The sequence below is a fragment of the Spodoptera frugiperda genome, chromosome 26 (genome assembly GCF_023101765.2).
Source record: "Spodoptera frugiperda isolate SF20-4 chromosome 26, AGI-APGP_CSIRO_Sfru_2.0, whole genome shotgun sequence".
Classification (NCBI taxonomy): domain Eukaryota; kingdom Metazoa; phylum Arthropoda; class Insecta; order Lepidoptera; family Noctuidae; genus Spodoptera; species Spodoptera frugiperda.
The window spans coordinates 6,538,459-6,654,274 of NC_064237.1; the positions used below are offsets into that span (position 1 = coordinate 6,538,459).

The window sequence follows — 115,816 nt, forward strand, 5'->3', positions numbered from 1 at the left end:
TGCAATGACGAGGACCATTTGAATGAAAATACGTTTGATGACCATCCTCTTAGACAGTTAACAGTCAAATTATGTCGTATACATCTTTAGTAGAGTAGTTAAAGGACCTTCAACTGGCAATGCTAAGAAAGTTTCGAAAAGATTACTCAGTCATTATTATGTTAGGTACCTAATTATGCAAAAGCAACAGTGATATTTATAGTGCCACACACGACTCATTAAATTATTTTAGGTGTGTCGGTATTTAACGTAGATCAAACAATTTGATAAACGAAATGTTTATCTTAATTACTTTAATCTAATATCAATATCAATATTTATTTTATTAATACTCGTATTACTCACAGATTATTTCGTGGTAGTTAATGTAGTTGGATATGATAATATTTAATACATATAATTTATAATACTTTGGTTTACTCAAGAATCGTGAAAGTACAAAATTTCATGCATCATTATTTGTGCTGCAGGACGTATCTATATCGAAATATCATGCCTTTTAATTCTCCTACACATACACACACACATACAATACATAAGTATACAAATGTTTTACCAGTGATTTTAGCAGTCCAAATACAAAGAGGAGATGTCAAAACTGGATTCCCCATTAACGGGCGCGTGACGTTACAAACCACACGATCTACGCCACGCTATTTTCTATATAGTGCTTCCATACTACAAACACATTGCCAATTCTCCACATTTTAATGTGCTCCATTCTGAGCGCTTATAACCTATGTACACCTTTTTACTTCTAATATCATTGGGCAGTACCGTTTTTTATGTCACAGTGCACAATCACATTATGACATCTCCTCTTTGTACTTGCTTCATGATTCCAACCAATGATGGTAAGTAAGTCTTTATACCGTACATTTCCCATACTCTGGGCACTTGCAAAAATATTCCATAATGCTTAACTCGACCATCGATCGACTAATAAAATTCATAATATTATTATTTGTGTTATCAATTTTTCTTTTTCAATGATAGTCATCGATCAATAAATTATTCTCATAATCTTTTAAAACGTTAATCCAAAATGATGACTAATCAACGTTCACGATAATACCAATTGATTAAGTACTTAAGCTGGTTTTAAATCATATTATTTTTTTATCTATATATCAGTATATTTTTATATACGTATTCCATTGTGTACGTTTTGGACGCCTATGCATGCTGCATGGATGTCATCTCATATATGGAAAAGTTCATATTTCGGTCTCTATTAAATGTCCATCTCCTTAGCCGATTCTTACAACACTCGCGGAATAAATACTGACAAATGCGTATTAATTACTTTATCGCCACCACACGTAGGTAGTATACATGTACAAATAATACGACTGTTTGTATTGTATATGATTGAACAAGTGCTGGTATAACTACATTGACAATTTAAGAAGTAACTCAGTACTTATTGCTCTGTTTTTCCCCAAGAGCAAAATAGTGTAAAATACTTTTTTAATACACATGCCGAGATCGGAATTGCTTTATTAGACAACTAGCGACCCGCCCCAGCATGGGTGCAATGTTGATTCCCCTTGAACCACTCCATCTGTAGTGTACAAAGGAACTGAGAAAGCGACCTTGTTTTATACTATGTAGTGATTTGCCAATTGCCAAATGATAAAAAATTAAATACCGATAAATGTTATTTAGCAAAGTACCTATTCTATTGTATATTAAATTTAGGATATGGAACCTAAGTTATCTCTTTATTTTCACGATAAAAATTAAGATATAAATAGATATCATATCATTTGATAGTTCGTTTTATACTTGTGTGGTGGTAGCCTATATTCGTTCAATGATACACTTGAGATGCTTGAGATAGCTGCAGGGTCAGAGCAGTACTGAAGGAAACAAGTCACTTATCAATTATAGTTTAATTACTGCTAATTCAATTAACAACAACATTTTACATTTATTGGTATAACGTAACAAATATGTACATATAACAATAATATCACACATTTTCGCTCACTTCTTTTTGTCATAACACGATTTTGATGGGTCTAAGAACACATCTAAAAGTTCTTTATCGTAAACTTTTTCTTCTTCATTATTATAATTTAAGGCTTCACAAACACGACATAGATGATAAGATTTTGTACCGAAGTACCCATGTTCATTGACAGTTTGGAAATGATTTCTCCATGTATGCATCGAAATAAGGAGATCAATACTTGATGCAATAGCCTTTATATTATTTGCTAGATTTTCTACATCCGTGTCCGCATCAGCGTATATGTAAGAATTCGGTGGTAACAGGGTTTCAACGTCTTCACGAGACGGTCCAAAAATAACTGGTATTGCGCCTTTCGAGTAAGCGTGGTAAAATGCCTTCTCAGTCAAGTATTGATAGCAACTCGTGTTTTCTAGCACTAAGTAGAAGAAATAGTTTGCTATTGGGTCACAATCTGACCTAAAATGTCCAGGGCAACTGAAAGAAAATAATATTTCATTAAATTTTCTGTAAGAAATATATGAAAACGGAAATGTATGCCATCTAAATTTTCATCATGCAGGTTTTTTTTTGAGGGAGGAAATCATCCAATGACTTCTCGCGCCTTGGGCGAGGCGAGAGGGAGTGTCAGACTCTTACTGACTAAAAACCACCCCGTTACTTCTCCTGCTTTTCGAGCCGGAGCCCCGGTAAACCCGCTAGGTAGTCCGCAGCGCCAGGACAGGACATGAATAATGCTTCAAAAAGCATTATTCAAGATCACTAGTTATAAGGACAACGGGCCAACCTTCTTTCCTTCTTTATGAAACTAAACGAAATGAAATGTACAACAACAAATTCACGCCTTTTATACCCGAAGGGGTAGGCAGAGGTGCAGATTACAGCACGTAATGCCGCTATATAATGTACACCCACTTTTCACCATTTGTGTTATAAGTCCCATGTAATAGGGGGTGAGCCTATTGCCTGGGCACAATACCAGACTCCGTGCTACTACTGAGAAATTTTCGAAAAACCGAAAAAAGCCCAGTAATACATTGCCCGACCAGGGGAATCGAACCCGAGATTTCTTGTCGGCAGTCGCACTTGCGACCACTCGACCAACGAGGCAGTCTTATAACATGTAAATAAAATGTATCTTTAACTTATTTACCCCATTCGAAGCTCTTTTTTGTCGGAACATTTTCCATAAATATCTACGTCGATGTACTTCTTCAATTTATTTAAAAAGTCATTTCTTGCTTTTACCATACAATTCGACATCAGCACTGCAACCATTTTGTCTGGTTTTTTTCGATCCCAGTTTGGTATCAATGCGGCAAAATCTGATAACGTATTATATTCATTTAGTACTGGTTTTGGTAAAATTACTGTTCGACCATACGGCACCGGTACGTCGGAGTCGCTCCTGTAAAAATAAATAAAAGAAGCTATTACTAACAAGTTTTAGTAACCTACACAAATAGCTATAAAAAAAATTCAGTCCCAAAAGAACCTACTTAAAATTTCGCATACATTTTTAGTTTTAGACCTCTCATTTCGACTGGGCGTTTCGTCAATGTCAATCACTATGATTAGGTATTTATAGACAGGATAATGGAAATCCCCCGCCCACTTCATAGTCTAGACGCGACGACTGGAATTGAAACTTAAAACGGGATATTTACCATGTTTTTCATTATTTGATCATGGCGCTTGCAACAGTGCCGAAATATCGGAAACTCATAAATAATGAAAAACATGGTAAATATCCCGTTTTAAGTTTCAATTCTAGTGTTAGTGACCATGTCAGTTTAAAAACTTATATCGCGACGACTGGAGTTACTTCTGCCATTGGCAACATGCCCCCAGTGTGTAAAAGGTCTCAACAACTTATTTTAAGGAAAAATAATCTAATTAATATTGTTTTTGATTTTTAGACTTTATATGTAGTTCGTAAGGTTTAAATTGCAAAGCCGTGGTAGGCAAAAAATACCTACATTAAAAATTTATACTAATATTATAAAGCTGAAGAGTTTATTTGTTTGTTTGTTTGAACGCGCTAATCTCCAGAACTACTGGTCCGATTTGAATAAATATTTTTGTGTTGAATAGTGCATTTACCGACAAAGGCTATAGGCTATAAAATATCACGCTATGACCAATAGGAGCCAAGCAGAGCGGGTGAAACCGCGCGGAAGTAGCTAGTAATCAATATTTACCTACCGATAATTCATGGACCAATTGAATACACCGTATAGAGTTTCCATCTTCGGAGCATGTTTAGCCAAAGTGAAGGCATGTCTTGGCGATTCGTCGTTCAAAAATATCCATCTCTGTTTAGGGTTCCGATTCTTCACTGTTGGTACCAATCCTCTTTGTATGTGAACGAGAACTGCGTCCGCTGTATCTATGATGCTGTCATCACCAGAAAATATGCAATTTTTCACACTGCAACCATCCAAAACGTCCTTTTCTTCTCTGTAAACAATATACGGTAATATTACTCGCTGTTAGATAATGGTTATGCGGGTTGCAATATGTAGTTATTGTGCGATAATAGTCATGACACTACCTATCTACATGGTTCTGATATTAATGTTAGGTTAACGCGTTTAAAATTACATCTATACCTAATAGGTTGACTTTGTACACATGATTTGCCTTTAGTCCCTGATGTAGATAACTCCGTACATAAACATAAACTCATAATGTGTATTCGGATAATATATGATCACACAAATGATACGCATTACACACGTAGCGTACACGATTCGACACAAACATACGTGAGTGGCGTTTCAAAATACGATATGTTCCACAGAAATGAAAATACTAAGGCTGTAAGATGTAATGTTTTCAAACAAACATGAAGTTTATTTATTTATTTCAACTCTTACAACTAACGTTACGGGTAAAATTATAACCTAATGCGTTAACGACTGATGGCGATACACTACTAACTTGAACACAACAATAACAATTTAACAATAATAACACTAACAACGATTGTTCAAAAATTCTTCAACGGGCCTCTGCGAGTTGGCTTCGGCCCCTCGTACGCCTTCCAAAGGTTCGGGACCCTGTGGTCCCGAGATAGGAATAGAACTAAAATAATAATAATAATGGTTTACATACCCTTCTTTCCCAAAGTTAAACACATGTCGCTGCTTCAGCCAATTCCAGTATCTCCAAACGAGCACGACGTATTGCCTTCCTGCATTAACGTTTGGGTTTGGTATTGGGTCCCCATGAAACAATATTCCGCCCAATACGGAGGTGGGCCAACTCTGAGGAATAAAGAAATTTGTTATTAGTTAAAATTTTAATAGACTATCGATTTCTTTTTTAAGTTTAAGGGCAAGCTAAACATGGTTTAGCTGCTTTCTATGTACTGTATTTTGTATCATATAATGGGGCTGTCATGTTCCTATTAGGAAAAAAACCCTAATAAAAATATAGATTAAAAACAAATAGACTATCGATTATCGATGACTATCTTCTACCAGCAGCTTGGCACGCTTTCACGTGGGATAAAGAGTATCGTATCCAAATTAGCTCATATCCTGTGTATACCAAGACAAATCAAGTTTCATATTTATAATTTTTACTGATAGGTATCTGACTAGTAGTCGTATATGGCAATAAGATCACACCCCAATATTAGTTTAATAACACTATTTTGCGGAAAAGTGGGTTTTGTGTATACTATAATAAAAAAAAGTATATTAACCAATCTTGACTCAAGCAATCTGCTGATCTTGATGAGTTGTCCCCAACTTTTTAATAAGCTGTGCAAAATCTATAGCTGGGCCACCACATTATGATAAGTATATTGACCGAATTGAATACATCCTAAAGCGTTTTGTAAAATATATTTGTTTTCGACTGAAAATCGATAAAAAAATTAAATATAGATAAAAATGCAAGTTATCTAATCTTTGCAAGGGATTTCCCTTGTATATTATTCCATAATCTTATATTAGAGATTTTGATTTAGATAATATTAGATAATAACAGGTAGCGGACTTTTTTTACTTTTTTCATTTATGTTAAAAATACTGTCTAACGATATCGACCGCCCTTTTTTTAAGGGGGAAAATCATCCAATGACTTCTCCCGCCTTGGGCGAGACGAGAGGAAGTGTCAGACTCTTACTGACTAAAAACCACCCCGTTCCTACTCTTGCTTTTCGAGCCGGAGCCCCGGGAAACCCGCTAGGTAGTCCGCAGCTCCGGAACTGGCATCATCATCTCATCCCATCCCCATCATACTGGGTCCATATTGACTGCCTTAATAAGTATATTGCAAAGACATTACTTCAATGTTTCCTTTAATCCAGTCAATTTAGACCTGAAAACAGTAATGAAAGAACAAAAATTCCGACAGAGCTGAATTTTGGTACAGACCTTTATTTTACTATAAAGATTAAAAATTTAAAAGTCCCCATCGATCCCATATGTGCTTCAAAAGTTATTCAAGGTCAAAGTTCAACATTTTAGGTTTTTTGAGTTTTTCTCAAAAACCGTAAGTTTTTTCAAAAAAATACCTCAGACCAAATTTGTAGATCTCAAAATTCTCTACAAAATGGTCCTTATAAGTTTTTCTATAAGTATTACCGTTTCTAAGATAGATTCGTGTGTCCCCACACACATTTTTCCACTTTGGAAGCGTCTAACTTTCAAACGATTGATTTTGACGAAAAGTGGTTTTAGAAACCTTAATGTCTTTTTTAAAGACCTATCCATAGACACCCATCACGGATATGTAAGCTGAAAAAAATTTTTTTTTAATCAGTTCCATGTATGGAGTGCCCCCTTTGCTTTTTAAATTTATAAATTTTTATTCAAAATTCGAATAGCGGTTACCGAAATACACCATCTTACAAAGTTTCAACTATGTAGGCCCAACAGTTTCGTGGCCCAACAGGCTGTGACATACGGACGGACGGACGGACGGACGGACAGACATTTATTTCTTGAGGAGAAAAAGCGTGACATCGCAATTCTATAAATATTGTAGATATTTATCGTATTGCTTAATATATTACGTCAACGTGTATTTACTTAAAATATGCGCTAGACATACCTAAGTAGTTGGCGGTCTATTAACAAATTGTACGTACATAACATAGAAATAGATTAACAAAAATTTAATAGCTATTACTGACTAGTCTAACTACGCTATATCTGATCTATGTATATTTTCTCATTACTTTTTTATCATCCACATGATAATGATAAGTTAGATAGTGAGCAATCATTTATTTATTTATTTATTTATATACTTGGAAAACCAATAGCTGCACAATTGGCCTAAGAAGGAACTTATATGTGACAAAAACCCAGTTACGTGTTTTTCACGATTAATAACAGGATATAGAAAAGTATAGCAACAAAATTATACACTACTAATGATAATTAAATATAGACAATATCTATTGCTGCACACATTAATACATTACGGACCGTCTAGGTACTATGAGTTAAAGAATTCAAGGTGCCTGTGTGCCACGAGTTTTATATTAAATAGGTTAAAAGAAAACTCTTTACATAGTTTATTGAAATCATTTCTTGCCCGCACATTTTACGAATTATTCATATAGTTGTTTAAGTAAAAAGGCATTGATACCAATTGGTGCTTTGAATCTAAATGATTTAGAGTAGTCCGGTCAATATACGATATCGAAATATAAAAATTTATAAATTTAAAAAGTAAAGGGGGCACTCCATACTTGGAACTGATTAAAAAAAAATTTTTTTTCAGCTTACATATCCGTGATGGGTGTCTATGGATAGGTCTTTAAAAAAGACATTAAGGTTTCTAAAACCACTTTTCGTCAAAATCAATCGTTTGAAAGTTAGACGCTTCCAAAGTGGAAAAATGTGTGTGGGGACACACGAATCTATCTTAGAAACGGTAATACTTATAGAAAAACTTATAAGGACCATTTTGTAGAGAATTTTGAGATCTACAAATTTAGTCTGAGGTATTTTTTCAAAAAACTTACGGTTTTTGAGAAAAACTCAAAAAACCTAAAATCTTGACCTTTGACCCCGAATAACTTTTGAAGCACATATGGGATAGATGGGGACTTTTAATATTTTAATCTTTATAGTAAAATAAAGGTCTGTACCAAAATTCAGCTCTGTCGGAATTTTTGATATTTCAATATCGTATATTGACCGGACTACTCTAAATCATTTAGATTCAGAGCACCAATAGGTATCAATGCCTTCTTCCTCCACCAACTATAGAAATAATTCGTATAATGTGCGAGCAAGAAATGATTTCAATAAACTCTGTTTCTTTTGACCTATTTAATATAAAACTCGTGGCACACAGGCACCTTGAATTCTTTAACTCATAGTACCTAGACGGTCCGTAATGTATTAATGTGTGCAGCAATAGATATTGTCTATATTTAATTATCATTAGTAGTGTATAATTTTGTTGCTATACTTTTCTATATCCTGTTATTAATCGTGAAAAACACGTAACTGGGTTTTTGTCACATATAAGTTCCTTCTTAGGCCAATTGTGCAGCTATTGGTTTTCCAAGTATATAAATAAATAAATAAATGATTGCTCACTATCTAACTTATCATTATCATGTGGATGATAAAAAAAAAGTAATGAGAAAATATAGATCAGATATGGCGATGTTAGACTAGTCAGTAATAGCTATTAAATTGTTAATCTATTTCTTTGTTATGTACCTACAATTTGTTAATAGACCGCCAACTACTTAGGTATGTCTAGCGCATATTTTAAGTAAATACACGTTGACGTAATATATTAAGCAATACGATAAATATCTACAATATTAATAGAATTGCGATGTCACGCTTTTTCTTCCCGAAAGGGTAAGCAGAGGAACGCTTTACAATGTACACTCACTTTTCACCATTTGTGTTATAAGTCTCATGTAATAGGGGGTAAGCCTATTGCCATATATTGGGTACAATTCCAGACTCCGTGCTACTACTGAGTAATTTTCGAAAAACCGAAAAATAACCAGTAATTCTTTGCCTGACCCGGGAATCGACCCCGAGACCTCTTGTCCGGCAGTCGCATTTGTGACCACTTGACCAATGAGGCAGTTATTTTTTAAATAATGTTCAAATACCATAAAAAATTAAATAATACTTTGCCTGGCCGGAAAATAGACCGCGAAGCAGTAAAAGCCGTGTAATTATAATACCACATGTAGGAATTTGTCACAGACTCGGTGTTGGTAAATAGGTATATTCATTTAGTTTCGCGTCTGGGTGAAATATTGATTTTTCTTTATCGATTTTCAAGGACAAGAGTAGTAGATAAAATTTTGTTGAAGCGAAAATTATTTCAGTCGGATAATTTTCGCTACAATGTTTCAGCAATATCTAAATGAAACAATTTACAAACACTGAGTATATACAAAAGTTGATTTCAAAATTAAAATTGAAGTAACCTAAATAAATTATGTCCTGAAAAATTCCTGAACTTCTAACATAAGTAAATAGATTCAGAGCACAGGAAAATTATTTCTAGAAAATTTATACTACTCTCTAACTATGGTGTCAAGGAATAAACACAATCATCGGATAGTCACAACAAATGCAGTCGTTGGCATTGTAATGTATGCATGCAAGAGACTGCTTGGCATTTTTAGAATTGTATACATACATGTAAAGGTATTTCGAACGAAGTCAAGAACTAGTAAAGGAAAAACTTAAAAAACAATAATAAAATATGACCATAGTACTTACCGCGCGAAGTGCATTGAAATTGAACGCGTTCGAATCATGCACATGATACATAAGTCTTTGAGCCTCTGAATATCCAACAAAATGATATACTAAAGGAACGATCACAGAAACACCGAATATGAACAAAAGAACAGTTTTATATGTAACTCTCCTAGTCAACATGTTGTTTTTAACTTAATTCTTTTCCCGTCCAAGTCACACAATAGACTAATATTAATATTTCCTGTTTACACTGATAATTTCAGTTACAAAGCCGCACTTCTTTTTCCAATACCACTTGTAACTTGTATTCATTTTACTTTGTACGTACACAAACATTAGAAAACACTTCTAGTGGAACATAAAACACACCATTTAGACCGTAATGAAAAGGAACTATGTAATTACATATGTGATACGATGTTTTAGACCTTAGCAGGTATTAGTCACACTATATACTGTGCCAGTCGTATGTTATGAGTTGGCCTGTATAGTGTATAGCTTCGTTAAGGTGACTGAAACACGAGTGTGCGCGGAATATGGCGAGCTGATGATAACATACACGTACATTGTTACCGAAACGTAAACTACGAATGGACATATAAGCCAAACAATAGCGGTGAAATCAGTTAAATTTGACCACGGACGTCCAATTCAATGATAAGATCGTTATCAATTTTTTGTGTAGATACTTATCAACTAGATGTAGAGACAATCGTTGCAAAGTAATGTATTTCACCTGTTTTTGACATTAGACAAGATCGTGGATATTGATAAAAATAAATATTACTTCACTTTTCATATTAGTACGACAGGAAAAATTAGTTAATTGTGTGAAACATTCTAAATATAACATTTTAGTACTAAAATTTGTTCATAGATTATGAATAGTAAGTAGTACCTACCTGTTTATTTATACAGCCTGTTTTTTTTATCACCAGCCAATTTTTTTCTGAGAGTTAGGTATCATTTAAACATTCCATTTTTAAATAAAAAAGGGTAAAAAATCATTTAAAGGATTCAAATTTCAAATTGACTTTGATTTCGAAAGTCAGTGTTTCTCATTATTGTTTATTTCTTATGTAAGACCGTCCCTAGTGTTCTTTTTAACCGATTTTCTTCAGTGAAGTCAGTTATTTATTTTTGTAAAAAGATTTTTTTATTTAAAAATGGAATGGTTGAATGATACCTAACTCTTGGAAAACATTTGGCTGATGATAAAAAAAACAGGCAGTACTTAAAAAACGTGGTTTTATATGCACTTCGAAGTGATAATATCAAAGATGTATGCTTAATAGTAAATGTAACATCCATATTTCGCCCGTTTTGTTATTAATCTCACGAAACGTGATGTTGAAGCTGCCAAATAACAACGGATGTGATTACAAAATAGTAACTGGCATATTTCAACAAGTATATTTTAATATTATACAGTTAGTATAGAGGTGAAATATTTTAAACATTTGATTAAAACCTTTCGTTCGACTTAAAAAAAGTTTTCAGTTTGACATGTATGTTTATATTTTTGTATGTTTGTCGGCAATTATGTAGCGATGGGCTGAAACAGTTTTATGCGGTTTTGAGAAAAGTGTTTGGTACGCTTTAGAGCAGATTTTGGAATTCTACCTACTCGACTTTATTTTTAACTAACTTCGAATTTGAAGTCGGTTTTTTCAAACATTGAAAATTATACTTCATACACTTAATACACACTAACGTATATATTTATTAACAATAGTTAAAGTATGAAAAATGAAAAAAATGAAAAAATGTTTATTAGTAAATCAAAAGTTAAGTGTTCACAATATTTATGATTGGAGTCCCCTTTTAAGCATACAGTGCCTGGCGTATATAACCATGGATATTGGTATATAAGTTACGTTTATAATTAATTGCAATAAAAATCAAAGATCGTTATCATTCGATAAATTCGTTTCATACTTAGTAAACAGTATTAAGTACTTATCCTAATAGATAAAAAATATTTTGTTATGTTAAACGATTTTAATGACTGCTGTTCTACCAATTAAGCCTTCTTATTCGATAACCTAAAGCTGGGTGGTTGAGGTCATAGAAAAAATATTTAATAAGAGGAAATCCAATGACTTCTCCCGCCTTGGGTGAGGCGAGAGTGAGAGTGATTCTGTCTCTGACTAAAAACACCCCGTTGCTTCTTCTGCTTTAAACCGGAGACCCGGTCAGCTTCGGATCGGGCATCAGCCCTACTGGGCCTCATCTGCGATGATCTGGCTCTTTAAGGCGCGCGCGGAACGCGACGTACCGTACGCACGGGTTTGGTTCTGGTCGGGCGGAGTCTTTCCTACAGCGGCTAGGGCTTCGCCTCCTCCGTAGCTTGCGTGACTGCTTCGCAGAAGGAAGTGACGGCGTCCCATTTCCCTCGCTCCGCACCATGGCCTGAACCAGAACCGGACGCAAGAGGTTGCCGTCGCCGATCACATCCTTAAAGACACGGCTGTGCTCAGCCCATGCAGCCCATGCACACCGCCACCGTATGCTCCACACACTAAAATAATGAAAAACATATACCAAAAGATACCCTCTCTCCAAAACTCTTTACACCTGTACCTACTAGAGGAAATTTTTAAAATGTTTAACATAAGGGACAAAAGACAGAGCAACCTTAGATTTGTTGACGACATCGTACTGTTTCAGACAACCCGACCGACTGGGAAAACCCAAAACAAACACGTGTTGTTTGTTTAGGTAAAAAAATACAAACGGGGCAAGTAAATTAAAAATTAGTAAATTAGCAATTTTAATTACTGCTTACAAATCGACGGGAAAATACGTAGCGTCCCATTACTTTAAAGTAGCACATCATTCCAACACCGTCGACGCAGCAAACAAAATATTATGTTGATTCCATCATTACACTGGCTCGACGCAATAAACATTAGCATGAAATTACCTTTAAAATGATATATTTAAACAATGTATTAGCATATTACGAGGCTGGCTATAGAAATTAAATCACAATGTAAATCCCTGTAATATCATTTGCGCTGCGCTTGCCCAGCCTTTTCCAGACAATCCCTCTTTAGGGTTCCGTATCCATAGGGTAAAAACCGGACCCTGTTACTAAGACTTCTTTGTCTCTTCTATTCGTCACTCTATCACCAAACTGTGTCTCAAGAACCGTAATGCTAAACAGTTGATTTTTTTACGAATAATCTAAGCATTACAAATGCTTCTACAACAAAAATACTAAAAACAAATTTAAAAAATATTCTTTTTTTTTAAAAAAAAACGTTGCCCCACACTAGGATTTTCTCCTGTGTCGTGGGTGCGTTTACAAACATACAAGTTCACATACACATGACACCCAGACCCGAAACAACAATTTGTGGATCACTCAAAGAGTTGCTCCGTGCGGGAATCGAACCCGCTACCCGTTGCGCGGCAGCCAGTTGCCCAGCCACCGCACCAACCGTGCAGTCAGTCAATCGGCTCTCATACAACAAACGCGATTAATTGCCCCTTTTTGAACGTTTACCTAGTCAATAGTACGCAACCCGACACGCGCGAATCTGACTCGCACTTGGCCTGTTTTTATTCACTTTATTGTGATACAGCAAGTCCGCCATTACAAAAATAGCCGAGAGACTAAAAGGATAATTAAATTGTGAAAATGTTTTCCACTTTATTCGGCATTGCTTTATTTTGAGCCTTGAATAAAGTCCACGTTTTGTTTTTCTGACACCCTCACTGCCCTCACAGGGATTTACTAAAGTTTTACGATTCAGATTACACACAGGGATTTAGGTACAGATTACTACTGTGCATCACTGTATGGAAATTAGAAACTTGAATGAATCATGTCATTAGCAATACACGGTCGTATTTTCTAGATTATACCAAACCATAGGTACTGTTCTGTACAAATAAAATTCAGATTAAAAAAAATCTTATTAAAACGCATAGATAGTTTTTGATATTCTTAGCGATATCGGTGTGCTACATATTATTATAATATGATGGTATTGTTTTTTTACACGTTGTCCCGCACTAGGATTTTCTTCTGTGTCGTGGGTGTATTTACAAACATACAATTTCACATACACATGACACCCAGACCCGAAACAACAATTTGTAGATCACACAAAGAGTTGCTCCGTGCAAGCAGCTGGTTGCCCAGACGCCGCGTTAACTTACACATTTATGCATAAACTCTTTTATTACAAGTGATACAAATAATTAATTATAAAATACAATGTAATAATTCTATATTGTTTTTCTAGCATTTAATAGATAATAAATAGTAGTACAGCCTATAATGCCTGTACCAATACAGGCGCAAATTAATAATTTATTTTGGAATCTCAATACTTATTCTCAATTCAAATACAAAAAAAAACATGAACAATAAATAATATTTCAATTAAACTTATCAAATGTTCTCTCTAAAACAATTTAGTTTGAGCCCAACCATTATATTAAGTTTATAAAGAGATAACAAGTGGTATTATCAAAAGTTTCATAAAATTATACTTACGCATTTACCTATCTATGGATTTGTCTGTCAGCTGTAGTCCTATGGATATTCTAAAGTAGTTCAGTATGTAGTTACCACGTTTCTTTTTAAACGACTTCAAAAAAGGAGGTTCTCAGTTTGACCTGTATAATATGTATGATTGTGCGCGATTATCTGGCGTTTGGCTGAACCGATTTTCAGCATAGTATTCTTCAGACTTAAGAGAAGAACTTAAAAAAATGGAAATGGTAAAGAAAAAGAAGTCGGTTCTCTATTAAAAAATATGCTTTAATAATCAAACTTACCAACTAAAATATCTTCCTTCATTTAATCCAGTTTAAAGTGGAAAAATGTAAATAACAAAGCACTAATATAATTAATTAGGTACCCAAAATTTTAATCTCTAATTACATTATTAGCTGAGATAGACAACAAACTGCGGCAAACATTAAAATCTTTAGTAAAGTCGGGCTCCCAATTTAATCCTCATTTAAGCCTTTTATGAGCATCCTTGTATTTCTTAAAACAATTAATGTTGTTTCCTATCTACGTAATGCTAAGAGAAGTTTTCTCAAAGGCTTAACATGGCTGTCGTTTCCGTAAGGATTAGCCAAACTACTTTGTTACTGCTGCTCTCCTGTGATATTTGTCGGCACAACGTTGTTTAATGAATAAAAGGATAAAACAGATAAGCCCTACTTATTAATTTAAATTTAAACAAACTTTTTTAGTTCTAGAACTAGTTTGTAGAACATGTGAGAGAGTCATGCTTCGGCACGAACGGGCCGACTCGATATCACGGCCATACAGAAAACCGACGTGAGAGAACGCTTCTTCTCAATCCCAGATTCTCCAACCCTTACCCCCAAAAGGCCGGCAGCGCAGTTGTAACGCCACTAGTGTTTCGCATAGTCCATGGACGGCAGAGATTGCTCACCATCAGAGTGCCAAGCACGAATAACTATCGCATTCGTAATGTAAACGTATCGAGATGACGATACGTCATGAGACGTTAACGGAGTGTGGCAGCACGAAGCCTATTCTTTCAACTATCGAGAGCTCGAATCCAATTCGATAGTGACGTCATGCTAATGTAAACTAGAGAAGCAGCCAAGTGAACGATTTGAATGACTTGTTGAGCATAAAGATTTCGTCTGAAAACTAAATTAAATTTATATATATATTTCAACCTTTGTCTACACGTTTTATGAAATAATATTTATTAAATAAATATTAATTATGTGCAAAAAGTTCTTAAAGCGAGTTAAGAGAAATATAACGTGACATTATCTATGAAAAAAAAATAAGTACTTAGTTAGAACGTCGTATTTGACATCACCGCCGACGTTTGTCATTTGCCGGTTGTTTGTTTGTTATTTTATCATATACAATGTTGATTCAACTCCAATGTGAGCTAATGGTGGAATTTATGCAAAAGTAAGTAAAGATTTCTAAATGTTTCTTTGATTAGCCCCTTTTTTATGTGATGGACAATAATTTAACAGAGATTTGTCTAAACCCTCCCCGGGGTGGCAGTTACTAGTGGTTTGCACTGGAGCGAAATCTGGCGTACCGGCGAAATTCACTGGTGATTTGCCGATCTCCGGAGATTCACCGGTGATAACCGGTGATGAAAACCATTAATTTCAAATCAAGTTTTTATTAATTGAAAAACAAAACAGAATAGATAATTGGACTTCAACGAACCCTGAACTCTTTGGAAAGCTAGTAGCAAGTGAATTGAACCACATAAACGGCCAGGAGCGCTCTGAGTTGATGACCGAAATAAATAATATTCGAAAGAAGCAAATCAGTAAATAAATTATCTTATTTATGTATTAAATTAAAAACTGATGGTTAATAAATATTTATATTATTTTAGTAGTATTAATATACTATTGAAAAATAATCTTTTTTTACATAAAAATATTCCAGTTAGATATAATACGATCACTGGAGTTTAATCGGTTAACAACCGATTGATTTCAATCGAGTACTTTTACTGGTATATTACCGGTTATTCTCCGGTACTCACTGCTCCGGTGCAAACCCCTAGCAGTTACATTCAGGCTAAATGGAAGGAGCCATTCAGGCAGCAGCGGATACTTAAACAATGTTTGTAATGTAATATTTGATGTATTATCTTTTTACAGATTGGAATATTTGTGGGACCAGTCCAATATTACTGGGAGCAGTGGGCCTACTGTATTCCTACCACACCACTCACTGTTCCTCACGAAGTCTACCCTTCGCCAGCGCCTCCACCAACACCACCGATCCTCCATCCGAGGAAGATAGCTGGAATCCTCCACCAGTGAAAAAACCTAAAGCGAGTTTGATTAAAATGTGTATAGAGAATGACAAGAATGCTATGCTAAGGAGCGTGAGAAAGCGTCTCCCCTAATAAAATGGAATTAAATTAATTAAATAAATTGTAAAAATCCACTTTGCTGTGCCCGACAGGGTCCATAATTGATTCTATGTTTAACATACCAACTGTTTTTATGTACACATTATGGCATGCAATAAAGTATTGAGTATTGAGAAAGTTAGTATTTTTTATTAGTTGATTATTTTTTATAACTTACTGTTAATTTTATATTTATTTCAATTTTTCTGTTTTTATGTTATTTTAAAATATTATCAAAATATTGTTAATGGCATTGTATTTATAATAATTATTCTAACTGTGTCAATACTGTGAATGTGATGCATGTCTATAAATTGACATAAGCACATGATCTTGTGTCTTCATCTTGTTTTTCATTAATGTCTTATAATAATAAATAAATAAATAAAATATTATTGGGATTAAGATTAGGATAAAATAGTTTAAGTTAGTTATATATGTATATACATTTTATTAACTATAAAAAGAGGATTTTGTACAAAAAAGTAATAAAACACTTGAAATAACTATGGAGTCTATTTATTCTGTCCACCAAAATGTTTTTTAGTAGTAGTTTTCTTTACTTATTTCCTATTACTGTGGATTACATCCTTCGGCACGAATGGGCTGGCTCGACCGGAGTGATACCACGGTTTCACAGATAACCGACGTGAAACAGCGCTTGCGTTGTTTTGTTGTGTGAGTGAGGTTATCGGAGGCCCAATTTCCCCCTTTCTAATGTTCCCAATCCCCGATTCCCCAACAACCCTTAAACGTATTCGTTGTTGTTGGTACAATCGTTGTTAACGATCGTAAGTACTTGTTGTAGGTACTTTGTTGGTACAACGACGGTCTTGGCATTTTATAAAAATCACTGCAAGCACTCACTGACTTCACAATATAATAATTTTTGTATTATTACAAATTTCGATACCTTTCTCACCGACAAATTCTCAGTGACAAATGTTTCGATAGCCAGCTTTCGAAATTTACGTTACCGTACGTCAAAAGCTCGTTCGTGCTTCCAATTTGTGTCAAAATGGTCTAGGTTTCGATACCAATACGATACGATTACTATACGATAGTTGTCAAAAACATTCGTGCTTGCGACACTTAGTTCCTTTTACGCACGATAGGGGCGCTGTTCAAATCTCATAGAAAATTCTTTCGATTGCGATACGAATACTTTCTCGATAGTTTTCGTGCTTAGCACACAGGTGATCCGTCTGCTCGTTTACCGGCTTATAACATAAAAAACAGAAAATTCTTTTGAATTTCAAACTGTTATTCTGAGATCCCTTCTTTATCGTCTACCAAAGACCTTGTGAAATTCAAATAAAACAGCGTGTAACATTAACATTGAAGCTTCTCAAATCTCTTTCTCCACTTTACATTCCCTGTTTAACACCTTCAACAATACAAGTAATAAAAACAAACTTGTATCATAATTCAAAGGGACCAGTCTCTCCCTTGAATAACAATGCGATGAAATTTATTACTCAATGAACAGTGGATTTATATTTCTTCAGAAAGATCCCCCAGAGTAAACTTTCAAAACTCGAAATGATTTACAGACTCAAGGAAATGTAGGTCCAGCATATACCAATTTGCCTAGATAAATTACTAATAATTATGCTAATTCATTAAAAAAAACATTTTACATTGATTTTTAGGTACCTACCTACAATGTCTACCTAGGTCTACCTATAATGTAACAAACATGTAGGTACCATACTACAATATTATCTTATTTTTGTCGTAACACTATTTTGAATAAATAGAAAATTTAAATAGGAAACAAATTTAAATGTTTTACTTTTTTAACCCCTCATTATTTGAAATTGATTAATCTAATGAAACATTTGAAGCTGCAAGATAACAACGGATGTGATTACAAAATAGTAACGGACATTTTTAAACAAGCATTTAGGGTGCGTTGGGGTAACATCGGACGGATTTTCGAATAGTTGCAAGGATGTTGCAAAAACTTTATTATCTCAATTTTGGTACACAGTAGATTAATGAAAAATAGTGGAAACGAATAATGATTAAACACAGTGTTATTTACAATTTAATTTATTTATAAATACTCAATACTTTTTGCTTTACAAGCCTATAAAATCAGGACAATTTTTTTTTGATGTGATGACGATTTGGCCATCATGGGGTAAGTTCGGACAACGATTTTAAATAATTTCTAGTGCTAGGAGCACAAGGTGTATAAAAGGAACGTAGCCGATCTTTCCTGTACTTTAACATGAAATCACAAAAATTTACCTAAAACAACAAATATAGATGTTCCAAATGATTCTATTTTTTTTCGTTTAATTTGTCCGATCTTACCCCGCATACCAAATTTCAAAGAAATTGAGTTTCTCAAAGTTTAGATTTATCCACAAGCATTTTTGAAGTGGCTGCATACGTGAGTTCTTTATTATTTATTTGCTGCATGGCTTATTCCAGCGCTTCTTTTGTATAAGAAGTGGCCCGCAAAGAGGTTCGGGAGTATTTACGTGGCAACTGAAGATTGGAAAATCAGCCCTAAGTAATTATTTAAAATTAAATTAAAATCATTTGTAACAAAAGTTTGACAATCACTGCCCATTTTCGAATAAGGATATTTTTGTCTGATCTTTACCCGACATGGGTAACACCGGATTTCAGCCTACAGAGGTAGTAGACAAATCTGGATTAGTTTTATCATATTATCATTGCTCAAAACTTAGTATTTAAGCAAAAACATGTCAAAATAAGCTATACTTTTGCTAAAATATGCAAATAAAAATGTAGGTGAAAGACCGGATAAACAAATATTTTATAAAATTTGCCTTTTTCTAAAACAGCGCGGATACACGTCTGTGTTGACCGGAGCGAGTGGTGGTCACCGCGGGGTTGGGCGGGACTTAATGACGTGCCACGCAATGTGATCAGCATTAAAAAATATAGCCAAATAAGTGAGATATTTGATTTGTACGTTCTTACCCCTCCGCCGATCTTACCCCAACGCACCTTATATAATTATAATAACATTAGGTATACCAACTGCTGAAATATTTTAAACTTCTTTTTATACTAACCTTCTAATCAACATACAACAGAGGCGAGTGGGTAAAAAACGGAAGGAGAAGCCCAACGCATCTACAGCAACGTAGCGTAGCACATTTCTGGTGGATAAGCACCCTGGAAGACTTCTGGATACCATAAAGATAATAGGCCTCTGCTAAACAGTTTACAAAAAGTGCTTAATTATTGTATAAGTAATAATTTCTAGATCGGCCGATTTATCGACTTCTTGAAATCGTGAAAAATGTGATGATTAGTCATATTGTGACTCATTGAATGAGTATTGATTACGTAATGATTGCAAAAAAAAACTAACATACCTTCCCATTTGAACTAATCGTGTGTACCTGATTAGCACGTCTTAATAACGATCATAAAACAGTTACCTACCTATCGACTAAGTAGGTAAAGGTACACGGAAATCGAAACAAAAAGTTCTTAATCGATACTCGCACTTGTTACGATTACAATACATTCATATAAATGCATCAATATTATAGACAACTATGATAACTTCAACTTTTATTTAATGGCTTCATCATAAAATAGACTCTACAGACCTAAATAATTGTACTCTCTTTTATCTAAATACCTGCATTTTGTACATTAAATTGATTTTACAGGTACGTTTTTAATGGGACAAGCCCGCTGCAATCTCCCAAAACCGCTGCAACTCCTGTAAGCCAGGGTCTACAGAAGATACAATAATGAAAACACCGGAATACTCAAATCATGGAACATGAATAACTGTCTAGGATCCCGCGACGAAATAAATCAGAAGATATTATTAGAGGAAACGAAAAAAATTATAGCTTTCACTTGCCTCGGTGAATTTAAACGCAGAGACAGAATGACTTAAGCCTAAACGCACAAAAGAGACTGCACGGCTGTGAGATAAAGATATACTGTTGTACTAAGGTTGTTGTAATAATGAGGTTGGTACTGTTGCACATTTCTGAACTAGAAGCACAGTAGGAAAATTATTATATATTTTTTTCAGAAGTAGATACAGACATTACTAGCTCCAGTTTCCTCTGCTGCTCAGCTCCTGTTGGTCTTAGCGCGGTCGCGTCAGCTACGACTCAAGAGGACCGCGCGGTGGCCACCCACTGTCGCCTTTTTTTTGTACTGACGTTTTGAAATATATCATACGGTGTAGGAATTAAAGTTCAAATTAAAATGTCAGGTAAATGGCTAGATTGTCGTGGTGCTTTAAGTGTGTTAAGACATTAATTCCGCTATCGTATATGTTGTGACTACTCTATCAATGACGCAGTAAAACATTTTCCATTACCATATTATCGGCCAGCGTCAGTTTTTTAATAGGTTTGCTGTACGTAGGCTAAGTTAAACCAGCACGTTTAATTAAGGTTTTATCACTATTGCTTGAAGTTAAGTACTGTGATGTTAATTTTAATACTTTGTATGTATCTTTAGTTGCCTACGTAGGTTCATACTTACGTAAGTATTGTTTTTCATTTAGGTAGGTACTATAATAAACTTTAAACTTTAGAAAATGGCAAAATTATCTAAACGATAAATTGACGATGTACCTGGTTAATTAAGTACCAATTTACCATACAGACTAATAAAAGCTTCTAAAATAAAATATTTAAATGTTATTTATTTTAATTGCCTAGGTATGGTTACGTACGTATTGTTGTACCTAGATAAATTAAAAACTACTGCATTGGTAAGACTGTAAGTAAATTGGAGTTGCTGATAACATTAACATGGAAAATGCATAAATATCATCAGACCATCTGACCTTGAAGTAGTTCGTACTTTTGTACCTACCTATGTAAATACTAGCTTTTGCCCGCAGCTTGGGTTATGATGTGAGTTAGGACATGATGCGTGATTTGTTGTTACTCGCAAAATAATAAGTACCAATACAACCAACCAATCCTACCTACCAATTTTTATAGTTCTACCTTTTAAACAGATACCTACTATCCCGCTCCATTTTAGAAAAGTGGGGGGTTTAGGGAATGACATCTCGATGTCGCGAAAATAAATGTTGTCACTTTTTAGGGAAATTAATCTCAGTTGAAACATAAGTTAGGTCTCACGAAATTAAACCTATTTTTTTAAATATTTTTTGTTTTGCCTGCAATATATTCTAATAACGGTGCAAATAAACTGGTATTCTTTCTTTCTATCTTTCGAAAACAAAGCATTTATTATCAACTTTATTGTCTGAAGTCTGTAAATAGCTGTACAGGTACCTACGTTATATTTATTCAGTTGTGTATTGAAAATTATCAACAGTCCTACCTAGTATCGATGGTTTCAATTGCAACGTGTTATCAATTAGCTATAATATGTTCTAGAATTTACAATAAATAAATAAACTAGTTATAGGTAGTTAACATCGAGGCAATGTGACATAGGACAGTAAATATGTGCTATATGTAAAATTGTGGAGTGTCTGTTTGTAATATTGAAATAACCGCTTTTTATTACATGCATAATAATAAAGAACATACTCATACTCACTGAAACGTTCAGTAATGCCATTAGGATGGAATTTGGTGTGGACAAATGTGCAATCATGCATGTAAAGAGGGGGGAAATTGTGGAATCAGATGAAACACGAAACTCTGATACCACAAACTTTAGACTTTCAACCGAAACCTATAAATACTTGGGTATGTCAGAAGCGTTAGGCATTGATGTAGCTGTCATGAAGCAATCGTTGCGGGAGAGCTTCTTTGGCCGCCTGAAGAAAGTTCTCAATAGTCTTTTATCAGGTGGTAACAAAGTGCGCGCTTACAACGGTTGGGTCATGCCAGTACTGATGTACTCTTTTGGCATACTCAAGTGGACTCAAACGGAACTGGACGCCCTGGACAGAAAAGTCCGTTCATTGTTGACTGAGCATCGGATGCATCACCCACGATCATCAGTAATGAGACTGTACATACCACGTAAATGTGGGGGGCGAGGCTTTTTAAATGGAAAAACCCTACACAATAGTGAAGTGTGCAGTCTCCGAAAATATTTTTTCAAAATGGTGGTGGGGATACATCGAGATGTTGTCTCAGTGGACAAAGGACTTACGAGTACTCCGCTCTCCTTGGCTAATAAGGACTGGAGAGAACCTATAATACTAAGCACTAAGGATCGCAAGAATGTATGGCAAAGTAAGGAGTTGCACGGACGCTACTATCGGGCCCTACATGGGCCAGATACAGATTTCTTAGCGTCCGTATCCTGGCTACGTTTTGGTAACTTATTTGGAGAAACGGAAGGTATTGTCTGTGCAATTATGGACGAAGTTATGTTGACGAACAACTACCGAAAGTATATTATAAAGGATGGAACGGCTGACATTTGTCGGGCATGTCATCGCCCAGGGGAATCCATTCGACATATAATTTCGGGTTGTTCTCACTTAGCTAACGGAGAGTACTTGCATAGACACAATCATCAACCAGCATTATTCATCAACAACTTGCTTTAAAATACAAACTTGTTGAATCTGAAGTGCCGAATCGTATTATAAGTATCTGCCTGACCCAGTTCTTGAAAATGGTGATGTCACACTATTGGGATCGAACTATCATCACAGACAGGACAATTGTTGCTAACAAACCTGACATTGTGGTGATAGATCGACCAAGCCGTCGCACAATGATAATTGATATAACAATCCCACATGACGAGAATCTTGTGAAAGCTGAAAAAGATAAAGCTAGTAAATATCTTGATTTAGCTCATGAGGTTGTCGACATGTGGGATGTAGATTCAGCAATCATTGTGCCGATAGTCGTATCTGCCAATGGCCTTATAGCCAAAAGCCTCGACCAAAACCTGAGTAGGCTAACGTTAGATGGTTGGATCAAGAGCCTGATGCAGAAGGCAGTACTTCTGGACACGGCGCGTATTGTCCGGAAATTCCTCTCTCTTGAGCCCTGACCACCGGTAGCTTGGATTTATCCCATTACTGGTGGGCTACTGCTTTTTATATTTTTAAATGTTTTATTTTTTTCTTTTTAATTTAATATTTAAAAATGTAACAAACAAGTATAAGAAATAAATGAATGATCGAAGAACATACATACGATAAATACACCAAAATAACTTTTATTACAATTTTTGTCGTCTGTCTATTTGTTTGTTACCGCCAATCTCGCGATATTTGTATTTCCTAGGGTGGTTAAAAAGAGAGTCTATGTCACTCTCCATCCTTTTCACTATCTCTACTTAAAAAATCACGTCAATTCGTTCCTACTCCATTTTGCCGTGAAAGGCGGACAAACAGACAGACATACTTTCACTTTAATTTATAATAATAGTATGGATCGTTTTGTTCAGTCGTGATCAGCTTGTCACCACTCAAAACTAGAGGCTTATGTTATGAAAATTAGAAAAATAATATTTTAAAAATAAAAGGATAAAAAAATATAAAGACCTTGTGTCTAATTTTGTAAAAGTAAAATATTGTCTATGGTAGGGTATTTTTACCAAAAACTATAAACATTCTTCGAAAATCAGAGATTTTACAATACATGATGCACATTGTACATACATACTACAAATAAAAAAATAGAAATTATAAAAATAAAAAATTACAAAGAAATCTATAAAACATAAAACATGATTAAAGTTTTCTGAACGCTACAAATGACGTCAGTTATGTCAACTGTCAATTACGTCATTTTCATCATGATGGAAAATTTATAGCTAAAAGTCAAAACAAAGAGCAAGAATATTTTAAATCGCACTTAATAATGGATCGGTATTCACCGTAAAATTATAACTATTGTAAACTGGTGCAAAGTAAAACAAAAAATTGTAAGAAACCTTGCGGTAAGAAACTGTTGTTTATTTTTATTATTTAAACACAAAAACATTTCTGTCATTCATAAACATGCCTATAAGTATTGTTGTTTTCATGTAAAATCTCATTTATGTTACGAAATAACTATTCCATTCAGTACTTACCTATCTAAATAACAAATATGAATGTATTTATTCGTAAATCACAAGTATTTATAGTCTGGAGCTACATCAAACCTAAAAGTGTTCAATAATTTAATAGAAACTATAAGAGCTATCATCATCAGCTCGTGTTCGTCTACTGCTGGACCTAGATCCCTCTAATAGCACACCACTACGCTCAATCTTCATCTCTTACAAGGAGAGACAATATCTTGTGATGGCTGGCAGTGGTTGGATTAGCAACCGTTAAGGATATTGTCTCTCTGTCAAGCTGGAGCGCCCCATACACGTTTGTTTATAAGAGCTATATATAACTACATTTAGTATTATAGAGTATGTCCGCTTTTAGTCGTGACAAGTGAGTCACATGCAGCTATTTTGAACAGTGATTTAATAGTGATAGGTATGTCTAGTACAGCAGTACTTGAACGACTTGTATAGGTACACCATATGGGTATGTACTGTATCAGAGCATTAATTATTTAATATACAAAATTCTTAGATTCACATAACTGTAAAAAATAAAATGATACTTTACTAAAATGAAAATAAAGTTGAAATTAGCACTGTGTGAACTTTAAACTTTAAATTGGATTAATATGATGCAATATGCTTCTTATATTAGAAAATTTGCAAGTTAATTACTTTATCAAGGCACGAAACAGTAATGAGTCAATACTTATCTACTTACAATACTATTATTATTACTTTAATCATTACTACTAGTGATATAATTGATCATTCATAATTACATTTTATAAACTAATTTTGTACTCTACCATTTACATTCAATATTAATCATTTTCAGTACCTTCAACCATATAGCTTACTAATTATTTGATAAAACTTATTATTTTACCAGTGAAAACTAGGTGAACACACAATACATGTAAATTTAATTAAATACACTGGTTTACTCACGTGAAATAATGGGGAGAGCCATGCTTCAGCAGGAATGGGCTAGCTCGACCGGAGTAATACCACGGCCTCACAGAAAACCGACGTGAAACAACGCTTGCGTTGTGTGAGTGAGGTTACCGGAGGCCAATTACCCCCCCCTTCCAAATCTTCCCAATCCCCATTCCCGAACAACAACCCTTAAATTCCTAACTCCCAAAAAGCCGGTAACGCACTTGTAAAGCCTCTGGTGTTTCAATTGTCCATGAGCGGCGGCGATTGCTTACCGTCTGCTCGTTTACCGGCAAGTCCCATAAAAAAAATGGGAAAAGCTCTCATTGCCATGCACACATTTAACTAACTGTCTCAAAATAGTTATAAAACAATACTTACCTATCTATATACTTATGAATGTTTGCTTCAATTTCAGGTAAATATGGCATCAAAACACTTGGGTATTATAAAAGAAGTGGAAAGTTTTGAAGTGCTTCCAGAAGCGGTAACATTGCCTGATGAAACTGATCAAAATGTTGAGACTGCGGTCGAAGCTATGATGACAGTGTCTCCAGTACAAATACAACAGGAATATTATGAAAATTTGGGTGATTGCGATTGGGTCAAGTAAGTACTTTGATATATTTTTAGGTAGGCACAAAGGAAGCTACACGGTTGGTGCGGTGGCTGGGCAACTGACTACCGTGGAATGTGTAGCGGGTTCGATTCCTGCACGGAGTAACTCCTTGTGTGATCCATAAATTGTTCTTCCGGGTCTAGAAGTGTATGTTTGTAAACACACCCATGACACATGAGAAAAAATATTGAGGGACAAAGTTAAAAAAAATCACTGGTTGTTTAGGTATTGATATCACCAAGATTCTAACATAATCTGTCATAATTATCTCTTCACTATATTATGGTATGAAATAAAAAAAATAACAATTACTACTACTAATCAATTTAACTATTTCAGATACGAAAAAAGTAATAGAAACTATTTGCTTCAAAATGTGGCATTTGCACTGTTTGGAGGACCAAGCACTGAAGGAGAGTTATCTGAGGTCATCGGAGACCAGCATGCACACCTTGAAGGATACACTAGCAGGCAGAAAGAACAAGTTATGAGAGTCTATGAAAAATTGTGTGAACAAAGTAAGTTTTTTTAACACATTGAATGCTGTGATGGTTACTGGTGACCAACATTAGCTGAGGATTTGCCTTCAACAGTTTTCTATTGGCAGTAAAAGACTTAATGGAATAGGACGACAAACAAGCTGACCTATCACCTGCTGGGAAACAATCAGCGCAGCCTAACTATAGATTCGCAACAAAAAAAAATTAAACTGCGTTGGCGAGCTTAAGGGTGGGGTGCATTATTTAATAATTTTCCACCCCTTAAGGACGCGTTCTCATAATTGACAGGTATCGAATCGCATCACTACATTGACACGACTCTCGACAATACACACATACGCACGGATAGCTGCGGAAATTATGACAAAATGAACTTGATACTTTGAAAGTTTGAATATTTTCTTACTTTCTTTTTTAATATTTTTATTTTGTTTAGTGCGTGCGTAGACTCAAATGTTTTGTGTTATCTGTTGTTCAATTCCGTTCAGTGCCGAATTTGGGCTCGGATTATTCGATTGGTGTCATTTTCATAGTTTTCGGAAAGTAAGCGTTCGAAATCAAAAATCAAATGGTGCCAACGCAAAACTAACTTTTTACATGCTTTTATTTAGTTTCATATGTAAAGGATGTATGTATGTGTGTTTGTTTGTATGTTTCTATATAACCGACCTCTTCCAACTCGATTTTTACCCATTTTAAACGGACCGATTTCGTTCAAACTTTGTAGACTTATCAAGGACCGGTGGCAAATTAATACCTCGTAGAAATTAATCAAGGGTCAGGAATCCCTGACGTGGACACTTAACAGCCCAAATGAACCTGAAGAGATATGAATATACTATCTTAAGAAAAGTTGTTCAGCGTGATGAGCACATTTTAGCGCCATACGAAAATCGAGGATGTAGAATCCCTGACATGGACTCCAGCCCAGCCGAACCTGAAGAGATTTGAATATACTTTCAACAAAAGATATTTAGCGTGATGAGCATTTTATATGAATATACTATCTTAAGAAAAGTTGTTCAGCGTGATGAGCACATTTTAGCGCCATACGAAAATCGAGGATGTAGAATCCCTGACATGGACTCCAGCCCAGCCGAACCTGAAGAGATTTGAATATACTTACAAGAAAAGATATTTAGCGTGATGAGCACTTTTTCGCCATATCTTTTATACTAATTATTCTCATAACAATACTAAATTTTCCGCCTACTGTTAGTATTAATATTAAAATTATTTTGTTCGGTTCATCACAAAAACATGTTTTTAAGTTTTTTTAATCTACAATGTGATAGGGGTGGGACTTCTAACCCATTAAGGCTGAGTACTACATCTAATTTTATCGACAAAAAAAATAATATGGGGGTTGAACCCCTAATTGAAAATATTGAAAAATTGTGATTTTTTCGGTAAAAATAATTCACAAATGATTTTTTTCTCACCAAAACATTATCAAACATTTGAAAAAAGTAATGAATTAGTTAGCCAAGGTTATTAGCTACCGTTTGTCGTTTTTTTTTGTTTCTACGACGCATACAACCTTTGATATCAAAAAAAGTAAAAAAAATATTAAAATTGCCATAATTTTAAGGGGAGGGGATTCGACCCCTTCGACCCCCGACTTTTGTCGATAAAATTAGATGTAAAACTCAGCCTTAACGGGTTAGAAGTCTCACCCCTATCACATTGTATATTTTATTATGGTTTTATATCAATGGTTTTCGGGGTCGCCAAGATAAAAAAAAACAATTGTGGTAACGAACGTGACAAGACCTGGGTGGAACAAACAAAGAAAATACATAAAATAAATTAAACATCAATTCTTTATTTTCACGATATTTGTTTGAATATGCGAGGAATGAGCCCGTAAATTCATATTTCTTGCCTGTCTTGGGTCAATTAATTCCGGAAGAAGACAATTTTTATAAAATCGAATGATTCACTCCGTATTCGATATTAGCGACCCCAAAAACCACAACAATGACACTCATGTCGAAAAATGACAATGCCAGAATCTCTATAGAGCTTTGTCCCACCAAAAAAATATAGTGTACAGACATGCCAAATGTAGCATTCTATTGCTGCTCTATTAGTGATAACTAAAAACATGATTAAAAGCCTTTAGATCTTGCGGTTTCTATATGAATCTAAGTACAAAATATTACATTTAGGTTAGGTTAATTGCAGTTATAATGGTAGAAATAATTAAATTACAATGCTATCATAGGGTGTTTAGCTATGAAAGGAAGGAATGTCATCACTCATCACCAATATCACCTTTAGTAATCCTACTTTAATTCATAATCATAACGAAACAACAATGTAAACAGAACAGACAGAGCGAATGTCAAATAATGACTTTTTGGACATAATGACACACGCACGCCAATGAGGTTTCGTTACATCTAATCACTAACGTTCAAACACGAAATCATAATTATAATATGCATTCATTATAATATATATTATAAAAAAAATTAACTAGCAGTATGTATTAAAACCAAATTCATATTAAAATTCGTACACATTACATTAATAAATCTTTTTTTTATTGAATTACTCGTTTTGTTCCTTGTGCAAGCGTACTAAGAAACGCAGAGGGTCGCGATAAATACAGGAAATAGGCCTTGGGTTTTTAAAATTCTTTTTATTTCCTAATTTTTATCCGCAAGTTTATCAGAATAATAATTAAGTAACCAAGGGTCTTATTTTCATTGCATAATTTTGATTAATTTACATTTTTTGTACATTGATGAAATTAAGTGGGGCAGGATCTGGCATGGTCATTTATATATTTATGTCGGCGCCATCTTGAACTTAGATTTTCACTTTATATTCGTTATAAGCGACCCCAAAAACCATGAAAATGACACCCATGATGGAAAGTTGGCAAATCTTGTCGGCGCCATCTTGGATTTTGATTTTGACTCCATATTCGCTATAAGCGACCCCAAAAACCACGAAAATGACACCCATGATGGAAAGTTGGCAAATCTAGTCGGCGCCATCTTGGATTTTGATTTTGACTCCATATTCGCTATAAGCGACCCCAAAAACTATGAAAATGACACCCATGTTGGAAAGTTGGCAAATCTTGTCGGCGCCATCTTGGATTTTGATTTTGACTCCATATTCGCTATAAGCGACCCCAAAAACCATGAAAATGACACCCATGTTGGAAAGTTGGCAAATCTTGTCGGCGCCATCTTGGATTTTGATTTTGACTCCATATTCGCTATAAGCGACCCCAAAAACCATGAAAATGACACCCATGGTGGAAAGTTGGCAAATCTTGTCGGCGCCATCTTGGATTTTGATTTTGACTCCATATTCGCTATAAGCGACCCCAAAAACCATGAAAATGACACCCATAATGGAAAGTTGGCAAATCTTGTCGGCGCCATCTTGGATTTTGATTTAACCTCATGTTCAAAATAATATAACGAAACATTCTATATTCAGTAAAGTGTTGCTCGTACAGAATGTGTAAAAAAAAACATACAAACAGCCGAACATACCTCCTCCTTTTTGTAAAGTCGGTAAAAATATCAAGATTGGTTTGTGAAGTATAATATCAAATATTTTGTACTCGTACAGCGATCTTTTTCAAGGCCATTTTTTGTAACAGGCGACGCAGCGTCCACCCACGACAGCGCTCGAGCGCAGACTGAAATTTCATTTGACATTTTCTATCCAATAAATCTAAATAGTAAACAAATAAAATAACCCTTATTGCTACGCTTTAAAGTTGATGTCTGACAGCAAAATAGGAGAAAAAATTAAACGGGAACTTTTATTTATTTCCGAGACAATTTGAAATATTTTCGTTATTTTTTCCCATAGTATAATTTTTGATTATGTCTGCTTCCCGGGATATTTTTTTGAGATTCAGAATTATGCGTGTAGTAGCAGTAAAATGTTCCTAAACTCAACCCTTTTTTGTCAATTTTGTGTGAAGAGGTAAAGAAAAATCGTGTTTGCAATAATAAAATATAACTTTTTTTTACATTACAAATCAATATTTTGGAGATAAAGAAGTGATCTATCTATTGTAATTGTTAGTTATGTTCAGTTAAGTTTCTTTTGGTCGTAATATGTACTGAAAAATAGCTTATTTACGTCAGATTTGAGAACGCGTCCTTAAAAAATAGTGTAGGCTGTCTAAATAACACAAGCATTCTTTCATTTTCTGCCTGTACTTCAATGACTGTTAGCAGTAACTATTAAGAAAATCCTAGGGTCTGCCGCTTTTTATTCTCAAATAACTATTCATAGTTTTTAGCTTTGATAATGAAATCATGAAATTGATGATCTTCAATTAATTAATTATTATTTACAGGTAAATATTCATACAACGATGACGACATTGTTATGTCTGTGCTTCTGGTGGTGTGTGCTAAGCCTAAACCTCTGAAATTTTATGAGATTCAACCCGCAAACTATTGGTTGGACCTCCATGAGAGAACCGATAGTGACATATGGTGTACCGCCGTGTTCAGAGTCCGGAAATGTATACCTACTACTGTTGGAAGTAAGTACAACTAGTTATAACTTATAAACATAAAGACCGACGCTTTTTAATACTCGTGAATTCAGAGATCACTTGACTGACGAGGCAGTCTTTACCCATTACTTAAATAAATGCATAGTAAACGCTATAAACAATAAATGCGTACTTTCCCTGTTACTAGCAGTTATGCATAAGGGTCGGTTTACATCTGACGGAACATGCGTCGCGTAATATCGGTCGCGCAACGCCAAAAAACACTTGACCGTTCACAGTCGACCGATGATACGTTAGTGCAACCAATGATACGTCTGACGTATTTTATGCCGGATATGAACCGACTCTAAATAAGCGATATTTTTTTTATGTACCTAAACCATCCATTTACTTTATCAAATTGTATTTTTAAATAAATATTAAAGTATTTTTTTGTGATAAAATGGGTTAATCCCATTCCAGTTATTATTTTTATCGTAAAGCAGTTCCGCGTTATTTCCTCTTTAACAAGCTATTCAATGGTCAGTTCGAATGGTCTTATCTTTATTACTTTTGTAAACATGAATAATAAAAATAATAATTGCCTACATCTATTGTATTATTTTATTACAGTGAAATCATGCCGCGTATACATAGATGAGAATGCAAGGGTTTATCACGACTGGGAATCTTATTTGACAAACAATACTTTGCCAAAATGTGTTATCATTGTACCCGAAAATGGAGAATATACTGGAACACTTCTAGAGGTGAGTTTAACCATTTGTTACATATTTTTGTCAGCATATTAGTACATATAATTAATTGATACGACGCAGCCGAGGCTGCTTATGAATATAAATCCCGATGTGATTTGAAATTAGTTGAGCTTTCCTCAATTAGTCCCACGAGTAAATCTAGTTTAGTAGGTCTCACTTAAGTTATGACATTATTTACTTTAATTTAATATAGTTACTACTGAAAATTAATAAGTATACAATACAAGAATGTGCCGATTCATAATTCTAGTTTCCCTATTTTCTTACAGACACTCATAAGATGAGAAAATTACCGCTTAAAAATACATAACTAAATATCACTAATGACATTATTTTTTAATTTCAAGGGAGAAGATACATTTGCTGTAAAGTTGACGGTAGCACCTTCACCAACATTGGGTATTAAGGCTCGAGTCCTCAGTTCTGTGGACACGGCCAGTACAGTGGCGTCTATCGGCGCTATTGGAGTGATCGGTGTAGCAGCCTTCACGCCAGTAGCCCCCGTAGTACTCGCCGGCGCCGCAGTCGCTACTGTCGCCACTGGCGTTTATGGTCTTGTACGCTCTTCCCTACATCTGCGCGACAGAAGCGCTCATGAACAAGTGAGTTTGTAAAGAAGGTGATGATTTAAGATATCTCCTGTAAAGATATATTTTGATTTATTTCGTTGTGAAATCAAAGACAGTTCTCCATGTCTTTTAGATTTAGACTTCATTGTTTTGGTGTGTTCATAGTTGTTTCTACCGTAAATCCTGGATTACAAGAGGTGCAGCAGTTTTGGAAACTTGTATGATGATGATTATTATAATAAAGAGTTTATTGTGTGTTATTTTTGCAGACGATAAGTCCTACGGACGCGGAGGCGCGCGGTAGTTGGCTGAATATAGCGGCGTCGAGCGTTGGCCTGGCCGCGGGCGCCGCTAGCTCTCTGCTGTCGCGTTCCGCCGCCGCCGGGACTAATATGACCAAGGTACATAGTAATAAATGCGACTGTCACTTTAGACATAATACTATTATTTCCGCACAATCAATTTTCTAAATTGGAATGATTTGTATTGAACCCTAAATGGAATGGAATTGTAAATTATTAACATCTGTGACATGCTAGTTTGACAAACAATCCGTTCTAGGATTCGAATAGAGTAATAGAATAAAGCAGTAGGGCTGCAGACATGTTTCTTACATTAAATGTATGCACGTTATACTTATACTATTGTTATGATCTACAATTATGTTTACCATCCAATTTTTTCTATAGACGGGACAAGCGCTGGCCGTGTCAGTAGAAGTGCTGCGTCACGCGAACATAGTTACCGGTGGGGCTGGAGTTGTCAACAGCTTGCTGCATATCGTACTGAAGGTAAAGTCTATTTTTATTTATGCACTAAGTATGCACAATCTAATCTATATTCTTTTAGCAGTTAAGACAACCAACCGTCTCTGAAAGTCCATTGTAGGCAATGTGTCTCTGATTAGTTTATATAATAGACTATAGTGAAATATTTACATTACACGATTGAATTTTGATTGCTACTAGTATATGACTTAGACGTCAATTGAAATTGTAGGTATCCAGTACCTTCTCAGTAATCTCGAAATAAAATATTAAGTAATTTAATTAGTTTCAACTAAGCACCGAAAGCCTTTGTTCAGCAGTGGACGTCTCTCGGCTGATGATGATGATGATGATGATGATGAAGCACCGAAACCAACTTTTAAATGGGGTTTTAAACGACTCTTTTGTTAATTAATAATAATAATTGTTTCATTATTATTTCAGTATCGCAAGCATGGAGAGAAACCGACGAAGCTGGAACTCTTCCAGTTCGCGTCTGCAACGTTATTCTTCTGTCACGCTGTGGTGTCTAACCGCACTGCTCAGAGTATCATCGAAGATGCCCAGGCTAAAACTATCAACGAATACCGAGCCACGCTTAGGAGCAATAGGCACAGGTCAGTAAACTTTGTTCTTATTAAACTCAACAGTATTTTGCCATGAAGTAGATTTAATGACAAAATGCATGTATGTATATTTTATTCCTTTTAAACCTACTTCATAGCAAAATACTATTGAGTTCATCGCAAAATCGACTGTAAAATCACACATTAAGGTTGAATGTTGAACGACTGGTGATAAGTGAGTGTGATATTGAACATGTGTACTATGTCTACCCCTTTGGGAATTAAAATGCATGACACTATATTTATGTTTAGAAGGTGTATGATACGTATTAATAGTCACATTATTTTTACAGGAAAATGTTCGACAAAATCAGCGCTGAATCTAGAAGAATACAAGGCGCCGTACAAGGCAACACAGAAGTCATAAAAGGCATACAGAACATCTTCGACAAGGACCAGTACTTCGCTGATGTACTCAGAATAAACAAAGATGTCAACCAACACAAGCTCAGAATATCCATGACGTCTGACGGCCAAGTCAACTTGAACTCTCAACACAAATTCAATCCTTCAGAGTTGTACAACCTGGGTAAGGAAGGTAGGGCTCAACTGTTCAGTTCTCTGGGACCTGCTTCACTGAATACCAACAACGTGCCTACACGGGTAGTTCCATCGACTAACGCGGTCACAGGCTATGTTGAAGGCGAAGAAGAAGGCACTCTAGTAGGAATCCACCCCGGAGAAATACTAAGAATCGGTTCTCTACTCGTTCGGGTTAGTGCTTCAGGCGCGGAGAACGTAGCTCTCATGCTAGAAAACCTTAGTCAAGACGTCTACGCCAACCTGATGACAATAGCCTTCAATGTCTTATCCAAACTTGTCCCAGAGGAAATCGCCAGACTCAGACTACTGAGCCCTGAAGAAGACTTGATAGTCCAAATTGTTAAATTCGTATTCAATTATATGAAACACCAAAGACCGCTCGGTGACCCGAGCAGAGAAAACGACAATGGTATTATTATAGTCTTAAAAGAATTCTTCCAAGAAGGCGTTGTGCGCCAAGAAACAATATTGTTTTTGAAAGATCGTCTGCTCTGCTGGATCGATAGTGAAATGGAACAAAGGAGATTGGAATTCCCGAATAAAAAGTCAATAGTTTGTGAAAGTTGTAGAGGTATCAGATATGTCTAGTAGATATATTTTTTATTCTACATAAATTCACATAATATACATTGTTATTGTTTATCATCGGTTATTGGTATGGGCTTTGTTGAAATAATTACTAGTGTAGTTTAATCTGCAGCGTCACTGGGGCTTTGATAAGCACTATAATGTAGGGAAAAGGTATCACAATTAGGTAGTAATACTTACATGCAGTACTCAATGCTCACTGAGGCACTGGGCACTCGAAGTAAAATGCCGAAAATAGCTACCAGTTAACATTGTTGCTTGTAAGTTAAAGTCTTCCTTATGAAAAAATCTCGTCATTAATCTCCATTTGCTTAATTGGCTCATAGAACGTTAGTAACAAATTAAATTATATCGAGAAAAGAAAGAATTTTCTTTAAAAAAATGTGAATGCAACATCGATTCTAAAGCCTTAACATTAAGGTACAAATCACCAAATTAGTCTGCAAAGATTGTAACAGAAACATATCAAAAATGTCCAAATATTTATCTATTCTATAGTATTGGATAATGAGGCTTTTTGGAACTATATTTATAAATATTCTATGATATTAATATTCCTATAATATTTGAAATATTTATAATAATATACACATGTGATAGAAATAAGCACTGTGATAACGAATAACTGATTATTTTGTAGGTTTTAATAATATTGCACAAGGAACAGTGCCTTCTAACATGTACCTGTAGAAAATGTTAGATATTTGCATACTATCAGTAGACCTATTATGTAATTAGTATTATATTAGATAATATATTTAATATCCTGTATATGCTTTGTTATAAGTAATAAATATATCTCATCTCTTGTTTGTGTATATCTTTCTTTCTCTAATATTTTTCTACCCAAATTGTCCCAAGTATAGCGTCGTTAACAGCCAGTACTTTCCTGTACAGTTTGGATTTATATTTATTAAATAATAAATAATGCAAGTGTATATAAGTTATAAAATTGAATCATTTCATCAAATATATGTCCATTTAAATTCTAAATTACCTACTTAACTAAAATAGGTACCTTATTAATTTTTTGACGACCACCACAAGGGTTATATGAAAAAAAAAAAAACATCTGGAAATAGCATCTTTTTGTGAAGCTGTGGCGGGCTGAGAGTTTAAAATAAAAAAAGCAAATATTTTCACAAAATTGTTTTATTTGTACAAAAGTAGAGCTGTAGTTTTGTTTCTGTAAGAGTACCTATTATTTATTGTGGCATTGCTCTCATAAGATTCTCTTTCTCACGTTCCTCGGCTGTCGCTGGAGGGTTATACTCAAAAAATTTCGCAATAAAATACCTGTAACAAATATAATTTAAATACATAAAAGTGGACAGACCTCAAGAGAGAAGAAAACCATTGGTTTCTGTTAATCAGCTATATAATTGTGGAAGTTATTGGGATAGTCCAAGATCCCAGAGTTGTAAGACAGAATTTATTTTCCAAAGCATATAACTTTCAGTTCTCAGTAGTCTCTTGTGTACTTTTTAATATCTGAATGTTTGTGGAGCTTGTCCGGTGACACCTGTGCAGGTACCAGGTGAGAAAGGTACCTAACTACAAATCAGAGTTACTTAATTTGGGATATTACTCTAGGATGACTGACTATATTCAACAGTTGACATATTGTAGCCGATACGATAATGATGAAAGAAAGTTCAACACCGCAGTGGCTAATGACGTTGATGTAGATTCTGGAGTGACGTACCATACTAGTATTTCAACGGTGATGAGCAGAGCAGCGGCGGCAGTTTGTATGGCGACCCGCGCTGGTTCGGCGGAGCCACGCAGCACGGCAGCCAGCATGGCATCGCTGGCGTCCGACGCAGTCTCTAATGCAGCAACCAGCAGCGCTGGGGCAGCCAGCCACCGAGCTCCACGACGCCACCACGATTGCTGCGAAAAAATGGCCGCCAAACACAAATTGTAGTATTTGACAATCAACAGGAAGAGATGAAAAAACGAAAAACTGTTTATTTACCTACGTTGTGATATAGAAAAATACAAATAAAACCTAATAGTAACAGCGTCGTCACATCGCAAAATGGCCAAAGTCAAGCTTAAATGCACGTCCGGGTACTAAAAGACTGCGCCGAAGCACGATTTACAATAAATTCAATTCTACCTTGGTTTTATCCACCACCGTGTCACGGATTTCGATTAAACCCCCCGAAAGATTTACTGGTCTGGACTAGTCTATCAATGTCAGTTATTTTAGGCCTTTATTCAGATATTAGAAATAGGTACCTGTATAAATTTTGGGACTTTGTCGTGAACGAATACGGATATTTAAAACTTACTTTAGACATTACAGCTACCAGTAAAAGCAGTGAGGTTGTTGCGGTGACGAACGCACTGAGTTTCCCGTAACCCATCACTAGTCGAATTGTTGGCTTGGTAATCCTGGAAAGAAACAATCACTCGATATACCTACAACATCAATAAAAATACGTTTTAAATCAAGTATCGAGGATTACCGTCTAGCAAAGCTGACGTTGTTAAGTTTCTGTGCGACATCGTCATCGTCCAACTCTAGTTCGACGGGTTGGGACGCGAAAGCGCATGCCGACATGGACACCCCAAGAAGCGCTACCAACAATGCTCGCAATTTTATTTTAATGCCGTCCGAATGCTCAGTGCCGACGTGATTCAACTGTAAAATTATAGAAATTTATATTTATCCAGCAGATAGGCAGACTAAAATGACATGGTAGATAATAAAAAATATAAAAGCTCGGCACAAAATCTACTTAATAAAAAAGAACTAGTATTTCATGTGGTCATCCCACCGAATATTGTATTGATACACGTATGAGCCATGGTATGACCACCGCATAGAATATTATTTACCGTTACTCCTTTTCTCCCCGTAGGAACCGCCTAAGTTAAAGAATACATCTTTGAGAAAAACGTTTTAACTAACCCAAATACCTGATACCCGGTTTACGCCAAGCGTAGAGAATATACCTAGCAAACTCCATTACCTATACCATACCTCAGGCTTATAGGTCCATGCAGAGCCTAATGTAATCCTTACATTCTTTTTGACTATTACCTAACACCCATTTGGTCAAGTGGGTACAACGTTTAAGATTATTACAGTTAATATACAAACATATAAGTAGCCCTTTTATTGCTTATACTTACAACATTCGCGTGATTATCATGTTTGAGCCGAAGCTGATTCAAGAAAGTGCTACTCTCCGTTTCCATGTTGGTTCATTTCAACCACCATAAACCGTCATGGTAGCGGTAGTTTATAAACTATAATAATATACATTCCATGAGTAACCACACGAATTTTCACTTAAAATGTAGAATATTAAACGTTATTACATAATGTAGTACATTTAAAGGTCTGAATAGGTAATGACAGATAACGTCCGATATGTTCATTGCCACTGTCAATGTTAAAATAAATTCTTTTTAAAACCAGTCATCATTCACAAAACAGTTACGTACTTCAGTTGACCAAAAAGGTTATTTCAGTAACTGACTGGTCATAAATATAGCTTAGTACAAATCTTATCTGACTCTATTCTCTCAGCTCTCAATAAAATATGCTATAATAAGCACTCCACTTGTTTTACGGAGTTACAACAGAGTCTGGACATGCATCCCCTGTATGGTAATAGGCTGTCTCTGGCAAGACAACTAGGAATTACTGACAGCGAACCATCCATTTTCTAATCTCAAATAAATAATAGATCGATATTGCATGATAATTATCATAAATTAACAGCTCGTGGGAAGCCACGGTTGGACAATGGCCCTCTACAAAAGAGGAATCGACATTAATCTCCACGTTTCGTAAGCGGGTTGGAGATCGTAGATTAAAACAGAAACACAAGAATGGTGCATATTTACATATTTATTAAGATTGAAATCATAAGTCGCATATACACAGGTACTTTCGGAATACACAAAATTCTTGGAGCCAGTTGAAAGCCATAAGCATTATAGCAGGAATTTTATGGGTCAGTTTGCCGATAGCTTTAGCATTGATTGGAACGAACAGTAGGAGAGCATTCAGGATTTTCACAGCAACCATAACCATTTGACCTGCTAAATGTGGAATAAATAAAGACGGGTTTTCCTGCAAAAAAAAGGAAATTGAAAAAGTAAAAATTAGCATGCCTATGTTTAAAGTTTAACTTACTAACTTACGTATATATACATATACACCATATGTATATACCTACCGTAGGAGGGTAGAGAGGCCTTTGCCCTGCAGTGGGACGACCAAGGTTGATAAAAAGGGGTGTATATCGAAGGATTCTAAGCTACATAAATATCTTTCATAGACATGGAGTACCAAAAATAGTTCCTAACGCCAAAAGAAGACTAAGAAATAAAGACAAACCAGTACGAACAGAAGTTGTCATTGAAGCACAATTTCTTCAACTACAAGAATACACATTCATATTTATTAAAATACCTATTTTAATTACTTTAGCAAAATAACTCACAGTGAAACATCCTACTAACAGACAGGCGTACTGCACTAGTCCCATTGACGTCGCAATGATCTTTAAGTCATGGAGCAACATGAAGTTGCTGTCATCTCTTACTGCAGTGTCCGATGAACATGATGGAGGGAGCTCACCTAAGTGCTTCCTCAAATGATTTGCACTTATCAACTGCAAAAAAAACAACCGTTTTATATAGGACACGGTAAAATAATCGTACAACCGCTATACCGGTATACCCGCTAGGTAGTCCGCAGCTTCGTTGAGTTTGCGATAGGAGAACCAGATACCTACTCAATTAATTGAGATACCTAAATTATTGGGATGTTGATGAATAAAATTTCATCAAAATGAAGGAACGTATCAACATAAAAAACACAGGTACAGATTATAATCTGGAATTGCCACGTAAGCTACTTTTTATCTGTACGGTTATGGTCTGGTGGAATATGTATCTACTTATAATAATTATTATACCAACACAGTATGCAGGCTTAATTAGATGATATAAATTATTCATTAGCAATAGGTAAGAATAATACGTTTTATATGGACTGAAAAAGTATGAAGAAACTGAACAAGATAGGAATATTTTTATTTAAAACTTACAAAACCCAGTACGCCATACGAGTATGTGTACAATATACTCATGCAGAATGTAGGATGGTGACAGAACAGCCTGGTTTGTCCAAGGTGAGGTTTTAACATAGGAGCCAAAACTTGGTTAAACGGCAGCTTCATCGCGGGTGTCTGTAGTCCAAAAGTGGATTTATTTGCATTATTAACATTATGTCTGAAAATGTATAGATAATTTACGTGCACATCATAATATTAAACTATCAATGTCACATTTCAAAAGATATTTTCGGTTTTTTTTTATTTTGATGAGTATGTAGGTAAGTATGTAGTTAGCTTTAATGTAAGACTCCTTAGTCCTTAGTATCGAAAGGAAAATCGTTAATAGACAATATTTTTGCTCGTAAAGCTGCAACATTTATCCAATTACTTTTGGTTTAGCCAAATGGTGAAATTACTAACGGCAAGAAAGAAAAATACTAAGGAACGGCGCCCACTGCCGGCACGGCACGGCCAAGGATTTTAATACAAATTAAGCTCTTTTGAACCTTATTTCAATGAATTTAGAATTTATGTTACTTTATTTTGATACCATGATGCCGCGAGATGCCACGGCACGCCGCGTGATGCCGTACTGTGCCATGCCGTGCCGTGCCGGCAGTGGGTGTCGGCCTTAACTGTTCATTTTTACCTTGATTGCATATTTTCACCAAATTGCCACAACAATAAAATTAATGTCTATCTCATAAGTCAACCCAAGAACGTTAAAAACGCTTGCTGCATGGGGTGCCTTATTTCTATTCCAGTTACTTATCTACAAGGACCAAGAAGGGAAAGAGTTCAAATATTATGGTCCGAGATCCCAGAGCTGTCAGACATATCTTATTTTTACAAGCATTTAACCTTCGGCTTACAGTAGTCTTGTATGTACTTTTTAATGCCTTAATGTTTGTAAAGCTTGCCGAGTGACACCAGCGCAGGTACCAGGTGAGAAAGGTAACTAAAAATTAGACTAACTTAACTTAAATTTTTATGTCTGATTTTTATGTAAGTATGTTTTGTAGAATATTACTCTGAAATCATATAAAAAAAATCAGACATTTTCCATGGACCAAAACTTTTATCAGACGCTATAAAGCTCTAAAAAATAGTGCGCCTTACAAAATTGTAATAGCAATATATGTGAGGTTGGAGAGAAATATCTTTTCGGCAAAGCAGTAGCACATTTGTAACATTCACGATGGTAATCACGTTCGTGCAAATTATCTGGTAAAACTATGATGATTTGATGATTTGACAGACGGCTTAAAGCTCTAAAAAATAGTGCGCCTTACAAAATTGTAATAGCAATATATGGTGCCCCTGTAATGCAAAACAGTAGTACAAATCATCATAGTTTTACCAGATAATTTGCACGAACGTGATTATCATCGTGAATGTTACAAATGTGCTACTATATTTCTCTCCAACCTCACATATATTGCTATTACAATTTTGTAAGGCGCACTTTTTTTATAGCTTTAAAGCGTCTAATAAAGGTTTTGGTCCATGGAAAATGTCTGATTTTTTTAATATGATTTCAGAGTAATATTCTACAAAACATATATAAAAATCAGACATAAAAATTTAAGTTAAGTGAGTCTAATTTTTAGTTACCTTTCTCACCTGGTACCTGCGCAGGTGTCACTCGGCAAGCTATTACAAACATTAAGGCATTAAAAAGTATATACAAGACTACTATAAGCCGAAGGTTAAATGCTTGTAAAAATAAGATATGTCTGACAGCTCTGGGATCTCGCTCTATTAGATTTATGTAGACGATGTGAACCTCTGCCTTCGTGATAAATGTGTGATGTTATGAGAGGACATCGTAGATGAAAGTAAACAAAACGATTCATATTTACACAAGAACATTTTAATACTAAAATTGTCGAAATTTGCAGTACATTCTTCTACGTTAGCCGAGTAAAACAAATGGAAAAAGAAAAACAAGAAATAGAAGAATATTAACAAAAATGAGCGTAAATGTGAAATTATAACTAAAGAATATAAATGTTGTCGCAATAATTGTCTTCCTTATACATTTCGGAGCATTGCGTAAAGAGAGTATTTTGAATCGCGAATTTAGGAGGCATACGTTGACAACCGGCTGCAATTAAATGTCCTAAAAATCGGTGCAATCTTGAAGATGCAGCCACAAACTTGCCATCAGCATCAATAGTGAGAAGTTGTGCACCGTTGTTACCAGTTTTTACATTTTTCGTATGTCTACTATCAGGCAAACTCATATCAGGAATAATGAACGAAGGTCCAATATCAGAAATTACAGAAAAATCATAGAACAAAACCACCTGAGCGGTATCAGACTTATTTAACATATCTGGTTGTATTTCTGACTTATTAAGTCCATCCGTGATATTCATAGTAACGTTTATTTTAATGGTATCATTCACGTGTAAGGCCTTAATGGACTCATTAAGTTTTAATGTCTCTAGCTCGGGGTTTGTTAAAGTTTTATATTCACTCTTTTTCAATTCGGTATTATTCTTTGGATTCATAACTTCAACAAAAACATTGGAAACACCTTCAGATTTATTATTTTTATCTAAAGAATCTGCAGCAGAAACATCCCGTTTGTTCCTATTCGTACGAATCAAAGCCTCATTAGGAGAGACAGTCTTTTCGGAAATCGTGATTGGAGGATAAGCAAAAAAGTTATTTAAAGATGTCCTGGTGTCGTTTAAAAGCTGATGTATTAATGCATAAAATACGGTGCAGAACTCGTTTTCTTCACGATCGATTTTGTTCAAAGCATTTTTATACTCTTCAACGTTTATACCATCATTATGTTGTTTCAATATGGCAGCAATTCTACGATCTTCGTGTTGGCGATTATTAAAATTGTTGTTAAAGGTATTCAAATCCATGGCGACCCCTCCACTTTGCCAGACTGAGAATACTCTCGCATAGAAAAGTAGGTATGGGAGAGGTATAGACCTCCATTTGTACTTCAGAGCTGTCATCGACATGTACTTGCTCAGACACATTATTGTAATATTGACATTTTGGTGTCTCTTTTCGAAATCTTCAATTTTTCTCTTAATATCATCACGTAGTTTTGGGTGAGTGAATGGAGGGATACCGCCAGAATACGGAATCAATTCATTTATAAATCGGGGATGCCTCGGGCCCCTAAATGTAGTTTGTAGAGAGTCATCGTTGAGGAAGTATAGGTGGAAATGTAAATCTGGGTACTGCGTGGCCATGCTAGCAATATATTCCTCGTATACTACGAAAGGAGTAAATCCACCTCGTGGCACAATGTGATGGAAGAAGACATCGCTTCCAGGCTTCGAAGAGTTGCATTTAACGATCAATACGGGTTGCCTTCGATACGCCTCCATACCCAGCGCATAAAATACAAGGAAGGATATCCCCAACAATATCAGAGTCATCCAACACGCCGAAATGTACTCTGAAAAAGGTATTTCTAATTAAAGATTACAGTTGTGTCATCAGTAGATGTCTATCTATAACAGTTACGAACACAAAGTTGTTTATAATGAGAATTAAGTCTGAAGATTAGTTCGTATTTCATAGACCGTTATTCAAAGGATATTTTAAACTGATGTCCTTTAGACTTTTTATTCTTTAAAATTTCTGTTATCAACAACATGTTAGTGCTTCACAAGTTAAAATGAGTTCGTTTCCTTAATCATGTAGGTGCTAAAAATATGTAACCAAAAATAAAATTGTAACAACAATTTGGAAAATTAGTGGTGCAAATTACTTTAATGGTGTTCCGGTCAATGGCAAGCTAGTCTAGTTGATTTAGTAGCTAAACCCAGTTGTAACGTTAAAAAGTAAATATTTAAATTGTGAAGTAATGTTCAATAATTGACCAAAAATTGCAGGAACTACCAACCACGAGGTTTATAAAGGTAGGTACACAAATTTTTAAAAGGTAGGTAAGGTAAACATTTCACATTTATAATATTCAAAATTAGGTAGCCAGTTTGGGTAGGTTGCTGGCATAGGCCTCTTATCTCTATATATAAAAATCAATTGCTGAGTCTCGCTGAACCTTGAGATAGGCTGGACCGATTTGGCAAATTTTGGTTTTAATATGTTTGTGGAAGTCCAAGGAAGGTTTAAAAGTTGAGAAAAAAATATTTAAGGCGGTACGAAGTTTGCTGAACCAGTCACTAATAACTATGTAGGTTTATAATCTTGGTAGGTTGCTAACCAGGCCAGCGGACAAGCCAGGATTGTTTCGGAGCGCAAGTGACTCCCCAGCTTGGAGTGACGAGAGTCGGGGTAGGTTGTACCCCGCCATCGCCTCCGCCTGTGTCTGCCTTCAACAGAGGATATTGTTCGTCTTGTTTTGTCGGTGGAGCGCGCTCCACCATTATAGTGTTTTTCTGCAAATAATTAATTTATTTTTATTGAAATTTCTGTTCGGGATTTCTTGAAAGTAGGTACCAACTGATCGTTATTACAAGGGTAAAGCGTATGCTAGTTCGTTCGTAATAGAACTAAAATCATGTCATATCAGATACTTACGCCCGAATACTGAAATGCTACCCAATTTTAAGTTATACTTAAATATCGTGCTATCTCTGTCATTTTATAAAGAATAAATTGATAGCGAGATAGTCTTGGGATCGTCTTAAAATTGAGTAGCGTTTGAGTATTTGGACGTTAGATCATTACATTAACAACTCGTGGGTGTCAACTGCAGGACTATTGGCTTACCCTACAAAAGAGGCGTTTGATAGGTCATTAAACTCAATTTCCTAAGAGTTTATAATTAATTTGTCGACTCTCGATAAAGTAAACTTTACTTACCTTATTCTGTGCTACGAATAATTAGCAACTAAATTGTATAATATTTTGATTATTTAAAACTCCAATTTGTCAACGTATGTGAAAAATTGAAACCGGGAGAACGACATTTGCAACAAATTTTGTGGACATTCCAATTTTAAAATAAGTGTCAGCCATTTTTTTTATTTCCTCATTAACCAGAAAGCAGGATTTACATATTATGTGCCTAAATCCTGCTTGATAAAATGTTATTTATTTTATGCACTATAATTTTCCTTCTATATCTAACAGCGTAAGATGTAGAGCTATTTAAATAGCTATATGTAGGTATTAAAGTAATGAAAGTACTTAGTGCTCAATGCCTCGTTGATTTAGTGAATTGTGTTCATGCCCATCACGAGGATATTGGTTTGTGAGTTACAGACTACCTAGCGGGTTTACCGAGGCTCCGTCTCAAAAAGCAGCAGTAGGAACGGGGTTGTTTTTAGTCAGTAAGAGTCTGACACTCCCTGTCGTCAGTCATTGGATGATTTTCCCCCCTTAAAAGGACACTGGTTCGTACAACAAATGTAAATGTGTCTGTTTTCATGTGCCTAACAAAATCCACTACGTAATATATAACAAATAAACAATTATGATGTCGTAACGACTCATTAATTGTAATCAAACAATAACATAAGATAACAAATACAATGTCACTTGTAACAAAATCACCTTCACAAGTGCGAAGTCGGCAAAATTCAGTAACAATTGTAACTGCAAGACGTTTGTACGTGAGACGAATGCAATGTTGAATCAACAGAATTATGGTGGAAAGCGTAAACGTGCAATGGACACATATTATATACGAACTTACGTGCATTTTCATTTAAACGTTACTCATCGAGTGTTAGAACCCAACGCGACCTAATAATTTTATTGTGTGTTCCTTACAATAATTGTTGAGTTGAAAACTATTAACATAGTAAAAGTGATACGGTAACATATGGCGGTACGTGTTTACATTTGATAACATATTTATTTATAAACTCTGCTCTGTTATGAAAAGTAAAAGGGATTCAGTTTTATTTTTTTACTCAAAAAATGTTATGTTTTAATCCTAAAAGATGGGGGCCGATGTTTAGGACATGCGTTTTTTGTCAGTTATGTCATTCACCCCATTTGATTGTAAGTCCATAATTAGTACCTAATCCCCTAGCCAGGGACACAATACTTAATTACTGATCGAAATCGAAAAAAAAGAATCTTAATCATATAAGTAGGTACCTAAGTCTTCTGCATTCGCACTGATGACCACTCGAACAAAGAATTAGGTATCTAACTTAATTGTAAATAAAGAATTTATCCTTACAACTTTTATAGTCCCAATAAACTGTTTTACTACTTCATTATTAACCAAATTCATCGTATTCAATCTGTTTGCTTAAAATTTGCTATCCAACCTTTTTCAACGCCCAAAAAACAACAAAAAGTGCCATTAAAATTTTCAGGTAATAAAAACATACGTCATTTGTGAATTTGTCGATTAAAAATAATTATTTTACTACCTAGATGTTTTGAATTTACGATTTGTTGCATAAACTTCTTCGATTAGTTATTAGAATAGAACGATTTATATTTTATTTTTGTTAATAGTAGAACCAATGGCGAGTGATGAGTGAATACTACAAAGAGCAGCATCCATTATTATGTGAGGAGATATCGGACGAGGAGTACTACAGTCCTCGATACCACCGAAACATACGTTCCTCGAACTACAGAGGACGCTCCAGACACAGCTTGAACGGAGCTGCTTCCATCATAACCCGGTGGCCAGGTACGAAGAACCTACTTATTATTAATTCATACATTATAAGTCTTGTGTTCAAATTAATTGACCTCTCAAAGGATCCTTATCGACAAATTAATACAGTGTTTATTTTTCATCTCTTTCCAGACCACTGGTCGTCTTTTATCGTATACTGGTGGATAGGTCTCGGAATGATTAGTCTTACAACATTCATAATTTACAATAGTCTATTTGCAATTTCCATGGTACCGACTGCTAACACTAAACCCTCTAATCTTGTATTTGGCAACGGCATTGAAAAATCACCCAGAAGCACCGCATCATTACCTGATGTATTCATGCATCTATTTGTCAATCATAATGAAGAAATAAACTTAAATCAATACGTTCCTTACATAGAAGAACTTGCGGGTAAATACCCTAACCTAAAATATCATTTGGTTGTCGTGGTTAACGATACCAACCTAAGTTGGTTGAGTGCTGAGGAAAATAACGAATTAGCACTAAACGCGCTATGGAAAAAGGAACAAAAAAATGAGCAATCAAAGTCTGATGTCGCCATTGAATACGTCACAATGACATCCTATATGCAAAATTCGCCGTTAAGGAAACACTGGAGAACGTTGCCCAATCAACTTATTGAATTTTTAGCTCGCTCTGTTTCGATCTGGGAGAAAGGAGGAATTGCTTTCAATCCTATTATTTTGACTCCTAAGTCTCAGCATTTTATTTATACAGAAAAAATACATAAGTTACTTACTAAATATTCAGACCGCAGTAACGTTCCCCGTGATATTAAAAGTGTTAATAAGCCGCGCAAAACTTTGAAAAAGGAAAGAAAATTAAATAATATACGTGACATAATACACGCCTTGGAAAATGACGGCCGATCTGTGAATGCTTTTTCTGAACAAACTTTAACAGAGGCTGAAAGCATCAAATCCCCAGTTGTAACAAGAAGCGACCGTTACTTAAATAGTGCGATAGACACTACAGTAAAAAATGAGCCGGGAAAAGCGAGTAAACCGCTCAATGTCATTGAAATGTACGCCAGTAAGAATTCATTACGCATTGACGGCGACACTAAAGAACCAAAACATCGTGTTGGAATGACTAATAGTACTGAATCAACTGTAACCTTAGGAGCTAGTCAGAATACTACTAAGTTGAGTCTATTACCTTTATTTTTAGAGTTTATATTTCATAATAAACTTAATGTTAAACCGAGCTCTACAGAAACAACTACATTAAACAGGACCCGTAAAAGTGTAATAGATATACCTAAATCTGGAGATATTAAAAGTTCTCTTTCAACATATGATTCTCTGGATAAAGTGGATAAAAAAGTGGATGATGCTTACATGCCAGTCATCGTATCGGCAGCTGAAATTTATAACAAATCTGAGCTTACAAAGCCTTCGATGGGAATTCCCGGTAGTGAACTAGAGCAAGTTTTGGAGCAAAGTCGTCTAACAATCGATTTAAAAGGGAATATCATAGCAACTGATATACCGTGCCATGCATTTTTAGGCACAATATTTAGCAATGCTGCCCACCACAGCCAAGAAGAAAGTGTTACTGACTTCATAATTGCTGAGCTCACAATATTTTGTAAAGGACTTTTGTCGTCGTGTATGGGTATTGATTTGATTTTAATATAATTGTTTTAATTTTAGTGGCTGTTATTTTAGGAATGTGTATTATTAAATAATTGTATTTATTATTTTTTTGTTTTTTTTTCTATTCCCTTAAGGTAAGCGTCCACAGACCCGCATCGTACGCATCGCGCGCATTCCGTTGTATGAGTTTCTATACAAGACAAACTAAAATCCGTTGCGTGCGATGCGTACGATGTGGACCTTACTAGTGCTTAGACGCTTACCTTTATAGTCTGCTGTTAAAGAAAACAAAGTGATTTGCAAAATAATTTATTTCCTTGCTTGTTTCATTTACATTTTAGATAACTTACTAACTAATGAAGTCGTGATCAAAATATCGCCGAAACTTTAATCTCAATATTTTGTTCACAAGTTTCTTATTCTTAATCTTATGGCAGCAAGTATCGTTTGTAAAACAAATATTTTAATAAAATTAGACTAGATGTTTTGTTAATCATTGAATACAATTTTTAAAGAGTTACGATTAGAGTATCCCAAAAGTTTGTTGTAATTGCATTGTAATGTAATCAGCGCTTATACTATAAGGCGGAATTCAATTATGACGTACTATGGGATTTGGACATCTTGCTCATTACAATTCATATGAATACCTATCTATCGAATACTTACTTCACTAATTTAATGTTTGCACGAATTTACAACACGTTATATATCACAAAATGTTGGGCTTGTTACGAAAGTATCTTAATTATTCTAATATTTTATGACGGCGCCACATTTCTTCGTTCTACGGGTATCTCCCATCGCCCTGACCAGTTGTTCTGTGACCGTTTACAGTCTCTTACACTATCGACTGGTTCGCATCTTTTACTAATAGACCAATAAACGTAACCTTTCGGACAACGATATACTAAGCCTCTTATTACATTTCTCTTGTCTTTTTTACATTTTAAGAAGGCTGGAGAACATTCACTGTCTTTTTCAAAGGAGAAGTAGCCAGTGCCGGGACATGCTTGACTTTCTTTGGTCACCACAATCTGGAAAACGTAAGAAAAATATTACTATTTGCGGTCTAGTTTGGTCTTACCTATTTTATTTTTTTCTTAACTTAAGTACTTTCACTTTTGCAGTTCTTTTTACTTTAACGATTACTTTAATATTGTAACTAAGTCTGGACTTTAAACTCGACAACAATGTGGTGCAATACTATTATAGTACCGTACTAATATTGGCAGTAATTTAAAGTGTCAGTTGTATATTTTAAACGTGATTTATATGGATTTACTTTCTACAAGATTTCAATAATACAAATATTGAATGATACTTACAGGTTCCTTATAGTTTTTATCTAATCTTTTAAATCTTCTTTTTTGTGCTATTTTTCCGTCACATTTTTTGTCAGCTTTACTTTCTTCTACGCAACGAGTCTGACTTTCATCGTAGATTGTATTATTGGGACATGTGAACACTGCAATCTTTACGTCATGTGTGTCATCGTCCTCGTCACATTGGTAGAATAAATTGCAGTACTTTGGATGTCTTCTAAATGATGTTGGGCATACAAAGAGTGATTGATCTTCATTCGTCTCTGGGCACTTACTTTCTGTTGTTGAGTTGTCATTTGATTGTTCTGTAGTCGACTGTTCGGTGGTAGATTGTTCGGTGGTAGATTGTTCAGTGGTAGACTGTTCAGTGGTAGACTGTTCAGTGGTAGATTGTTCAGTGGTAGATTGTTCAGTGGTAGACTGTTCAGTAGTAGACTGTTCGGTGGTAGACTGATCAGTAGTCGACTGTTCAGTGGTAGACTGTTCAGTGGTAGACTGCTCAGTGGTAGACTGCTCAGTGGTAGACTGTTCAGTGGTAGACTTTTCAGTGGTAGACTGTTCAGTAGTAGACTGTTCAGTAGTCGACTGTTCGGTAGCAGACTGCTCAGTGGTAGACTGTTCGGTGGTAGACTGTTCAGTAGTTGATTGTTCAGTAGTAGACTGTTCTGTAGTTGATTGTTCGGTAGTCGACTGTTCGGTGGTAGACTGTTCAGTAGTCGACTGTTCTGTAGTTCCTTCAGTCGTCGTTGATTGCTCAGTAGTACTTTGTTGCGATTCTTCTGTAGTGGTAGAAGATTGTGTCGTTTGTTCAGATGTGGTTGATTCTTGAGTAGTCTGCTCGGAAGTGGTCGACTGTTGTGTCGTGGTTTGTTCTGATGTGGTAGATTGTTGTGTGGTTGTTTGTTCAGAGGTGGTAGACTGCTCAGTTGTTGTTTGTGAAGACGATGAGCTCTGAGTAGTTTGTTCAGTGGTCTGCTCTGTGGTACTTGATTCTGTAGTCGCTTGTGACGTTTGACTAGATGTAGTTTGTTCCGATGTAGTTGATTGTTGTGTAGTAGTTTGTTCTGAAGTGGTCGATTGCTCCGTAGTTGTTGACTCAGTAGTACTTGACTGTGTTGTCTCCTCTGTGCTAGATTGGGATGTAGATGTACTTTGAGTCGAAGTACTTTCTTGTGTGCTTGTGGTCTCTTGTTGCGTTGTAGTGGTTCCCTCTGTTGCTGGAGGATTTGCACTTTGAGATTCAGAACCACTACAATCACGCGGAGGATACACTGATTCTTCATGGTTACAAGTTTCAACAGCTGGATCCCAAATAGTACCTTCACCACATTCGAAATGATATACTGAGAATCGTTTTCCATCTCCGTCCCAATCTACACATCTATAAAATTTCTTACAGTCATTAGGGTTGGGATAGTAACCGGCTTTGTCACAAGTTATATTTTGATTTTGGGGTTTTTTGGAAGAGTTTTCTTGCGAACAGTTGGATGAACTTTGAGAACTTTCTGTTGTACTTTGAGTAGATGATGACGACGACGATGACGATGAAGTCGATGTGGTATCACTTGGGGAAGAAGAAGAAGATGGACTAGATTCAGTGCTGGATGATGAACTACCATCTTGCTGTTGATTACAAGAAGGATTGGCAACGTCCTGTGGATGGTTGCAGGTTGTTATATCTTGATCCCATATTGTACCTTCACCACAAGTAAAGTCATACTTTGTATAACTTCCTTTTCCATTATCTACACATCTGTAAAACTTTTTGCAATCCTGAGAATTTCCAAAGTAGCCTTCGCTGTTACATGTGTCTTTATTTGCTGAAGTTGTATGATCAGACTCAGACGATGAAGTTGTACTTGAAGATGTTGAGCTAACAGTTGTCCCACTAGAACTAGTAGAGGCAGCTGTTGTTGAACTAGATGAGGTACTAGAAGCTTCAGTAGGTCTATTGTCCTCGTCGTGCATCACAGGCTGTGATTGACTTCCCCCTTGACAAGATTTCACTTGATCTATGTGATTGCAAGTTTGAACATCAGCATCCCATGCCGTTCCTTCACCACAAGTAAAGTCATATTTCGTGTATCCTCCTTTACCATTATCTACGCATCTGTAAAATTGTCTACAGTCATTTTCGTTTCCGTAAAATCCTTCCGATGTACATTGACCGCTGCTTGTGGGAGGCGGTTTCTCAGAATTAGTATTATCATATTCATCCTCTTGCTTATCAATCGTTTGAGATTCAGTCGTCGAACTACTCGCCTCGTTCTTTTCTGTTGTTTGTTGATTACCTTCCGTTGTTACTGGACGACTTGTAGTCTGAGAACTACAATTTGTGTCACCGGTATCGTGATCACAAGCTAATATATCTTGGACCCACACTGTACCATCACCACAAGAAAATTCATACTTTGTATATCCTCCTTTGTCATTGCTAACGCACCTTATGAATTTCTTGCAATCATTAGGAACTGCGAAGAATCCCTCAGACGAACATTGTTGACTACTTGAAGATGATGAAGAGGTTTGAGTCGTTTCAGTTGTATGCTGAGTTTGCGAAGCTGTTGTCATTGAATTGTCAGTTACAGGAGCTGGCCGGTTTGTAGTGGATGTAGTAGTGGATGTAGAACTAGCAGGTACGGTGCTATATGAACAATTTTGATTACTTGAGGCATGGTTGCAGGCTTGTATTTCTTGATCCCAAACTGTCCCCTCTCCACAAGTGAAATCATATTTCGTATATCCTCCTTTTCCATTATCCACGCATCTATAAAACTTTTTACAATCGTTTTTATCTCCATAAAATCCTTCTGATTCGCACACGTCAGATGAAACTTGAGGTTTCTGGGTTTGGTTTTCATTTCTTTCTGTTGTTGTTGAACTGGACGTACTGGAAGATTCTGTATAAATTTCATCATGTTCTGGTTCATGACTTTGCGTACTTGAACTGCTTTCGGCACCACCACATGTTTTATCAGATGTATCATGATCACATGATAATATTTCTTGGTTCCAGTATGTACCGTCGCCACAAGTAAATTCATATTTAGTGTATCCACCACGACCATTGTCAACACACCTGTAAAATTTCTTACAATTATTTTTATCGCCAATAAAACCTTCTTTGGAACATATTTCACTCGTGTCACTTTCTGGGTTACGTTGTGTTGTTGAAGTGCTAGTTTTTTCAGTACTTTGGGGATAACCTATCTCCGTTTCTGTAGTTGAAGATGCTTGTGTGGAAGATTCAGTAGGCTTCTGTACTGTATTGTCACTGGTAGCGCCGCAATCTTTGACAGCCCACGCATGATTACACGCTTCTATACTTTGATCCCATAAAGTTCCCTCTCCACAGTCAAATTCATAGCGGGTATATCCACCATTGCCATTGTCTACACATCGATAAAATTTCTTGCAGTTGTTTTTGTCTCCCATAAAACCACTGCTTACACAGTTATTATTGCTACTCGGTACTTTTGGACCTTCTGATGTTGAATGAGTAGTTGTACTTTGAGTAGTAGTATCCGAATCAGTATCAATATTTGAAGGATAGCCATTATCAATTTCATCACTCATTGTCGGTTGCAATTGTGTGCTAGTTTCTTGTTGACTAGACGATGAAGATCCAGAACCACCACAGTTTTCTACAGCCCATGCATGATTGCATGCTTCGATTTTTTGATCCCATACTGTACCTTCACCACAAGAAAATTCGTATTTGGTATAGGATCCTTTACCGTTATCAACACACCTATAAAATTTCTTACAATCATTTGGATCTCCCATAAAACCGCTATTTTTGCAGTCAGTGCTAGCTACTGGTACAGATCCTGCTGTAGTAGATGTACTTATTGTAGAACTAGGCAGTGGTGTAGATGATACTGTACTCTGGTCACTTTGAGTTGTACTACTTGCAACTATTTCATTTATAGTTGTAGGTTTAGATTGAGTTGTAGACTCTTGTTGTCCTCCTGCGGATCCACCACAGTTCTCCACTGCCCAGGCATGATTACACGCTTCAATTTTAGGATCCCATACTGTTCCTTCGCCACATGTAAACTCATAACGTGTAAAACCTCCGTTACCATTATCAACACATCTATAAAACTTTTTACAATCATTACGATCACCCATAAAACCACTAGATTGACAAATGTTACCCGAGTTCTGTGGTTGTTTTGTCGTAGTCGTTGTTGAAGTCGAAGAAGTCGTTACATCGTTGTTATTTTGACCGTAACCAGTATCGTAATCATCATTTTGTGTTGCAGGCATTTCACTTGATGACTGGGTACTACTTAAAGTATTGGTTGTGGACTGTATATTTTGTTTTTCAGTGGTGGTTTCTGTATGGCTTACATCAGGAGATGCACTGCCACCACATCGTTTTACAGCCCATGCGTGGTTACATGCCTCCAAGTCAGGATCCCAAACTGTACCCTCACCGCACTTAAACTCGTATTTCGTAAAGCTGCCTCTACCATTTTCAACACATCTGTAAAATACTTTGCAGTCATTTGGATCGCCAATAAAACCACTAGATTGACAATTTCCATTGGAAGGTGGTTTCGCAGTAGTTGAAGTAGTCGAAGAACTTGTTGTACTCAAGGTTGTCGAAGAACTTGTTGTACTCAAGGTCGTCGAAGGAGATGAAGTCGGATTTGGATTTTGTTGACCATAACCATTGTCTTCGTAATCTTGAGTTACTGTTTCTGAAGTAGTTTGAGGAGGAGCTGATGCTGTTGTGTGATAATTTTGTGTTGACTGAGAAGTACTTGCAGCAGCTTGTGTAGTACTAGTGGTTCCCGAAGTGCCTTTACCTCCACATTCCTTAACAGCCCATGCATGATTACAAGCTTCAATAGTTTGATCCCATACTGTGCCTTCACCACACGAAAATTCGAATTTTGTATATCCGCCTCTTCCATTATCAACACATCTGTAAAACTTTTTGCAGTCATTGGCATCCCCCATAAAACCTGATCTTTCACATGTATTTCCTGCATTATTCGAAGATGATTGAGTGGACTTGGAAGGTCCGTTTGTAGTTGATTCATGAATCTGTGTTTGTGATTGACTTGACTGTTTAGAATGATCAATTTGTAACTGTGTTTGTACAGCTTTGTCACTATAATCAATTTGAGTCTGTGTTTGACTTATTGCTGACCCATGGCTTATTTGTGTCTGATTTTGTTTAGCTTTCGTATCCTTGTTTTGATTTAAACGGTCACCAAAATTTATTTGAGTTTGATTTTGTATCACAGATCCGTTACTTATTTGTGTTTGAGTCTGCGTAACTTTAGAACCATAACTTATTTGTAATTGTTGTTGAATAGTCTTATCTGTTCTATCTGTTTGTGGAATTTCTGTATTCGTATTCGTTGCCACATGGTTGTTCTGATTGCTTCTACCACATCTGCTTCGTTTTACTGCCCAAGCATGGTTACAGCTTTGTGTATCATCATCCCATACTGTAGACTCACTACACGAAAACTCAAATCTGGTGTAAGTTCCTCTTTGGTTAGCCACACATCTGTAAAACTTGCGACAATTTTCACTGTCACCCATGAACCCGTCAGAAGTACAAATATTGTCTTGAGAGTTTGAATGAGGTACAACAGTCGGGGTCGACTGAGGAATGATCTTGGATGCTTCGGTATACGATGGTTTTTGAGTTGCCGTACTTTGTAGCAAAGGCACTGGATTACGAGTATAATCCATTGTAGTATGGCCTACAGTTGATTCCCATGGATATAAATTCGTAAATAATGAAGGGACTTCTGATACTTGACGTTTGGTAGAGGTACTTAATGTGGAGCTAGACGGTGTCCAAGTAATTTTAGTTGTAGATGAAGGCTTAGCGACCGTCGTCGATTGTAAAAGTATAGGAGTGCTGGTAATTGGGGAAGGTATTTCATTATGCGCTCCCTCAATTACATTATTATTTAGACGGTCGACTGGCGGTGCTGGTAGCAAGCCACCACATTCTGAGCGTCTTGTGCTTCGAGGATGATTGCAAACTTCAGTGTCTGGATCATACACCGTACCAGGACCGCATTGGAACTGAAATTAATAATTTCCTATTATTAGTATTTAATTTTGATAAAAAAATTACTACACGGTTAGCGCGGTGGCAGGGTGACCGGCAGCCGCGTAACATGTAGCGGGTTCGATTCCTGCATGGAACAACTCTTTGTGTGATACACGTGTACACATGTGTACATGTGTACATGTGTACACGTGTATAAATCCTACTGTGGGATAACATTTTGTAAAAAACCTTTGGGTTTTCTTTGGTAAGGAATGGTACAAGTATAAGTTTATTACCCTGAAAACAGTGAATTTTCCGTTTCCTGACTTCATGCAGCGGTAGAATACAGCGCAGTCGCGAGGATCTGCTTGAAAACCTTCACCAGCACATAATATAGGTTCTGGTCTTGTGCCTGAGTATAGTTTGACTATTCTGCCAGTAACACGGGACTGTCGACGCTCTTGTGTAGTTTCTGCAATTGTAAGTAAAGATATTTTAATCGCATTACTTTTGAGGTTGGGTTTCACATATATATTTTTCATGATGCCAATATGGCGGTCGTACTTATAATGTCGTTATAATTTTGTTCTGAAGAAAGTAAATTTTATATAAAACTAGGACTAAATCCAAACCACATCTAAATGTGGTCATTGACTTTTGACGCTGACTGTACTAAATAGTAGGTACATTTTAATAGTTTTTTTTATACTTAATATGACTTGCTTTTACTTAATCCTGAAAGTGACTTTAAACCAAATGGGTCATTCGCAGTTTTACTTAAATAGGTACAAACCATTGTTATTAGTGTCCGTCGCTTCAACAATTAGTAAGAGAAGGACAAATGTGTATAATGTACATAATCTTCTTATTGTACTGTCCATTTTGTGCTTTGGTTCCGGTTATAACTTGCATGACATTTTTGAAGTCTGTATCTGAAACAAGAGAAATAATGCTCACTTATAGATTGTGTAAACGGAACCCTCCCAAACGCCGCAAACAGGTGATGGTAAAAATGAATCTATATATTAATACGTGATGCAAAAACTTTGGACCGCTTTTTACGAAAATTGCGCGGACGTAGGAGCATAAAATTTGGTGCACTTATAGTTTATGTGTAGGAGAAGTGGAGAACGCTAATATTTTTCAAAAATAATGCTTATAAAGTACATTAAATCAATAAATAAAACATTACACACACATGCATAGTATCTGATCGTATTTGACAAAACGTCAAAATCGATAGACATTCTCACGTCTCATATGAAAAGAGTTTTATAAAAGAGTTTGTTTGAGTTTGAGTTAAATAAAAATTATCCTTGAACGTATGTTAAGTGGTATTGTAAATTAAATCGTATATGGTCGAATTTCGACCACTAGGCGACCACTAGTAGTATTTAAAATCATAAGAAGTTAATGAATGTTTATTATATGTAATAATAATTGTAATCAACTGTTTAATGAAATGACATGAATAACACGAAAACAATAACGATTAAAATTATATACCTAAACAAAAAGAAATTGTAGCGTTTTTCGGGAGCGTTTCGTTTACACTCTATGTAATGATATTGTTTACATAATAATATTACTATCGATCGAATTCAGAACTTGCGACCATTTGCACATCGGGGCATTCAAAATGGATGCGTTATGTATTTGTTATTTGTGAAAAAAGTATTACCTCGGTCAAATTTTCATATATACAGGGTGACTTTGAATTCGACGTATTCCTCTCGGGAGGTGATAATACAACTAATTTCCTACAAAATTAGAAAAAAACATATAAAATCCAACCAGTATTTTTTATTTTTTAATGTTTTTATAATCAATTCGGGATAATTTTACCAAAACCAAAAATGTTGAATATCTCAGAAACTAGCCACTTTCCGCCCAAGGACCTCGGGGCTAATTTTGTAGGAAATTAATTGTATTATCACCTCCCGAGAGGAATACGTCGAGTTCAAAGTCACCCTGTATAATAAAATGTATAGACACAAAACACATACCCTATTATTGTTACTTCGTGTCTATTCAAGAAAATTACTCGGAATATGATGACTAATAGATTCATAAACAAAGTAATTTTAATACCTTGATACATATTATTAATAAAAACAATATTGATATGAATCATTACATGCTCAATGTACATATGAAGGCACCTATGTACGTGTTATTTTTAATTGAATAGGTGGCGTGTGTTTTGTTTTGTATTATTAAAAATGTATGTACCTATACGTAGTTCGATATCACGCATTGGTCTGTTACACCAAGCCAGGTTTTTAATAACAATTATGTGTAAGAAAATAAACAATATTTTAACCTTACTCAGCTGCTCCGTAATATTATAAATGTATTTATTTATCTTTCTTTCACGTAACACGGTATGTTTTTGTGTCTGAAAAAAATTTAAGGATTGAAATGCTACTTTTATTCCTACCTCTATAAATTAAACATCTATAAGAATGACTTTAAATATTTTGTGCTATCTATACACAATATATTACATTTAAATCCGCTTAGGATTCAAGGATAGACGATATTATTTTTCTTTATTTGGCTGAGCAATTACTCATTAATTGCTACCAGTACAAAAATACTGTTGTAACGTTTGATAAAAAACATTACTGGGTATAACTATAAATATAAAAACGGTAAGATAATTACAGACTAGAACACCATATAACTGTAATTTAAAATTTATTCATACAATGAACCAAAACAAGTAGTGATACTAGCATGCAATTTAAATTTGCTGGTAACATTTTATGAAAGCCACTATATTATTAAACAAGATCTTAATAGCGGCTAATCTCAAATATATTTACCGAGTATTTTTTGTAAGGAGACCTAACAAAAAAGTCGTAAAAGTATCACGCTAGCACCAGTACTCATACGCCAAGAATTCCCAACGATTCCCCGGGCATTTTTCTAAAGGTCATATGTGAATAGCCAAGTAGCCTTCATAAGAACAAATTGATCGTGGTACTGAAGTTCGTTGCCACTAATAATTACAACTCTCGGGTTGTTGAAAATAAGGCAAAACGATGATACGACGAGGGCAAGTTTCTTTTTATATGGCGTTGGGCACTGTCATTACGCACTCGGTATGACGCGAGTTATGCAAAGCAAATGAGCAGAATAATCAAGTGTGGTAACAAAAAAATATGTAGTCTAAGGCAAGTGTGTATTTACATTGTTGAATCTTTGTTGGATAGAAATAGTTCATCGGTAGGCTGGTGTAATTATCTCGCCGTCTCAAATTCGATGTAATTTTTCTAGATGTGCTCGCTTCTATAGGCAGTATATTCACAAAAACTTAGTAATTCAGAGTATGTAGCATTTTAGAATTATCTATACATATAATAAAATCGTAGAAAAGTGCTGTCTGTACATTGAAAATAAAAATAAAAAAAATAGCAGGGGTTATTGTTATGTCGATGTCGAACCCAAAAATGTAATTAACTTTTTTTTTGTCTGTTTGTCTGTTTGTCTGTTTGTCTGTTCGTCTGTGCGCGCTAATCTCAGAAACGGCTGATCCGAGTTGGATGCGGTTTTCACGAATATATTGTGGGATGCTTAAATTTACATTTAGTGTTTGTTTCATGTCAATCGGTTCATAAATAAAAAAGTTATGTCAAATTAAAGAATTACGTCGAACATTCTATGCTTATACCATTAATCTCCGCAACTATTTGACGGATTTGGTTGAAATTTGGTACAGATATAGTTTAGAACCTTAGAAAGGACATAGGATAGTTTTATTTCAAAAATCAAAAAATAAAAATAGAAATAGATCGCGCTATGGTTTCGTTACATTCATTTGGTTGGGTATCGGCCGAGCGCTTCGGTACTATCGTAGAAAAAGTGTATTATCAGTCGTATGATTATTTGTCTGTAGTGGTCCTGCTGTTTCGTATATTCTAAATAAATTGGTTTCGTTGTATTTGTCAATTAATAAGTTTATTTGTTGGGTTTTTCTGGTTTTCTGGTTAAATTATTTAACGTAGGTTTAGTTTGATATCGATTATTAGTAGTTACTGTAGTTAGTTTTTTAATAAAATTGTAAGTCTTATTATATAGTAATTAATTAATTAGATAGATTAGATTTAAGTCGTTTCTTTTAAATTATTTAGTTTAAGCTTGGTTATTATAGCATAGAGGATAGGTTGTAATATAATTTCTTTTTTAATTGTTATAAATTCGTAATTCGTAGCTCTCTTTAATTCTTTAGTTTTAAGTTAGTTTTCATCTTAAGTTCGGAAAGATTATAATATTTCTTTAGTTTAAGTCCGTTTTTAAACTATTTTTTCAATGCCCTAAGTGAGTATACATCTATTATGATCAATATATTTCTAACAATAACCTAGCTTCCATTACATGAGTCTTATAACACATAACTGCCAAAAAGTAGATACGTGCTACATTAACTATCCGTGATACGATTCAGGGATGAAAATGTGTCACGGAAAGGCACAGGCAGGTATAATACACAGTCTTGGTACCTACCTAACTGACCTAATCACCCAGTACTCTCCGGATAAGATTAACGAGCTCAAACCAATAAACTTTTACTTTCAATTACTTGTTAAATTGCATGGGTTGCTTTAAGTAACCGGTGCCAATAGTTTATTACAGCGTATTGAAGGGCGCAATATAAAACTGGTTTGTAGAAGATTCCCTTTCCAGCATTTGTGGTGGAACAGCATTCTTGCGGTTGCACCTCGATTGAGTCCCGATATTAACGTCCACAATATAAATTGGATAGTCTAGTGCAAACTTTGTACGTTTATCGGCCTTTAAATGTGAGACAAAAGTTATGCTGTATACTTATCACGTCATTTTATGTTATATTCCTAGTTTATTCAACGTTTTGTTCTGTAAAGTGTGTGGGATTTTGTGATGGCTGCCTAGGGTGTTGTGAATGTGTTTACAAACTCAAATTGTATAAAGGCAGTCAACATATATAACCCACGTTCTGTTGAGCAGAGAACGATTGTCCAGCCAATCCACGCACAAAGCGTGCAATCACTTATCTGTTATGAATGAAATCGGATATTTTTCTATGCATTAACTCATCGTGTGCTAGAACGCAGATCCATGTGAGACAAAATGTATTTCCTAATGTTATCTTACATACGGCATACGAAAGATTAATCTCAACATAAGCAGTGCAATTAGAGTAATAATATCTACAATGTAGTTTTTAAATCATCGAGAGCATATATATAAGTTTTTAAACTGACATGGTCACTAACACTATTATTTCAGATTTCAATTCATCTGTGATCATGGCGCTTGAAACAGTACCGAAATATCGGAAACTAAAATCCCGTCTCAAGTTCTAACAACGAGAGAGCACATTTCTGTAGATCCGAACCGAAACCACATTGCCCTGTACACAAACTTATGTACCCACGAACAAAATACATGTACGATTCGTGGGATACAAGATTAACGCCAGTTTTGCGGTTGAAGACCATCCCATCGCCATCTTGTGGTTATCGAGCAAAAAGGGAGCGTGCTTACATCGATTTCCTTTATTATTTCCGTAACATTCGAGCTATGGTGTAGAGCAGGGATGGCGAACCTTAGTCACGGGTGTAATGTGGAATTTTGGGCTCAACACTATTTTAACTGAAAATCACGGATTGCCTACTCACGTAAATAAATGGAGAAAAGCTCTCTCTCAAAATTCTGTCACAGAATGACTCTTCATCATGAGCAGTGTGCGTACGCGTCCATTAATTTACGTGAGTAAACCGTGATTTTTAGTTAATTTAGTATGTCTTATGATAGTTATTTTTAAAAAAAAACATCACCTTTTACTTAATTTTACGAATATGAAACCTTTACCTCGGTATAGCTAGGTTTGGCTGTATAGAGCGATAATTTAGCATCAAAATGATAACAGTTTTGATACAGACTATAAAGTCTGTTATAGTTATTTGATTGATAATACTTATAGGTACCTTTGTGTGTTTAACCTAATAAAAAGAGTAAAAATTATTTTATAGCACATGTTTTTTTTTCCGGAACATGACACCTTTGTACATAAAGGTTCGCCGTCCCTGGTGTAGAGTTACAAGTCATCTTCATTATCTCCCGTGTTCAATGGCGTGTCTAATCTCTTAGTTAATGACTTAATTAGTTTCAAGTGTATCTTCGTTTGTTGGTGATTGGTGACAAGATGTACTAAAGAGACGTCTGTACTTTTTGCCTATGTTTTTTATAATACCTGTATTTTCATTACACCATCTTATTAGATTAGCTATGAGGTAACTGATCGACTTTGACTGATTGGGAGCCTTGTATATCTAAAGTACCTAAGTACCTAGTAGCGAAAATCTATTTATTTTTATTTTTTTAGCGTAGTAAAGTCTGCGTTTGGTCACCAACCTGCTTTCTGATAGAACGGCGAAGCGAAGATGAGCCACTCATTATGGAACACACAGACTTAGGTTTTTTAAGTTACCTATTCACATACCTATACGTAAAGTACCTATTCACTCTGACCTTCAAAAGACCCGGGTTGTATTTCTCAGGATAATAAGAAAAAATCTATTTGTCTTCTTTGTGCATCTCTAGCTAACCCTTTCAGAGAATAAAATACGTAATCAGTTATATTATGTATACTTAACAACACACACACACAACGAAAAACCTGCTAAGATAATAATAAATACTCATGTATAACCCAGCTGGAGTAGATAACTAGTGAAAAATATAAACAGATGTTCGTAATAATGAATGAATATAGATTGCATCGATGCCCTTGAACTCGCTTCAGCAGCTGCGTACGTCGATGCCAAGTCGGACGCCTTACATACCCACTTAAACGAGGACTAGACATTTCAAATTCTACTATCTTCATGCCAATGAGGGTAACTGGTTAAACCGTTAATATAAACAAAAACACACTAGACAACTACTTAACAGTTTATTCAAAGAAGACGTAAGCAGAAGTAATCGTAAGCCTACCACGTATATTTCTGCATTTCCCAAAGGGTGACTGTAAGTAATAAGTCCTTCTTATGCTAATGTACATCTATGTATTCAATCATGAACATTTACGGCGCATTCCAATAAACTACCGATCGGTAAATTTGCTTAGGAACATTCACTACGAGCCGTAGAATTTTGACACATTTTGTATGGAGCTTATGTCAAAATTCTACGGCTCGTAAGCAAATTTAACGATTCGTAGTTTATTGGAATGCGCCGTTAGCGTACATCATCACTATCAACATTCTGTGCCAGTCCACTGATCAACTATGGGTCTCATCTACTTAAGAGGGTCTGCCTTAAAGTCTTTCGCTTGATATCACAGTTTTTTTTATTTCAACTTTATAGGAGAACTCTGTTACTTAGTCTCTATCAGTCCCATAGTCGGTTCACGAAAAGATATATACATTAAACAATATTATTATTTTCAGCTTTAAAAGTATAAGCACCCGTCATGATATAGACATTCTAACTCCCGATGGAATTAAAACAACCTTGAATTCATCTGCAAAATTAATCAAGAACAATCTTCAGCAATACGAAGAACCACGACACAAACGACGAAAAAAAAGAAAAAGACCCGTTTTCATGTAGTATTGAGTCAGTCTAGTCATTAATCAAACGGCCACCGTCCTATATCAATGTACCTACTTACTAAGAAAGAACTCAAAATAAAAAGTGCAGTTGCTTAAAATAGCTGGCGTAATGTATAAATTTCTGGCTGATGCAACTTGCCTCGTTACCAACTTGCCACTAGTTCATTGCCAAGGTTACGTGCACTACGCTGTCTGTATCGTGTTTACTCACAAGCCGAAGCAATTACGGCAGGTTTCGCCGCCTTAATGTAAGCGATAAAGAGACTATGTAATTGGAAAAATTAATTTAATTTAAATATACTGATGGTTCAGTTAAAAGTTATCTTTTGCGAGCTTAAATAGGATGGTGTTAATTTGATTTTATAGGGTTTTGTGATAAACCTGAGGTTTTATAACATATTATGAAGTCGTTGTAAGGTCATTGATATGTGTTAGAGAATTTTGTACAAACGCTACATTGTTAGAGAAACGAATAGATAAATAAGATTATTAACAAGGAACAATTAAATACAAGTCCAAGAGCAACATCATTTTAATAAATGCCAGCACAGGGCATCAGGGCGTCCCTAGCATGCCTGGCTGCAATAAATAACCTGCCGCCCTCTTGTACCGGCCCAACAGTTATTACAGCGTCAATAATATTATTTGTATGTGAGTTTTTCTCATACGAGCATGGCCCTAAGCGCCTCTAATAATGCCTGGCATTGGTGGGCTGTATATCGGTACCGACGAATAGCCCCGATTCGTCCCAGAGAGCCATCAGGCTACCACAGATGGAGCCCAATAAGGCTGATACCCGATCCAAAGCTGCGGATTACCGAGCAGGTTTACCGGGGCTCTAGCTCGAAGGGCAGGAATAGGAATGGGGTGGTTTTCAATCAGTAAGAGACTGACACTCCATCTCGCCTCGCCCCAGGCGGGAGAAGTCATTGGATGATTTTCCCCCACTAAAAAAATCTACATAATTATCATAGAAATATAATATTCTGTACCTATAATATTCCAGTTCCACCGGATGTATACCATTTGTATGGGAACAATTAGATCTTGCATTTGCGACACACCTTGATGTCTGTCGATAGTGAACAATTATGTATGCGCTTACGCAATTAATTGATCAGATCAACAACGTAACTAGGTACTGAGGTTTTCCTTCCTCAGTTTTTCTTCTCCGAACACTTCCTCTACTGTTTTATGTATATAGAGTAAGATAATACTTGATAGCATTTGTTGAATATAAACCTACATTATGTCTGCTTAGAGTTACTGATAGTAACATTATCATGGTAATGTCCGCCTTCTGTTCCCAAATGGATTACCCACCCAGGGGTACATTATGGTCTGAAAATATAACACATAGGACTTGTTATCTTTTGGGATCGCGAGCGAAGTCGCAGGGAAGCTCAAATCTTTTGCTAGGAAATTGTAAGTACTTCCAAAATGGACTAACAAAGCCTTTTGGAACCATTGGACTGAACGAACTATTAGAATAATTGCTGCTTCGTTAGACAGACTAGAGTTCTAGTCTGTCAAAAAGGGATAAAATATATTTTGGCTTTTACAATTATTCATTCATAAAAGAAATGAGAACCATAGTATAATAAACAATGATAACTCATTATAATGTATCGAAAAATTATGTAATGTAAGCACTAATGTTATTTATTATCTTTGATAGTACCAATACCATCTTAGGAAACTCATAAATCCAATACCAGTATCGATGTAAAATAAATAAATATACAATAACAGAAATACACGTGCAAACTATTAATTACAATCCTCCATTACAATTATTATAATTCGAATTGCACAATTTTGTTCAATTAAAAGTTTTCTTGCGACCGCAACGTATGACTAAGTGCTACATATTCAAGAAATGAGTACATAGAACAGATATTATGTACATGTATTAAAAATAAGTAGTTATTCATCTTGTTAGTGTAGGTGCCAGGTACAAGAGTTATAGCTGTCAATCTCTTGATTTTTCCATCCTATTTTTCCAGTATTTATTAGGTACTAAGTACTAAGTTCAACAATAATGCAGACGACGCGATCTTTACAACTTACATCGCGTCACGTATATGACAACCGCGGTATACATAATATCGTATCGATCATACGTGATGAAGAAAATAACATTAAAATTTGGACAATCCGCAACGTTTTTGTAGTATAGGTGGAAAATACAGGGGCGTGGTTTGTAACGTCCCGGGCTCCCCGTAAAGTGTCACGCATTATGCTAAAAGGTAATTCAGTTACTTGTATATACTCTTTGTGTTTTCTACATAGACAATAGGTTCCACTCCCTATTACATTGAACTTATAATTTACCAGTAATGTCAGTGATCAGTCACCATCTTCCTGCGGGTGTAGTAAGAATAAACTAAGGGAGTATACGTTTTGACAGACACCGAATAATAGCGCACATTGATAAACCTGGATCTTTCTACGTGCAACCCATCTGCCAAGCGTGAGGATTGGCAAGCCCTCATATGGAGGAGACTCATAGTCTTATAGGACAATCAAGGGCTGTCGATGTTAATGAGGTAAATTCCACACATTTAGTCATACTTTGTACGATTTAAATAATTATGAAATTATTATATATTAAAGCAGTGGTATGATAAACTGAGTACATTAAAAAATAACATAAAGCTGGACTGTAGTAAGCAATTAAGACGTTAATGAGGAAACCTGAACTGTAACGATTGTATTATGCATTAAAAACTTCCTGTAACGTTTTTGTCTTTGAAGATACGAGTACCTACGCATTTTTTACACCATCGTTTATGTTTTACATCTTAGTACTAAATGGTTAATTACTAACTGTTTTACCCGTGGCTTTATACCCACACAAATGGAAAATGAACCGTCTATACATTAATATTAGGTAGTACATCACTTTGTAAATGAAATGGAATAAACCTTATGTAAAAGGGGGTGAGCCTATTGCTATAAACTAGTCATAATATCAGTTTGCTACTACGAAGAAAATTTTTGAAAAGTCGAATAAACTCGAACCTTTTTTATACCTCGTAAAATACACGACTTATTACCAAAAAACCCTTGCAGAATCGTATCTTCTAGAGTACCTATGAACATGTACAGAAGACGAACATGTTTTGTATTTTGTTCAACTACAAAATCACAAGACCTTGACTGGAATAGGTACTAGGATCCCATGACTGGCAGACAAGTAAATTTTCCCTCACAATCACGATTTTCATGCGGGTCGGCGATCAGTGATTACGATGACTTCACAACATCATTACCAACGGAATCCAACCAGCAATTATCTTGAACACGTAACTACTGTCATATTTTATACTTCATAGTATTCCGGATATTATTTTTTAGAAAAAAAATAATGAGTTTTGATTTAAGTTAAGTTTTAAGTGCATCTTTACCTGCCACTTCAGAGATTACAAAGCAAACATTACGTTGTTATTGGGTATCAATTAAATAGAGAGGTATAACCATATCTGTCTATTTTATAAAAATCAGAAGCGGATTAAACCACGACCAAACCACCAAAGCCTCATAGGTAGGTAAAGTCTAAAAAAATCCCATAATTTTTAGACTTACTTATGAGTGACTTATCTTTTAATTTGCACTATGTATCGCACTGGAATAGTTGCTAACACAACGGCTGAGAAAACACACACACACACACATTAGATAATTATTTAACAGAAACAAAGTCCCAACCACGACCGTCACTAAACGGCCTTAAACACCATTTAGAATTTACACTATTACCTATAAATCCTAGCTTTAATCACGGCAATCTGCTGAACAATACAAGAGTAGTAGCACAATAAATCAATCCAGTACAAAATAATTTAGTTTGGCAACCTACGTTACGGGCTAGGGATTGCTGATGGTATCAACCATCCGGCGATTCTGACGAAGATTCCTTGCGCAACGATATCTCCTGGTATCTATGCACTTTCTTATTGTTTTGTGTTTAATTATATGGACTGTGAACGTTCAATGGCAAGCTGAGAGGTAAATAGAACGAGGTGTAAGGTCAAGTTGACTAGTCATTTTAATTAAGCAAAATAGTAGAAAAAGTAATCTATTTTATTTAAAAGTATAATCTACCTTTTTGGATGTTTGTCCGTCAATGACGCTAAATTACTTAACAGATTTTGTTGAAATTTGGTTCACAGACAGGTATAGTCAGCTGTGATTCGGGTGATAGGATACTTTTTACCCGACGGGAGTGGAGGCGAAGCCGCCGGTAGAAGCTAGTTATAAATAAAAATTAGAGAGCGTGGGAGAGTAACAAACATCCCAACGTCCTCAGATCTTTCTCAAGTTCTTATAATTTCTTGCTACTTATCTATCAAAATACTTATTGACAAAATAGATGTCGAACAGGATCTTTAAAAAGAAGTAATGCACGTACTTAGATTAAGTTATTTTTCAACAAACAAATTAACAATTAGACACGCCAATAAAAATATTGTTGCGTATGTTCAGTGTACTACTACGAGTACATCACAAAAATAATTATAATGTCTCATAAATTATTTTGTTTATTTACCATCTCAGCTAACCAATGTACGTACTACAGTACATTTATTATAGAAAAAATATCTCAATAATACCTAAATAATTATTGATGGCCAATTTTTAATAATAGACCATAAAATTTATGATCCGTAATTGCACTAAGAACTTGATTTTCTTTAGTTTTTCAAGAATGTCATTCAACCGAACACGTGACGTCATTTATGTGGACCTATGTGTATGTGTAAATGTTATTGATACGGTAATTTTCTTGTTGACTCAGCCTTACATTTCAATAGTTATTATTACATTTCTAGGCGATATTTGCATGCATGAATATTTTCATTTTATTATGCATTTCTATTAAGTAATTGTAAAATGTTATGTATTGGATGCCTTTTCTTCAAATTAAAAACAAATAATAACTAATACCGTTATACCTATAAACTATTGTTTTCACTAATAAATTGATTCTTATTTCAAACGGTTTAAAAAACTGTCAAAGTGCACAATCAACGGTTATTCTAAAAAAAAAAGATTTATAGAAAAACAAAATGTCGTAAAATATTCCATAAAAATTCATCAAGAACCGTTCTCTATTGGTGATTATATCTAATCAATGTTTTGGTGAAATGATGAACTTGCCTTATTTATTTTATAGGTGTTTTAATTTCCATATAAACCGCAAATATAATAACATCTTCCTGAGGCAACGACCTTAGGAATGCTTTGGTTTATTAGTTCTAATAACATGCAATCATAGCACAAATTAAAACATATTTTTTTGTTACTCCAAACTTTTTGGAACTAATGCAAATCGTTACAAAATTCCAGCTTAGATAATAATGACGTCATCGCGGCCATTAATTTTTTTCTCCCCATTAAACTTTTTAAAGAAATTGCTGATTGAAATTGTTACTAAATTATATTTTTACACCGATTTAATAACGTTTTGCATTCTTATGATTATGTATGGTGTTTTTATGCTGAATAGTATTTAATATAGAAATATTCAAGGTTTTATTTAGGATTGCAAGAAACGGTTTTGAAAAATTCTTTCGATCTTTGGAATCGCCTCTGGTGTACTTAAAGCAATAGGGCCAATAGGCCTACCACGTGCGATTACGTACTACGGTTGTTCGAGCAAAAAAAAAAAAGTCGGTTAATAACCGACAATTACGCCCTCTATCAACTTAACAAGACTTTTGACAGCTTATTACACTGTGTACGATCCATGTTAAAAAAACAGGTGTAAATCTCCAGCTTAATAAGTAACAGGCAAACTCGGTAAACTATCAGTACCCTTAGTATGAGTTTGCTTTACGTTTAAAGTAATCGAAACGAGAAAGCCTTCAGCGCTCTGATTGATAGGTTTATTCGAGTGGGCTAATCTTAAACTACTACTAAGGGTATCGTAGATCTGGCTACTAATATTGAATTTCAAATCATATCATCCGCAAGACAACATAGGTCTTCAGTATCTGCTGGTTCTCTATATTATCAACATAGATCTTCTGTATCCAATCTAAATAGGCCATTATATGCACTGCATTTTACATGATGTGTGATTAATAGCCAAAGCTTTAAAAGTGCCAAAAGACTTACTTAGATAGGCTGTACTTCATACTTTACATACTTTCAGTTCCAATCATCAGCATCATCATACAAGAACGAGCTACGAATATTTGAAGTACCTACTTAAGTATTTAAAACCTAACTCAAACTAATTTTGTTTTATTTCAATGATAAAGGGATTGTTTCATAACATTTTTAGAATGGTAAAGTGCCTCTTTATTTTCAACCAACTTCTAAATAAGTGCATTAGGTGACTGCTGAATATGACTTGGCCCATGTCAGTCAAACTTATTGATACCTTTATCAGTGTCAACACTAAGATTGAATCCATATCATCAGGTATTGGAATCAATACCTTAACCCGCCACTGGTGACGTGTATTTGTCTTACATAGTCAGTGACCCTGGTCTCCTGCACCGTGATTTTGTGGTTTATGTATTATTTTTTTATTATTATTAGATTTTTAGATAGATATTTTGAATTAGAAACGATATAAAATAGGACATTGACATTGGAAGGACACAAAATGACATAAATATACAAATAGAAAATAAAAGAGATAAAATTTCATAGAAAGGACATAAAAATAAAACGCCCGTATTGCTGTTATGGGGTGGACTAATGGTAGATAGAGGGCGTGTAGTAAAGCAGCTACTCGAAATCGCAACCTAATTCGATAAACAGTTTAAAAATTATTCTTAGTTTTTAAATTACCCGGTCTCACAGACATAGGTCACCAATGGCGGGTTAATAATATGTAGGTATTAGGCAGGGAACATAATCCGTCGTTTTCTGGTGATTATGATTCATCATCAGCTGTAAAACATTCCCTAGGTACTTACTACATGTTTGCCATTTCGGAATCGCAGTAAGGTCATTGAAAATTTTGAAGAAAGTGTCAATAGCTCGTCACCATTTTAAGAAAACTCTTACAGGAAATAATCCAATTCCTAGTAATGTACTTAGGTACCAATGAAAAGCCCATACTATCGGTACTTCTCTTGGTTTGGTATTCAGAAAACAAGTATCAGTCTATTAACATACATAGACTTATAACATAGAATTATTTTCCATAAGCACTCAAAATAAGACGTAATAAAGCAAGTACCATATGTTTTACATCCGTCGGTAATAAAACAAAGCATTGTTAATACGTAGCTTAATTTGGTAGACCAAAAAACTTCTGTTGTTCATTCTCCACGTATGAACTAAAACATCCTCATTTAGTATGATGCCTGATAGTTATCTCAGTGTAATTATATCTCGAGATTATAACAGGGTTCATTGACCGTGTCAAAAGACAAAGGAAATAATTTGACAAAGACTTTTTGGCATGGGGTTCTTAAATAAGATGTAGGAAATTCGTCCATGGACGGCAATAAACTCGTGAAACGTATGATGTTATAAGTTCACATAATTTCATACTCCGTCATCATCCCTGTTGTATCAAAGCTTTCGTAGCGAAGGCCTACTATACCTACTTCATAGGAATGCTTTAACATGTTCAATCGTAAATCTAGAGTAGCTGATCTGAAGATGAAAAAGTATTTCTTGCATTTGTCTTATATAAAAATATAGGTACTTTATGAAGCTATGTGCTTCGTTTTTATTTATCCCAGGAAGATGAACGGAAATCGTGTATCATTCAAATCTTAATAATAGTCTCGTATAATTAAACATGAAGATATTAAAGTGTGAAGATACAAAACTAGAGTATATATGCATATGTATGCCTTTAAAATTAGTTCATTAATTTGCATATTCCTTGTAGTTCAAAAAAACAATGACGGAATTCGGTCAGTTAATTTAACATCTGGTTTATTCATTGAAACCAGATGACGAAGTGCTGTTAAAATTACGAATAATTCAAAACTGTAAAAAGTAGCGGTTTCCTTTAGGCATTATAGTGATTTATTTATTGTTGAAGGTTGTGTTAAATGGTTGATATAGCAAAGTAACTACATAGACAAATGTTTAAAAAAATATTCAAAACATCATCAACATATGGCCATCATCATCAACAGCTTTTTTTGAGGGGGAATCCAATGATTTCCCCCGCCTTGGGTGAGGCGGGAGGGTGATACGATTAAGATGGGGGTAATTGGGCCTCTGGTAACCTCACTGACAAAACGCAAGCGTTGTTTCACGTCGGTTTTCTGTGAGGCCGTGGTATCACTCCGGTCGAGCTGGCCCTTTCGTGCCGAAGCATGGCTCTCCCCACACTTTATTTTGATTGTGTAGTCTGCCAACACTACATAATCAAAATAAAGTCATCGTAGTATTATTCAAGCAATCTTTCTATTCTTGTTATTAAATCTCAATACTAATGACTGATAGGAATCTCTTTGATGACGCATCAATTGAGACATGCATACGGTCAGCATAATAAACTATCGACTGTGCAAACGTGAATAAATTTAGTTTTATCAGCAAATAATTTATTGTTCTATCGTGGACATTTTAATTTGTCATTCTTAATTTAAATATTACGGAATTTAGATTTATGGGAGAAATGGAAACTAGACTGGCAATGTACCAAATTGATAAATGGTTTAAATAAATATTTAAAATATGCCTTCCGATCGATTTATATCAGGCATGGTGGCAAGTCTAACTTAGACTAGTCCACTGCGTAGGAGATATTATTGTTAGTGTGTGCGCAAACACTAGTTTGCGCTAACACTCTCTGTTCCCTCACTTTCTGAACCCGAGGGGACGGTAGACCGACATGGCCAGAGAGAGGTGCAGGACCAACGGCTTTATATGCATTCGAAGCAAGAAGGTGGAAACACCGCCGAACTTCTGTTGCGGAATCGGGGATTGGGTAGATTGGGAAGGGGGTTATTTGGGCTTCCGGTAACCTCACTCACACAACGAAACACAACGCAAGCGTTGTTTCACGTCGGTTTTCTGTGAGGCCGTGGTATCACTCCGGTCGAGCCGGCCCATTCGTGCCGAAGCATGGCTTTCCCACACTTAAATACACTCATCAAAATACATGCCTTTTAAGAAATAAAAAACAATAATAATATTTCGGTAACTACTTGAATTTGTTTTGCCATCTCTACGTTCATGATCAGTCGATCACCACTCCTTTTTATACATATTATCGTTAGTCAAAAATCCCCGAACCGTCAGCCCGTCACCTGTGTTCACAGATACCGGGCAGATACCGTTCATTCACAGTACTGTTACGTATTGTCCTTTGACATTAAAATAATGTCCGATTGTTTAAAAAAAAACTGATTAATATAATGTATTATGAATATAAAAATTGACATTGATGATTAATCAATGATAAAATTAATGATAAGGCTCGATTTTTATAAACATTCATTCAATTATGAGACTCCTTGGTTGGCACGGTAGCTGGGCAAACGACTGCCGCACAACGTAGCGGTTTCGATTCCCGCACGGAAAAGTTCTTTGTGCGATTCATAAATTGTTGTTCCGGTTTTGAGTGTCATGTGTATGTTGTGTGTTTGTAACGCACCCATGACACAGGAGACAGACCTAGTGTCAGGCTATGTTTGAAAAAGCAATTTCCTAAATATACAAAATTTATTTCCCTTACATTGAATAGATTCCAATGACTATGAGTCATTAGTCACCAAACAAAACAAATATCAATAAAATTTGCATTAGTTGAGTTCAGCTATACATATGTACGTGACAACCTCCGTCATCAGAGATGACAATAATCCAATCGCATGCGCACGGTGACATGACCAATGTGGCAAAAAACCGAAGTCGTGACAAATCAGTCACAAGGATTGCTACTAAGATTAAAAAGAGGTGAGATAAACTTTGCCTCCATAAAATATGTGACGATGATATTTATTTTTGTTATTAGGATGTTACTGAAGTCCTAAGTTAGACTTAATTAGGAGTATTGTTAGCCCATATCTAATTGAAACATTATTTTCAGTTAGGGCGCAGTGGCTGAAACTTAGGAGTACGATAGCATATAACGTACTTCTAATGTATAATATTTATGTAATTATTTGTAAACATTTAAGATCGGGTCGGATAGGTAAAGTTGATAAAAAGGTCTTACATAACAAAAACTGTACAATGAATTGATAAATGATATCCGAAACCATTCAACACCAGCCGAGACATTGAACTACTTATATAAACACATATAATTTGTACCTACTTACAAAGCTACGTCGGCATTACTCATCGATGCCAAAAGGTAAACAATATATGCATTGAGAATAAAAGTTTAGGGCAATACAGTGTTATTGAGGAAGATCAAACGGATTCTTGGCATTGAACTTGAGAAGGCACCCACTTGGCAACCTTGCCAAATGTGCCAAATACAACCTCCGTTTGCGGTTGTTACCGGTACTAAACACTTTGTGTCTGTATTTATTCGTTGACCAACTTTTAATGACACGACATTCAAAAATGGAAATTAAGTGCACTCTAGATAAAGTTCAAAACAGCGTGGTAGGGAAGCTAGAAGAATCTGGAGCTGCGGACAACGTAAAAGGTTACCGAGGCTCCCGCTCAAAGCAGGAGAAGGAACGGGGTGCTCACAAAAAATGGAGCTAGAAAAAGACGCACGATTGATGCCTAATTGTGTTGTTATTCAAAGAAACGTCTTTGTTCAGAAGTGGACGTTTTCAGGCTGATGAAGATGAGCTCTATTTAGTACTTTAGTTTCTAAATTGAAATCATAAAATGAAAGGTTTCAGGCAAAATACTTAACCATATTTTGCGACCGCTAACCTTATAAACCAATCTGATTAAATTTTAAACGGTTTAATAAAGTGTAACAGACCGTTTTGTTACAAAGCTACACGCCCATAGTCTGACGCCCACACAATGGTTCGACAATAACTTCACTATTCGGATCATCTCATCAAAGACTCTTTGCATTCTAAGGAGCAAAAAATATATTGAATTTAGATCGAATTTATATTCATCGTGTACCTTTGTATGAATTATATTATTATGTACGATGTATTGAACGTATTATTTATTATGCGATGATGATTTGTTGATAGATTTCCTATTACAAGTCATTAGTTAATCCTGTATAGGTAGGTACTCGATCTCTCAATTAAGATGATTCAAGTTGAGTTGCTGTTTCGATGTGGAGTACATACCTCGATACACATTAATATTGAAAATATAATGTACCCCTCTTTTCACGTCGCGTTCCGCGCGCCTCAAATAGCCCACCACAGATTGGGCCCAGTAGGGATGATGCCTGATCCGAAGCTACGGACGACCTAGCGGGATTACTAGGGCTCCGGCTCGAAAAGCAGGAGTAGGTACGGGGTGGTTTTTATATTGTATGATATTTTGGTGAGAATATCCTGAGTAGATATAAAATGGACTCGTCGGTAGAGGGCGCCTTAGACAGACGAATGTCGACTAGAGTTGTGATATATTAAACAAGGGCCAAATTCAAAGTACCCTTAACCGACGAGTGTACATGAAAAGATGAGGTTAGCGATAGCGTTCCATAATCTCTGCCTACCCCCATTGGAAACAGGCGTTAAGTTATGTGTGTATGTAGTATTTTGAGAAATGTATGTGAGTGATCGTACTGAATCTTTTAAAACTCTATCAAAGCTAATTGAACACACTTTTCAGTACAGTTATATTTGTGCAATAATTTACCAACACAATAAATTGTTAGAATAATTTAATACATATTTTTAATACTTACAAATAAAAATGAACCCACGCCCACAAGACATAAAAGTTACATTTATTTATTACACTTTATGTACTAAACTAGATTTGGGCGTAAATTATCACGACTTATATGAAACAGTTAAGTCACTCGTGTCAACCATCTACATAAATATTCTTGGTGCAAATATATTTTTTAAATATGTGATAATTGAACAAAAAGAATTGTGAACTTGTAACGGTGTCACAACACATATCAAAATTAAATAAATCATTTAGCATATACAGTTAGAAAATTATCGCTATGAAAGATCTATTTGTTTTTTAGTAAGAAGCTTTTGATCTTTTGTTCTAAAAGTTAAAGTGATCTCGTTTTGTTGTGCTAACTGAGAACTGTTATCTGTTTTTTTAATGTTCCATCCAAAGGTTGTCTGGAAGAAATGACCATTTTGTAATAAGACCGCCCAATGTACGCCTTTTACTTCAAATTTATGTAAGGCTACTTTGATGTGTGCAATAAAGCATTATAAATAAATAAAAAAAGGTAATTTAAAAAACTAAAAAACCCGACTGCGTTTCTTTATAATATTAAAATGAAAAAAAACCCTAAAACAAGAAAGTCATCGTAAAATTGAAGCAGTCGGGACCCATTCTAAATATGGGTACATGCGGCTGGCTTTGTAGAATGGGTCCCGACTGCTTAAATTTTACGATGACTTTCTTGTTTTAGGGTTTTTTTTTCATTTTAATATTATAAAGAAACGCAGTCGGGTTTTTTAGTTTTTTAAATTACCTTTTTTTATTTTTATTTTTTTTAGTTTTATTATTTTTTTATTTTGATATATCTAGTGTCACTCTCACAGTCAATACGAATCAAACGACCCCTATCAAGCGGAAATCCATCCAGGCTAGAGAGTGAGAAATATTCGAATTTGGCGCCAAACATCCGCCATTTTGTTTTTTTTTATTATTTTGATATATTCAGTGTCACTCTCACAGTAAATACGAATCTAACGACACCTCTCAAGTTAAAATCCATCAAGTCGTTTAGGCTAGAGAGTGAGAAATATTCGAATTTGGCGCCAAAAATCCGCCATTTTGTTTTTTTATTATTTTGATATACCCAGTGTCACTCTCACAGTAAATACGAATCTAACGACACCTCTCAAGTCAAAATCCATCAAGTCGTTTAGGCTAGAGAGTGAGAAATATTCGAATTTGGCGCCAAAAATCCGCCATTTTGTTTTTTTATTATTTTGATATACCCAGTGTCACTCTCACAGTAAATACGAATCTAACGACACCTCTCAAGTCAAAATCCATCAAGCCGTTTAGGCTGTAGAGCGTGCCAAACAATTATACATACATACATACATACATACATACATACATACATACATACATACACTCGAAAAACATAACCCTCCTTCTGGCGCAGTCGGGTAATAACTAAAATAACAACTATTTAATCGAAAAAAAAAATTAAATATTGTTCAAGTACAGTCAGGCACGACAAATGATTTCTATCTTTCCTACTATCCTAGACTATTTCACCCAAAACCACTGTTGAACAACTGAATTTGACACAGAAATGTATAGGTACCTAATAACCTGAAATCACAAATAAAGAGCTATTTTTCATCCCTATAATGTGAGCAAAGCTGCTGGCAGAAGCTAGTCATTCATATTCATATATTACTTCAATAAAAATATTATACAAACAAACGTCGTCGTATCGAAAACAACATAATATAAAAACAAGCTTATACTCACTAGAATAGATATACCTATAGTAGGTAGATAAGTACCTATATACGGTTACAACACCTATAGGTACAGGTTCAATGTGGTTCAGTAACTCGGGATCGAACTGGTTCCCTATTGACGAGGTCCCATTACTTCTTGTACATTTTATTTTAAGTTCCATCGAAAACATACAACTTAGCAGAGAACATAAATAAATTCACATCAACCTATACAATCCAGTTTATCATGGTCTTGTCTTGTATGATCTTTCCTAATATTCAAGGGTCAGTTTATATTGGTTAGTACAGTTTGATATGTAGCCCCGTGTACATGTTAATGCAATTCTTCAACGCACCTGTTTAAAAATAAAAGTAGCTGACTGTACTGAAGATTGCGACTATTGGTCGGGGATTAAAGTTGACTATTAATTGTGTAGTGTAATGTTATTTGATACTTTGATACGATGTGTAGTTCTTAGATCTTGATTGTGACTTGATACTTTAATAACTGATGATTTGTTATTATCTATCTATGTAATTATTGATTATATGGTTTTTCCGTGCCTATCTATAGTAAGTAAATGACTATCCTGCATTGAGCGAGCGTGATGATTAATGCTCAAACCTTCTCCGTGTGCCTTTGGTCAGCAGTGGCCACTTATAGGCTGTCGATTTGTGCGATGGGATAAGTAAGTAAGTTTATTTTTAACTACTACTGGATATAGTACTGTTTGGGTAACATTAAAAAATGTTAATGTGAGAAAATTCGTGTTCATTAACCCATCGAGTGAACGTTGGCGAGTCGGCGAGTGTAAGACTTTTGAAGGGGGTCAGACTAAGACAGTTTGATTAAATTGTGACCATATAAATGTTGTAACTTAAATTTATTTAATTTCGTTTCATATTTGTATCAATTTATTTTTATCAATGTTTATCAAGTTATAAAGCTGTAACGTTTTTCAAGAGATAAAATGCAAAATGTTTGACAATAAAAGATAGACAAATATGGAGGTGTAAAGGATAACAAATGTTTGAAGAGGTTTCTTCGCCGAGACATTCTATTTACCATTTTATTGTAAGCCGATCTTGTAACGAGTTTATTTTGCTGATAAAGAGTAAGTGTTGCATTTTATTTTTAATTTTTGTAAGATGATAAAAAATGCATACCTATATAACATCACGCCTCTATATCTAAAGGGATAGGAATAAGAATAAGAATAGAACACCCACTCTTTACCAGTTACGAATTACGTGTCAAATTTCCCATGTTATGATGGGATGAACAATAAAAGTATTCTTCTAAAAAGTTCAAGTTCAAGGGCATTGCAATGAAATGGACATGTATTATGATTAATTTCATTATTTTATCTTTACAATATGATATTATCTGTAACTATATAAATATTTCAAGATGACTTCTTCATCGAACGCTACAAACTAAGTTATTTTCGTCCCACTGTCCGGTTGTACAAACAAGTTAAATAAATGCAAGTATGTGCGTAAAATTATCTAAAGTGGGATGATGGGTATAATCGTGTGGTCTTATTATCTGGTCCTGGGAAGTCACCGAGAGTCTTCTATGATTATTACAGAATGTTACTATGAAACTTTTCGATCTCTAAGTTGCCTGTAAATCGTAGAGAATTGTAAAAGAGGCTCTTCAAAAGTAGACTGTAACAGGATGAGAGTTGTGATGATGTTTTAAATAGGAAAATGGCTCCACTTATGTGGAAATAGAAAGTTATATTTTGCATGTTAAACTCTTACAAACTTTTTGAGTTACAATTATCTTTAGTAGTACTTACTATGTGTTATCAACAATCTTATTTTACAAGAGCTTCAAAATAAAATACCTACTTTAAACGCTAAGATTATCTAGCTATATCACTTCAAAACATACCATAGCCATTTAATCCCATATCCCTCACACATGAGCCCTATATTCATCAGAGCCCGGTGTGTAATCGTGTGACTATTACTAAGGTACGTGATAAGCGCCATGTCACCTCATTTGTACCCGCGTCGTGGATCCATCATGGATGCCACTTCGATGATAGATGGAATAGGAACAATTGACAATCTGTAGTCTGATGTGCAGTTGTATTTATATCAGGAGTTCAAAATATCTCTCTTACACATATAAACAGCAATTTTAGTACTTGCCGCACCTTAGTATTTTTCCTGTTTCATGAGTGCGTTTACAAAAATACAAGTTCATACCCGAAACAACAATTTGTGGAACACACAAAGAGTTACTCCGTGCGGGAATCGAACCCGCTACACGTTGCACGGCAGCTAGTTGCTCAGCCTACGCACCCACCGTGCAGTCGGATTTTGGTTACCAAGTTTAAAATAATAAACATGAAAACTTCACTGTCTTTAAATAAATAGTTAAATAGGCTTAATAATAAAGCCTTGCTCACGATTAGCACTACATAGACATAGGTAGGTTAAGAATTCTGAAGTCAAGTAAGAAATCCATTTCTGAACACATTATTACTAAAATTGTATCTTACATTTTTCATAAATGAGCTGACTTGAAACGCAGAAGACAAAAAACAAGAGCATCCAAGCTTAGATATCATAGCATAAATCAAATAAGTACCACAAATTCGGCAATAATTATTTTTTGCTGTAACACTAATCGACAGTTTTGATCGCGACTCTGTAAGGTACCATTGTTCTAATCTATTAGCGCAGTTATTACAGGATGTTACACTATATTTTATTTCGACTTTAGCTTTTTGTGACCCGTTTTTGCACGTCTGTTGTATGTACTCTATTGTTTTAACGAGAGGAAATCAGTTAACATAGCCTCAGTTATAAGATTATGCGTACATTTTGATAAGAGGGGCAAGGCACCGTAAGAATAATGAGTCATTGTTAACCTCGTTATGTAATACCTACATGGTGATTATAGTTATTATGAATCTTCTATCAGATTCATTGATCAGATGTTTGATTTGTGATTGTGTGATTATGGGGAATTATGGCAAGCGTATGACTTTTTTCATGTTGCTATTTGTCATTCGTGTAGTTGCGAGAAATCTCCGTAGCCTAAGGATATGTAGGTACTAGCGTTGCACAGTTGGGGAAAAAGACTCAGTCTCCTTCCTAGAGGCTAATGGTGGATACCAGGATAGTTTTAGTAAATTAAAAGTCACATTCTCTGAATTTTCGCGTTTCACAATTTTTACTGTTATAATTAACTGCACGGTCGATGCGGTGGCTGGGCAACCAGCTGCCTTTCAGTTCAGCAGTAGCGGGTTTGATTCCCACACGGAGCAACTCTTTGTGTGATCCGCAAATTGTTGTTTCGGGTCTGGGTGTGATGTGTATGTGAACATGTGAACTTGTATGTTAGAAAACAAAGGAGAAAATCATAGTATGTGGCAAGGTTTTTTTCTAAAAAAAACGCAGGTCCAGGGATTTCCTGAAAATGACCATACAGGTCATGAACTTGTGACCACAAATCAACCTGGTTGAAACGTCAAACAGAACACAAAAAATAACGGAAAAGCAAAAAAGTCCCGATAATTACCGTTGGTATACCTACAGCATTGTTCTCTACTTGAGTAACAATTAAAACTGCACAAAATCAGCCAAAACACCAGAAGATCATAAATACAGATAGTAGAGGTACAAAAACTATAACCATTAATTAACAATTTTTAACTGAAGTACTAATTATGTACTAACCACTGAATAAAAACTTTTTAGCCATCTACTTATCCAGCTAGAGATGAAAAATTGAAATATTTTTCATGAATAAGTTTTTATTATTCTTTTTTATGGAATAGGAGGCAAACGAGCTGACGGGTCACCTGACGGTAAGTATCATCGGGGGGATTGGGGTATCCATACACCAGAGGAGTCACAAGTTTTCTTGAAAGTTTGGTAATAAATAAAGTAAAATGAGTTCAATTCTCGAATTTATCAGAATATTAGTTTTTTGATATATTTTTTTGGGATTGTTTGTTATATTAGGTTTTATAAATATAATTTTATTTTTTTTCTTTAGATAGTTATGTTACCCGTGTCAAACGTATATCATGTTAGACAATTTCCTATATAATAACAGTACTTAATTGACCAAAAAAGTACCACTATACAACTATGTAGTATGAAAATCCAACTTATACTTAGTTTGATTTAATCAATGTGGTTGCATCCTTGTATCGAAAGAGGTAATCATTAGAAGAGGATCATTATATTTTACAGTTAACTAAACGATACACAATTTTAGACGAATAATAGTTTTGAATAATTATGTCTTACGTCAGCTGATTGGAGAGGTCCTTGGCATGAATGAACTGTGAATAGTGAAGTGAGTGAATGAATCGAAAGATATTTGTAGGGAATCAGTAAAAGAATAGATATTACAGAAGAGGGTGAATAGACTCTATGAAGAATTTCCCCATACCAAATTCACCTCTCGATTCACCCCGTTTTACGGATGAAAGAGTTTTTATTAAACTTACAATCCATTACCACTGGACAACTTTTAAGAAAACTTTGACTGCACGGTTGGCGTAATGGCTGTGCAACCGGCTGCCGTGCAACGTGTAGCGGGTTCAATTTCTTCACGGAGCAACTGATTGTGTCATCTATAAATTGTTGTTTGGGTTTGGATATCATGTGCATGTAAAATTGTATGTTTGTAAACGCACCCACGACACGGGAGAAAATCCTAGTGTGAGGCCAGGTTTTTTTAAGAAGTACAAAAAAGGATTAAGAGAAGCCTATAGATTAATGTAACACCATCACACTTTTTATATCTCTAAGAGATTAGCGATTAGCCAAGTGTGAACCACATCACCCACTTCTCACCAACTAAGTCACGAGATTCAGAAACTAGATCGACCAAGTACTGTAGGAACAAATAGTTACATAATCATAGGTGTGACCCCACATATACCTAGAAAATAATTCTAACTATGTAATAAAATAAATTAAATAGTAGTCCAGGCATCCATTACAAATAGTTTAGTTTATCTAGCTAGTACACAGCGGTCACTATCGAAGGTATTGATCGAATTAGCATGAGCCGCGCGCCTACGCAGCGTATCGAAGGATCTTCTTACGAACAACGCTACTTCTAACAATGTTCCCTTTAGCTTTACATCAAATACAAGATATTTCTCTTGGATAAAATGTTCACAATTTAACGTGGAGATTTATTAGTGTTTTATAGCGTTATCATAGATTCCTTTAGATTTATTACATTACCCAGCGATCGATGTTAAAGGAGCTATTTACCAAAATAGTTTTTTTTTTCAAATTGTAATCAGTATTAAATGTACGTAGTTTAGAACAAAAAAACAATGGCACATTGTTTGAACAAGGACGTTGTGAAAAATGAGAATTGTACCGTTAGAAAGTGTAGTACTACTTACTAGTAAGCATTAAACATAAACATTTTAACATAAAAAATGTATTTTCTTTGTCGAGTAAACTGTAAAAAAAAAAATTGAATGAAGAAGTTCTGTTTTTAAACCTCTGTGGTTTGTCTCAAAGTGTAACCAGCCAGCAATGTTGTGCGATAAATCGTTTTTGCTACAAAACCCTTCGTCACGACTGGGCCATGCATAATGTAACGCAGCTCGCTCCTTCGACAATTTTCAAATATCCTGCGTGTAATACTTTTACCGCTTTCAATCACTTTGTAACGGTTTCCCTTAATGCCTAATTGCGATTAAAATCGGCATTTACGATACAATACGTGTATCGTTAAAGTTGTTGTTTTAATTCGGTAATTTATGTTACGGTTCATAAATATCGACTGCTCCTTAATTAGACATCAACGAGCGTACACGAGTGTGTTTATTTTAAGAATCGAATTGGAAAGGTGAGTTTGTTTTACTTACATTGTTGTTTCCAATAAAACAATACATTTAAATTAAAAAAAAAGAAAATTAACGTAAATAATATTTTCTACACAAAAAAAAATCACTGGTACTCACCGAAAAATCCTTTCAGCACTATTCAGTAATATCACAAACACACACGTTCAGTCTTATTCTGGTAGAGAATAATCAAAACTAGGAATTTGAATGAAGAAGTCGTTGTCGAAGTGTGGCTCGGTTAGAGTTCGGTTCGAAAATGGCTAGTTTTCGTAGGGGCTGCAATTGTCCTTGCGTGGCGAGCAAGGTCTCGGCGAGGCTGTGTAAGGCTGTGTGAGGATGCGCGCCGCGACTCCTCAGCCTCTTATACTGTGCGTATGGGCAACACATGATACACTTGGCACTCTTATCGATACTATTAAACGCGTCATGCCATTCGTGGGGGCTCCGTAGAGTTTTGTTTTTTATCGACAATTACTACTTGTGTGAGTGTGTACGTCGATCGCGATTAAATAGAGATTACCGATTCTGATCGTGTGCCGAGTCATCACTAGTATGGGATTATAATGAGTTTGTTAAGTGTTATAATTTGAGTTTTTTGTGAGATACGTTTTTTTGGTAAGGGATGTACCTACTACTGTTGTATTAGACAGTTAATTTACATATTTTTAAAGCCAAGTATTTATTTGATTATATTTTTTTTCTGATACAGAGTTTGTAGATATAATAAATTGTTCAGTGAACCTCAATGGTTATTAGTTTATTGCGAAGTTAGTAATTAGTAGAACAATGTACAAGATAAGTACTATAATACAAAGTTCTTTAATAGATGTGTACGTATTGAATAATTAAAGTGTAACAACATAATTGTACGGGTATATAACTAGGGAAAAAGTTGTAAGGAAATCATAAATGAGATCATTGTAGATGTAAGATATACTACCGTATGATTCAATTAACGCAAGAGTTACTGTTGAACGCAAAGGGTGTAAAGTCCACGATTAGGATTAGGATATTGGATTTTATAAGCATCAAATTTTAAAGTGTGTATTTTAAGGTATATAATGTAACCTATGTTCGCCTATATTATTTTCATTTATTAGATTAGACATGATCTGGAGCTGCGGACTACCTAGCAGGTTTACCGGGGCTCCGGCTCGAAAAGCAAGAATAGAATCGGGGGATTTTTAGTCAGTAAGAGTCCGACTCTCCCTTTTGCCTCGCTCAAGGCGGAAGAAGTCATTGGATGATTTTCCCCCCTCAAAAAAGGTATCAGAGATACATATTTCATTTTAAAAAAGTTAATAAGTTTTAAAGTATTCATTTATTTACCTGTAAGTAGTTATTGAATGCGATATTACTTACTAAATGCATTTTTGCTATAAATATTTACACGGCTCAAGAATTGAATCCATAACCAAGTACTCGATCATCGACTGCACCTTATCGAGCCATCAACCTGTCTAAACAGATAAATCAAATCGTGACCTAACAATCATGAAGTTAGATAGAAATGATAGGTATTGTCAACTCTATTCATGATGATAATTTATAACTTAAAACTATGACCATATTTTACTGAGGTCAATGCACTCATACACTCGTATGTATACCTAAGTAAATCTAGCTATGAACCACGACTTCCTACACGTTCAAAATGTCGTATTCTCCCAAGTATCCTCGCAATCCTTAGCGCACCACCTTAGATTTCATCGTTGCTTCCCATCAGGCAAGATTGAGGTCAGACGCACTCAAATTTTCGTTAAAAAAAAGTCTCCTCAAATATAATTATATGTTTCTGAATACACCAAAATACATTTAATTTATCTACACATCACACTCCAACCCGGAACAATAATTAACACATCACACTTGTTTCGGGAGGAAATTGAACTCGCGATAATTTTTACAGCAACCTGTCGCCCAGTCACTGCGCCAGCCGTGCAATTATCTCTAATTTGAGAGCTCCTGTGTAATATTTTGGTGTATAATTTTTGGTAATTCTTTGTAATAAATACTTATTAGCTGTATAAACGTGTATAACAACACCGATTTGTGCGTGGGAAGTATTAAAATTTCGTCTAATTCAGTGCCTTTATTAGTGTTGTTTACTTTTTACTGAACACCGGATATTTAAACTGCGAACTTCTATTATACAGGGATGGCCAACAGTTCACAAGTGAACTGTCATGGCCTATTGGTTTAGGTACCTATAGTTTTTTTAATAAAAACGTCACCGCACATAGAATTTTCTCCTGTGTCGACGTGCGTTTACAAAAATACAAATTCAGATATACACATGACACCCAAACCCGAAACACCAATTGGTGAATCACACAAATAGTTGCTCTGTGTGGGAAACGAGCCCGCTACCCGTTGCACAGCAGCTAGTTACCCAGGCACCACGCCAACCATGCAGTCAAATTATTTAAATGTGGAAGAAGATTTTGTTCAGCAATGAGTGTCTCCGAATAATAATAAAGATACATAATGTATAGTCCGCATTAGTGTCAGCAATTACCTATGATATTAAACTAGCCCCTTGTCACATGGGGCTCATGTCATAACACTAATTTCTGCAAGCGGCTTCACTCGCATTCCCGTGAGATAATCGTTATTATGTTCACCTTTTTCCAGCCACAATCTACCCTTGTTCCTTATTTTCAGGAGCTGTTTTGATGATTGAACTTACACACAAATACAACAATCTTTTGTATTTTTAATCTTGTAATGATGTAATTCTTAGTTAATTTATTCGCTTGTGTCGCGAAACGTTGCAAATCGTGAATGGCGCATAGTTTCCAATTATCTAAAGTGAATTAGTAACAGCTGATTTCAATTACTGCATACTCGTACTAGCGCCCCTGACATTGGTCGCGTTACCGGTACCTGTAAACAAATAAATGTTTAGATATAAAATAATTAAGATATTCATGAGAACGCTGTTGAACCAGGGTCCCACTTATAAAACGTGGTTTGCTATAGGCAGTCGCCACGCTCGGCGGGCTTGGAGTCCACAAGTAGGTCACCGAATATATGGAAAATTCTGTTGCCCCTCATGTGATTGGTTACCGTATTAGGATATTCCTGGTCTATTAATCTAGACTAATAAATAAAATTGCAATGTCTGTTTTTAATATTAAAATAACTATTACTACTTGCATATGCATATACTTACATACACCAAAATAATAGATTTTACAATTTTTGTCCGTCTGTCTGTTTGTTCTGGCTAATCTCTGAAATGGCTGGATCGGTTTTGACGAAAATTTTATTGGCAGGTAGCTTATGTATTAAGGAGTACATTAGGCCACTATAACTTAGTTCGTAATCCAAGCTAGCGAATCCGCTGGCACCAGCTAGTAAACAAATAAAAGATGAATTACAATATAACGTTACATAATTTTCATCGCATAACATGATTCAAAAAACGGGACAGTAACTGACCTTACCAGTGTATTGCCATTCAAATGTAATAAACCAGTACATTGTCAACTCCACAGGCGTACATCGTTTATGTTAAATTATTTTGACGCGAAATTTATCTGCACCTGGAAGGAAGAAACGGGACTTTAAGACATCATCAATTTTTATGTAACAATACGGCATAATTTTATGGCTTTATTCCGAAAATTTATGAAAGTTAGTAGGTATAAGTAATATTCTACATTTTTAGCTTTATCTAAATAAGTCACGCTTGATCATTATTCTTAATTAATGTTACTCTTTCCATTATTTTTATAACTTCTGATGTAGTATTTAAATATAGTTACTTGAGGAGAGAAAGACTCCTTACACCAAATACACCGCTTTTTGAAGGGGGGAAAATCATCCAATGACTTCTCCCGCCTTGGGCGAGGCAAGAGGGAGTGTCAGACTCTTACAGACTAAAAAAAGGTTATTTAAAAAACTAAAACACCCGACTGCGTTTCATAATATTAAAATGAATTAAAAAAACGTAAAACATAGAAAGTCATCGTAAAATTTAAGCAGTCGGGTCCCATTCTAAATATGGGCACATACGGCTGGCTTTCTAGAATGGGTCCCGACTGCTTAAATTTTACGATGACTTTCTTGTTTTAGGGTTTTTTTCATTTTAATATTATAAAGAAACGCAGTCGGGTTTTTTAGTTTTTTAAATTACCTTTTTTTATTTTTATTTTTTTTAGTTTTATTATTTTTGTATTTTGATATATCTAGTGTCACTCTCACAGTCAATACGAATCAAACGACCCCTATCAAGCGGAAATCCATCCAGGCTAGAGAGTGAGAAATATTCGAATTTGGCGCCAAACATCCGCCATTTTGTTTTTTTTTATTATTTTGATATATTCAGTGTCACTCTCACAGTAAATACGAATCTAACGACACCTCTCAAGTTAAAATCCATCAAGTCGTTTAGGCTAGAGAGTGAGAAATATTCGAATTTGGCGCCAAAAATCCGCCATTTTGTTTTTTTATTATTTTGATATACCCAGTGTCACTCTCACAGTAAATACGAATCTAACGACACCTCTCAAGTCAAAATCCATCAAGTCGTTTAGGCTAGAGAGTGAGAAATATTCGAATTTGGCGCCAAAAATCCGCCATTTTGTTTTTTTATTATTTTGATATACCCAGTGTCACTCTCACAGTAAATACGAATCTAACGACACCTCTCAAGTCAAAATCCATCAAGCCGTTTAGGCTGTAGAGCGTGCCAAACAATTATACATACATACATACATACATACATACATACATACATACATACATACACTCGAAAAACATAACCCTCCTTCTGGCGCAGTCGGGTAAAAACTACCCCGTTCCTATTCCTGCTTTTCAAGCCGGAGCCCTGGTAACCCGCTAGGCAGTCCGCAGCTCCTAGAATCAGCGTGGCACCCTCTAGGTGATCCGGATCCTCAAATGTATCTTCCTACCTGCTATACGTAATGTGTAAAACAATATTAAAACACTCGCTACAAAGTTATGTATGCGATATACGTATATAAGTACGTATAGGTATAAACAACAAATTTGTCCTCGACCGCCAAAAATGACCACAGACTCACCAGGAAAATATATGTGATTGGTACGATTACATTCAAACAAGACTCTTCACCGATGCGTATCGTTACGCTTGACTTAAATCTAAGGTACTTACAGATACCCCACTTGTAACTATACCAGGAAACATAAATAGCCCTTAACCCTTCGAGGAAAGAAAAGCCTCCTTTTCAAAAGCCTCCGTGTTACGAGTGTTCATAGTCGGCTTTGATTGCTTATCTAGACACATGGCATATGTGTCCGCCAAGTTCGAGCAAAAAAACCGACACACCGGCCGTGGGTTATATTACACGAACCATTTCGGGCCAAGTTCGACCCACCTATAACTCAAAATCTATTTTATCTATGAAATTTCTAGTATCTATCGAGATCTACTTACTTATTAAAATACAAAATTTCATTAATGTACCTATTGTAGGTCTTGATATTGACGTCAGAAAATCGCTATAGTTTTACTATACACTCACTGACTTCTAAACTCACTCATCATCAAAAACCTAGACCACTTCCAATGGTCGTATTGACTTGAAATTTGGCATGGAGGTAGGTCTTTAGGTCAAGGTAAAGGAAAAAATCTGAAAATGGCCAAGTGTGAGTCGGTTTTAAAAATAATGAAGGTGTAAATTCATACCCCGAACTAAAACAAAAAAAATATCTTTATCTTCCAATGGTCGTACCGACCTAAAATTCGTTAGGAAGGTTTGTATTTAGTCAAAATAAAGTAAAATAAGAAAATAAACCTTACAAAAATAAATGAAATCCCACCCAAAACATAAATGTGAAAGGCTGCCAAGTTCGATAATATTGGAATGCTTCGCCTATAAAAGAAGTGAGATCTAAATAAGTACCAAGTTCCATACACAGACTTCAGTTAAAAATGATATAACTTGGCAAGTAAGATATAACTTCACGCACAAAGGTGCACATTAAGGCACGTAGTGCCACTATAATCTACACCCACTTTTCACCATTTGTGTTATAAGTCCCATGTATTAGGGGGTGAGCCTTTTGCCATATACTGGGCACAATTCCATGATTCGTGCTACTACTGAGAAATTTTCGAAAAACCGAAAAAAGCCCAGCAATACTTTTCCCGACCCGGGAATCGAACCCGATACCCCTTGTTAGGCACTCGTTAGTGAATTTAAATATCATCTAAAATTATAATTCAAAGCTACTTCAATAATTTAATACGCACAAGAAATGACGTCATGACAAATTGGCGCACCGTGCATAATAAAACACGATTACTAGTCATAATAGTCATGCAACAGTAATTTGTAATCATCCTGTGGATAGTGTAGACAAGGGAGTAGTCACGAGATTTTATGAGCAAAGATATCAAACTGACAGGCTTACTATAGTTGTATTTAAATGAAGGAAAATATTTATTTATTAGCCTGGAAATAATTAAAATGAATGCAAGTTATATAAATAGTTTCTAACATTGTTCTTAAAGTAGTAGGACGTCTAAGACCTATGGACCTATGTTTATTTATCAAAAGCACACAAGACAACATATTGATGTAAATGATCGATACATACAGAAAACTTTAACCTAATCTGGACCCTTCTTCAATAGAACCTTTTTACCAATTAGCTGATGCCCATGGCTTCGCTTGCGTGAATTACAGAATTAAGTAGCCTAAGTTACTCCTTAGTACGATAGTACGTCCTCCTTACTCCTTAGCGTAAGTTACTCCTTAAGTTAGCCTAAGTTGCACCGCGAGCGCCTCAAAGAACCATCTGACCAGCACAAATGGGTCCCAGTAGGTCTGATGCCTGATCCGGAGCTGCAGTCTACCTAGCGGGTTTACCGGGGCTCCGGCGCAAAAAGGAACAGGGTGGTTTTAGTCAGTAAGAGTCTGACACTCCTCTGATCCCTCGGGCGAGGCGAGGCAGGCAGGAGAAGTCATTGAATCATTTTCCCCTCTAAAAAAAGGTTTATGGAGGTTTGTGTGTATGTGGATACCTAAGTAAAATACCTAACGCTCTGTTTCCCTTTACGGAGAATCAAGGACAGGATGTTTTGCTGTGTGTATCCCAAAATGACGATAGGTTATTAAGTTTAAAATATGCAAGGAACATTTGATTAATTACAGCTTTTAAAACCTTTAGTTCAATTATCTTATCTACCACTTATAGCCAATCTTATTTGGACTACCTACTACCTAGTCCCCAAAAATACAAATCAATCTTGTTTCCTTAATGTTGTTTATGCGAATTTGTGTTTTAAACCATAATAAATTAAACATTTTGTTGCAGAAACAGGTTTAATTGCCATTTTGTCATATTTTCACACTTGCTAGCCAATAAGTCACTGTGAATTTAGTATTAACAGCTTTATCTTACTATAATTCATGGCTCCAAAAATCTGGATAAAAAAACATTTTTAAAGTAAAAAATATTCGCAAAATTTAGGCTAACGACTAGCATCGTGCATGAATCAACTGATTCCCGTTACGATGCGATCATTTGACAAATTGTATCTTTATTTTTTTGTAATTAATTGAAAACATAACATGGAAATGTCAAAGTGCTATATTTAAACGGTTAGTTTTATTTATAGCTTTTTTAGGCTGTCTCGGAGGCAAGATCTGTCATGTTTGAAAGATTAAAAATCACTTAAGTCATCGGAAAGTGATAGAGGCTCTCAAAACTCTTACTTAGGGTTGCCAGATCCAGACTGATCATTTCCTGGACATTTTCTAGTGCCACGAACGGAATCTGAGTTTTGGTGTCCCATCCGAGACAAAACTGTAAAAGTTAAGTAGGTACCTAGAACTATCGATTGATGACAGAAGCTAAGTGAACAGCTCACGCTTCTCGCCACTCAACTCAGGCAGCGCGACTTGCGAGCACGTTACCTTTAGTTTGACTTTTGCAGTCATAGTATTGTATTTTTGTGAAAAATACTAGTATTTTTTCATTCCGGGACAGCAAAGTAAAATTACGGGACCGGAGGCAGCACACAACATTCCGGGACAATCCCGGCAATCCCGGCCATCTGGCAACCCTACTCTTACATTGAAAGATGACCATTTATACGGCTAACGGTTATGTGATCACGCGTAATACATTTTTGGCGGGCAAATATACAAGCGAAATAACCAACCATTTTATTTCTTCTTTATCAACAGTCGCGTTATTATTTTCCGTAATTGCTGTTATTTTTCATACGTTTGTTAATATTAATGCTATCAGAATCTGATATCGTGGAACGCAGTTACCTTTTTAGGGTCAAATCGATATTTCAAACATAAGGTATTGTTTGTTAAATATTGGTTATGATGTTAATATGATGGATTTTACAAGCGTTTTGTGACACCTTAACGTTTTTTGTGGTTTTGCTAACTGAGTTTTAGAAGGATGGTACAATACTCAGGTGAGTTTAGGTACTATATCTAGTGTTATAGAGATTAATAATACCTACTTACACATCCGATTGTATAAACTGTACCTCGTTATTTTAGTTTAATAGGCACCATAATATCTTATTCACACCTTTTATATCTTTTTTACGGAATATTGCACTTCTCACTGTATGTTTGTTTTCTTCACGGTCAATCACTTTACGATATGAGGAGAGACCTTACACCTAATTTCAAATGATCGTGAAAGTGGTTTCCAAATATTTTTAACATACCCAACTTGTAACGCCCAGAAGGACAAAAGTAGACTGTGTAGTGTATAGCCTGGATGTACCTACGTAACTAAACCTAAACATTATTATTTTTCGCCTGCAATACTTATGATATGAAAAATACAAAAAACGAAATAATATTTTCATCTCATTTATAGCAAGCTTCTTGATTCTGAGACTTTCAAAAGACATACCCATTAGTTTTGCTCATACATAAAAGAAACCTCGCGCTCATCACAGTTAAGTACGATCGATTTAAAAAGGCATTGATTGCCGGAAAAATAAAATCCAATGATCGAAAAACATACTCCATGCGATAAACAATTAAAAAAATCACTACTTCAGCTAACGGTTCCCTCAAAAATATTAAGCAGAATCAAAAATGTAATTGTCCTGTGGAATTCCAAAATGTCTTTCATTTAAGGGCCGGCGACAACTATAAAATGCAATGTCTGAAGTCTCAAGCGATGTAGTTTAATGACTTACGGCGAATACGCGCCATTTTGAAACGAACGAGTAGGTAATTATTAAAAATAATTATTATTCAAGCAAGCTCCGTCTTGTAGCTATGGGTCGTCGTTAACTACAGACTAGAATAAGAATAATTCGACCACTATTCATGCTTAAGAGAGATGTTTGATCAATATTCAATTTTAAAAGCATCTCTTTAATTAAGGTTTGTTTAACCAAGGAGGAGTCTATGTGTTCTATTACAAACATACACCGGTGCGTAAATACCATCTCGCCTCAAAAGAATATGAGTAGTCCTAAGGACGTCAATAGTGCTAACCAGTAGTGCTTGCAATCAATCTACCACCGAGGTAGACTGTTTATAATTAGTATTATTTAGGTATTTTGTTTGTCCTTTATTCAAACTCCAACTCAAACTCAAATGATTTATTGCATTCATGTGTAAATTTAGATGATACACCGGAGAGGCTACTCCGGATAGTCACAGGTACTAACCGGAGGTAAGAAATAGGGCCTCTCCCGGGAGTCAGGTCCGTGGGGTCGCCACTGCTCAACAGCTCGCCACAAACTGCCTTGCGGACTAATTAGTATTATTATTTGTTGTCTTTTTTTTGAGGGGAGAAAATCATCCAATGTGTACTTGGGTGAAGCGAGTGTCAGGTCTTACTGACTAAAAACCACCCTGTTCCTACTTCTGCTTGTCGAACCGGAGCCCCGGTAACCCGCTAGGCAGTGCGCAGCTCACATTAATCAGTCTGGCATTAAAATTATCTACGTACCTACCTAAGAATACCTAAAAATAAAGGTATCTTGCTACACACACCACTACATAGTCTATAATACAATAGGTACAATACAATACATTTAGGACAAATTCACACAATAATAGACAATACTTAGTGCATAAAAATTCCAATAGACATTTTTACGAAAGTATCAATTCTTTGGTATACTTTCGCAAATGTTTCGATTTCTCGACAATTTTGTGTCAGTAGACCAAAGGTAAGTCCTTGAAACTATTGTTTACATCAAAAGTAGGTACTTACTACTTATTCGTCATATGAGTCACATCTACAACTACAACAGCTGACAATTTCGTCAAAAACATCACATGTTTGTGTGTCGAACATGTATCGTACATAGTAAAGTATCGATCAACCTTGACTCGGCAATAACCTCTTAATATATCGAGGTGAATGAATCGTGTTCGGTTTCCATAACACTCTATTATAGGTATATACTATTAGAGGATAGTTATACTATTATTGTGGTCCTTAACATTCCTTGTTTTTGAGACCTTGTCCTCATCGTCACATTGATGGATTAAAATGTGTGACAATGTTTGAACTCTTACTTGTAAGTTAGGTAAGTAAATAAACTGCTTCCAATCGAGTAAAGAGGCATGGGTTCAAGCACGTCAAGTCCCGGGCCAGATAAAATAAGTTGTCTATGGAAGTCTATGGAATTTTTGGTCATCATCTAGTTCCAGAAAAACAATTGGTATCTTGATTGAATAAGGTGTAAGCTAGACGTTATGTAGCAGTAAAGTTCATAAATAGCTTCATTTTTGCAGTACTACCTACCTAACAAACGCGGTCTACATCAGTATTTACTATTTTTCGTAGTGTAGGTACATAAGCTTTCAATTACTTTCTTCTGATCCTTCGTATATCCTAAGTAGGGTTAGGAACGGGATGGTTTTTAATAAGCAAGAGTCTGAGATACTCCCTCACCCAAAGCGAAAACTTCTCCCGGTTGGGTGAATGATTATCCGCTCTCAAAAAAAAAATCCTCGTACACGAGCATGGATGTAGGTCTCTGCCCACACGAAATGACATTTGACAACATGATTTACAAACAAACAAACAAAAAAAGAAAAATAAAAGATAAAGTTAAACCCAAATTCCCATACCATGTACCACTTGACCCATATAGGTAAGGTCGTTTATAACAGCTGCAGTTTAACGGATGATGCTAAACGGAGCACATAAATTAACATGATAAGGTTTTGTCGCGGACACTTAAAACGTATGTCATTGACCCCACAGGACGGGACGCGGTCACGATGTTTTTAGGTTTGCTAAAACTTGTCAATTTCTTCGGATTTGTTTCTTTATTGTTATACCTAGAAACTTTACTTATAACTTTAAAATAAGCCCTATGATGTTTTTTAACCGTATAGTAGGGCTAGCAAATGTTGCCCCAAACTAGGTTTTTGTTCTATGTCGTGGGTGCGTTTAAGCAATACAAGTTCACATACACATGACACTCAGAACAATTTATGGATCACACAAAGAGTTGTTTCCGTGCGGGAATCAAACCCGCCACACATTGCGCGGCAGCCGCGCCAACCGTGCAGCAGTGCAACATGTAGGTGGTAATGGTATAAGATCTTATGAAGAAAGATCTTGATATTAAAGATGTTAGAAAGGAAATAAAAGTCCAAAATTTTTCTATGGGTAATGCCATAGATTGTCTTTTACGTTTTGTCATCAATTACGTTATCTATAATTATATTTAACTATTAAGATTATTTAGGAAATAGATACATACCTAATGGCAGTGAGTGGCTATCAAAATAAATCCTGACTCCTGAATTGAACCTACAAATTAGATTATCATGGTTACCCTAGCTACAGTAATTTTCTGTGTCAACATTATTTTTCGAGTAGTAATCAATTAATTAACAAATCAATTTGAACGTTAATCTTTATTTTGAAACGTAAAAGTGAAGATACTATGTAAATTAGAACAATAAATAAATAGTGACCTTGATGTCAAACAATTTAAATCAAAATCACAATAAATAAATACCTACTTCTATACGGATTCCCCTTAGAGCAGTTGAATTTACCTATAGTACGATCTATCTAGGTAAGTACCTATATATACAAGATTTTTGGGAATACCCCAGATTCAACATTTTCAATTTGCAATGCGTGACGTCAGGATACCGTAACTCGGAACCAAGCCTTTTTGCTTAAGAATTACATAGTGACGACGGGAATTTTGTGTAACAACATTATTCTTATAAATCTTAAGCTTGTATAAATTATAATAATACCTAAAAAGCACTAGAAACCCATTCAAATAATTATTATTTCTTAATATTTTTGAAATAATGTGTAAAATCGACTAAACTATTATATTTCATATGGCAACATTTTACATTTATTATCTACGTAGTTACTACTCTATTCTACGTTTCGATTTCGAATTCCGGTTCCGACGAGACGTCAACGCTAAATTTATCCGATTTTTAGTATTTTTGCTAATTAATTTCCGTCAAAGAATAATAACTACATTCAAGTCCATATCCTGTGATCACAGAAAAAAGGTTGCAATACATAAATTCAATCATGCCACGCGGTAAGTCTATCGTATACGTGTTGTTTTTTCTCAATGTCGTCCAATGTTATGAGAATGTGCTTTCATCAGGATCTATACGTATTTAGTAGCATCTCTGCTACGCAACGAACAAAGTTAATTTATGTAAATTACATCCAATATATTAAAGATGTGATTTCCCATTCATTTAGTCCAATTGGATGTTATTGATTGTTTCGTTGGCCTAACCTTTGTAGTGAATATTTTGTTTGTGTGATGTTACAGGTAAGTTCACGAACCACAAGGGCCGTAACCGCAAGTTCACGAGCCCAGAAGAGCTAGAAGAACAGCGGAAACAAGAAGAACAGAAGCAAAAGTAAGTGGTTAATTAATTATTTCAGAAGTATTAATTATTGTCTATGATTCTATCAGCGCAATACAAAGATTCGACGCCACAGCGTAGGTACGTAGGTACAGGATAACTTAGCTCAGTAAAATAGTTATGTTTGATAAATGATTATCATTACATTTCTCTGATAAAATTGTTGGTAGAACTGACTGCCTATGCAAATTGAATAAACAGTGCATTGATACAACAACATTATAATGAAATAAAATATAAGTACCTAGAACAGTGCTTATTGGTTGCTTCTTGGAACACTTAAGTTTAAATTAAGAACACATACATAAGTTTCTATTGCCTTTAAATTAATGCTTAGTCATCAGTAATACTTGGTGACAAATTATAATAACTACACACATTTTGCTAATAATAATTGGATTTTTTCCTGCATCCATTTCACATTTCCTAATAAGAATTTCAAATACATTTTACAATATTAAGTTTGTTGTGAACTTATATGTATTTGCGAGTCCAGTAACCAAATTCATTATAAGAAAATAAATGGTCTGTTTAGATTTCTTGCATTATAAACATACTGATTTTGAACCAGACAAATCTCGCATTCTATATTTAGTAAACATGAAGTCATCTCTATATTGTATGACTCAATACAAATATTATAAGTTCTGTTCCTGGAAACTTACTAGTACATTTTTTTGAAAGTGCTTCACAGTTTGACTGTTGTGTTCACAGTCATTTAACTTCTTGTCTGCTGGTTTATGAGACACAAAAGAAAACATTGTGTTGCATGTGGATCCACATTCTAGCATACCAGGGGTTAATGATTACTTAAACTATTGCTTAGTAACAATTTTGTATGGAAATCAATTGCTAAGGACTAGGTTAACTTACCATTAAATGGCGATGTATGTTTTATTTTCATAAGTTACTTCCGAACCAAGTAAGATTTTTAGTCTACAAAACATATTTTTTATTTGAGGGTATAAATTGTAAGCTGCTTAACAAGAGGCAAGGGAGGATTTCACCTGTAATTACATATAACAAGTATAATAGTTAATATTTTATATTATATACAATTAAAATATTTGATTGTAATTTTCAGATGGAGAAAAGAACATGGCAAGGAAAGTTCAAGTGAAGAAGAGTCGGAGGAAGAAAAATCTGGTTCCGGAAGCGAAGAGGAGAGTGACTCAGATGATGATGTAAGTTTATTTTGTGATACTGTTTAACAATTGTTTTTTTTTTTTAATTGTGAAGGCTAATAAAGAGCCTTGTCAGTTAACTATCTAGACTTAAAAAAAAAATGATTGATGTGAGCAAAGTGAGCAGACACAACTGTAAGGCTATTCTGTAACTAGTGTTGTGTTGTTATTAGGTGATGTTGAATACTTATTCAAAATTTTCTTATTGCATATTTCCAGAGACCATCCAAAGCCAAGGGTGTATCAGGCCTCATTGAAGTAGAAAATCCAAACCGTGTAGTGAAGAAAAACAAGAAATTGAACAATTTGGACAATTTAGGCGAAGGAGAGAAACCTCAATTATCAAGGTTAGTAATATTTATTGCACAATGTACATACTTATACAGGTAGTACAGTATATTAGGTACATATCATGCATTTTATTATCCACATAAATGGGATCACAAAATTATGGCTTTGTACTAACAAAGTCACAGTTTGGTCAACTAGGAGTATAGAGCAAGAGATCTTAGGTTGAGAAAGAGATAAAGAGTTTATATGATTTTACTTAAAATTGTCAGTAAATGATTAAAAATCAGGTATCAGACGCTCACTTTACGACATGGAACCCATACAATGACTTGTGAAAAGCAGTTGTTTCATTGTAAGTGTGCATCTTTGCCTTTTTTGGATTAAAAGGCGACACTATTCATGTTTGAAGAGTTTATTAAATAACTTAATTAAATCACACAGGCGTGAACGAGAAGAAATAGAAAAGCAACGTGCAGCGGCGGCGTATCAAAAGTTGCACGCAGAAGGCAAGACCGAGCAAGCGCGAGCGGACCTCGCGCGACTGGCTATCATCCGCCAACAACGGGAGGAGGCTGCCAAACGCAGGGAGGCTGAGAAAAAGGCTAAGGAAGAAACACCTAAGAAAAGGTAAGTTTTCATAATATACCATGGGTAAGCCAGTAACATATTTTTGTATGAGACATAGGCATGAGTTTGTACATAGTTCTATGATGAGGGTGTCGTTTTTTGAATTAACTAGCGTTCTATGTTTCAAACGAGCTAGGGAAAATTAAACACGACACTGATTGTTACACAATGAAATCTATTAAGTTGACTATGATATATATGAAAAGCTGAAGTTAAATCTCCATCAAATAAAATGTAATACTAGATTATCATTTTATTTTTAAACAGTGTTTGGTCACTAAGATAGTTGTGAAACTGATCAGACGTGTTATTTGCTTTCCATTATTAGCAATACCTCAACATTAATTTTTTTTTTTTTGTTCTGCACCTATAGTACGAGTTTGCTTTACGTTGAACGAAACGAGAGCGCGTTCGGCTTTCTGATTGGAATGAACCAACCAATCAGCGAAGAACGCGCTCTCGTTTCGATCTCGTCAACCGTAAAATAAACTCGCACTAAGCCCTCAGTAGATACTTTTGATAAAAGCTTTTATCAATTAATTTATCAATTACTTAGTGATGAAGGAACATGTCTGAACCTTATTTAGGTTCAGCTAACGTAATACTTATTAGAGGTACAATGTTCTTATTAGAAGTCTTTGAATATGAACAACACAATAATCAGCTATTACATTGAATTGTCTAGAAGCTTTGCTTTCCGAAAAATTCTGCATAATATTAAACTTCCATATTTTCACTTCCAGGTAGATTAATGAGGTGACGAGGTGCCGTTTCGCTGTTTCGCTCATAATCTCAGGCTAGGTGGCTTTCCGAATCACTCTTGAACATTGTGATCTTTTACCTTATAAAAATTTTTGCATATGGAATTGTCCGTTCGTGTATAATGCATAATATGTTTCTCCATCTGATTTTGCGAAGCTTCCCTAGCTGTGACATACTTTTTGTTTGAAATCCCATTGTTTCTTCATTTGACTGAAAGAGAGCTTGGTTCTGCCAAGTCCGGTCATCCAATCTTTAGTCAAAATTCAAAGTTGCAAATTAAGTGTGTTACGCCAATATGGTGGCTATCATGTAGTCTTGTTGTTTTTATATATCTAGGTAAATTAAATGTTATATTTACAAGATGTGAGCAGCATTAATTTTAAATGAAATGGTTTATAAGTGTCTACATTATAAATAAAGGGGAAAACACATGTGGTGTTTTATTGTTCAATTTCTGGCATGTATGCGTGCAATTTTAAACTTATTGATATTTCCTATGCATGCCGCCCGAATGTAGACATTTATTTCTAGTAATCATGATGTATAATTATGCCATAAATACTTAATTCCGTCATTGTTATTTAATTTAACAGCAATATTGATTTATGATTCCGTAAACAATATAATGTCGTAAACTATAAATGTATAAAGGAGAATGGCAGGGTTGTATGGGAGTTTCGTACAGCAAAAAATTTTCGTGTTCCCGAATGTTTTTGGGTTTAATTGGTAGTAAACATGATTGGAAAGCCCTATAAAAATTCTCAGATTTTTAGAAGCTGGGAGATAAGAGATATAACCAGTTTTATGTTTGAGGTTAGGTTTGTCTATGGTCAATGGAAATATTCTGTAAATATGGATATTTTACAAGATTTTCATATTATTTATAAGGTAGAAAATACATATAGGAGGTATGGGCTAGTAGAGAAGCTTGTTGTTAATAATATCAATCGCCAAGGTTAAGCAACCCTTGCCGACTTTTTTGTGTGGATGGGTGACCATCATAGCAAGTCTCCTTCGTGTTTCGGAAGGAGAAAGAGTAGGAAGATAAGAAATGACTTATGGAACATTTATCTTATAATAAAGTAAGCTACTATCATCATTGTCTAGATCATCTTTGTTTCCCTAACAACCCTTAAATTCCGAACCCCCAAAAGGCCGGCAACGCACTTCTAACGCCTCTGGTGTACATGGGCGGCGGCGATTGCTTACCATCAGATGATCCGTCTGCTCGTTTACCAACTTATTGCATAAAAAAGGTACTTACCTAGTATAACTCCGAAACCCAACTTTTGAGCTTAATTGTAGTACTTTAGTAAGTTTATTCAGTTTGAGAATATTTATCTATAGAAGGGTGTCTCATTACTATTGAGAGGTGGTCCCAACATTACCCTTTGTTCTTTATCACGTGTAAGCACTAAGTATGTACATAAACATTGTTTAAGTGAAAAAGAATGTAGGAAGTTGATAAATTGACATGAGAATTTACCCATTCAGTAGGGTGCTTAAGGAGTGACCTATGTCCAGCAGCGGTCTACAATAGTTTGATAATGATTAAGTGCTGATGGAGTTTTGAGTGTAGGTAAATAAAACAACTTAGTTTTTGTAGGAATTTCATTTATTTTATTTTCTTATAATTACTTGATTGGTTCTTAATATTACTTCATCCAAGAAAGGGGCAGGTCGGCTCATACCCTCATGGCAAGCATAACTCAAATACCAAAGAATGCTCATAACATGTGAGCAGCATCCCACTGTTCTTAAACCCACAATACAATTACAGCAATCACTTTTGATTGTGTCCCGGCTATTCATATTTGTTTCTGCAACTATGAAAACAAAATAAGTTCTAGGAGAAGAGTGGCAGGACTTTATTTTAGCTTGAAGCAACATAGACCATCTGGAACATAGAAGCTCAAATTGCATACTTGGCCCCAGCAAACTTCACAAACTTCATTCATGGAAGGTGTCTGTAAATAAATAACATTCATGTAATTCAAAATTAAGCATTTAGATATGATAGATATAAATTGCACAAAACATGACCAGGCTAGAGAATAAATCTTGACACACAAGGATTGGTTTTTACTGAAGACCTTTCCAAAAATACTAAATATATTTATTGTTCACTGGAGTAGAGAATGGAAAGACCAGGATCCTTTTGTTGTTAGTAGAGCCAACATCATTAGTGTCTTACATTTAGCAACATAAAATTGTAATTGCTCTTTGCATTGCGTTTTTAGAAGCTAATTACTATAAATATGTTATTTCATATTATTATATACCTGCTGGTGCTCCAACAAACAAGCAGTGTTGTTGAGAGTAAGACTTTGACCACATGCAGCACACATCAGTTCAGAATTATCACTTTTCTGCTGATTAGGTTGAACGGATTGAATATCTTCATTTAGTGAAGTATCCTTAGTTCTCACTCTTAACCAACACAGCACACAAGCTTTATCATCAGGATGAAGCTAAAATAAATAATATAAATAAAGAAAAGCTTTCATTTAAACATACATGCTATTAGTGGAAAATATTTACATTGTTTTATTTCTTAGTTTATTTTAAATAAATAAAATACCGAATTGATAAAAGTTATAATACATGTTCCTATTTATACCTGTCGTGGTTAGATCCAATTAGCAATTGTGTACGCCATTCTTTGTTCTTCTTCAATCAAAATTCTGCATTGCCCGATTCTTAGTATGGGTTGTCCACATTCAACACAAACACTGATGGCCTATGTGTCTTCTCGGCATATTATCAGAAGAACATGAATGACTAGCTAGCTGCCAGCATTCATGGTAAACATGGTCATCTGGTGTAATCTAGAAATAATTAAATGATTTTGAGTATGGCTCACCATTAATCAAAATAATAGGTACTAATAAATTATAACAGTGTTATGCAAACCAAGTAAGGCAAGTAAATAATACATGTTACCGATTACTTATGTGTTTATTTAGTGTGATATCACACGTAAAAGTTATTGAAGTTCGTAACTATGGCCCATGCACACGATGTTATGTGGAAACTACTTACATCTCTAAGATATGTCCACAGACGAATAGTGTTGACGATATCTTCACCGTCATTGGATAAAGCGTGTCTTCTTCTTCGGGACAAGCGAACATTGCAATTGATGCATTGCAAACTCGTCATTTTCAATAAAACACGTACACACAACACAATTAATAAAGCGTCCTTTCGCGAAAGTAGTATCAACAGATAGAGAACGGAGAAGCAGTTGCTCAACTCAACGTAAAAATGGCCAGATAATTGCTAAATTGTTTAGATGAAGTTACAAACTACAATCCAAAACAAAACAACGGCGAAAAACAGACTTTGACAGATTAGGGATTTTACAAACCTGTCAATAAATAATTGCCATAACAAAAAAAAATATTGATGGCAAAAATAATTCCTATAAATATAAAGATTCTATGCATATATATGCATTAATTATATATTCTAAGGTATAACCTGTAATTGGTTAATTATATTTACTGTTATTTCTATTTCAAAATATTTATTTATCATTTCGTGCTTTCTGATATTTTATTAATGGCAACTAACTAAACATGTCTTCTACGTTTTGTTTCATTATATTACGTTTCGTTACTAAAATCTTTTAATTGATATATTTGCTAAACCCCAGCTTCTAAAAATATTATTTTTACAGAAAAATGAATGGTTTAGTTGCCTCAATAAGTGGTACAAATTTTATCAGGGAACACCAAAAAAAGTATGCTGTACGAATTCTGCCATTCTCCTTTAAATACTTATATAACTTATAATACTAAATGAAATATTGTAATAATGAAAGGTTCAATGTCATCAAAGTTATTTTTAATTCCACCGGAGGATGAGATGCTTTACGAAATTCTCATTGGTATTGGACTAGTCTTTGTAACTGCGCCAACACCCCAATGATAGAATTTTATCTAGATAATATTTACGAACCACATAAACAATGATAATTTCATAAAGCATTCTAATTGTATGAATTTGCTTAGGACTAATTGTTAGATAGTCTCACTAGACAATTTTTATAAAAGCAAATGTGTATCTATATAATAAAAATTGAAAATGACTCTTAATAACTTCGTTTTCTTGTACACAAAGCTCACCGAACGTCTTGCATCCATTTCCCTTTTTCCTGAATTCTCTCATGTGTGCTTGATATTATGTGGTAACATTGGAAATTGTTTGTACAAAACTTGGTGACTATTCTTCTTCCAGTCTTTATGCCGCTGTAATGTTAATATTTATTTGTAGAGAGAATAGCTAAGTACCTATCTTACCTAAGTATTAGATATCGAATTATACGTATTTGAATATAATAATATGATGATGTCTTACCTCCAAGTGTTAGACAAACTTGTAAATTTTAAATGACTTCTACTTTATGGTAATGTTTCAGTAAGATATAAGAGAGTTAAGATAATTAAAAAATATTAAGGTTTTGAAAAAGAAAATATCTGAATCTGGTTTAGTCTCACGTTAACAGGAAAATAAATCCAGGTACTCCTGACTATTGATGTAGTAATTTAACTTTACCTCATTACTGCATTAAAAACTGCTTCCTAAGCTGTATGGAAAAAGGAAAAGTCAAGTCAATTAATCTACAACTCACTTGGCACGCTTTAACAACAATTTCTTATCAATTTTTCAGTAAAAAGTGCCAAGTATCTCCATGGTTCACGCATCATTATCCCTGGGGAGGCTAATGGGACGTCATGTGATACATATTACATGTATGCGCATATTTACCCGCGACCTCGTCTGACTTAGATACACCTTGTTTATTGCTGTTCTTTCCACTTTTATCTTTTTGTTTTTCGCTCGTATAAGAAGGGTCAATAGCTAAAGTTTTTTTGGTATTTGCATTTTTGTGGTGTGGTCAATGTATTTTAGCGTTTTTGTTTTATATGAGACGGGTCTTTCAGTTAGGTCGAGTCATGACAGAAGTGACCGTTTGTGCAACTGCCGTGTAAAGTCTTGACTTTGATTCCATTTTTAAAATGTTTGCTGTTTCTCGATTGTGGGGATTTTATTAAGAGCTAAGTGGGAAATTGTGGCCAGTGTTCACAATATTCATAATGGTTTTCAATTGGTTAAATAGCAAGTAGCAAAATGTAGGGTTGCTATAACAATTTAAGTAGGTACCTGGAAACAGACAATTTCATGTCTGGTACCTCTGTTAAAACTCTAATACATTATTATGTTCTACCCTAGACTATGCTGGTGGGCGGATAGCAAACTGTTTAAAACACTGACATTTAGTAGATTGTTGAGAATATCAAGTCGATGTTGACCCCAATCCAGTTGGGTAGAGGCCAGAAGAAAGACTTGAGTAATATGCGCATACATAAGTTATTTGCGAGACAATATTTCATGTAGGACGCAAAAACTAAACTGAAACAAATCATTATGTCATCGAATATTAGGTACCAACATTTTAGATATTTCCGATTTTTCAAAAATAATATTTTATAATCCTTAGGCACTTTCAAAAGTTGTTAGAGAAAAAGCGAGGATTTTTTCCAAATACCTAATTGGACAACATAATATTGCTTAAAGCAAAACATTTCCGTACACGACTTAAAAAAGCGTAAAATTTTCCTGTTCCCAATGTCCTCTTAATCCCTATCCAAAAACGGATAAAACAAACGCACATTACATTAATGGAGTTTTCCCCACAAAACACAGCAAAACAATTACCATGCTATTTGTTATTCACCCATCTCCCCTAGACATTTGTTTATTCAAGCCACTTATACATGCTGTCCAATACCTCAAACCCCAGTATCTAAACCACCCTAATACCTATCTATCACGCCTTCCCCAAATGGAACGCTTTCGGGATCGAATTTACGGGAGTACTCCATTACAAAGTGTAAACCCTAACGCGGCCGTAAGATATCGGTTCCTCAATTTTTGTAACACAAGGGTGCAGTCAAATTGCCGGCCGATAAGCGTGGGGGAGCACGTAGGGTTGGACGAAGGTTGATGGAGGTAAACGCGAAAGTAAAACGAAGATAATATCGGCTCCCTATCTATGCATACTTATGTGGAGGTACTCACCAATTTCAAGGCGTATCACTCTCAGCCTTGCTAACCGGGTTTAGTACTTGGACCTTCCTTAACCCCTATAAAGAAGCGTTGTAAAACTGAAGTGACGCCCTGGTTACGAGCCGTCAATGTATTTCCTTCTTGCATTATTAAATTCAGTTGTGTTTACTGTTTATATGTACTTTGGTCTCAAAAACTGTGAACACCTAATTTACAAGTCAAGTGCGACTTTCAGAGGTTACAACAGGGCTACAGATAAAGGAAAAGCGTTTACTCGGTTCTTGCATAGTAGTCAGCATTTGTATTTGAAATTGCTATGGAAAATCCTATTGAATATCGTTCGAAATGTTGTACATTATGTGCTCACTGCTGCCTAATTAATCGATGTCCTTTAATTTAAATTGCCCTATTTATATGACAGATACACGGCTATACATAATACTTACACTCGATATTCGAAATATTCGTACAGCAACTAATTGGCGGATCGACAGTTGAAATTGGACAAAATTTTATTACTCTTTTCGGTACCGGATCCCGGAACAATCTTTGATTGATGTATTTCGTGGAAAAATGATATTATGACAAGAGAAATACAAACACGTAAATTGGTATATTTTTAATTCGTAACTCGTTACAATCATTAACAAAAATTAAAGATCTTATTTTCAAATGATCACGAAATGTGTCTAGACTAGTACAACTACCTGGATATTAAATGAAAATCTAAGTCAAATATCCAGAAAATATAACATTACCTATGTATAAACGAACCGAACAGACTTCATGAAATAAATATAACACGTAACATTTTCCTTCACTCCCGAACAAGCAAGTAAGAAACACATTAACACAAAAAGGGGTTTACTAACTTAACCAAGTTATTCACATAAGTTGCTCGTTGCTCTCAAGCGTGGCCCAACTTATTGTCTGACTGTCTAACATATTACAGGAACGTGCCCGAATATCTAAATGCGTCGGGGGGCATCCGTAAAGCAGTAAATTCTCATTACTGGTCTGGCCGCGGTGGGCCATCGAACTATGCTAATTTAACGTACACCTCCCAGTCGGCACAGTTCGAATGAACGTGAGTTGGAGTACCGTGAAGAGGTATCTACTACGAGTATATGAAAATGTTTCTTAGTTTGTTCTTGAATTCTGAGATACTATAAAAATATTATTATGAGTAGTACCTTGGTGTATTTTTATAATAACTATCGTGAGACATTTAGCAAAATCACGGTAAATATCTGGAGATAATGCTCTACTAGTTTCGAGTCACAGAACTAAAGGTAGTTAAACTGAAAATCACGGTTTACACGAGTAAACCGTGATTTTCAGTATATCAAGAAGTGGATCTTCTTGTCTGTATCTCAAGTATGATTTTTGTGTCTAAAAATAGTTGAGAGGATGGAAAGTAGTTTGTTACGGCTACTCTTAATAACTCCAATAAAACTCAATAAAAGGTATATCTACCTGTAGGTGGATTAAATTTAGTAATATGGAAATTCGATTCTTTTAATTGTCTTAAGTCTAAATAATATCTTTTAGGACAACTAAATCTTCCGATAGAGAAGTTATGAAACTGGCTGAAGCCTACAACTTTCCGTCTTTTAGTAAGTTTATAAATAAGTATTTAAGTACTATATTTCCGTCCTTCGAAAGCTAGTACTTATTGTAAAAGTTTGATTGGCGTTTGTTATGTTTTCTTTTCTTCTCGAAAAGCCTAACTACGTGGAGGCTATACAATAGCATTCCTTATTCAAGTAAGCAGCTACAACAGTCAACAGTTTTAAACATTTCAGATTTTAGTGGCATTTGAGTCGGATCTAACTGGTATTTGATATTTAGACAATGGACGTCTAAAAGGCAGAGATTGTATAAAACATTGTTTTCCAGAATTTACCTCGCTAGAGGTAAACAAACGTAAGAAAGTTGAGCATTTTCCCGGAGTGCTAATTTGTTGCGTTACTTTATAAAAAGGGATTTTCTGGAAACTGTCGAGGAAGTATACACACTACTTATTAAGTTACCTCTCTAGACAAATTGCATTGATGCTAGTGGTAGAATTAGACATAATTTTCTTGAATGAAACTAATATTCATATTACATTGTAGTTTATTCATTCAAGATCTCGAATAGACTAGTACTAGTTATCTATGTCATTTGATTAATAGCAAACATATCTACAATAATCTGATGGCATGAACAACATTATTTCACATTTCGTTTCGCTAATTTTAACATTAAGCATTGTAACTGTAATCCGGTGTTACGAAAACGTAAAAGTAACCGGGGCTTCAGCTCAAAGCAGGAGAAGGAACGGTGTGGTTTTTAGTCAATAGAAGTCTGACACTCTTTCTAGCCTCACCCAAGGCGGGAGAAGGCATTGGATGATTTCCCCCCTCAAAAAAAGCATTGTAACTGTAAATGACCGAACCACGTAAAACTTCATTGAAACTACATTTTCCATTTGCAATGTAAAATTTTCATTTTGCTCCATGCATAAAGAACATGGTTTGTGACGGTATCTTCTTTTATGGCCACGCAGGTACATAGGTAGGGGTAGTTTTGAAAATAAATTCAGTGGGTAGTATTCGCAACAAAGTTTGGGCAGTTAATAGGAATGTAACAATGCAGTGGGAAGTTACTGCTGGGAATAAAACCTGGATGTTAGTTCTTAATCAATACCCAAACTGTTGACTAGTGTACCTCTGTTATATTTTGTGTTCTGTGTTCATTATCGACGTTTAATTATGAGCTTGTAGTGTTGTGCTTGGTATTAATTGGTGTTCGATATTTGATGACTTCTTATGTGGGTCAAGTTGTTTGTTTTTGTTCTTATGCTGAACCAACCGTTGACGGCTTCGCTTGCGAAATGTTGTTTAAAATCTTAGTTTTTCTTTACACTTCACACTATCCATATCAAAATAACAATAAATATTATGGTGAACTTTCGAACGATCACCACATACGCAGAAAAGATTTGAATGATGTCACCGAGATTACATTTGTTTTGTTTTAATTTGGATCAGAAACCAGCTAAGCGGCCCGCCCCGGCGGCGGCGTTGAAAGGGCTACTACTTCCTGATTTTCCCAACGAATTTTTGCAAAACGCAAAAGATAGCTTAATATCATTTTGTTTTACAATATTTAGCAACGCTTGTCCGATAATATAATTACCGTTTATTTTTGTGTAGATCTAGAATCTGTAGGCGGTAAAGTTGGAAAACTTTTGAAAATATAAATTCCTAGTTTTACGGACTCAGCTTAAAGGATTGAAGTTATTAGGCCAAACAAAATATCTTCCTGAACTTAGGTCCCAAACAAACGTAAAAGAATAAAAGTATAATGCGATCTAATTGAATAGCTAATAAACAAAGTGTCTAAGTTTCCCGCTGCGCAATAAATAATAGATAAATTAAATGGCCGAGAGCGAAGCGAAACAGAATTAAAACTTTCCGGGAGGTTTCACGTAAATCACAGTTGGCTGATTTATATTTCACGCACCTTCCACAAGCGTGGCCGAGTTGAGGCTCTAGCGTGTAATTCTATGGACATACATTCATATCGTGTGCGCCTCCCGACTGTTCTATCTTATAGTAACTCGTCATACTTTCAGAGGAATACCAATTGCTGTATGGGTTTTACTTAATCAAAGTAAGTATGGAGCCTTCTTCCTTCATGTATAATGTAATTCATGAATCTGAATTGAAAAACGTTATGTAGGTACACTGGTACATATAGGGCTACTTACATACAATCGGTGGTTAGTACAATGTGACAAAGGTAGCTAAATATTTATCTCATTCATACCTTTATATATTATGTATAGTTACTTTTGTTCATACGAATTTATTCCAACTTTGAAACTTCATACCGTTTCCTTTAAAAGATTTCTGACTGTTCAAACATTTCATGTCTGTACAATATTAATGCTATCTTTACTCAATGAATATTTCTTATTGGATGGATATTAATCCATGTGTGTATCCGCATTATCGGCATTATAACACCTTGTACCGGCTTCGCGAACATCGTTCGACACATTCGTTCATAAAATCATTTATCTTTCGTCTTCTGAAATTGAGTCTTTGTTTTATGTCTAGGAGGCCATTGTTAAATTGTATTAAGCACCACTACATTTATTTAGTCTTGTTTACAATATACTACAGTATCATTTACATTCTTTTTTCACTCAAAAATCCTACTTAGAATTTGTAAACGGCTTAGCAAGGGTAGATCTACTTAGTGCCTAATTCTAACTTAGGTTCACAACAAATTATATAATATGTAGTTTAAAATTAAACTATGTTATATGAAAGCTTATAATTCTATCAGTATCATACCCTAAAGCTGTGGACACAATACACGAATTTAGTTACTGTCAGTTTACCCGTTTGAAGCGGGATGAACCCGTAACTCAGTGTACACAAGTGTTTATTTGTTCCTTTTCCAACTTGAGCGAACTAATTGAGCTTGAACTAAACTTCCGCTGGCTGTTTATATAGTGTACACTTTGCTGAAAAATTGTAATAAGCGCCTTTAGTGCCTTCTCTTAATCATTTTACAAGATTTATAATTGCTGTGTAGTTATTACCCAAATCCAAATAACACTATAGGTACTTTGTGCACTTAAAATTAGTTGAAATTGCATAACAGTTTTTTTAGTTACCTAACTGTACACTAGGTAGGTAACTACAAAAAACAGTAGTAGTAGTAGAAGTGTAGCAGAAACAATACAATAATAAGTATCTCTTAGGATCATTACTGTTCATCATAAGAACTCACGTCTAGTATGCCTACTGGAAGCAATAAAAATATCAATAAATGAAACGACATAAAAAGCAAGATACGATCCAATATTTTTTCACCTCACCTTATTGTCAAATTACGAAAACAAGTTCACCTCCACTTTAGCAAAGAACCTCGTGGAAACGTAGTGATGAGAAAATCGCTGAGTTTGCATAGATTCGGAGCAGACATAATAATTCTGAGTGGCTTGAACATTTTCAGGCAAATCTGCCGGTTTGAATATAAAATGTACGAAGGTTAAGTCACTTATGCAAATGGCAAAAGTTGCGGAACCCTCCTTTGATATGGAGTTGTAGTTCTTCATAATAGAAATGGATACCTTTGACATACTCCGCTTTATACTCATTCCGATTTTAGACAATTTAATTTAGACGACTGAAACTTTCCGACTCCTCAAACTTTTAGGTCTGTAGGCTAAATTATGTTCGTAGACTTTTTAACATAATGCGTCACCGGGGATTCGAATTGTCTGAGAACTTGAATAAATGTACTTAGTCATGCTACTTTTCCAAGTTTTATTTTTATGAGAATTTTGAACAATAAAATATGGTTTAGGTACTTTATTGGAACTGAACCATAAGTGCCATCAGGCTTCATCAAAAGTGTACCTTTGGTTGGTGATATTATCGTATATTTGTTGTGCTCAACTAGGCAAACATGAATCTGGAAGTATGTTGTGAGTAAAATTAAGAGTTTAAAAATATCAAAGTACCGTAGTCGTATTTACATCTAAATCCCAACTCCCACTAGAAATAACAATAGACGTCAATCAGAGCTGTCTGTACAGATGTGTACTTATCGTATTTCCTGACAATACACCCAATTTCCTACTTTTGCTCCCATCGTGATTGCATAATTTTCTTTTATTTATCATCGTCTACGGAAAAAAGAAACAAGCGAGGCAGTGGCGAGCGCTTATTCAGCCACCATTAGTGAGCCCGCCCGGCGAGGAGCCGACAAGTCAATAAATCATTTCTCGGCATCGGCATCTCTTATCGATTCTATTCAATAGCGATTTATTCACTCGATGCTTAATCGCCGCTTTTCAAATATGAGTAGGCTTAAGGCACCTAAGTAATATGTCTGCGGAGAATAAAACCTTGTTTGTAATTCTGTCGGCTTTTGATGTATGTGCAGTTATGTAAACTTGATGTTTTTGTTGTGAACTCGCCCGTGTTTACTGAGAAACTTTACTGACCATCGAGCTATATTAAAATCTTGCTTCTTTATATATTTTCTTATTCTTACTAGGAGTGAGTTTTACATATTTTATATTTATGAAGAAAATACTCTGGTGTACCTAGCAGGCCTGGAATTACGTCTTTTAAAACACTTAAATAGAGAGGTTGATTACATTATTCTTTCATCGAGGCTGAACAAATTGCCCTAGAATATTTTCCACCAAAGAGAGTACATGTCTTTATTGCTGCGGTAACAGTTTTTTAGGAAAAAAATGAAGTAAATAAGACGACCTTTCACGTTGTTTTTGGCGTTATATCTACATTTTTTATAAGGCGAGCAGGCACGTTGGTAGTTATTAGAGACCTTTTCAAACCCACAAGCCATTATTATCTTGTTCTAAAAAGTGCTTACCTACTTTAAGATCAAAAGTAAAACCTTTCACTTAGTCATCCTATAAAACTCTATTAACATAAAGGTCGATATTGATAAGTCAAGTTTACGTCAACAAAATACAGAATCGACAAAAAATTTATTTTATAAAGGCAACAAATAGGAATAGGAAGCAGTATCAGATGAGTTTGCTTTACGTTTAAAGTAATCGATGATTTTTTTATTAATTCTAGCCGGCCAATTAGAGCGCCCAACGCGCTCTCGTTTTGATTACTTTAGACGTAAAGTACCTAATTATAATGATTCTCAAACTAAGAATCTATTGGCACACTTCAAACATTTTCCACAAACTTTTCCAACGTAAAATGAAAGTGAACTGTTCAAAAACCATTAAAGTTTGTTGGGCTAGATGTGACCGGGGATTGTATTGGATATGCATAAGTTTCACATGGATGCACCTCAGGTACGCTCCGGGGAGCGAGTTGCATTCGCAAGTAATATTTGAAATTTTACTACAAACGTTCCGGAATAGCTCTGGCAGAACGTATTTTGTTATTAGCTGGGTTTTAGAATTTAGAACGGCATGTGCTTGAAATCGTTTAGCTTAAGTGGTATTTTTTTTTTATTGAAAGTGGATATTTTTATCTCTGTACGATTTTTTCTTATATTAGTGATGTGGTGACTGCATCCATTAGTATACTTTCGTCACTATGCCTACGTTTCTCGTGTCGTAATAGCTCACTAGGTATAGACAGAATTACTGAACGTAACCATTATGGCAAAGCTTTTGTGGTGGAGGTCCATAGTCCAAAAGTCTATATAATTGGACTGTCATGGATTACTATTGATGAAGCGAAAGATGTATGTATGATTCGTAGCAATTGGCGTTCCATTGTCTCTGACTACAACCCCGGAGACGGTTATACATATATGTATGTAGAACCTAAACAATTTCAATATTCTTAAAACATAAAACTTAACATATCTGTGATAAGTAAAAACTTTATCACAAATACAGTCCTCTCTCTTCGAAAAAAAGTTTGATCTGAATTAACTTAACCGCAGCGTATTCAACAACATCCAGTATTACATAACTTAGTATCCCTAACGAAAACAGGAGATAAATCAAAAACTAGACGTAACTCCGTAAGTACTGAATTTCAGTTTCCGCTAAGCCGCAAGTAACTACCAAATCTGAATTTATTGCTTACGGCCGCAGTAAAGAACACCAATCGATCACCTAGTATCTGGTAATCGGATCTTTTACCCTCATGTCCCGATACATAACGTTTTGCGGTGTGACACAGGCTTTCCAACGTAAATAATCGCTTCACATTCATATCTACTTTCGCTATTTCTTCAACTGTTTTCTTTTATGTTTTTCTTGAAGATATAAAATCCTTTTTCGTTATTCTAGTTTGATTAATTATTGCTGTTTTATAAGTTGTATTTAATTAGTGTGGCAGGACCACTCTTATTTCAGAAGCAGTTTTAAATGATTATTTTATTCTGGAGTTTCATTAGGACTAATGGAGTTTTTTGCTCGTTCTTCTCTATTCGAAGCTACACTTTGGAACGAGCTACGTAAGTACGACTATTATTTGTTTATTTGTTGACATTTCAAAAGTACCTATTTATGGTTTAATAAAAATAAATTATTTGACTTTGAAAATTCGACATGTCAGCATTTATACGCCTCACCTTGAGGTAGGGCGAGTGAAGCGGGTTGCCACGTGTCCGAGACTAGGGGACATTGTGGTTCCCGTGGTTTTAAGTCAGTACGAGTCTGACCGTTCTCTTCAACTTTTCCAGATAACGAGGACCGTAAGGAGTGATCCAAATGTATTTATTGAGTGGTTCAAATTACGTTTTCGTAATAATTCTAAAATAAAATTAACCTTTTGGATTTGTAGTTCATTATAATTTTAGGTTCCAGACTTAAAAGATATCTAATAAAGGATAAAGGATGCCCGATTAGCCCATTCTCAATCTTCCAAAAGGCCGGCAACGCACTTGTTACGCCTCTGGTGTTTCAGGTGTCCATGGGCGGCGGTAATTGCTTACCATCAGGTGATTCGTCGTCGTCAGCTCGTTTACCGGTTTGTACCATTAAAAAAATCTAAGTTATACTAAATTCAAGAGTAAAACACAAAATAATGAATAATAAATACATCAGAGTAATTTGAATGAGAGTTATTAATATTATCAGTACAGTAAACAAGCAAGCCAACTGGATTAACTCGACCTAATCCAATAAGCGTACTGCTAGCATATGGTATTAAATTTTAACCACATATTGGAAACCAGTGTGTGATATTTTGTATAATATATAAGTAATTATTAGTAACAGTTGCTGTTGTCTGCCTAGATTAGTTCTACCTAATGATTGTATGTATTGCTTTAATTATATGCATAGAAGTGTATAATTAATTTAATTATTAACTAATGGTTGATTGCAATAATTTTGAGTACTTTCTCAGTAGCAGCACACAGTCTTGGAACTTTGGATTTGAGCTCGATAAATTGCAATAGGACAATGACTCCCTATTACATGGGACTCATATTGTGACTGGTTAAAACTGAGTGCTATATTCAAATGTGGTCTTATACATTATTTGGTGAGTAAGAAGTTATGACGTTATAATTAAAATTGAGTTTTCTTTGCATCTAAATAATTCTCTTCAGGTTTTAAAGATTAAACTATAGGTAGGCAAAATGACAAGTTTTGATAAAATTGTGGCGACATATGACAAGTGAAAGATGACAGAAGTTGCACATAAACGATCGACGAACAAATCAACGGATGACGTCATAAATCCTACATCGTACATATGAAGTTTACATGCGAATAAACATGGATAGAAAATCCCAACGAACAACAGTTGGGCAGAAAGCCCGCCAGACACGATTACTTCGCCTGGTCGGAGGATCCTTTTTTCCTAGGGAATTTTATTCTCTGTTCCCTTAAAACCATCAGTCCAATATCTCAGCTTATTCATTAATTCCGATTTGTTTTTCCAATTATAGGTATGAAAATAATTTCCGATAAAATTACCTATAAACAGCATTGCAATGAACGAACAACAGTTAACACTTACCGTTGAGTGGCAATACACACACATGTTTGCATTTACAGTGTAATTTAACACGTACAATTAATTCCACTTTAGTTAAAACAACCTAAAATACACACCCATTTACCCTTTTCCTTTCGTGGAAAAATAATTAAATTCACAAAAGCTTTACTGCATCTCATTTTCAGCTTTGGCGAAAATTAAATGTGCCGTAGCATTCGACTGCGAACAATATTAAATTCCACATGTATCACGCACATGGATTATATTAAAAAAATATTCCTTCATTTTTTTTTTGGCTTGCTTTATTGAAGGTGAATTGCCACATTTATACAGATTAAGGATATTTAAATGTCTAGATTGTTAAGTAGCTGTGCTAATTGTTATGTGATAGTAAAATAAATCAGAATTTCAACAAAATATTTAATTTGCTAATTACGTTATTAGATATTTCTATATGCGCCTCTTTGCGCCGTGAATACTTTTATTTTTATCTTATCAATTATGTATGTTTATTATTTTTGTAATCGGTGCAAATAAACTGTTTTTCTTTCTTTCTTACTTCTTTCTATACTTATCCACATCTGCCATGTAACCGTTTAGTTGTGTGAGCGAGGTTACCGGGGCCCAATTAGCTCCCTTCAATTCCTAACCAATTCAAATTCAAAAGGCCGGCAACGCACTTGTAATGCCTCTGGTGTTTCGGGTGACGCATACCATAAGAAAAGGTTTTTGTATAGAGGAAGCCCATAGTCCAGCAATGAACTTTTTCATGTTGCTGATGATGAAAATTGTTCGTTATTAATGCAACTCTGTTCAGATTTAAATAGCTCTTTATCAAACCTATAAATGTCCTCTAAATATGGTTGCTTGTAAAGGTTGGCTAGCCACATCTAGTGCATGCTCATCTGTGCTCCAATTTTCATTCTCGCAGCGTCGTCGCGGGTGTCGCAACAAAATTGCTTTACAATATAATTACAGAGAACTATTGTTCAGGAATCCAGTGGTCGCGCTTCGATTTACATTCGAAATGAGACAAAATTTGTACAAATTGTTCGACTAGTTTCACTAGTGATTTTGATTGTACTATTTCTTGCCGCAGTCGGGAAACGCTCTGCAGCTTAAACGGCTTGATGGATTTTGACTTGAGAGGTGTCGTTAGATTCGTATTTATAGAGTGACACTGGTAAAAAAAACAAAATGGCGGATTTTTGGCGCCAAATTCGAATATTTCTCACTCTCTAGCTTAAACGGCTTGACGGATTTTGACTTGAGAGGTGTCGTTAGATTCGTATTTATTTAAAAAAACAAAATGGCGGATTTTTGGCGCCAAATTCGAATATTGCTCACTCTCTAGCCTGAACTACTCGATGGATTTTCGCTTTATAGGGGTCGTTTGATTCGTATTTACTGTGAGAGTGACACTAGATATAACAAAATGAAAAAATAATAAACCTAAAAATAAATAAATAAAAAAAGTAATTTAAAAAACTAAAAAACCCGAGCATATCTAGTCGGGACCCATTCTAGAAAGCAAGCCGTATGTGCCCTCACAAAGTCTTTATATTTAGAATGGGTCCCGACTGCTTAAATAACTAATTATGGTTTTATATAGTCTAGTTAATATTTTATAATTGTTGCTTAATTGTATTTTACTTTATACTTTAAAATGTAGAGGACATCAAAGAGGTACCTAATTATCAAGTGGAATTACATACTGAGCACATCTTTGTTTATTTCTGCAAATAACTAAGTGGTTGTATATAGTCAGTTATCTGGGGTTTGCAACCTATAAAATAACTAGTAAAAACTGTACGAAATAATGCACTCCTCTCATTTCGAAGAATAATAAGCGTCATATTTTTATAATGTTACGTGTTTTTTTTCATGTGCATATAAATCGAATACTTATCGTATGTGAATTTAATACCAATGTTTAAAAAATACGTGAAATGCTTCTTCTCACTTTTTCTCAATAGTGAGGTGAATCGGTATGGTATGGAAACTAGACTAAATCGTAAC

At 35.2% G+C, this 115,816-nt stretch overlaps 7 protein-coding genes and 1 long non-coding RNA gene across 10 annotated transcripts; 4 read left to right on the top strand and 4 right to left on the bottom strand.

Moving 5' to 3' along the window:
* Window positions 1-1,880: 1,880 nt before the first annotated feature.
* LOC118264189 (4-galactosyl-N-acetylglucosaminide 3-alpha-L-fucosyltransferase 9) lies at window positions 1,881-10,287 on the bottom strand. The gene is made up of 5 exons (XM_035576616.2): window positions 9,706-10,287; window positions 5,093-5,244; window positions 4,181-4,435; window positions 3,129-3,383; window positions 1,881-2,452 (listed from the first exon to the last, which is right to left on the bottom strand). The coding sequence occupies exons 1-5, from the start codon at window positions 9,865-9,867 to the stop codon at window positions 1,990-1,992; spliced, it is 1,287 nt and encodes a 428-aa protein (XP_035432509.2). The 5' UTR covers window positions 9,868-10,287; the 3' UTR covers window positions 1,881-1,989.
* Window positions 10,288-15,505: 5,218 nt separating this feature from the next.
* Window positions 15,506-16,724, top strand: LOC126912534 (uncharacterized). Its single transcript, XR_007707253.1, has 2 exons — window positions 15,506-15,613; window positions 16,330-16,724. It is a non-coding gene; the product is annotated as an uncharacterized LOC126912534 (long non-coding RNA).
* A 7,555-nt stretch (window positions 16,725-24,279) lies between these two features.
* On the top strand, window positions 24,280-35,776 carry LOC118264183 (uncharacterized). Its single transcript, XM_035576606.2, has 10 exons — window positions 24,280-24,443; window positions 25,903-26,093; window positions 26,443-26,621; window positions 30,943-31,134; window positions 31,720-31,856; window positions 32,213-32,467; window positions 32,704-32,835; window positions 33,124-33,225; window positions 33,646-33,818; window positions 34,121-35,776. Exons 2-10 carry the CDS (start codon window positions 25,909-25,911, stop codon window positions 34,956-34,958), a joined length of 2,193 nt encoding a protein of 730 aa, XP_035432499.2. The 5' UTR covers window positions 24,280-24,443; window positions 25,903-25,908; the 3' UTR covers window positions 34,959-35,776.
* A 316-nt stretch (window positions 35,777-36,092) lies between these two features.
* On the bottom strand, window positions 36,093-40,286 carry LOC118264190 (uncharacterized). The gene is made up of 6 exons (XM_050705077.1): window positions 40,034-40,286; window positions 39,425-39,595; window positions 37,433-37,608; window positions 37,256-37,358; window positions 36,664-36,851; window positions 36,093-36,254 (listed from the first exon to the last, which is right to left on the bottom strand). The coding sequence occupies exons 1-6, from the start codon at window positions 40,163-40,165 to the stop codon at window positions 36,164-36,166; spliced, it is 861 nt and encodes a 286-aa protein (XP_050561034.1). The 5' UTR covers window positions 40,166-40,286; the 3' UTR covers window positions 36,093-36,163.
* Window positions 40,287-41,893: 1,607 nt separating this feature from the next.
* Window positions 41,894-45,005, bottom strand: LOC118264188 (uncharacterized). Its single transcript, XM_035576614.2, has 3 exons — window positions 44,849-45,005; window positions 44,247-44,421; window positions 41,894-43,475 (listed from the first exon to the last, which is right to left on the bottom strand). Exons 2-3 carry the CDS (start codon window positions 44,407-44,409, stop codon window positions 42,040-42,042), a joined length of 1,599 nt encoding a protein of 532 aa, XP_035432507.2. The 5' UTR covers window positions 44,410-44,421; window positions 44,849-45,005; the 3' UTR covers window positions 41,894-42,039.
* A 585-nt stretch (window positions 45,006-45,590) lies between these two features.
* On the top strand, window positions 45,591-48,339 carry LOC118264185 (uncharacterized). Of its 3 annotated transcripts, none has more exons than XM_035576610.2 (3): window positions 45,591-45,818; window positions 46,463-46,643; window positions 46,764-48,339. In XM_035576610.2, exons 2-3 carry the CDS (start codon window positions 46,481-46,483, stop codon window positions 48,275-48,277), a joined length of 1,677 nt encoding a protein of 558 aa, XP_035432503.2. In that variant the 5' UTR covers window positions 45,591-45,818; window positions 46,463-46,480; the 3' UTR covers window positions 48,278-48,339. The 3 variants fall into 3 exon arrangements, with proteins under 3 accessions (XP_035432503.2, XP_035432502.2, XP_035432504.2); XM_035576609.2 differs by having other exon boundaries at window positions 46,466-46,643; XM_035576611.2 differs by lacking the exon at window positions 45,591-45,818 and adding an exon at window positions 46,291-46,317.
* Window positions 48,340-48,736: 397 nt separating this feature from the next.
* On the bottom strand, window positions 48,737-82,900 carry LOC118264181 (serine-rich adhesin for platelets-like). The gene is made up of 5 exons (XM_050705033.1): window positions 82,643-82,900; window positions 56,382-56,520; window positions 55,885-56,060; window positions 49,564-55,620; window positions 48,737-49,272 (listed from the first exon to the last, which is right to left on the bottom strand). Exons 2-5 carry the CDS (start codon window positions 56,467-56,469, stop codon window positions 48,997-48,999), a joined length of 6,597 nt encoding a protein of 2,198 aa, XP_050560990.1. The 5' UTR covers window positions 56,470-56,520; window positions 82,643-82,900; the 3' UTR covers window positions 48,737-48,996.
* An 11,979-nt stretch (window positions 82,901-94,879) lies between these two features.
* LOC118264531 (28 kDa heat- and acid-stable phosphoprotein) lies at window positions 94,880-98,689 on the top strand. The gene is made up of 6 exons (XM_035577063.2): window positions 94,880-95,054; window positions 95,298-95,388; window positions 96,479-96,578; window positions 96,798-96,925; window positions 97,311-97,496; window positions 98,240-98,689. Exons 1-6 carry the CDS (start codon window positions 95,045-95,047, stop codon window positions 98,241-98,243), a joined length of 519 nt encoding a protein of 172 aa, XP_035432956.1. The 5' UTR covers window positions 94,880-95,044; the 3' UTR covers window positions 98,244-98,689.
* The last annotated feature ends 17,127 nt before the right edge of the window (window positions 98,690-115,816 follow it).

Excerpts from the sequence above, each read along its gene's own strand:
- LOC118264189 (XM_035576616.2), bottom strand. The coding sequence starts at position 9,867 with ATGTTGACTAGGAGAGTTACATATAAAACTGTTCTTTTGTTCATATTC. Across the intron at positions 5,245-9,705 it reads ATTTCAATGCACTTCGCGCG|AGTTGGCCCACCTCCGTATT; the intron begins GTAAGTACTATG and ends TTTATTCCTCAG. Across the intron at positions 2,453-3,128 it reads AAAAAAGAGCTTCGAATGGG|TTGCCCTGGACATTTTAGGT; the intron begins GTAAATAAGTTA and ends ATTTTCTTTCAG.
- LOC118264183 (XM_035576606.2), top strand. The coding sequence starts at position 25,909 with ATGGCATCAAAACACTTGGGTATTATAAAAGAAGTGGAAAGTTTTGAA. Across the intron at positions 31,135-31,719 it reads TATACCTACTACTGTTGGAA|TGAAATCATGCCGCGTATAC; the intron begins GTAAGTACAACT and ends ATTTTATTACAG. Across the intron at positions 33,226-33,645 it reads TGCTGCATATCGTACTGAAG|TATCGCAAGCATGGAGAGAA; the intron begins GTAAAGTCTATT and ends TTATTATTTCAG.
- LOC118264190 (XM_050705077.1), bottom strand. The coding sequence starts at position 40,165 with ATGAAGCTGCCGTTTAACCAAGTTTTGGCTCCTATGTTAAAACCTCAC. Across the intron at positions 39,596-40,033 it reads CGTATGGCGTACTGGGTTTT|TTGATAAGTGCAAATCATTT; the intron begins GTAAGTTTTAAA and ends TTTTTTTTGCAG. Across the intron at positions 36,852-37,255 it reads TGGTAGCTGTAATGTCTAAA|CAATCGTGGTGGCGTCGTGG; the intron begins GTAAGTTTTAAA and ends ATTTTTTCGCAG.
- LOC118264188 (XM_035576614.2), bottom strand. The coding sequence starts at position 44,409 with ATGGTGGAGCGCGCTCCACCGACAAAACAAGACGAACAATATCCTCTG. Across the intron at positions 43,476-44,246 it reads CTGGCTTGTCCGCTGGCCTG|AGTACATTTCGGCGTGTTGG; the intron begins GTTAGCAACCTA and ends TACCTTTTTCAG.
- LOC118264185 (XM_035576609.2), top strand. Across the intron at positions 46,644-46,763 it reads CATCATAACCCGGTGGCCAG|ACCACTGGTCGTCTTTTATC; the intron begins GTACGAAGAACC and ends ATCTCTTTCCAG.
- LOC118264181 (XM_050705033.1), bottom strand. The coding sequence starts at position 56,469 with ATGGACAGTACAATAAGAAGATTATGTACATTATACACATTTGTCCTT. Across the intron at positions 56,061-56,381 it reads GACGGACACTAATAACAATG|AAACTACACAAGAGCGTCGA; the intron begins GTTTGTACCTAT and ends TTACAATTGCAG. Across the intron at positions 55,621-55,884 it reads GAAAATTCACTGTTTTCAGG|TTCCAATGCGGTCCTGGTAC; the intron begins GTAATAAACTTA and ends TATTAATTTCAG.
- LOC118264531 (XM_035577063.2), top strand. Across the intron at positions 96,579-96,797 it reads AGAGTGACTCAGATGATGAT|AGACCATCCAAAGCCAAGGG; the intron begins GTAAGTTTATTT and ends GCATATTTCCAG. Across the intron at positions 96,926-97,310 it reads GAGAAACCTCAATTATCAAG|GCGTGAACGAGAAGAAATAG; the intron begins GTTAGTAATATT and ends TAAATCACACAG.